The following is a 118,203-nucleotide window of genomic DNA, read 5'->3' on the forward strand; positions in this document are numbered from 1 at the left end:
TCGGCATACAGTAGCATAAATATCTTAAACATATTAACATCTATACCATCTGCATTGTTATGAATAAACATATCTTCTAAATCATTAATAAACATGGAAAATAAAAAGGGAGATAAGCACTCCCCCTGACGTACCCCAAGAGTGGATGTGTATTCATCACTTAACTTATTGCAATACTTAACTCTAGACTTAACAGAATCGTATATTGATTTAACAATGTTGAGTATATTACCTCTAAGTCCCAGCTGTATCAGCTTAAACCAAAGATTTTCACGAACCACATATTCAAACGCTTTAGTATAATCAACACATAATGTATAGAGTTGTTTTCCTTGATTCAGAACATGTGTTATTAAACCGTTAAGCACGAATATATTATCTACCGTACTCATATTTGCCCTAAATCCTGATTGGGCTTCTATATACACGTTATACTTTTCGGCCAATGATTTCAATTTATTATCTATAATCCTAGTAAACAGCTTACCTAAACTACTCAATAAAGTTATTCCACGATAATTATCCACATTATTTATACTGCCTTTTTTATGAAGTGGAATCACAAAGCCTTCCGACCATCTTTTAGGGAAATATGCGTTTTCAAAAATCTTATTAAACATTGTATAAAAAACGTTCATCAATGCATTTTTACCGACAGTAAACATTTCGTTAATTAAACAATCAGGACCACCTGACCTGTTGGTTTTCAACTGATTAATGGCTGTTGTTATTTCCGTAATTGTTATACATGTGTTTAATTCAATGAACATAATTTTAAATTCATCATTTTCGTACCTATCAATAAAATACATAATATCTTCATCAGGTGTAAAATACCTATCTTCTGGGTTATTAACAGCTTTAAAATAATTTTCAAACATTGACATTGATATATTTGACTTTTTGATACCAGCCGATTCCTTTAACATATTCCAATATAAACGAGCATTTTTGTGCCTGTTACCCAACAGTTTATTTGTGTTTTCTTTATCATAATTGTATCTACATTTTCTTATTGTCAACTTATAATCCGACCTAGATTTCACCATATTCACTCTTGTGTTATCATTTTAACTAATTCTATACTGATTAAGACATCTTAAGAAAATATTCCTTTTCTCAAAACACTCCTCGTTAAACCATGGCTGTGAACTTTCCGAGTTAACAACATAATTACTAATGTCTGTACATATATTTTTAACAAAAGGTGAGGCAACATTTTCTAAAATAGTTTCGAAATTATTTATGCACACATCTATATCATCACATGTCATGCTAGCCCTTATATTATTCGTCAAAACATCTAAGCTTTCTAAACATTCTTCACTCTCTAAATTTTCAATATAAGTATTTTTCAAGTCGGGCTTCCATACATATTTATAGTTTACACTTTCAAACTCTTTTGTATCACACCTATCACTTGTATTTTTACTGATTACTGAGTCTAATGTATATGTAACGCTCATTAAACAGTGGTCTGAGACAATATTTGGAACATCGATATCAAATATGGAAATATTCTTGAACATAGCATATTTGCATAACAAATAGTCCACCACGCTACATCCCCTATTGCTTACAAATGTATGTTTCCCTATCGTATTATCATTGCCTTTTCTACCATTTACAATTCTATAGCCCGTTTGCTTACAAAAATCTAACATAAAACTTCCATTATTGTTGACAGACGTTTTATCTAATGAAAACCTACGTAATTCAATATCAGACTGGTACCCCTCAGGCAGTAAATCAATATTGAAATTGTTCACAGTATCATTTTCTACATAATCAGGCAAAGTTGACGTACGTGAGTTAAAGTCTCCAAAAATTGCATAATAATTTTCATTTTCGGACAAACTTTCTACATATATAACGGAATCAATTAACCTATCAAAAACATTAGTCTCATCCATAGATTGGCGGCTACTATCATCTGGAATCACATAACATAAACCTATAAAAAAGTATCTCTCTGTACCCAACTTTTTGGCAGAAAGTTTAACCCAAATAATGTCATCTTTTGATGTAAAAACTAAACTATCATCTGACACTAGGTTATTTCTTATATAAACAATAATACCGCCTGAATTTCGTTTTGCTGTGCTTTTAATATCTTCTCTATTCAAAACGTAATGTTCGAAACCATCTACATGTAAATTTGAAAAAGCATCTGTCCATGTTTCTGTAAATAAAATACAATCATTGTTATCGAATAATTTCTTTACAAAATCCGATTTCAATTTGTCAGTCCTTTTACTACATAATCCGTTAATGTTCATATAAGCGCATCGAACTTTGATCTTCTCCTCTCCGTCCTACTTCTTGACCTCCGGCTCACTCTGTTGCCCATCAATGTTCGTCTCGTTTCTATTTTTAGAAACTGGGAAATTCCCATTTTTGACAGCTGTCAAATTTCGACTATATGGACTAGCGGAGTAAGTCCGCCGAGATGTACGGTTTTTTGTACGGGATACATGCGAGCCACTACCTGTCACCACCTTAGCATATGTCTTATCATTTGAAAGCGTATTGTTTTCAGAAATATTACACTGATTTTGCTCACTTACGACCGGCGACTGGGTGTTAATGCTACCGGACGCAGGGGTAGTATTGGGTACTAATACTGCAAATGTATCTTTTAGCAGGGAAGGCATCGCTCCGAAATGACTCCCCTGTAAACATTCGGAGTTCACAACTTTGTCTGTCTGGTCCGCTCTATTTAATGAACCATCGCTCACTTGGACACGTTGTAAATTTAACAATTGCGCAAAACCCGGGTTTTCTACATTTGACACAACTGATAATCCTGGACTGTAATTAGTGTTGGCTAACGGAGAGTCCATATCATGAATATATGTGTTATTTTGCTGAAATCCAGATTTACTGTTATAGTAATTTAGTCCGACATTATCAGTGAGCGGAATTTGTTGTCCGATCATGAGCGGGGCGTATCCAGGTGGGAAACCAGGATGGGGGTTTATAGTCAAAGTGTTCATTAACAAAATTGACATTATTTAAAAGGCGCTGACGGCTAATAATTGTTTTCAAAGGATATGAGATGATCAAACTTTGCATTAAAGCATAAACTGTGAATACATATAGCAGATCTTTTAACGAAACCATCTTTACAAAAATTATTTTCAACTCAAATACAGACACTCAGTACCTGTATACAGTACACATTACATACATATGCATAACCTTTGTTTATCGCGACTTATATCAAATTAAACGTAACGGCCCATTGCCTTCTTGAATTCATCTGACAGTTGTTCATTACCGTCAACCGGTTTAAAAACGCGGGTGTGATATGTCACGGGATTTTACGTTAATACAGGTACAATGATTTCGGATAAAATGCATCTCTTCTGAAATTTAAGGTCATGAAACATAGGAAAATATTTGGTAGTGTAACAAATCACAGAGACCTTTAAGAAAAAATACTCTTCATATAGAAGTCACAGTAAACAAGTTTAATTATGGCATGTAACTTCATATGTGCAAAAACATCGTAAAACATCATTATTTTGTTTACATAATCTACATGCTTTAACACGAATTTCTAGCAAACACTAAACTGTAATTGTGTTATATTTAACTAAGAAACTAGCCAAGGAATATGAACCAGCAAAGAGCTTCGTTTTTAAGGAATATGAAAATTACAAGTAGAGTTATCAGTTTCCATCGTTACACACCTTTGTCAAACTTCCAAGTAAGGGGTTTTGAGCTTTTTTAAATGAAACTTATTGTCGTAATTTAATTAAAAGCGTATAGAGCTAATTTCTTACCAAGTGTTTCATTTTCTGCAAGATAAATTTCTTGGCTGTTGTTATAGAGTTTATTCGGTGTATTTATTGCTTTGGGAAGCGAAGTTTTTGCTATTGTTCAGATCAAGCTAATGTGCATGAAATTTCACATTCGCATGCTTTGAATATATTTACAGTATATAAATATTACACGTCTGACAGGGTGACAGTAAATTTGTCAACTTGAGGAAATACTGTCGACCGAGGCGAAGCCAAGGTTGACAGTATTTTTTCGAAAGTTGACAAATTTCCTGTCACCCTGTCAGACATGTTATATTTAGTTTATTATACCGAACAAACTATTCAAACATGAACAATTTATATGAACCATGAACAATTAAAATATTCAATAATAGTATTTAATTTCAGCAATGAACAACCATTACTATGTTGAGTGGTTCAGATTTTCGGGCCGAGCAAAATGAACTTCGCTTTATTCGGAACCGACCTATCAATTTTCTTAGTCGTCAATTATTTCTTTAAAAATATATTACCGAACCAGCTTTCAGAATTTTATTTTCATTACTTGATTACGCAATTTATGACGTACTCGTGTGACGTCATTTCGGTGACAAAACATTTTGGGACAACAATATGGACGTGGTGGTTTTTTAACAGTAAAAAATAAAATACGAATCCAAAACGTATTTCGGATTGTGTATATGTCATGCATAACACCTTAAGAACAAACACTGGAAGTGTATATCGTTGCAACTTTATTGTTATTAGCATTGGATTTAAGTTGCCTCGAGGTAAGCGTGTCGTTTATACTAATTTGATTTTTGTGACTCATGTCAAGGCATTAATCTATTCTACAGGACAGTTTCAGCTTCAATTGATATTTTAATTATCCAAATACAACGAAAATGCAAAACTGCGTACTGCGCATGCGCGAATGGGACAGTATAATTTTTTTACCATTCCGCACGTGATTGCTATTTGCTAAGGTAGCGGGCGACAGTTTTTTGGACAGTAAATTCTTTCCAGCTGGTGGCACGTGATTGCTACGGTAGCTGGCGACAGTATTATTTGGACAGTATTTTTTCCGCTGGGTCTGACAGTATATCAATGTCACGACGGCCTATGGGAGTTCAGCATTGTGAATAATTTCAATAAAAGTGAGGTATATAATAGCATAATATGTAAATAACTTTCTTATAGTTCCCTGTGCAAAAAATAAGTCACAACAAATAATATATGTTAAATATTTATTTTGGATGAATAATTTAGTAATTTCGGTTTTCATTTAACTATTGACACTTTGTTCTGTTATTAGTTTTCAGAATGAAGATACATTCTGTATTGATTATTGTGGCTGTGACAACGCTAGTCTCGCATGTCAGCGCCAATGAAGATGATCGCGCACGAAAATATTTGGAAGGTAAAATAATGATATCAGAATTCAGGGCTTTTTTTCTTGATTTTGGAAAAGGGCCTTTCCTTCCATTTTGGTGGGAAAATTATTAAAAACTAAAAAAGGGAAGAAATTCCTCAAAGTAAGCTTGAATTTGGGGAAAATGGTAATCATTTTAAAGAAATTCTCTTAGGGGGAAGGGGCCTTTCTCTTGTGGGAAGGGGCCTATATAAAGCTCTTGCAAAAGAAGGAAAATAAGCCTTGAAATTTCTGTGTTTTTAAAGCACTGTTTAGTCCCTTTGTATTGTATCAGATAGTAAAACGAGAAGCTGTGTGATAAATAAAAGATACCAATCATTAAAGTTTATCTGTCCGCAATCCGGATTTAAGAAATTGCGTTATAAAAGGAACAATGATCATAAAAGCCGGCTACCATTGCTTACGTTTTACAACTATCTCTGTTAACATCGATTCCAGGGTTGAACGGCTACAACAAAAGAGCGGAACACATTAATTATCTTTTCTTCCTGAAGACCTGGGACTTCAACACTAACATGACTGAATACAACAAGAAACAAATGGTAGGTGGACGTGAATTACGTCGTAAAAGGTACATGTGAGTGTCGTCATCGTGGGTGCATGTGAGCGAAGTCATCAAAGATACATGTGAGCGACGTCAGGGTAGGTACATATGAGTGTCGTCACTGTGGGTGTATATTTATGACGTAATAGTATTATCATCAGAGTGACGTCATGGTAGGTACATGTGAGTGTCGTCAATGTTTGTGCATGTTTTGACGTAATGGTAATAGCATGAGAGTGGAATCATGGTAGGTACATGTTAGTGACGTAATGGTAGTCAAACCTACATGATTTCATGTTATGTACATGTAAGTGTCATCAAGGCGGATACATGTGAGAGGCGGCTTGATAGATAGATTTGGGTACCGTAATCGTAGCTTCATGTGAGTTACCATAGTTATCGATTACCAAGTTGGTCCACTGTTAAGAGGATAACCCTTACTTCGAACAGTAAGCATCTGGTTTTAAAACTAGCGAAATGAAAAATATTCGCATATGTTAATTGTTATGTTGTTAAATTTTTACTCCGAAAAACGACGTAGATCATTGTTTTACTGCTGAAGAGACGGCTAAACAATAATTTGTTGCAAATGATATTGTTATAATTTTGTTTTTGATGTTGTTATATAAACCATTCTATGTTTATAGACGGAGGCGAACGTGCAGCGTTCCCATTTCAACAAAAAAGAAGCATCAAAAGCAGCGAAGCTCGACATCAGCGCAATGACCAACGCCAGTTTGATACGTCAGATAAACAAGATTCTTGATGTTGGAATTTCTGGTTATAAAGACAGTGACGTCCTTCGCAAGGTGAATATACATACAGCTGATTGTTATGTCCCGATAGGGTGGCAATAGCTGTCGCTCTGTCTGTCCGTCCGTCAGTTAGTCATGTGTTCCATTTTCCGGACATTTGTACGAAACGCTTTCCCTTTATTCAACACGCCCCACTCGCATTTTTGTTATCAGAAGGCTCATCAACCTATTGTCACAGATTATGTTGGGTCGGTGAAAGCTTATATATGACATCACAGCATCAGCTCCTCACTACGAAAGAAAAATACACTAATTAAAATCCAACATGGCAATGTTGATTGTAACAGTTTTTGATAGTTTTGTTGTGCTTGAAATTTGGTAAAGTTTCAATTCAAAATAACAAAGCAAAGAGCAAAACAAAGAAGAACAGCATTGACTTAGGCTGAACTTTGAGCTGCCTTTAATCAAGGAGGCAATTCATCTGGATCTATTTCGGTACATTTGAACACGGCCTGTTCCCAGTCATGACGAATTAGGAAATAATAGACAGAAAGTTGCAATATCCAAAACTACATATCCTATTGGAGGTTTGATGTATAACCTCAGCAACAAATACACTTAACTCTTATCGAAACGTCGATAGTGTAGAAAGACGGTTTTCAAGAAAATGAACTAAATGCATTGCAAAATGTTTCGAACTTTTGCCTGACATAAAATTATTTTTAATTTTAATCTCTTAAGAAAATAGTAATGAAACATGCTTCGTTTGTTATAGTGGTATTATGAGATGGTACTGAATGGAATTTAGCGCCGTTTAATTTCATGCTAATTTTGCCAGTATGATATTTTGCTGACGTTATTTCGGTAAAAAATGTCATTTTCTGTCAACACAAATTATTTCATAATTGCAAAAAGCCGATCTTACGCTGGATTTAAAGATCGTTCTTTCTTTTTTATTTTATGTTTTTGGACAATAACGTTGAATATCCAACCGGGATGATGTTTGCACAAGTGTGTTCAATTAAACGTTTTTTTAACGCTATTTCTTGCTGTTTTATGTCTTTGAACAAAACATTTAAAAAATAATAAAACGGATGAGTTTTGCCCAAGTTTGTTTATTTTGACGGCATACTAGTCTATGTACTCTTTTATGATTACGGTAAATTGTCATTCACTTCTTGCGCTTCACTTTGCTTAAGGTTGTCGCGTAATTATAATTATATTAACATAAAATGGTTCCTGTGTTTTCTTGTGGTGTTGTTGTTGTTGTTTTTAGATAGCGGAAATCGAAGCGAACATGACCGACATCTACGGTAAAGCGAAATGGTGCAAGACTCCCACTGAATGTCTCCAGCTGGAGCCGGGTATTCTCTCTTGTATAATCTTTGATGAACATAATTCAGTTCTGATCACACAGTTCAATGACATCACAAATTAAAGTTATGGCTCCCTTCTCACGCATGAACTGTAACAATTGGCAAATAAAAAAAAAAAAAAAAAAAAAAAGAATTTTGATGTAAGAAAACAATTATATTTTTATTAATTACCCACCGCAGTCGAATGATACTCCGAATTATGTGCGTTTACGTATTTCAATGGTAATATCAACATATTTTTTTTAAATATTCGAATTTTATAAATGGTTTTTATATGTCATTTTTCATTTAAAATGTGCAAACTTATTCACCGTTGATTTCACCTATTTTCAAAGACTTTTCATGTAGTTATAATAACAGTTTTGTTTTATTTGTCATTTTTCATTTAAAATGTGCAAACTTATTGCACATACATCCGTTGATTTCACCTATTTTCAAAGACTGTTCATGTAGTCATAATAATAATTTTTATTTTTTCATAATAATCTTACTAAAACTTTCAAATGTTTACGTTCTTATTGAACTGGCGGTATTAAAGGTTTGACGGAAATCATCACGAACAGCCGGAACTACGACGAACTGCGTGACGCCTGGAAGGGTTGGCGTGACGTCAGCGGAAAGATGATGCGCAGCATGTACCAGGAGATGGTCATGCTTATGAACAGGGCTATCAAGGCGGGAGGTTTGATCATACTACCTCATTTTCGTCATATTGCGGAGCGCTCGATTTTTTGTTGAAATACTGGCAGGTGCATTGGATTTCAAACTATGACTTCATATATAAATAACAAAATCTGATGAACAAAATATACAGTTGTTATATCTATAATATTATAGAATATATACGATACTATAAATATTGGAAGTATAAAATAGTGCATGTTCAGTGTTTTTATTTAAAAAAATAACGTGCCTGTTAAACAGACAGAAAATATATTGAATTTTAAATATACTTGATTTCAAATGACATATTTTTTAAGGAAAGTACGCTGATATGGGCACGTACTATCGTTCTTGGTACGAGGACCCCGAGTTCGAGAATGACGTCCGTAAACTGTTCGATCAGTTAGCACCCCTGTATGACGAGTTGCACGCATATGTCCGTCGCAAGCTGAGAACGCATTATGGCGCGAAGCACTTCCCTTCATCCGGCCACATTCCAGCTCATCTGTTTGGTAAAATTGAATATGTATTTACAGCAGTTTTGAAGCGATTTTATCCAAATTTAATAACATGGGATTCGTTTGTTTTTGACAATGCTGCTTCAGCAGCTCGTCTAAGTAATCATACCATGAAAAAATTCTTTTCAATGGCGACCAATGTAAATGACCGAGCCAGTCCGATTGAGTAAGATAAATTTTCTCAATCGGCATACCTCGTTGATTATAATTGATAAAGGTAAAGGCAGCTTGGTTCCCGTCCTCTTTCAAATTTATCGAGAGGTTCGGGACAGGAACCTGACATGAAACTGTCAGTAGGCACATCAAAAGCTGTGACGCTGGGAAAACCCCAAATGTACTAATTTTTATATTTGATCGAGAATGTAACCCTCCTCCCAAACATGGTTCGCTGAATGGGTCAAGTTCCCCACGGGTACTTCTTCCCCGTACCCCCAATTTTTTTCGTACCAAATTTTTTTGGTACCCAAATGTGTTTAGTACCAAATTGTGTTCGTACCCAATTTTTTTTCGTACCCAAATTTTTTGTCGAACCTCAATTTTTTCGTACCCAAATTTTCGTACATACATACACAATTGTGGTGATGTAGATAAACTTAAAGTGATGCTTTTATATCCATCGTCTTAAAGAGTATCGTCACACCAGTACTGTCAGTACTTTGATAAGTAAAGTTTGGGGGATTGTTTAGTTTTGAAGATAATCATTGGATTTCGGTAATATTTTCAGGGTTTGCTTTCTCAAAAGTTGATGTCGCGAAGGAAGACAAGCAAGTGCAATATTATTGCAACATTTTATTGATAATTTTTACAGTTTTAAAACTTTGTCTATAGCTCTTTACAATACAACCTTTTACCTGAAAGAGATAAACTTGTATCCTGGCTAAAGGGGACATGTGGGCACAGAGCTGGGTCAACATTTACAATCTGTTGGAGCCATACCCAGGAAAGGGAAGTCAAGACCTCACCAAGGCAATGATTCATCAGGTATAGGCTTCGATGCGTTTCTTATGATGTTCGTTACATCAAAAAAAGTAAAACCCAGCTATTTTCGTTATAAAAACACGAGAGTTCAGATTGCATCAAAATAAACATTTACTGCCAGATTTGTGGTGACACCAGATTATACATAAAAGAAACATTACTATTTTCTTCATTAAAGAGCACGTAACATGTTGTTGTTTTCTATAATGCAGAAACCTATAAAAATCTTGTCCTTGTTGTTGCAGAAATACAACGTTACCCATGTGTTCAGGGTGGCGGAGGAGTTCTTCGTTTCAATCGGTATGCAGCCAATGCCTGACTCGTTCTGGACTAAATCCATGCTGGTCAAACCTGAAGGCCGCGAAGTGGTCTGCGGCGGAGAGGCCGTGGATATGTTCAACGGAACTGACTTCAGGTCAGTTGTTTTCTAAACTTAATTGTATCAAATGTGACATACATGTCTGGTTAAATTAGTTTCAAAGTTTTGTATGAAAATGAATGTTACACAATTCAATTCAATCAGTTAACTATTCGATATACCTATCGATGAGGCGCGCTATGCAAGAAGACCATTGGTATCAGTATAACAGTTCACATTGTCGGTTATTTGTTTTATTTACATTATTTATTTATATCTCAAGTTTAAATGTTTTTTTGTCAGTCATGCTCTTCATATAAAGCCGATAAAGACAAACTTGTACATAAGACGATGGAAACCGGATAACAGAAACGTAGTGTGGGCGAAACGCCCGTCTTTTTGCGATGTATTGTTTCGCATGCCTATATCTGTTATTCACTTGCGTTTTAAACGTTGTGACCGTCCGATTACGGTTTGCCTATTCTTGCAGAGTCAGAATGTGCACGGTCGTGACCGGGGACTCTCTGAGCACCATTCACCACGAGATGGGTCACGTGCAGTACTACATCGAGTACAACCATCAGCCGTTCCTCTTCCGCAACATTCCAAACCCGGGTAAACTTAACTACTCCGACTGTTGTTTCTGATAAATATTTATTTGTGTGTTTTGCGTAAAAAAGTCAACTTAATTTACACGAACTAGCGCATGTTTAAGTTCGTGAATCATATTGCGCGGCGAATGGGCATTTAAGACGTAAAAATATCGACGCATGTTAAAGAGACCGTCAACAAGATTGACGAAAAAAGAAAAGTTTTAAAATATAGTATTTTTGTTACAATTATTAGTTTATATTGATTAAAATATCACGACTGGTATATAACATTACTGAAAAAAAGTTAAGTTTTTATATTTTCAGTATATTCGGTAATACAATTTTACTGAGTATGTCTACCATGTAACTACCAGTTAACTATAAATAACGCAAGTAGATTGATCATCATCGTCACGTGGTAAACCAAGGAATGCAAATTGTGGATGCGTAGTGAATTGTATATATAGTATATATTTATATATGTATATAATGATCAATCTACTTGCGTTATTTATAGTGCGTATATCGTTATGTCACCTATTTTCGCGATGTACTTTCGATTTCACATCGCGCAAATTTATTACAAAATATACTGAAAATATGAAAAATTGACAACTTTTATCAAATAATAAAATATTTCAGTCGTGATATTTTAATTAATATAAACTAATAATTGTAAAAAAATACGGTATTTTAGAACTTTTCTTTTTTCGACAATCTAGTTGACGGTCCCTTTAAACGTTCAGTCCTGTGTATACGGTAGCACGATAACGACTTTGTGAGGCCACCGACGTGCGGTATATTCTATGTGTCAAGGTGGTCAACTTGTTGCTATGATACTATATATATATATATATATATTTGAACAGCCATTTCACGGCCGTTAATCACGCGCGCCACCTCTTTTTTGCGATGGATTAATAAATGAGCCAATGCTACTTCCGAGGTGGCGCTAATGACCGGATGTTTTGAAATTTTACGGATAATTGTACAAGGTGAGTAGGTTTTATATGTTTGTTCAACATAATTCACATTATTAAAAAAAATCGGGAAATGTGGTGCGATTCAGCGAAGATTTATTCATCCACAAATGTACAGAAACAAACAAACACAACCCATTTGGAAACGTGAGCACTTTTATAAGTTTTAACATGATTGGGGTTTTGAAATCAAATCGATGTCTTTTGCCTATGCTACGAACAAAACTTCATCCGATTAACTAGCAAACGACATCAAACGACTGCGTCTAACATTTACTAGTTGCTGCATGCACAAACACATTGGCGTTTTGTAGATATAATATATATATTTGCAATTTTCCAAAAGAGGTGGGGCCAATGCAAAGGAGATGGTCTAATGCATGATATGATTTAACAGTCGTATGATGTTGTCATGAAAGTTGTTCATATAATCACTTACACGTTAAATCATTTTGAACAATTGCTTTTTTATAACACCGACCTTGTTTAGAGCTCGATTGATTCTCATAAAATAATGACGCTTTTTTTTAATTTTCAGCACGGACTTGAATAAAGGAACTAAAAAAAGATATGAATGCACATCGTGTAACAAGTAATACACCACAAACAGCAAGCTGAATTTCCACGTCAAAAACGGCAATGTGATTGGTATGCAGCCGTCGGTTTAGTTCCGTGTACAACTTAACAGTACACCCAGTGCACCAGAAATATGTACACGCGGGTAAATTTATGTGTGAAACGATTTTCAACGAAGAGGGATTCGGGTAATCATTGTCGTCAGTATCACGGCAGGGAGAAACTGAAATGTGAACTTTGCCATGCAGAATTCGGCTATATCCGAAACCTAAAACGCCACACACAGCATTGCGCTGAGGGTCAACAGAAAACGCATACATATGATGTTTGTAAAAAATGTATAGATCCAAACGAGCTCTATATCAATCTCCACGCAGAGTTGTCGTTCCTTGCTCTCACATACAACTCTGCATAAGGCTCAGCACGCCATTTTGTCTACCAAATAGATAAAACCGAACAAACGCATTCAATGTATATTTGAGTGGATATTTAAGATCGCATGAATTAAATTAAGAAATATGACTTTGAAATTTACGATAAATCGTGTCAAAACTTGTGAGTTTTAATGCAACTCTTTCGAACTATTTTATTGCCCATTTACACAGATGGAATCATTCCACGCACTTGACAAATGTAAACAATTGAACATATTTTTTATTGAGTGACGTTAGGCATTTCTTCGACGTATTTATGTATGGTGGTTTCTAAACATCAAAAAAACACATCAATTTTATAATAATGCATTAAGACTGATATAAGATATCATGTTATGAGATGGTATTCTTTTTAGCAGTGAATGTAATGTAACCGTCGTGCAAGAGATTGTTTAGTATACTGTAACCTCAATGATGAACGCTTGGAATGATCATGACATGAATGAGACGCTTTCATAAAGTTTTTTAAAGTTCTTACAAAAAATGCTGAAGTGAACAACAGTTTTTTATTTGTTGAATTATGCGCGACAAACAATGCTCATAACACGTATCTCAGTAATTACTTTTCATTTGCTCAGCACTTAGGCATTGATGTCAAAGTCCCGATCAACAACATGATATACATGTATGCCAATACGTTTAGAAGGCAACATGTTTGCCACGCTAACTTTGTATCCGTATTGTGCTCGGATGGGTTGCTCACCCCTCACAGTGCTTAGGGTTTAGTCTTATAAACGTATGTCCATGCGTTTACTGAAATACCCAAATATCTTGTCTCAGCATACAGATTTCTTGAGATGTGTACCTAATTGAGTTTTGTATAAGCCGGTGCTCAAGTCGCAATTTAATTTAAAGCCAAGTGGATTAAACTGTGATAACACACTTTTACATGTACTTGGACATGCAAAGTTTATTTTTGACGAACTCGGATGCAGTCCCCCAAACAAGCGCTTTCCAACCAGAAAAACTTCATTGTTGCGTCATTAAAGCGCATGGTTCTTACGTCTTCACAGTCAAACCATTTGACAACATCTAAAACAGTTGAAATGCAACATTGTCTAACGGAAATCGTCCACTTGATACTAAATTTAAAAACGTCTCATTCACCCATCGACACTTTCCTCAAGGAGGATCTTCATAGCGTCGTTAAAAAATGTGTACGTAGTGTCATCTGCCGTGAACTCCTCACACGTATTATCTCTTTCAATGATCGATATGCTACCCGTTACAGAGGTTACATCACCGTCCGCGAAAGACGTTATTAAACGCGAGTTTCCAAAGCTGGGTTTTTTTTGTAAAGGTACGTCTCATCTATTGAAGAATTAGTATTTTCTCTTCAAAAACTGTCATATCTTTCTGACAAAGTCTAATTCTCTTGATTGCTTTACCTTTGGAACAAAATTGGGAACCGCGTTGTCGTACGATTGGTGACATCAATCTTGCTCTTTAATTTAGCTGAGAGTTGAAAATGGTAATACTTCTGTTATGTGTTGTCTTACATTGAGTACCCGTGAAAACGCGTTTCATACCCGGGTTTCTTTCAGATGCTCTTTGTTGAAATTCAGGAAGCTTTCTCTTTTTTACCAAGCCTTTCCGTTTCCTTTTCTTAAAAACTCCCATCTGTAAAAAGAGGAAAATATTAATCACCAGTCACACAATAAATGATATATCTAACATTATAGCTAAGCGTTATATACTAATGCAGCTCGAACATAAGCAACTAGCATTGGTAAGTAGTTTTTAATATTGACCATATACACGTGTTTCCTTATTTAAACCGTTCATGAAATTAGAAATAATAAAATAACAACAGTGAATGAACAACATCAAATATGAACACGAACATATTTACTCATTAAAATTCGCCTGTTAGTTGCTTTTATTTTACGAACATTTACTTTCAGTCCAAGAACAATAATACACAGAAACTGTTACATAAAATAGGTCACTTTAAAATGTCTGAAAATGTGCATTGGCGCCACCTCCTGTCCTGAGCGCCACCTCCTTTGCATTGGCTCCATCTCTTTTTGAAAATTGCAAAAGTATGTAATAGATACGCAAGAAACCAGTGTGTTTGTGCATGCAACAAATTGTACATGTTCACAGCAATTGTTTGATGCCATTAGAGATTTCTTTGGATATACATTTGCTTGTGATACAGGCCAAATACATCGATTTTTTTTTTAAACGTCACCATGCAACAACTTATAAAGGTCCTCACGTTTCCAAATGGGTTGTGATTGTATGTTTCTGAACATTTGTGGATGAATAAATCTTCGCTAAATCGCACTACATTATCCGATTTTTAAAATAATGCGAAATATGTTGAAAAATACATATAAAACCTACTCACCTTGTACAATTATTCGTAAAATTTCAAAACATCCGGTCATTAGCGCCACCTCGGAAGTAGCATTGGCTAATTTATTAATGCATCGCGAAAAAGAGGTGGCGCGCGTGATTAACGGCCGTGCATTACTTTATCAATTTTGCAGCGATTTCCATGAAGTCGGTCATGTAAACAGCAGAAATGAATTTCCTTTCTTGAAATGTACATATATTGCATTATTTTTACAAATGCTGGGTCAAAATTTAAGAAAAAGCAAGATAAACAACTCGCGTCACCTACTCGACGATCTGATCCGATCCAAGACTGAATCTTCACGGAGTAGAGAGCATTTTCCCTGCAAGAATGAAGCTGCAGTTAAAATACTCGCCGATTTGCCGTTTTGCAAATCGTTATTTCATTGGTCACTTTGATTTATTTCTTATCAAGCTCTTTGGGTCAGACAAAATACCACCGTAGATACAAATATATCATCGCGGTGATAAATTTATTACTGCGGTGACAAAATTGTCACCGCGGTGACTAGTTTGTCACCGCGGTGATACCTATGTTTAGCTGTTGGCGTATATGTAATTTTGACCCAAAGGGTTCTTCTTACTGAAGAAGCAATTTACTTGCGGAATGATTGTCAAGACATCACTTTCTATTGTTTTTTTTTAACGGCAGACGTATTTTTTTATGACACAATTGTCCAAGCACACATATGACGAAAAGACTGCGCGCAGGTTGAACATACAACCATTCCATATGATTGATACTCAGTATCGCTGAGTCTGATATATGAAATAATTGTAAGTTTAACCCAATTATGCCTAGTGGACTCTCCCATCCTTCTAAATTGGATCAATTTATTTCCAAAATAAGGGATGTCTAGTATATTTATTTCTATGTTTAGAATGTTTCTTACAGAAATTCCTTTAAGCAAACAGCGCAGACCCAGATGAGAAGCCGCATCATGCGGCGTCTCATCTGGGTCTACGCTGTTTGCCAAGGCCTTTTTTTTAGACGCTAGGCATAAATGGGTTAATTCGACATATTCGGAAGTTAGAAAATGCTAAGCTGGCGTGCATACATTTTTGTCGCCCCTAGGATTCGACGAAGGTGTGGCCGATATCGTCAGTCTGTCTTTCTTGACTCCAGAGCATCTCAAGTTGATAGGTCTAATACAGGAACTACCCCGCGGCACAGGTACGAATTTGCACTATAAATAAAAACAATAACCCCTTATATGAGACGCGTTCTGACAAAACTGGGCATAATGCATGTGCGTAAAGTGTCGTCCCAGATTAGCCTGTGCAGTCCGCACTGGCTAATCAGGGACGACACTTTCCGCTTTTATGATATTTTCTTTTTTTAGAAAGTCTCTTCTTAGCAAAAATCTAGTTTAGGCGGAAAGTGTCGTCCCTGATTAGCCTGTGCGGACTGCACACGCTAATCTGGGACGACACTTCACGCACATGCATTATGCCCAGTTTTCTCAGAACGCGACTCATATGATTACCTCCCGTATACCATTTACCATCTTGTAAATTGATGGCAGCTGTTATCCAAAAAAAAAAATTGATAATGGAATGTCGTCAGCACTGAACCAAAAATGCGACTATGCACTTTTACATTGTTGAAAATTTCTTTTTATTTAACTCAAATGTTCGAATTATTTCGATTTGAATATGTTGCCTGTTTTCGGATAATCGAATATTTGTTCCCATCACTAATTTATAATCACATCAAGCCAAATCATCGTTAAAAGCGCAAAACGGCCACCGATTCGTACACAAATATATGAGTCGCGTTCTGAGAAAACTGGGTGTAATGCATGTGCGTAAAGTGTCGTCCCAGATTAGCCTGTGCAGTCCGCACAGGCTAATTAGGGACGACACTTTCCGCTTTTATGGTATTTTTAGTTTCAAGGAAGTCCCTCCTTACCGAAAATCAAGTTTGCGGACTGCACAGTCAGGCTAATCTGGGACGACACTTTACGCACATGCTTTAAGCCCAGTTTTATCAGAACAAGGCTCATATAGACTCTAGTAACTTTATGAATAACAGCGTTAATACGTACTATGTAAAAAGATGAATATGGTCACATCTGATTGACTCACAAACAGAGACATGAGGTTGTGATTAAGGAACGCTGGAAAAAAGTTCATGACAATGTGATACTGAAAAGAGTAACGGGATACCGAACGCGCAAACCTATGGTTATGTGACGTTTAAGAGACGATATTGAACGCCCAAGCAAAATTGAAGGAATGTTAACCATTTGAAACAGAAAATGCACCGTCACTAGACGCGCTGTAAATCGCGCATGTCACCAGTTTCTTGTTGAAAAGTAGAGACATTGACAGAAAAAGATTTTACAAAACAAAACATTAAGTGACCGCATGACATTACACTCTACAGAAATACTAAACATTTTTTCATGATAAATACTAACATGAGCGCGTTTTTCCAGAGGGTGACATCAACTTCTTGATGAAGATGGCGCTTGAAAAGGTGGCGTTCTTGCCGTTTAGCTACCTCGTTGACCAATGGCGCTGGAGCGTGTTCCGCGGCGAGACGTCGCCTAGCAACTACAATAAGGCCTGGTGGGATCTCAGGTAACTATGGAAGCCATATTCACTGGGTATTTATTCCATAATAATTATAATCGAAAGCGTTGTTAGATGTTGTGAAATAGTATTGACTTCGTTTTTTGTTGTTTTTTTCGTTAATGTAATTCTCAGACATACGTGTGTAGTCATAGTGCACTTTCAACAGTTTTTAAAGCAGTTTAAAACATGTTCCGGAGCTCCGGTTTAAATACAAAAATGTTACAACTAAATGGTTAAACGGAAACTTGTTTTAGGTTTGCAAAACTTTAGTATGCTTACAGTGAAACTAAAAATAATTTAAACATCACCGTTTAAAGTAACAATCACGCTAAAAAATATCGAATATTTCGTTAAATAAAGCTAACCCATAAAAAAATCAATGTTCCTTTTAGCAAAATGCAAAATTTCAACGTTAGATGTTGTCTGGTAGAATTGATTTAACGAGATACAAAATGCTCGTTTTTATTTTTTTTGTGGCCACAAATAATTCCATTTATATCTCCCGTGAAATATCCGAACATTTACGGGCGAACACGAGATTGGATACGGTAAGCGTCGGAAGCATGACGTAGCTCTCATGAATTATTATCTGTGAAATCGAAATGAATTCTGGGTAACTGGAACTTAGCGAATGCGAAAATAGCTTGTATAAATGATGCAAATGAACGCAACCCGAATGAATCCGATCCTGACTCGAAAGCGAAAGTAGATTACATCGTGGAACGATATTTATATATTAAGATGCTTAAAACTTGTCGATTGCTTGTAATATAACGCTTTTACATCAATGTTACTTGTTTGTAGGGTCTTCCTATAGTAATTAACCATCGTATGGTACTACTTGTTGTCGAATGTTTTTATATAGCATAATACAATAGCCGTATGTATTGGTGAGCGTGATAATGACTTTAAGTATAAGCGTTATTAGCACAATTGTAGGGATAATGTCAAAATTATTTCAGATGTAAATACCAGGGCATTTCGCCACCAGTTGCTCGGTCTGAACAGGATTTCGACCCGGGGGCAAAGCTTCACATCACCGATAACACGCAATATATAGGGTAATAATTTCTTCTCAAGTACATGTACATGTACTTATGTTTCTTGGTTGCGTATATAAAAGCCAAACATTCCATAAGTTTGTTTATTTCAAGATGTTCTATTATATTTGTTTATCATAAATGCAACAGTAATCGTATATTTAAGAATACCGTTAACTGAATCGTGTGAATATCAATATTTACCCAAGATTTCTAATTTGTCTTAAAAACGGGGGAGTTTCCTTAATACTAGTCGGACGGTACATTTATCTCGCCACAGTTACTTCGTGAGTTACGTGCTACAATTCCAGTTTCAACACGCGCTCTGTCAGGTGATGAACAACACGCGTCCCCTCCACCGGTGCGACATCTACAATAGCAAGATTGCGGGGGACAGACTTAAGTGAGTATTACATCTCGGACTTTTATGCATGTAAGGTATATCAATTGCTTTCGGGACAGTGCCTCATGGGGGCCAGGTAACCTTTTTAACCCATTTATGCCTAGCGTCTAGAAAAAAGGCATTTACAAACAGCGTAGACCCAGATGAGACGCCGCATGAAGCGGCGTCTCATCAGGGTCTGCGCTGTTTGCTTAAAGGAATTTTTGTTATAAATATTCTAAATATAGATATACTAGACATATTTAGTTTTGGAAATAAGTTGATCCAGTTCAGAAGGATGGGAGAGTCCACTAGGCATAAATGGATTAATATATCATCTCAGGTTAGTAACGATTTTGGAAATAAGTTGATCCAGTTCAGAAGGATGGGAGAGTCCACTAGGCATAAATGGATAAATATATCATCTCAGGTTAGTAACGATTTTGGAAATAAGTTGATCCAGTTCAGAAGGATGGGAGAGTCCACTAGGCATAAATGGATAAATATATCATCTCAGGTTAGTAACGATTTTGGAAATAAGTTGATCCAGTTCAGAAGGATGGGAGAGTCCACTAGGCATAAATGGATAAATATATCATCTCAGGTTAGTAACGATTTTGGAAATAAGTTGATCCAGTTCAGAAGGATGGGAGAGTCCACTAGGCATAAATGGATAAATATATCATCTCAGGTTAGTAACGATTTTGGAAATAAGTTGATCCAGTTCAGAAGGATGGGAGAGTCCACTAGGCATAAATGGATAAATATATCATCTCAGGTTAGTAACGATTTTGGAAATAAGTTGATCCAGTTCAGAAGGATGGGAGAGTCCACTAGGCATAAATGGATTAATATATCATCTCAGGTTAGTAACGATTTTGGAAATAAGTTGATCCAGTTCAGAAGGATGGGAGAGTCCACTAGGCATAAATGGATTAATATATCATCTCAGGTTAGTAACGATTTGTAGATCAATCGCAATTTATTTATTTTTTACACGCAAAATGTTGGGTTGTGAGCATCGGCATTGGTTTACGAGTCGTTAATCCAGAACTGTAAACAGCTTTTCCGTAGTCGCCCTTTCCACGTTGTGGCTGTAATAAAATACACATTGACAGGAAGAAAGATCAATTAAAAAAGAAATAAAATACATCCTGTTTTCCTGAGAATGTAACATGGATGAGTTTAATATATAGTGATGACTTTATGTCAAAACGAACTTTTAATAATTGCAACAAGTATTGCATTATTCTGTGTTTAGTATCTTTGTAAAAATTATATAATATATACAACCTATACAACACTTTTTCTCGCATGTTAAAGCATATTAAACAATACCCATTTCCAGGGCCGTACTACAGATGGGGTCCTCTGAACACTGGGGTGAGGCGATGTTCAAGATGACGAAGGGGACGATTGGAGAGACAAGGAAGCTCAGTGCGGCCCCTATTCTTGCGTACTTTGAGCCGCTCCTGGTATGCATAACGTACCTGAGAACAACGTGACTATAAACGCAATGCACTAGAACCTTGACTATAAACGCAATGCACTAGAACCGTGACTATAAACACAATGCACTAGAACCGTGACTATAAACGCAATGCACTAGAACCGTGACTATAAACGCAATGCACTAGAACCGTGACTATAAACGCAATGCACTAGAACCGTGACTATAAACGCAATGCACTAGAACCGTGACTATAAACGCAATGCACTAGAACCGTGACCATAAACGCAATGCACTAAAACCGTGACTATAAACGCAATGCACTAGAACCGTGACTATAAACGCAATGCACTAGAACCGTGACTATAAACGCAATGCACTAGAAATCTTGATATTTACTTATTATGTTTGTGAAATTTTCGTCATTGCGCAGTGTATGTTTGGTATGTCAATTTTTTTAAATAAATATTTATTTATATTGTGTGAAAAATCAAGAAAAATAGCTTAAGAGCTGAACAGAATGTGTGTGGTCTTAAATGTTAATGATTATAATTATAACTCAATCCATAAATATCTAGATAATGTTTAACAAAGAAATATTCTCTGTAGTATTACAGTATTAATACAAAATGTTGGTGTTAGAGAAATATCATCATTTTGAATATGGTGATATTTCTCTAACACCAATATCTTACATTTGGATAACAAACAGACAATTCAATCAAAATACAGGCACACGAAGTATATGTGTGTGTTTTCGTTTCAACATGCAATTCACTCTTGCAGATTTGGTTAAAAGAAGAAAACCGAAAAGCGCACGAGACAGCGTCTTGGGACAAGAACAACTGCCCACCCGGTTCCTTTGTGACGGTTCTTAGCTGCGACAAAAAGCAACTAAAAAAATATCACAAGAAAACAGCGAAATCTTTCCGTAACAAAATAATAGCCTGAAAGTACAGCTGTGTTTCAAAATGTGTTCGTGTGTGTTATAAGTTGATAAGGTAGGATCGCCGTGGCACACTCTAAGACCGCACTTATAGCAGGCGGCGAAGAACCTAATAAAATTTGAAACACATACACCCAGACACACACAAACACACGCGCACCTGATTCAATATTTTTTTACTAGAAAGTCTCGAGTTAACAACGAAATAAAGGACTAAGAACAATTTTGCGATAGTTTGTGTTTGCTTCATAATGCGACAATTCATACTTATGTACGTTCTTGTTTATGCATTGCTCGGTAACACATTTATGTTTTCTGTACTGATGGCATTCGGTTCTTTTCTGTTTGCTGACCGCTTTTAGCAATTAAAACCTTTTAAATATCGAATGCTTTAAATTCAAAACACATGTTAACCCATTTATGCCTAGCATCTTGAAAAAAGGCATTGGCAAACAGCGCAGACCCAGATGAGACGCCGCATGATGCGGCGCCTCATCAGGGTCTGCGCTGTTTTCTTAAAGGAATTTCTGTAAGAAATATTCTAAATATATACATAAATATACTAGACATCCCTAATTTTGGAAATAAATTGATCCAATTTAGAGGGAATGGGAGAGTCCACTAGGCATAAATGGGTTAAGGTTTTACGTATAAAAAGCCAACAATTAAGAACTCTGTGTCATCGTATTAACGTCACGAACAATTAGGCGTTGCTAAAATGAAAGTCAACGAAATCATAGTTTAGACAATTTTATAAACTGCTATTTCATTCCAAAAGTACATCATATAAAATTGGAATGCACTCAGTCTCTCTTAGGTAATATCCAGTTATTATGGTAAGATGTTCGGTTCAGCAACACAAACGATAAACTTATCAGTATCGATGAAACACCAAAACTGTGTCGGAGTTTAAGCAAGCTTGTTTTAAAAAAATAAATAAGAAATGATAAAAATACACCAGGAAAACATCTTTATATTGGGCCGATGTCGGGTCTATATGTATTTGCATATCGGTATCCGTCGGTATTTACCTTTGTGCGACATCGGACCTGCAAGACGGTATACTACCTTCCTTCCGCCGTAATCATCACGAGATTTAAAATATCAGCTCGCCATCAAGCGTTGAAATCATTACCCGTCCCGCCGCATGTTAGCTTGGTTGGCGGACACAACATCGGTCTTGTACATGTTTATTAAAATCAAATGTATTGTGATCATTGAACTGCATTGGTTCGTAATGGTTTTAAACGACGTAGATTTCTGATTTTTGTGTCTACTTCTATAAAAAAAAGTGTTTTATAGTTTTAATATTCCTACATGTAATACTTATTTCACTTCATCTGCAAGAGGTACCACTATTTGAGCCTTGTTCTGCGAAAACTGGGATTAATGCATGTGCGTAAAGTGTCGTCCCAGATTAGCCTGTGCAGTCCGCACAGGCTAATCAGGGACTACACTTTCCGCCTAAACTTGATTTTCGGTAAGGAGGGACTTCCCTGAAACTAAAAATACCATAAAAGCGGACTGCACAGGCTAATCTGGGACGACACTTTACGCACATGCATTAAGCCCAGTTTTCTCAGAACGCGGCGCATTTCATTAACGATGCTGTAATAGTTGTACATAGCGTTATGAACTACACGCAAGTGCTTCTCTTCGAAAAAGACTTGATATAGTATTTTCCCACATGTACGTTTCTTTGGTATAAAAAAGCCGCATGATTTACATAACAATAAATAGTCTGTATTGGTCTTATATATTTGTTTGGTTTGCAAATATGTAGACAATACTTAGTATATGTACAAAACTAGCGGGTTTAGTCACAGATTTGCTAAAGTTCACGTTCAATATTACTTATTCTTTTGAGACGGTTATCAATAAAACAGGAACGACACTGAAATGGCTCAATAAAGAACAAACGAAATCAGTTAGCCTGGATATGGGCATTTTTAATTGTAATACCTTGATGAGCGTCATATATACATCTGATTGGCTGATTGGTTCTCAGATGAAATGTATGTATTATCCGGAACAACATTTTGCATCGAGAATTTCGGCAGATTATTGCGGATACTAGAAGCATTTCGTGCGAAGTGCCATCTGAATTTACTCCGTTATCATGCCAAACCATGCCACGGCTGTATAAGACGAATGGATTTGTTCCGGCATCTCATCTTTCAAGGTTTATTACTGCGTTGCGCTTACCGAATTGTGGTTTATGTGAATTGAGGAGACAACTGATACCGACGCGGATAGAGAAAAGCAATTAGCGATGACGCATTCGTCAAACAACAGCAGTAATGCAATACCTGATTGCGATCTGGATTAACAATAGTGGATGCTTTATTTATGTATTTTCATTAAATCATTCATTCATTCATTTTAAAAGATTTAAATAATTGTTTAATACCATGTATATTTGTCAATTATTTTTTCTAATTTACAATGTATAACTCGTTTGAATTCATTGTGTATTTTAAATATATACGCAAGCGAAATAAATGAAGCTAAGAATAAAATGCATATTAATGTCTCATTACAATTTTTACGATGTACCCTTTATACAAAAACCCATGGGGCCTCACCTTGTCAAGCGAAGAAAATCATAAAGTAAATAGAATCAGATGCCAGTTAGGTTTTAAAAAATGATTAAAGGGTATTGCGTGCTTAGTCTTAAACAGGACTTTCATAGACGATTTTTTTTCATCCAGTAAACATTACTCCAATAACTACTACTTATACTTATACTTCTACTACTACTGCTGCTGCTTTTGCTGCTGCTGCTGCTGCTACTACTACTGCTACAACTACTACTTCCACTACTACTACTACTACTACTACTACTACTACTACTACTACTACTACTACTACTACTACTACTACTACTTCTACTACTACTGCTTCTTCTACTACTACTACTACTACTACTACTACTACTACTACTACTACTACTACTTCTTCTACTACTACTACTACTACTGCTTCTTCTACTACTACTACTACTGCTCCTTCTACTACTACTACTACTGCTTCTTCTACTACTACTACTAAAACTATTAATACTACTACCACTAATACTACTAATACTACTTTTACTACTCCTACTAGCACTACTTCAATTCTTTCTGCTACTATGGATGGTCTCAACTAACTTTGGAAATATCATTAATTTTATGAACATCTTATTAAAGATATTATGCGAATAGTTTTAGAATGAATTAAACGGTTGAACATTTCAAAATTTTGGTTGTAAATAGCGTGTAACATTTTTTAAATAGTATCTGAAAGAGCATTGTTCTTACACCATAATAGTGTTTCATGTATTAATCAATCGCATAACTTCCTGTAACTGAATCGATTTTATGGAATAAAGTGGCCTTTCTGTTGCAATTATTTATTTGCGATGAATGTTGTATCATCTTTGCAAAATAAATGTTTTGCTTACGTTCTCTTTTAAATTTCAAATTCCGTGATATTTAAAGTTATAACACCACGGGGTTTAAATTGAATAAAATAAAAAAGCGTGTTGTGAATTACGAAAAATGTGATGAGTTGAATAAAATCAAATAGCATTTTTTTCACCTCTATGCCAAAGTGTACCTCTATGCTTACATTATGATCGGGCTTATAACCTTCGCACAGAATGTTATGCATTATTATAAAATCCATTTTCTGCATTTTATTCAATCCTCATAATATAGTTTATAGCTGTATTTCCATTGACATAAGTCCATATGTATGCGTAAAATTAAAATCGTTTATGATATTGTACAACCACTCGTATAATATAGATAGTCTCACTGTCATACTTTCAGTTCTATTTATTACTTTACTATTTAAATTCCAAAGATCATACTCCCTCTAGCATTCATAATATATTGAGTCGTGTTCTGATAAAACTGGGCATAATGCATGTGCGTAAAGTGTCGTCCCAGATTAGCCTGAGCACAGGCTAATCAGGGACGACACTTTCCGCGTTAATGGTAGTTTTCGTTTAGAGGAAGTCTCTTTTTACCGAAAATCTAGTTCAAGTGGAAAGTGTCGTCCCTGATTAGCCTGTGCGGACTACAGGCTAATCAGGGACGACACTTTACGCACATGCATTAAGCCCAATTTTCTCAGAACAAGACACATATAATTATCACTTCAGATTTTATAAGTCACAGTAACTGTCAGATTGGTCAATCAATATATTAATTTAAATTTACGATTATCAGTGCAAATATCACTTTAATGCTTTTAGTTTACAATATTGCATTGATCACAGAATAAATTTAAGGCGCTAAGCTCTAGTTTCCAAAAACATTTTTATGACCTTCGTTGACTACTTCAAGTAACCATCGCAAAACAGTTGAGGATTATATTTGGTGGAGGACTGACGTGTAAGTAAAATCACTAAAATTTGAGAAAAATATATAAACAAACGACGCAATTATATTATTTAGGAAATTTATATGTTTATGTCAAAATAATTTGCGATAAGTATTATTCATTTTTGGTGAAAATAATGTGTGTTCGATTTTTTTTTATTGCAAACCATCACTTGTTCATAACTTGCCACATGTTTTACTATACAGAGCGAGGAATTGGAATAACACGCAGTTGTCGATATGATGGCAAGTATTCGTGCTCTTTAACATTTATTTTTTGTATATAATATGGAAACATATATGTCATATATGTAATTTATCAGGGTCATTATCATCATCATCATTATCATCATCGTTATCATCATCATCATCATCATTATTATTATTATTTTAATCATCATCATCATTTTTATTTTTATTCATTTATTTATTTATTAATTTTTTTATCAAAGCAAGTTAAACAAAAAACCCTTCTTCGACTCTAATGTGTTTAACTATCAACGGTTATCAATATTAATTGCTCAGTGCGAATACGTTAACCTGATCGGGTAAGGAGGCCATCTGACATGAATTAGTAACTGAACTGAAAATAAACTATAACATAACTTGATAAAAATAATCTACACGTGTGTACACTTATTGAATTTTGTAACAAACGAAAAAAATAAAGGTGCGGAAGGGCGGATTTATCAACTTCTTTCTTATTCTTTATATCTTATCCCCGTCAGATACGCACTTCGTATGACATCCATTGTAAATGACGGCATGAGTAACCCGTACATTTTCTTTGGATTCCCTGCTCTGGAGCCCTGCGTCTGTTACAAAGTAATGATTCCTGAAACAAAGTGCTTATATTTAGATCATGCATTGTTAATCAATTTTAACGCAAGAAAAAAAAGGAAAGTCATATCAAACCGTCAAAACATTATTCCTGTAATTATAATGATCGTGTAACCATCAATGATAGTATCAAAATATATTAGCCTTTTCTGAGAAAACTGGGCTTAATGCATGTACGCAAAGGGTAATCCCAAATTAGCCTGTGCAGTCCGCACAGGCTAATCAGCGACGACACTTTCCCCCTAAACTTGATTTTCGGTAAGGAGGGAATTTGAAACTAAAAATTCCATAAAAGCGGAAAGTATCGTCCCTGATTAACCTGTGCGGACTGCATAGGCTAATCTGGGACGACACTTTACGCACAAGCATTACGCCCAGTTTTCTCAGAACGCGACTCTTATGAGTAGACCTAAGAGTAGTCATTTCCTGCTGCACAGAAATATAACTCGACCCCAAAGTAATTCACGCGAACCAGAGAGATTTGGACTAGGAATACAACGTATGTATCCCAATCCCATGTATGTATCCCTATTAGATATTGGTGAATGGTTGCCGTTCCAAAACGCTTTGCGACACAAGAGAAAATTGTGATTTCGCTGGCAATGTAAAATATCGAAATATGACAAAATAGGTTACACTATCCGACTGTTTCGAGCAAGAATTTCGATGAAAATGCGAAATTCTAACCACCTTGTCTATCAAGGTTAGCCCAAGAAAAGCGATTTCAGTACGGATTCAAAACAATAACCTATATTAAAGACAAATTTGCCATATATAATGTGTGTGCGGACGAATATCAGAGAGCTTTTAATGAGAAAATGTACCCAAAACGACTCACATTTTTAGGCTCCATTTTGACAGTTCTCCGGTCATTTAAGTATCTCCGGAAATACAACTTATGATTTTAAGCGTATCCCTATTTGGGATTCATAAGTTAGTTTACCGGGCGGGATTTTTCGCGCTCAACAAATATCCTACGGTCTTTGCTTTACAGTATGAACAATATCAAACCAAATAACGTATTTCCAAATAATTTCATTTGTGTCCGAGGTGATATCTTTATTTTTTTAATTTTCATTATATTTTCTTTATGACTTTTATTACTGTGTTTTCCAGGCAACCATGAATGCTGTCAATGTCTGCGCTTGGTGTCTCATGTACGCAATGTGTATTTCCCAAGGTATGTATTACTGACTTTGCAGGAACATCAGAATAATGTTTTTTTATCTTCGGTTTTTGAGACGCTATTAAATGTTAATTGTGCACACGAGCCAGACCATAGTTTTAATAGCGCTTTATTAAATATCAGTTTACAATCAACTTTTAATGTTTGGCCTCTACTTGTATTGTTGTGCGGACACGTTAGAATTGAATTAAACGCCAGACACAAACCGCCAGTGTAAAAATAACAACTCAAACGAAAATGATCACAATTAACTTGGGTATCAAATCGGTTCATAAGCATACGCAACATCAAACAAGATATATATTTTCACCGGGCAGAGATACTTGTTCCGCATGCGTGTATCCGTACAGAAATTTTCATTTTACAGTGAATGCAACCACAACTGATGTTTCAAGCCCTGCAACTGAGGTTCCAAGCCCAACGACTGAGGTTTCAAGCACAACAACTGAGGTTAACTATGTGACAACTGAGGTTCCAAGCCCGACGACTGAGGTTTCAAGCACAACAACTGAGGTTAACTATGTGACAACTGAGGTTCCAAGTCCGACGACTGAGGTTCAAAGCCCGACAACTGAGGCTGCTGATACCACAACTGACGTTACAAGCACCACAACTGGCGTTACAAGCACCACAGCTGGCGTTCCAAGCACCACAACTGGCGTTCCAAGCACCACAACTGGCGTGCCAAGCACCACAGCTGGCGTTACAAGCACCACAACGGTCTCTCCAGGCACCATAACTGGCGTTCCAGACACATTCACTTCGACTGCAAAAGAAAGTAATGTGATATTTTCCTTATTTCCGGCATTATTGTGTTCCTTATGTAAAGATGAAAACTATAACATTTGGTGTTTGAAAAATCACTTTTGTAAAAATGTTCAGACGATGACAATTTAGTTGAATGTTGGTTTACACGATTTAAATGTAAATATTGTACTCGTATATTGTTTAATCTTACTCCGAGACATGAATATGAACCAGTTAAATAAGAAAGATATATATCGATTAACAATACCCTAAAGAAAATGGTGTTCAACTTTAATTAAGTAATAAGTCGTGAAGCAGAGTCTGACAGGTTTATTCGTATTTGTTGAGGAACGAAAAATGGTTTCGTATGCACAAATCTGCACAGACCAAGAGGGATTTATGTATGAGTCAATGACCGAAAAACAAACCTCAAATTATTTGCCATTTAATAAACTTTACTTTATTGGTTGGAACGGTTTCTTCTGACTTTAAATTCTAGGTTGTTAGTCGTCAAAGTTGGATCTATTTAATTTAATTTAATTGTTTTTTTTCAGGCCCTTGCGAATAGGTATTAGAATGGTTTTTCGTGCTTTTGTCCGATTTTATCAGGTCTCTTATTTTGATTTTTTTCAATCTTAAAATAATACTCACTACGCACATTCACAATTATAGATTAACATGTCGGGTTAATTATCCGTGTCCCTTCATCAACGTTCAATGTCACATTTAGAGGTCCAATGTTAATATGTCCATACAACAGTTTCATGGTAAGTTCACATTAAATGTATAAGTTCAACCACGCGCATTGCGCAGCGTGTATAATCATTGCCAGCATTATTGACACTTGATTTGATAAGTTTCCAACAGGAATTGAGCTACTTTTTAAAGGATTGTATTCATGAAAAAGGATTGAATGTGTTTGATTAATTCCATGAGGTCATTTATTATCGCTTAATTAATACATGTGAGTGTTTGATAAGCCAAACATCCTGTGCTCCAAGGTAATGTATAGTTCACCTACACGTTTTTAGATCACGCACGAATATGTTTTATTTGAAATAAGAGGTATGCAATAAACTCGTACCACTATGCTTCGCAGCATGCGTGATATACGTGATTCAAATTCTAAAATAGTATCAATATCTATTAAAATACAACGCGAACAGAATGCGTCAGTTGTTTCATTTGCTATGTTCATTTCAGCTACAACGGCCAATGGTTCAACTCATGTTGCAGTGCATTCGGTTTGCCTCAGATTTCTCGTGGCGATGTGGACGGGAGCTAGTATTTACGGTGAAGCACATTGAACAGTCAACCATGTTTAAAAATATTTAAATACAGTATCTACAAAATGACTATTTAGAATATTATTAATCTTGCTACGTGTGTGTGAAATGTCTTTAAATTAGAAAGTGTTGTATCTTGTTCATGTTTGGTTTCTTTGCATTTTAAACTTGTGTTTTCTTGTGATTGTAAGAGAGTTTTTGGTGTGTGTTTTTTTTCTTTTTTGTGTTAAATAAACTTACAAAAGCGGTAAACGAAAGTTAAGTCCGTTTGAATTATATCTACACAGGGTAATCAGGGACGACACTTACGCCTAAACTTGATTTTTGCTAAGAAGAGACTTTCTTGAAACGAAAACTATCATAAAGCTGGAAAGTGTCGTTCCTGATTAGCCTGTGCGGTCGGACCGCACATGCTTATCCGGTTCAATTCTTTACGCGCATGCATTAAACCCCTTTTTCACAGAGCACGGCCAATTTGTTGTTAACGGTGTAACATGATATTTTCACTTTCCGTGTTTTATTTAAACCTATATTACCAGAGGGTATACACACAAAATTTTTACTTGAAAACAATAAAAAAAACAAAGCTAAAAGCTTACAAGATTTTTGTTGAATTACACAAACAAAGAATATAATGGCATAATTTTTTTAACTTCTTTTTTTTAACGCCAATAATGATCAGACTTATAAAATCACTTTCGCATATGTAATGGAATATAAAGTAGTCTACAGACAGTGGATTAATGAAATCGAATGCACTTTCTAGCTTTAAGTCAATATCCCATGATTCAGTTTATAGTTGTATGTTCATCAAAATATGTCCACAAGTGTTCAACTTATTGGTTTTGCCTATGAATTTCATAACCGTCACTCGCATAATATGAGTCGCGTTCTGAGAAAACTGGGCATAATGCATGTGTGTAAAAGTGTAGTCCCAAATTATCCTGTGCAGTGCGCACAGGCTCATCAGGGACGACACTTTCCGCCTAAACAATATTTTCGCTAAGAAGAGACTTCCTTTAAACGAAAATATCATAAAAGCGGAAAGTGTCGTCCCTGATTAGCCTGTGCGGACTGCACAATCGGGCTAATCTGGGAAGACACTTTACTCACATGCATTAAGCCCAATTTTCTCAGAACAAGACATATATAGATCGCCTGTCCATGCATCCATTTCACTATTATGTTTATTTTACTAATTAAATTCCATAGATTATGCTCCCTGGTTCAAACTTTGCATTTTATGATTCACACTTCGGATTTCACGATTCGCAATTTATTATTCATAACCCACAATTCTCACTTCGAATTTCAAGACTCACATTAAACAAAATATAGTTTATTTTATTTTATTTTATATTCTAGTATAGTGCGAACAGTAAAGTATCAACCTTTTTGCATGAATTGTGAAGTATAAAGCCAACATGTAAATAGTACATTGTCAGTTTTAACCATTTTGTATTATACTTTAAAATGGTCATGTAAAAATATATTGATCATACAGTTATAAGTTATACACATAATATATTAAGTAATACACGATAGTGGTTTGATACAATCACATTTTTACACGAAAAATAAAAATAAAAACAATACTATTGCCAAGCAATACAAGTACCCTACCGGCTCCACCATTGTTAGAAATTCCAGCATTGATAGAATATTTTTTTTATTTGTTGCCATAGCAACCAGAATGTTTGGCGTATGAACAAAATGAAATGACGTGCATAATGTCCATATTGCCATCTATTCCAAGTTTCATGAAAAAATATTAAGAACTTGAAAAGTAATCGCAGGATCCAGAAAACCACCATTTTCAGCAGTATTTCTAATCTATTTGTTGTCATAGCAACCATAATTTTAGACGTAGGAACTAAATGAAATGACTTGCATAATGTCAATATTGCCATCTATTTATGTTCCAAGTTTCATGAAAAAATATTAAGAACTTGATAGTTATTGAAGGATCCAGAAAACCACCATTTTCATCAGTATTTCTAGTTTATTTGTTGCCATAGCAACCATAATTTTTGACGTAGGAACAAAATGAAATGACGTGCATAATATCCAAATTACCATCTATCCATGTTTCAGGTTTCATGAAAAAATATATAGAACTTTTAAAGTTATCGCAGGATCCAGGAAAAACCCACTTCGCGTAGTATTTCTAGTCTATTTGTTGCCACAGCAACCAGAATTTTTTACGTGTGTAATAGACGTATTTCAATAGTCGTTGGTGTAAGTATATTTATTTCATATATATATATATATTATGAATGATATTGAAGCAAATTATTTTTAAAAGGAAACTTTGCTCTCATTGTTTAATGATTGGGCAGAGTAGATTTTAACTGTAAATAGAATTAGTAGCGTTCTTTTGTAGTGTTTGATTTGTTTTCAGTATTTAGAGACTGAGTAGAAAGTTGAACTCTTTTTACTAACACTTTTTGGCTTGTTACGCATGAGTTTATTCTCTCAACCGAATCAGTGTGCATGAATGGCTATTTTAATTGTCACTTGACGCCTAAACGCCCATTCCGGCAACACTGGCGCCCAACAACGAGTCTTCGGCATCATCAGCGTTTGGAGCAGAAAAACGGTAGTAGCGGACACGTTACTACGGCGAAAATCCCTGAACAGACAGAAGCCTCAGATCGGTAGCGAGGAGGGGGGAGTCCAGGAATTTAACTAAGCGATTCCTTGGAAACCGATTTTTCCCTGGGAGTAGGATTTCACATTTTTGCGCGGCATCGAGCTCGAGCACCGGTGTAAGTACAACTACGTAATTCTTGTGCACAAAACTTTAACGTCAAAACCATTAAAACGTACGTACAAGATTTCACGTTCTGCTACGCAAGGAAGTACTCACGTTCAATTAGGACGGAGTGTGATGGACACTTAAATCGCTGTGGATATTGTTTATCGTGTCATTCTTGTGTTTTTACTTGTATTTTGTAAGTGTTCCGGCGGAGTTTGGTGGGTGTAAATATTTATAATTATTGTGCAATCTACATTTATCTATTCATTGTAGTTTCATTGTCGTAAATGAGTTGGAATACCAATCAGTTGACTTACAAAAAACAATTTAAGTTTATGTGCTCATGCATTTTGCGAATTGGTCGAGATAGATAATACGACCTTTTGTCAGCTCATTGGTAAATTGGTGTCATATGAAGTTATTTTAAGTAAATTATATTCCCTTCACGAGCAAAAAGTTAATTGCATGGCGAAGTTAAATCTACTCACCACTTACATGAAGTTTAGTAGTAGATAGGTTTGAGTAACTAGATTTATTTACCTCTAGTAGCAGTAGATTTTGCCCAAGGGTTATAATAAGTATCGAGAGGTTTCAATGCTTAAATTTATAATCTGTCATACTTTACGTATGGTTGTATTGAAAACGCGTTCTGGGTATTTTTAAAGAGAAATCTCTCTTTATAAATACCGGGGGAAAAAGATTCTGCTTTTTTTTTCACTAAAATTAAATAACGTTAAAAAGTACATGTACGATTTAAACTGCATTATGTAGTTTCATGCGTGTATGTGCGACTGGCGTCTTACCGATAAATGCACGTGATCGCTTTATCGTAGCGCAAGAGGAACGCTATTTCGGCAGTGTGGTAAACACGCGATAGTAAACCTGTTGCGGGTTCGAATCGAAATGAAATAGAACTTAGTAAATACCTGGTACAAAATAAAAGAGCTTTTATAAGATAGATATTTGTGAAAGTTAGGCTGTTGACTTAAAATAAGCCTAAGGGAGATAATACAGGTATGGTGGGATAACTGTTTCGGTATACGTATATTGGAAAAAGGGAAAAGTGAGTCGTTATTATTATAGCTTGATTAAACGAAATTTGACTTATGTAAAAAGGGGAGATAATTGAACGTGAATGTAAATTAAGAATGAGAGGAATAAATGCGATTCGCGTGAAATATTTTTCATTTTTCTGTTCATTAAATGACTATGAGATAAAATTTATATTCGTAAAATAAGTAATATAGCCTTAGGATTTAACATACGTTTTTCAGAATAAATCCCTAGCAAGCAATTGTGCATACACATTGTTAATAATGTAACCAAATGTGAGGTTACAAGATACTCTCCGTGCAACCTTATGTTTGGCAGGACAGCACAGCTCGCCATTGACCTGTACTAGGCATTCTAGGTCAACGTGTTGGTGGAGCCTCGCCATCTGAATATATGCGACAACTTGAGCTTCATTTAGCCGATGCATACAAATACGCCAACCGATGCGCTCTAGAAAATGCTAATAAGGCAAAACAAAGCTACGACATCAGGATACAGGAGGCGAAATTACTTCCGGGAGATAGGTGTCTACTTCGGAATAACGGAATAAAGGGAAAACACAAACTGAGTGATATATGGTCTTCTGACGTTTACGTAATATTAGATCAGCCTAATTTAAGTTTTCCCGTTTTTCGCATTCAAAAGCAAAACGGCGATGTGGGCATTAAAGCCGTCCACCGGAATCATCTGCTGCCGTGTTCCTTCTTACCGATGCAGGAAATGCAGCGTGTATCGTCGCCTGAGGTTTCCGACGAGTCCTCCACGGATGTGGATGAACGCACAGGGAACACGAGTTCCGACAGCAGTCGGAAGTGGAAACAGATACACGACGCTCCAAACGGAAGGAGATACCACGGCGCCGCAGCCAACGTCAGACCCGTCGGCCGGCGTTGTTTACATCCGGGGAGTATAAATTGTGATCGTTGTTGTGATGATTTGCAATACTGATTAATTACAGTGACACCATACATTTAACATGTGTGGATTTGTATTGGAAAGATACACAGCTGTTAACATTCACTTTCTGAGTATTAAAATACAAATTATTGTATTAAGTTTTTCTCTGTCAAATTGTTATTATTTTCAAGTTGAAAATAAACAGTTGCAAACGAAAACGTTTATATTGTTGATTGTCATTATTTTTTAACAACAATGCTTTCATAGACATTTTTATCACGAGAATAATCAAAGCTCGCTTTACAAGCGGTGTTTGAATTTTAATCATGTCGAGGACGACATTTTCTTAGAGAGGGGAAATGTGTTGTAGACGTATTTCAATAGTCGTTGTTGTAAATATATTTATTTCATAAATATATTTATTCTGAATTATATTGAAGTAAATTATTTTTAAAAGGAAACTTTGCTCTCATTGTTTAATGATTGGGCAGAGTACATTTTTACTGTAAATAGGATTAGTAGCGTTCTTTTGTAGTGTTTGATTAGATTTCAGTATGTAGAGACTGAGTAGAAAGTTGAACTCTTTTTACTAACACTTTTTTGGCTCGTCACGCATGAGTTTATTCACTCAACCGAATCAGTGTGCATGAATGACTATTTCAATTGTCATTCTTTGCATACGATTCATGATATTAAGATGTATATTTATGATTAACATCGTAAATATAACATATTTAGGAACCCAAACGTGTTGTTTGAAGAAAGAATCCTAAACGCCCAATCGGCAACACGTATGAACAAATTGAAAAGACGTGCTAAGTGAATATATTGCCATCTATCCATGTTTCAAGTTTCATGAAAAAAATATGAAGAACTTTTAAAGGTATCGCAGGATCCAGAAAAAACACCATTTCAGCAGTATTTTTAGTCTATTTGTTTCCATAGCAACCAGAATGTTTGACGGAGGAACACATTGAAATGATGTGTATAATGTCCATATTGCCATCTATCCATGTTCCAAGTTTAATGAAAAAATATTAAGAACTTTTAAAGTTATCCCAGGATCCAGAAAAGTGTGACAGACTGACGGACTGACGGGTACACAGAGCGGAAACCATAAGTCCCCTCCGATGAAACCGGTTGGGGACAAATATTGCTTCCGTCTATATCTATATAAATCAAACTAAATCATTTAATGAATAGGTTCGCAGCAAATTGTTGCTTCGGGCGCAAAATATAAATAATTGCTTCCGTTTTAAGTTTTTTAGGTGCGGGAAGTGCATCGAACATTGAATCAATTTGTTGTGGCCAAAGGTTTTTTTCAATTTTCCGCGTGGAATATATGTACCGATATGATGGTCAGTCTTTTTATTCAACTTTAAAATATATTGCAGGATTTCTGATTTTTGGTAAGTTTATTTATGTTTTTTTAAATTCCAAAAACATTTTTATTTAATTCGTCTTATGAAGAAGGCACGCACAGTGTTATGATTAATTTTGCTTTAATAAATTTATTAATCGAACGCGGATCACATACAATGTAGTTCACGTTTTTATCGATATGTTTTCGAGATGTTTAACTTGATATCAAATAAACAATTTTGATATATGAACTTTAAATAATAAATTGCAAGCATTTTGTTATAAACAACTAACGACACATACATAAATGAATAATGCAAATACTGCAGCAACATAATTTACATTATAATGACGTAATTAGACAAGATTATCCCGGGCTGAATTTGTTAAACATTATTGCTATAACGGTAAATTAATAAGTCTGAAAGTAAATTACATACAGTAAATATATAGAGAATATATGGTTGGTGACTTTTGATATCATGTGATATAAGACGAGTCTGATATGGCGTAGGAAAAGGCGAGGCTTGCCGAGCCTTTTCACACGCCATATCGGACGAGTCTTATATCACATGATATCAAAAGTCACCAACCATATATTCTATTTATTATGCAACATTTTAAAGTAAATAAGAAAATATTTACAAAACAAACAAAAACAAACAACCGCTAAATTCATTGATGTAGATACGGTAGTAAACATGCAAATTAGTAGCAACCTGATTACATCCGCTAGCGTCTATTCATATATATTTACACATAAAAAAAATAGTTCGCAAGTAAGCAACAAACAATCAAATTGAAACGCACATAATACAAAAATTGAAGCGAGAAATCGAAACTTAAAAGAACAATTTCTGCACTAAAAACACAATACCAATAGTTTTTACAATAACACATTAGACATGTACTACCAAGAGTACACACCAACCGCTATTTTCAAAGCGAATGTGTAGAGTGAAAATTTCAAACAATAAATACAATAATCAAATAGAACGGGATTTTAACGTAGTGCGCAATTTGGAAGCGATTAGAGTGATCTATTTTTCAACTTGTCCATCTCCGTAGAGATGTTAACAGTTTTCCCCAAAAAAACAGGCCTTCACGTGCGAAGTCAAAGTGGGTGGGGAACGCGACTACTTGTGTATTTCGAGTCGCTGGAACTTCATAATGAAGCTGCTTTTGTGCAATATTCAGCGACGTTACCAGCTGTGTGTTAGACGAAACGAAAATGCTTTGGTTTTGCATCGTGTTTTGAGACTGTCTGGGTGACATGATGGATTAATTGCTGTTTTACCGACAATAAATAAACATATGTTTGTGTTTGGAGATTGCTGAGGTTGATATCTTCACAATTGGGAAATCCCAACATAAGTTGACTGCCAGTCTGACCACTGATCTGCATAATATCAGTGGGAGAGCATGCTGAATCCCGCAGCTTCTGCACCATATATTTCCCGGCCGAGTGGTTGGTAAGTTTCATTGTTATGTATACATGCTTAAACACACATGTTTCATTATTTGTGCCATTTTTTACACCCATTCTCATGCTGATGAGCCAATGATCAGTGCCAGTTGCTGTACTGTCGCGAACTGTTTATTCAAAATTGTGGAAAAATGAATTGCGAACTGTTCGTAATTGTGAAAAAATGAGACACGCACTGTACCAAAATTTGAAAAAATGAGTCGCGCACTGTTCAAAATTGTGGGAAACATTAGTTGCCCACTGTTCATTCTGATTTCAAAATTGTGGAAAAATGAGTCCCACACTTCATATATTAAATTTTGAATAAACGAGTCACGCGCTGTACAAAATTTGTAAAATGAGTTGCTTACTGTTCAAATTTTTGGAAAAAATTAGTCATGTACTGTTCATTCAAAATTGTGGAAAAATGAGTTGCGCACTGTTCAAAATTGTGAAAAAAATCATGTCACGCGCTGTACAAAATTTGGAACAATCATTTGCGCACTGTTCAAAAATGGGGGACAAATTAGTGGGGCACTGTTCATTCAAAATTACAAAAAAAATAAGTCACAAACTCTTCAAATTGTGAAAACACATGATTTGCGCACTGTTCAAAATTTGAAAAAATGAGTCGCGCATTGTTCAAAATTTGGAAAAAAATGAGTCGCGCGCTGTTCATTCAACATGGTGGAAAAATGAGTTGCGCACTGTACACAATTTTAAAAAATGAGTTGCACACTGTTCAAAATTGTGAACAAATTGAGTCACGCACTGCTCATAAAAAATTTCACTGTTGAAAACTGTGAACAAATGAGTTGCGCGCTGTGCAACTTTTTTGAAAACATGTGTCGAAAACTGTTCAAAATTGTGTCGCCCACAGATCAACATTGTGAAAAAATGAGTTGTAAACTTTTTTTAAAGTGTGAAAATTTGAGTCGCGAACTGCTTTAAATTGTGAAAATTTGAGTCGCAAATTTCTAAAATTAGGAAAACATCTTTTCCTTTAATAAGCAAAAAAAGCCCCGAGTCCATAATAACAATATTTTAAGTTAAAGAAATTCTTAACTATTTTTATATAAAGTGGAATTTATACATTTTCATTTTGTATTAATAATATTGTGTCTATTAAAGTAGTACATTGTTCAAGTTGTGCCATAAAAATGTTATTAAAACACTCTATTTTGAAATGTTATCTCCTGTTGGATTTGTTTTATTTTATTATAAAATGAAATGTTTTTCTTTAATGGCAGAAAGTTGCGACCACACATTCCATGGGTGATGATATCTACCAAAATTCTTGGCGGCTCAGGTGCACTGGTCTGAGTCTTTCTCTGCCTCTCAACCAACTCGAGATGTCCCCCCCCCCAACTGCATCCCGGCACAGCTTTACATCAACCCATCTAATTAATTTGTCGGAAAGGTAATACTTTTTTGTCGACAAATTTATTTTTGAGAGTATTTATGTTATTGTTTTATCTGAACATGTTATAAATCTATATGTCACTATATTTATAAAGTTTCAATTTTAATACAAATTATATATCTGGATTTTTATTATTAAAGCAGTTATGCAGTGAATGTTTGATGATGTTGTTTTTCTTTCTAAAGGATTCTTTATTTTATTTTCAGGTTGACTACACAAATTTCCTGTTTGGTTGTGGAGATAGAACCATGAATATACATTGAAAAAGTAAAATAATTAATACTTGATTGAGATGCTTTGCTAATGCCTGCCATGCCTAATAATACATGACAATTTCAATTTTTAAGTGTCTGAAATCAAACTTTCACAAAAAAATGGTTCTATCTCCACAACCAAACAGGAAATTTGTGTAGTCAACCTGAAAATAAAATAAAGAATCCTTTAGAAAGAAAAACAACATCATCAAACATTCATTGCATTACTGCTTTAATAATAAAAATCCAGATATATATTTGTATTAAAATTTCAACTTTATAAATATAGTGACATATAGATGTATAACATGTTCTGATAAAACAATAACATAAATACTCTCAAAAATAAATTTGTCGACAAAAAAAGTGTTACCTTTCCGACAAATTAATTAGATGCGTTGATGTGAAGCTGTGCCGGGATGCAGTGGGGGGGGGGGGAATATCTCGAGTTGGTTGAGAGGCAGAGAAAGACTCAGACCAGTGCAGCTGACGAGGGTAGAACTGTGCCGCCAAGAATTTTGGTAGATATCATCACCCATGGAATGTGTGGTCGCAACTTTCTGCCATTAAAAGATAAACATTTCATATTATAATAAAATAAAACAAATCCAACATTGTATAATAACCATACAGTCTGCCAAAACCATGTAGCTTCAGCATACACCTTATTTTCTTTCTTTTTTTCTTTTAAGAGACTTGTTTCAAAAAATGTCATTTAATAGGTTTACAAAAAATTCTATATCGATAATGTGTTGCAAAGTGCACACTTATTTTAATAGGAAGAAACGTAGCTGAATACAAATATTTCCTATTCCGGACTTAAAGGGGCCTTTTCACAGATTTTGGCATTTTTTAACTTATTCATTAAATGCTTTATATCGATAAATGTAAACATTGTAAAAACGCTTCAGCCTACTGAGCTATTCCGCCGGGTACATATACTTGAAGTATTTTATACCTTATATAAGCAATCTTCGTAGTTTCACAAAATTTAACGACAAAAACAGAACTCTCCAAATTATTCAATCGTTTCGCGTTGCAACGCTTTATAATTTTTAGGTTTTAAAATCGTCAAAAGATGCATATAACGGCTATATTAGACCATGGTAAATGTTCAGTATTACTGTTTCCTCACAAATATCATAACTAAAACGAAAATTTGCGAATCTGAAACAACTTTTTTCAATTTTGTCAATTTACCAAAGCGTGAAAAGATCCCTTTAAAACACTGGGTCAGTTAGATTAAGCTACACACTGAGGGAATCATGGCTGGTATAAAAGCCATCGACATATTTTCCAAAATAATGCACAGTCTGTAAACGAGGTATATTTTTATCCGATTTCGAATTATGTTTATTTGTTAATTACCTGCTATATTAAACATTTTTAGTCAGAAGTTGTTTCTCCTGATTTAACGTAATTCACACATTCATTTTTGTTCAATAAATCTATAACGATTATTTCCAAATCTTCATTTTATGAAACTTAAACATGATGCGATAAAGTTAGTGTTATAATTATTCGGACTTTGTTTTACAAGTGATCATTGTACATGTAGGTAAATACTATTTCATGCAGTTAAAGAGATTTAAACAGATTTCATACCAGTCGGAGAGATTATTATCGCAATTTCTTGAAGTGCAGACAATTTTTATTTGGTGCATACGAAATATTGAATATTTTTGTTTTCAAATAGTAGCGTTTAAGCTTAAAGCAACATCGATTAATTTCAGGTTGACATGGATTGTAAACGATCGTTCATCGCATACACTATGAAGAGAAGAGGCTCCAGTGTTTTTATACTTGCCACCCTGTTTTATTTGGCCGTTTACTTGTTTATTCATTACAATTTATTAGCCGATTTAAATACTAAATTTAAACGTGAACTATCAAATGAAAACAGTGGCATATGTGCGTTGCTGAAAGAAAAAAATCCGACAATCGCACAATGCTATGGATCCTTTCCTGAAATCCAACGAGATGTGCAGAGTATTCATAACTCATCTGTTTTCAAGGTGAAACTAAACCAAAGTGAGTATGAGGCACAAGTGGGTGTGATACGACAATTCCAAACGGTATGTGAGACAAACAGTATATCATATTTCTTCTACGGAGGGTCACTGATTGGCTCGTATCGGCATTTCGGGATGGTGCCATGGGACGATGACATAGATATACTATTGAATGTAAGCGACAAACAGAGGTTGCGAGATAGCGTCCTAGGTTCGAAAGAGTATACTCTGTTAGAATTCAAAGAAAATTTATGGAAATATTTTAAAACAAACAGAAGTGAATTTCTCGAGAATAATAGAAATTACATGTGGCCATTTATTGATATATTCTTTTATAATGACGCTGGGCACACGTTGTCAGTTCTCTGGAACAGTAACCCTCCACTGACACATAATAAAAACGACGTGTTTCCGTTGTCGTTCATGCCCTTCGACATATTTGTTGTTCCAGTCCCGAAGAAACCTGAAATATTTCTTAAAGTAGAATATGGTGATATTAATCTGTGCGTCTCGAATATTTGGAGTCACCAACACGAAAAACAACTGAAGAATGTAGAAAAGATTCCATGTTCGAATTTGTACTCCATATACCCGTTTGTACATAGGACAAATAATAATAAAACAATACGAGAGGAGCTGCGAATTAAAAACGAAACCTACATGGTTATTGAAAGAATAGTATGACATAATACGTGCATTTTTGAAACAGTATATATATATATATATATATATATATATATATATATATATATATATATATATATATATATATATATATATATATATACTGTTTCAAAAATGAATATATATACTGTTTCAAAAATGAATATATTTATCCATGCATGTAGGTAACACTTAATTTATTTACCAATGTTCGTTTTTGTTTATTTATGTTTTATTACGAATAACAGTTTTGAAAATTATACTCTTATACTCTGCAACATTTTCTTTTGCACGTGTATCTCTATACAAGTATTAACCCTCGATGTTGTGTTTTATCATCGTCAGTGTGTGAACAAGTAAAAAGGCAACAGTATAGAGATAACAGAGATGAACATGGTGTCAAATACTTTATTTTCATTAAGTTTTCGGTACTTTCCTGTGCATACGTGTTCGAAAACAATAAATGTACATAAACAATGAATGAAGAGTAAACAATCAACGCAGCAAACGTGCATACATCAAGAAACCGCACCCTAAATATAAACATAACTGTCATTGAAAATAAATGATTCTTTCGTGAAAAAGACACTTATTCAGTGGAACACAAAATTCACAGATTCGGCATCCCCACTTTAAATTTAAATTACAAAATAAGCATCCTTAAGTGCTAAATTATGTCCAGGGTGTTGCCGAAAATATAAATAACTTATTACATTATTTCTTAATCGGTGGTGAAATCTAGCGTGTTTATAATAATCTAACACTCAAATTTTAAATGTATTCTCAAATGATGATCAATTATGGTTTCAATTAAGTCAAACGTGGCATAAACATGGCTGCAATTGTTGATAAAACAGGTTTTATAAATGATCCGAGAGGAGCTGCAAGGTTATCAGTTGCGTTAAACTTATAAATTGTAATTCATTTGCTGTGCTTTAAAACGTATGTGTTCAAACGGCTGATAATACGGAGGATTATTCATTTACTGAAATTGAGTGCAGGATTTCTGAATATTTAAATGATAAACTATGCACATTATTAAATATATAAATTAAAGTTTTTATTTCGCCCTATGAGGAATGCATCCTCGAGTTTATTCTTAAATCAGACATAAATATATAAGATGTTTTGTGAGCAAAGCATTTGCAGCTGATATCTGACGTGTCAAGTCTTAAAGTGAACATTGATGCCCCGGGGTCAAAAACTGGCCACGCTACACACACATAATTTATTCAAATACAGCACAAGATAAGTATTGATGTAAAGCATCAAAGGGCGTCGGGAATTTCAGTGAAAAAGGCACTCAATGAAGTTATATGGAACGATTTTTTTCAACTGTAAATATTAATATTTTGGCCGATTATTTTGAACAAAATAGAAAAAGATACTGGTATAACCATTATCTATAATGCTGTATTATAACCCCCAGATAACCATTATCTATGATGTTGTGTTATAACCACCAAATAGCCATTATCTATGATTTTTGTGTTGTTACACCCATATATTCCATAGTTCATTTTATTAACATTGGTTTTCTTTTTTTACTGGCATCCGTGTGCAATTTTCAATAATGGAACAGAACTGTGTAGGTTTTAAAAAATCTGCTTCATCTCACAAAATGCGCATTGATAGTGTCACCTTAAAAAGTCCATACCAAAGGGTCCATACCACCTGGATAGTAATACGGGTCGCGCTTCGCGCTAATAAAGGAACAGAAAACGTGTCACAAAATGCGCATTGACAGTGTCACCTAAAAAAGTCCATACCAAAGGATCCATACCACCTGGAAAGTAATCCGTGTAATATATGTGATTCTTAAAAAAAGCTCCAAGGAGTGCTTGGCTGTAGGGAAACGGGTTGCTGGGACACAGCTCCTCTTTGATAAGAAGCTGCTTCCCTTTATCACAACTCATTGTTACAATCAATAATACGTGTCGCGCTTCGCGCTCTATATGTGGTAGGGATAGTACTTAGGGCCTATGATAGACAACCATAAACAACAACAAAAATACATGCATAATAGATGTGTTGTTTGCATTTATTTGTTAATATAAAACACGTGTATTTTTATAAGATATTTAAGTGATGTAAGAAATTTTAATTAACGTTGTCACCACGTGGCATGATTGGCATCCATTAATTTTAATTAAAATGTACTGTAAAAGTTTAAATGTGTAAATGAATCCCCCCATCTCTCACACATATATTTCATGGGCATGATAAAAACAAAAAATGGTTACAATAAAGCAGCATATTTATTTTAACTAAAATGTCTACATCAAAACAAAATGTTAACATAGAACAAAAATAAAATAATTTGATTCTACAGGGGCTCGAACCTTGGACCTCTCACATGTGAAGCCAGGGTGTAACCACTACACTACAGAACCGCTTGAAAAATCACCTTCTCACTAAGATATGTGGCTGGGAAGTAATTCTGGACTTAGTGCTTCGATATTGCTCTTTTTAAACAAGGGCTGTGAGTAAAACATGCAAGCCCCCCAATTGGGCTGTCAGTTGTAGTGGCAGCCATTGTGTGAATACGTTTTTGGTCAATGTTACCTTGACCTAGTGACCTGAAAATCAATAGGGGTCATCTGCCTGTCAGGATCAATGTACCTATAAAGTTTCCTGATCCTAGGCCTAACTGTTCTTGAGTTATTATAAGGAATTTTTTTTACTGTTTTGAGTCACTGTGACCTTGACCTCTGACCTGAAAATTAATAGGGGTCATTATGAAGTTGCATTATCCTAGGCGTAAGCATTCTTGAGTTATCATCCAGAAACCATCTTACTATTTCGAGTCACTGTAACCTTAAACTTTGACCTAGTGACCTGAAAATCAATAGGGGTCATCTGCCAGTCATTATCAATCTTCCTATGAAGTTTCATGATCCTAGGCGTAAGCATTCTTAAGTTATCATCCGGAAACCATTTTACTGTTTCGACTCACTGTGACCTTGACCTTTGACCTAGTGACCTGAAAATCAATAGCGGTCATCTGCCAGTCATGATCAATGTACCTACGAAGTTTCATGATCCTAGGCATAAGCATTCTTAAGTTATTATTCGGAAACTATTTTACTATTTCGAGTCACTGTGACCTTGACCTTTGACCTAGTGACCTGAAAATCAATAGGGTTCGAGTCTTCATTAATATAAAGACACTGAACAAGTTTGAAAAGAATCCGATAAAAACTGTGGACTTTAACGCGTGAACAAGAAAAATTCTAACGCACGGACGGACAAAAACCACGCCATCCCATAAACTCTTCTTTTGCCAGTAGAGCTAAAGATGACGAAGTTATGTCATTTTTATGTGTCATGTCATAACGCCAAATAGCGCCATTTTTAATGAAATGGCGTCTTAATTCAATTCAAAGTATCATTACATGTTATGTTGATCCGTTCGTGCTGATAATAACTCCATTATTCGCATATGTCGATGAACATAATTGATTACAAAATGCAGAATTAATTGTAGTATGATAATTCATAAATAGTTCAATACTCGTGGTTGCCATGGAAACAAAAATGTGCTTTATTCATATTTATTACCATTTTAAAGAATTTAAGGCAAAATCATAACAGCAAAATAAAAAAATGCCATAGAAAGACATGGAATATTATAAATATGTTTATAATAAAACAAAAAATGTTTGCACATTCTCTTGAAATAGGTGTGTATTCAGAAATCGAACAGTTTGTATAGTTACAAATTTGAAACTAAAATAAATGACGGCTCATGATACAATTTGTGTTGTGCATCTATACTGCCAGACATTTTTTTTAATTAGCAATTCTAGTTTATTCAACAATTGATAAAATTTAATTTAGTTACTTTACAGTTGCTATGAAAACACTACATTTTCAATTGCATATGCATGCTATGTGTTATCAACAATATATTTATAGTTAATATATAATTAAACTTAGTATAAGTGTAGATAGAAAACAAAATTCACTCATTTCATATGTAGAGGTTCAAAAACAAGATTTTTAACTTGAACAAAATAATTGCAATTAGCAAGACATATTAAATGGCACACATCATCATAGATTGAACGTTACACTTCTTAATTTTTGTTTACCGGTAAAAATAATATACATGAATACATAATATGACTACATATATTTACATCACATATCTTGATGTCAATATTAACTACAACAGTAATTGTGATTTTATTTTTAGAACACATACCAGGCAAACAATACAATTTTATTTATTATACTGGACAGAAAATTTTAAAGTGAGATCACTATGAGTGAGTTTTTCATCATTAATCATAAAACAGATTTTCATATATCTGACTTAGTTTGCAGCAACAACAAAAATGTATACATTATATTCCCTTAACATACTTAACATGCTTTATATGTTTACTTATGGATGACAGACTGTTACAAAAACATAGGATACACATTATTGATATTATGTACAACAAATTCATGCATATCAATAAAATTGTATTTTTGTTATTCCTTGATGAAAAATGACATGTTAAGTCTGGAATAAAAGACTTTATTTGTTCAAAAAATACAGTCAATCACAACTCAATATATTGTCCATAGTATCATCTACACAATGTCCAAACTGACAGTAAGATGTAAACTTGGTAAGCTCAGGTTGCACCAGGATTGGCAAAATGCATTTTCGAAGATCTGCAATGATAAAAAATATATAAATAACTGATTACTTATAAGCAACCTTCTACGAACACATCAATAATACATCACAGAATGGAGGTCACATACTTGTCCACAATTTATTGAAATTGTATTCAATATAACACGCAAAATTCGTCAATCTTGATCGTTATTTTTCTTTTTAAAATTTATCTTTGCAAAAATAGCATAACAAATTATTAATAAATTTATATCATCAAGATGAAAATATTTTTATTTTGTATATTATTCTCTCTGGTATCTGTCGTTAATACATCATTAAAATTTAATTATGTATGCTTATATGTGTAAATATTTTTCCCAAACTGAAAAAAAAACTTTTATTTCTGTTCACACTATTTTTGCCCTTTTATAAATCAACCACATGTTAACATCCCCTTTTTGAATTTACTATGCAATGTCCCTCCAGGATAAAACACTTAAAATTAAGACATGTGAAATTAACAACTGGCCTGTAAATTATTTCTCCTCATAGGCCAGTCTGGCCTGTAAATTGTGACGGTCTTTCGCCATGTCTGCCAGACATGCACAGAGAACAGAAAATAGTCAATGTTCTAAATTAAAAAAAAATACAAATAATAAAAAGATCATGCTTATTAATTACATTATCTTACATGTATTAATTGTTGTCACCATAGTGTTGAAGACAAGGATGAACTTTGCTGGTTACATGCTTATTTCTTTCTTGGCATGACTGCGTTATTCATAAACTGTTGTCCATCCTGTAACATAATACAATATTTCTTTAAATACATAATTCTCTGTTTTTAACAAAACATTCTTTGCATAAGATAATCTTTTTTTTATTACACAGAAAAACCTGTTTAAAATCTTAACACAAATAAGGTAAAAAATGCAGTTTGTAAGTCTTTTTTTACTTCCAATTCAGCACTCCTCCTGAATAGAAGATGTGTCGGCGCTTATAGGTTATGGGTTGAAAACTGTACAAAGGTGTTCAGTTTGGTGTTAATTTTAAATTATGTACATGGTCATATCATACCTGATAATAATTAGCACATGTTTGGGTGTTCGCACTTTGTTTTTTCGCTCAATCTGTATTTTTGGCTGAGAAAATGAATGAAGAGTTGCAGTTTAAGACAAGAATTTAAATATTTTTGAATTGATCATGAACAATTATTCTAATTATTATCATCAATTAGCATAAATAACATAATACATTGCTGTCACATTGATGGTGTAGTCACTTCGAATAAAATTGTTATTGCTTACATGCTATTGTGTGATTGCACAAATATTTGCAAAGGAATTTTGAATGTTTTTATACAGCCCTATCCAGTTCACTTTATCTTAAAGTACATAAAGTGATAGAATAATACTGAAAGGGTAATATATATGGACACAACTTTAAAACGGCATGTCATTTTAAAACGACATGTCATTACATTCATTATAGAAAAGTTCAACAACAAATGTTAAATTGGGAAGTGGTTTAGATTTTGACAACTTTCGGGTGAAACACACAAACTTGACATAGCAATATCGTCTAAAATCTTCATTGTGACACCTACAAGGCCACAACGGCTCATACACACACCGTGATTGATGGAAGAGATTTAGTTTACAAACAAATCTGCAATGTGTTGAAGAAAAACAACTCACAAAGTAAGAAAAACTCACCTTTAAAAAAGCAGGAAGTTTATCAGAAAATGAACAATGTCGAACTGTGCTCTACTATATTGAGTCAATGTATAAGCTGAGGTTAATTTAAACCATATAAAAACCATAAGAAAATGCGGACAAGTATTGTTCCCTAAACTTAATTACCATGGTTAAGGTTATTCTTCAAAGTTATTGTTTTATCTCAAGAAGTGTGTTGACAAAGTACGCGAAACGGTCATCACAAGTTAAAGTCATTATGGAAACGACGTCAGCGCCAAATGGGTCAAAATCGCATTCCCAGCCACATAGTGCCTGTAGTGTAACGGTTATTAATAAAGCAATAAACCGTGTAATCGCTGTCGTCTTGTAAAATTGAAGAAAATACGCGTTAACCAAAACTCGAACAGCAAAAGTTCGCGCTATTGTTAGAAAAACCACAAAGTAAATATATTTTGATTATGTTTTGTTTTTATACAAAACAAGAAAGTTTCGCGTATTTAACCAGTCTCCGTGATCTTTCCCCTGTGATCAGTTGTGGATCGGTAATTTATTAAAACAATTAGCTTTGCATGATGGGCAATAAATGTTGTAATACATGTAATAGGCACAAATGCAGGACTAATTAACACTAATTTACACAAAAAATCACCACTATGCAGGATATTCTTAAAATAAAAATATATACATTGATCCGTAAAATAACTTCTCCCATAAGTGAGAAAAAATGCATTACATATATAGTCGCCGCACTCCAGTGCGACGCCAATTATTTATTCTCTCATTGACTCGTTAAAAATTATCAATAGCAGAACGACAATCAGGAGTTATATTCTTAATTTTTTGAAATCGAGATTAAACAAAACAACGCAGTTTGACTCTTGAGATTATTGCTTATTGGTAAACAAGTTCCCAAGAATGTCAATCATGATTTAGCCAAAACAACAGCTCCCTTTGTTTTCTGTTTAGACTTATTAAAAACGGTAAGCGAGAATTCACACTGAAGCCCAAATTTCAAACATTGATGTTCGTACTAATATTAGGAATGTAATATACGCATAAAATATTTAGTGTCTTATTTCGTGTTATAATTAGTACACTTATAAAATCAATCAAGAAAAAATTGTTGTCTGTATTTGTTTATTAAGGTTATGTAATTACCATAATAAAAAGTAATGTGTTTTGTTTTCCATGTTTCGTTTTGTAGGATGAAAACATTATTGTTTAAAGGTATGTCCGTAATCTTATATATCTACTGTCTTAAACTCATTTATGCCTAGCGTCAAGAAAAAAGGCCTTGGCAAACATCGTAGACCCTGATGACACGCCGCGTGATGCGGCGCCTCATCAAGGTCTGCGTTGTTTGCTTAAAGGAATTTCTGTAAGAAATATTCTAAATATAGAAATAAATATACTAGACATCCCTATTTTTTTAAGTAAATTGATCCAATTTAGAAGGATGGAAGAGTCAACTATGCTTAAATGGGTTAATAGTATAATATATATTAATATAATGAGCATAATGATCCATACATATGATATTTGTAGGATTCTCCATTATCAACATTTATTTAACAGAACTAAAAATGTATCATTATATAAATGTGAAGCAGACCTGACTTATGGCTTACTTTGCTGCAATATTTTACCCATTTATGCCTAGTTGCCTTTCCCATCCTTCTAAATTGGATCAATTTATTTCAAAAATTAGGTATGTCTGTTATATTTATTTCTATCTTTAGAGTATTTCTTACAGATATTCCTTTAAGCAAACAGCGCAAACCCCGTCTCATCTGGGTCTACGCTGTTTGTCAAATCCTTGTTTATAGACGCTAGGCATAAATGGGTTAAAATCTAACCTGGCAATACTGATTGTAACAGTTTTTAATAGTTTTGTTGTGCTTGAAATTGGGTGAAGTTTAAATTCAAAATAACAAGCAAATAGAAAAAGAAAGAAAAACAGCATTTACGTAGGCTAAACTTTGAGCTGTCTTTAATCAAGGAGGCAATTTAGCTGGATCTATTTCGGCACATTACGGCCTGTTCCGAGTCATGACGAGTAAGGTAATGCAATAAGGACAGACAGTTGTTATATCCAAAACTACCTATCTTATTGGAGGTTTGATGTATAACATTAGCAACACATCTACACTTACTCTTATCAAAACGCCGATAGTGTAGAAACATGGCTTTCAAGAAAATGAACTAAATGCATTGCAAAATGTTTCGAACTTTTGCCTGACATAAAATTATTTTTTATTTTAATCATTTAAGAACATGATCATGAAATACATGCTTCTTTTGTTATAGTGGTATTATAAGATGGTACTCACTGGAATAAAGCGCCGTTTAATTTCATGCTAATTTTGCCAGTGCGTATGATATTTTGCTGACGTTATTTCGGTAAAAAAAAGGCCGATCTTACTGACTCTGGATTTAAAGATCGTTCTTTCTTTTCATTTTATGTTGTTGGACAATAACGTGGAAAAGTCCAACCGGGATGATGTTTGCACAAGTGTGTTTAACTAAACGGCATATTAATTTTTCAACACTATTTCCTGCTGCTTTATGTTTTTGAACAAAACATTAAAAGTAATTAAAACGGATGAGTTTTGCCCGAGTATGATTATTTTGACGGCATACTTTGTTCTCTTTTTATGATTACGGTAAATTGTCATTCACTTCTTGCGCTTCAAGGTTGTCGCGTAATTATAATTATTTTAACATAAAATGGTTCTTGTGTTGTTGTGGTGGTGGTGGTTTTTAGATAGCGGAAATCGAAGCGAACATGACCGACATCTACGGTAAAGCGAAATGGTGCAAGACTCCCACTGAATGTCTCCAGCTGGAGCCCGGTAAGCTCTACTGTATAATCTTTGCTGAAAATAATTCAGTTCTGAACACACAGTTAAATGACATCACAAATTACAGTTATGGCTCCCTTCTCACGCATGAACTGTAACAATTGGCAAATATAAAAAAAAAAAAAAGAATTTTGATGTAAGAAAACAATTATATTTTTATTAATTACCCACCGCAGTCGAATGCGACTGGTCAATTAGATCATAGGGAATCAAGTGTTAAAGACTTGTGCTATTACTCCTTATCACTTGTTTAACGGTCCACTGCCTTAACGGTATACCCAGTTTTATGATTCTTATCGGACTGTAAAAACACGCACAGACGTTGAGACAACGAAAAATAATCAGGTTTCTGAATTGTCACCTAGATTATTAGTTCTTTATGAAGTTATAATTAAAACATAAAGTGACAATTCATAAGTTAAAACGAATGAAGCTTCAGTTAAAATACTCGCCGATTTGGCGTATTGCAAATCGTTATTTCATTGGTCAGTTTGATTTAGCTCTTATCAAGCTCTTAGGGTCAGACAAAGTATCACCGCAGATACAAATATATCATCGCAGTGATAAATTTATTATCGCAGTGACAAAATTGTCGCCGCGGTGACTAGTTTGTCACCGCGGTGATACCTATTTTTAGCTGTTGGCGAATATGTACTTTAGACCCAAAGAGTTCTTCATACTGAAGAAGCAATTTACTTGCGGAATGATTGTCAAGACATCACTTTCTATTGTATTTTTTAACGGCAAACGTATTTTTCTGGGACACACAGACGAAAACACTGCGCGCAGGTTGAACAAACAACCATTCCCTATGATTGATACACAGTATCGCCAACAGTCTGATATATGAAATAATTGTAAGTTAAATTAACATATTCGAAATATAGAAAATGCTAACATAGCGTGCATATATAATTTTGTCGCCCCTAGGGCTCGACGAAGGCGTGGCCGATATTGTCAGTCTGTCTTTCTTGACTCCGGAGCATCTCCAGTTGATAGGCCTAATACAAGAGCTTCCCCGTGGCACAGGTACGGATTTGTACTATAAATAAAAACAATAACCCCTTATATAAGACGCGTTCTGACAAAACTGGGCATAATGCAGTCCGCACAGGCTAATCAGGGACGACACTTTTACTATATTTTCTGTTTAAAGAAAGTCTCTTCTTAGCAAAAATCTAATTTAGGCGGAAAGTGTCGTCCCTGATAAGCCTGTGCACAGGCTAATCTTGGACGACACTGTACGCACATGCATCATGCCCAGTTTTCTCAGAACGCGACTCATATGATAACCTCCCGTATACCATTTACCATCTTGTAAATAAATGGCAGCTATTATCCAAAAAACGATTGATAATGGAATGTCGTCAGAACTGCAACAAAAATTCGACTGTGCACTTTGCCATTTTTTTTTAATTTCTGTTCATTTAAATCAAATGTTCGAATAACAAATTTCGATTTGAATATTTTGCCTTTTTTCGGATAATCGAGAATTGGTTCCCTTCCCTAATTTATAGTCACATCAAGTCAAATCATCGTTAATTGCGCAAAGATTCCACCGACTCGTACACAAATATATTGACTCTAGAAACATTAAGAATAACAGCGTTGATACGTACTATGTAGAAAAATGAATATGGTCACATCTGATTGACACATAAAAAGAGACACGTGTTTGTGATTAACCCATTTATGCCTAGCGTCTAGAAAAAATGCATTGGCAAACAGCGTATACCCAGATGAGACGCCGCATGATGCGACGTCTCATCTGGGTCTGTGCTGTTTGCTTAAAGGTATTTCTGTGAGAAATACTCTAAATAAATATACTAGACGTCCCTAATTTTGGCAATAAATTGATCCAATTTAGAAGGATGGGAGAGTCCACTAGGCATAAATGGGTAAAGGAACGCTGAAAAAAGTTCATGACAATGTGATACTGAAGAGAGCAACGGGATACCCAACGCGCAAACCTATGGTTATGTGACGTTTACTTGGATATTGAACGCCCAAGCAAAATTGAAGGAATGATAACCATTCAAAACAGAAAATGTATCGCCTCTAGACTCGCTGTAAATCGCACATGTCACCAGTTTCTTGTTGAAAAAAAGAGACATGGACAAAAAAGATTTTACAAAAGAAAACATTAAGCGAGCGCATGACATTACACTCTACGGAAATACTCAACATTTTTTCATGAAATATTCAAACATAAGCGCGTTTTTCCAGAGGGTGACATCAACTTCTTGATGAAGATGGCGCTTGAAAAAGTGGCTTTCTTGCCGTTTAGCTACCTCGTCGACCAATGGCGCCGGAGCGTTTTCCGGGGCGAGACGTCGCCTAGCAACTACAATAAGGCCTGGAAGGATCTCAGGTAACTATGGCACCGGGTATTTATTTCATAATAATTATAATCGAAAGAATTGGTAGATGTTGAGAAATAGTTTTGATTTCGTTTTTTTTCTTAAATGTCATTTTCAGACATACATGTGTAGTCTTTGTGCACTTTAAACAATTTTTAAAGCAGTTTAAAACATTGTCCGGAGCGCCGGTTTGAATATTAAAATGTAAGAACTAAATGGTTTAACGAAAACTTGGTTTAGGTTTGCAAAACTTTTGTATGCTTATACTGGTAAAATATTTTGAAAATATCACCGTTTCAGTATAACCTTGATTAGCACAATTGTACGAATAATTTCAAAATTACTGCATGTAAATACCAGGCTATTTCGCCACCAGTTGCTCGGTCTGAGGAGGATTTCGACCCGGGCGCAAAGACCCACATCGCCGATAACACGCAACATAAAGGGTAATAATTGCTCCTCAAGTATTTGTGTTTCTTGGTTGCGAATAAAAGCCAAACGTTCCATAAGTTTGTTTATTTCAAGATGTTCTTTTAGCAATCCATCTAATGAGATTAATGTAAGATCCAGCGGTCTAAGCTTCTGTTGGGTCGTGGGTTAGTATTGAAAGACGTCTTTTATATTAACATTGTTTTGCAAACGCATTTCACAGACGTCGTTTCAATGCTGATAGAGAGAAGTCTTAAATTGACCTTTGCCGGACTAAAAAAACAGCAACATTAATCGGTACAAATAAAGCTGATCAGTTTTGTCTACAAAGTGTTGTTACATTCAATAAAAATGCCATTTGGAAAGGTTTGTAAACACTGTAAATGGGTCAGCTTTGTTTGTAACGGCATATTAATGTCTCTCTCTAGAAGTTAACTCCGATTCTTATAAGCTCTCACGATATTAAGAATTGAAACACCCGGTGTTACCGTGTAAGCAAATATATATTTTACTATAACGTGTAAAAAAGTCTAAACCGCGCTTCGACAAAACTTTGCCGCCTCTCACTACCTCACCAAACCACTTTGCATTACATTATCGTTTACAACTACTATTTGTTTATCATAAATGCAACAGTTATCGTATATTTACGAATAAAGTTACCTGAATCGTATGAATATCAATATTTACCCACGATTTCTTGGCTTTAAATAAAAGATAAGTTGTCTTAAAAACGGCTGAGTTTGCTTAATAATGCTCAGACGTTATATTTATCTCGCCACAGTTACTTCGTGTGTTACGTGCTACAGTTCCAGTTTTACCACGCGCTCTGCCAGGCGATGAACAACACGCGTCCCCTTCACCGGTCCGACATCTACAATAGCAAGATTGCGGGGGACAGACTCAAATGAGTATTACATCTCGGGCTAATTCAATCTCCACGCAGAGTTGTCTTTCTTGCAATCACTATGCTGGTCCCCGTCAAATCTCTGGGCGGAGGTTGGGGCTAATTATGCAGGTAAGGTATGTCAATTGCTTTCTGGACAGTGCCGCATGGGGACCAGGTAACCTTGGTAATATATCATCTCAGGTGAGTAACAGTATGTAGATCAATCGCATTTCATTTTTATACGCAAAATGGTGGGTTGTGAGCAACGGAAATGGCTTACGAGTTGTTAATCGAGAACTGTAAACAGATAGATAGATAGCTGTAATAAAAGACACATTGACGCGAAGATTGATCAATTTAAAAGGAATGAAATACAACGTGTTTTCGTTAGAATGTAACATGGATGAGTTTAATATATAGTGACCATATTATGTTAAAACCAATTTTTAATAATTGCAACAAGTGATACATTATTCTGAGTTTATTGTATTTGTAAAAATTATATAATTTATACTACCTATACAACACTTTTCTCGCGTTTTAAAGCATTATAAACAATACCCGTTTCCGGGCCGTACTACAAATTGGGGCCTCTGAACACTGGGACGAAGCGATGTTGAAGATGACGAAAGGGACGATCGGAGAGACCAGAAAGCTCAGTGACGCCCCTATTCTTGCGTACTTTGAGCCGCTCCTGGTATGCATAACATGTCTGTGAACAACGTGACTATGAATGCCATGTGCACTAGAAATAGAGAATAACAGGTTACTGCCTGATCTTTTTGTAAGATATCAGTCGAGGCTTAGATTAATATAACGGCGAGTGATTTTATTCGAGCCGAGCCTGATATATTACAAAAAGATCAGGCAGTAACCTGTTTTTCTATTTATCATACCTAACGTCCCCGATTTTAAAGAAATAATGGGGGAAAAACCGCTACGACGCTGCATTTTTAGCGGGAACGAAAATGACTTTTGTCGTTTGACGTGTTAATAATGACGTCTTGAGCACTTGCGCTTAATATGGGTAAAACATTTTTTGTGTGTGTTTGTTTTGCTTTTTGTGTTTAAAATATATAACATCTTGGAATCAAATTGTTTGTTTTGTTGAATTTGATTCGAATTTACTAAAAATGATAAATGTATAGTTAATTTCGAGGAATATTACCTAACTCCTATCATCGACTGATAAAAGAACTTCCTGTTGAACTGATATTAAAAATATATCAGGCAGTGTTATATCAGACAGATATCAATGCAGCGGTATGATAAACATTGACATATACTTATTATGTTTTTGAACTTTTCTTTATTGCGCAGTGTATGTTTGGTATGTTAACCAAAAAAACAAAATGTTTAAAATCGAAAACAATAACTTAGGGGCTGTCCATAAAGTAGTCTATGTCACGCTCCGGGTGGGAGGAGGGGGTGTAAGAAAGTGTGACAGTTTGTGATATGCGGAGGGGGGTATTCAATGAAAAACTGTGACAAATGTTGACAATTAACTATTCTAGTATTAAATTCATTATAATTATGTGAAAGTTCTTTTAAGTGAATTTTTAATACGGTTTAATAGTGAATTGTGTTTTAGATTCAATTTGAAATAGGTATTTATTAAAAAAGAATTTTGTTCGAAAAAGGATTTTGTTCGAAAGTGTGAGTTTGTGACGTACCTCGGGAGGGGATACAAGATTTTGTGACAGTTTGTGACAGGGAGAAGGGGGGAGGCAAAAAAGCGTAACATACTTTATGGACGGCGCTTAAGAGGTGACCTGACAGTGTGTGGTCTAAAATTTTAATGATTATAATTTAAAATTCTTTAAGTAAATGGGGATGTATCTCTAACACCAATATGTTATATTTGGGTGACAAACCGACAATTCAATCAAAATACAGGCATACGATGTGTGTGTATGTGTTTCAACGTGCAATTCGCTCTTGTAGATTTGGTTAAAAGAAGAAGCCCGACAACTGAGGTTCCAAGCCCGACGACAGATGTTCCAAGCCCGACAACTGAGGTTCCAACCCCGACAACTGGGGTTTCAACCCCGACAATTGAGGTTCCAAGCCCGACAACTGAGGTTCAAAGCCCGACAACTGAGGTTCCAATCCCGACAACTGAGGATCCAAACCCAACAACTGAGGTTTCAACCCCGACAACTGAGGATCCAAGCCCGACACCTGAGGATCCAAGCCAGACAACTGAGCTTCCAAGCCCGACAACTGAGGTGCCAGGCCCCTCAACTGTGGTTGCTGATACGACAGCTGTCGTTCCAAGTACCACAACTGGCGTTCCAAGCACCACAACTGGCGTTCCAAGTACCACAACTGGCGTTCCAAGCACCACAACTGGCGTTCCAAGTACCACAACTGGCGTTCCAAGTACCACAACTGGCGTTCCAAGCACCACAACTGGCATTTCAAGCACCACAACTGGCATTCCAAGCACCACAACTGGCATTCCAAGCACCACAACTGGCGTTCAAAGCACCACAAAGGTCTCTCCAGGCATCACAACTGGCGTTCCAGACACATTCACTTCGACTGCAAAAGAAAGTAAAGTGATATTTTCCTTATTTCCGTAATTACTGTGTTCCTTATGTAATGATGAAAACTATAACATTTGGTGTTTGAAAAATAACTTTTGTAAAAATGTTCAGACGATGACAATTTAGTTGAATGTTGGTATACACGATTTAAATGTAAATATTTTACTCGTATATTGTTCAATCTTACACTGAGACATGAATATGAACCAGTTAAATAAGAAAGATATATATCGATTATCAATACCCTAAAGAAAATGGTGTTCAACTTTATTTAAGTAATAAGGCGTAAAGCAGAATCTGACAAGTTTATTCGTATTTGTTGAAGAACGAACAATGGTTTCGTATGCACAAATCTGCACAGACCAAGAGGGATTTATTTATGAGTCTTTGACTGAAAAACAAACCTGAAATTATTTGCCATTTACTAAACTTAACTTTATTGGTTGGAACAGTTTCTTCTGATTTTAAATTCTAGGTTGTTAGTCGTCAACGTTGGATATATGTAATTTTATTTATTTATTTTTGTCAGCCGCGTTGCGAAAATCGTGATAAAGCTATAAGAATGTTTTTTCGTGCTTTTGTCCTATTTTATTAGGACTCTTATTTTGACTTTTTTCAATCTTAAAATAATACTCACTAGGCATATTCACAATCATAGATTTACATGTCGGGTTAATTATCCGTGTCCCTTCATCAAGGTTCAATGTCACATTTAGAGGTCCAATGTTAATATGTCCATACAACAGTTTGATGGTAAGTTCTTATTAAATGTATAAGTTCAACCACGCGCATTGCGCAGCGTGTATAATCATTGCCAGCATTATTGACAATTGATTTGATAAGTTTCCAACAGGAATTCAGCTACTTTTTAAAGGATTGTATTCATAAAAAGGGATTGAATGTGTTTGATTAATTCCATGAGGTCATTCATAATCGCTTAATAAATACATGTGAGTGTTTGATAAATCAATTATCCTGTGCTCCAATGTAATGTATAGTTCACCTACACGTTTTTAGATCCCGCACGAATATGTTTTATATGAAATGAGAGGTATGCAATAAACTCGTACCACTATGCTTCGCAGCATGCGTGATATACGTGATGCAAATTCTAAAATAGTATCAATATCTATTAAAATACAACGCGAACAGAATACGTCAGTTGTTTCATTTGCTATGTTCATTTCAGCTACAACGGCCAATGGTTCAACTCATGTTGCAGTAAATTGGGTTTGCCTCGGTTTTCTTGTGGCGATGTGGACGGGAGCTAGTATTTACGGTGAAGCACATTGAACAGTCGATCATGTTTCTAAATATTTAAATACAGTATCTAAAAAATGACTATTCAGAAAATTATTAATCTTGCTTCGTGTGTGTGAAATGTCTTAAACTTAGAAAGATGTTTATTTTGTTCATGTTTGGTTTCTTTGTTTTATAAACTTGTGTATTCTTTTGATTTTATGTGTGTTTTGTAACTGTGCTTTTTGTGTTGGTGTTTTCTTCTGATTTTGTTGTGTTAAATAAACTAACAAAAGCGGTTAACGAAATTGTAGTTCGTTTCAAAAAAAAAACTCAACAGGCTAATCAGGGACGACACTTTCCGCCTTAACAATATTTTCGGTAAGAAGGGACTTCCTTTAAACGAAAAATATCATAAAATCGGAAAGTGTCGTCCCTGATTAGCCTGTACGGACTGCACCGGCTAATCAGGGACGACACTTCACGCTGATGTATTAAGCCCAATTTTCTCCGAACAAGACACATATAGATCGCATGTTCATGCATCCATTTCACTATGTTTATTTTACTAATTAAATTCCATAGATCATACTCCCTGGTTCATACTTTGCATTATATGATTCACTCTTCGGATTTCACGATTCACAATGTACATGTATTATTCACAACGCACAATTCACACTTCAAATATCATGACTCACATTTAACAAAATATATTATGATTTTGAGCATAGTGTGAACAGTTACGAAACAAATTTAGGGCATTAATTGTAAAGTATAAAGTCCATTTGTACATAGTACAATGTCAGTCTTTCCAATTAAATATACTTAAAAATGGTCATGTTATAAGGTATTGATCATACAGTTATAAGTAATATACATTATATAACACTCACATACATTGGTATTCATTTTATAGTTTAATATCATTGACGATATGAGCCGAGTTCTAAGAAAACTGGGCATAATGCATGTGCGTAGAGTGTCGTCCCAAATTAGACTGTGCAATTCGCACAGGCTAACCAGGGACAATAGTTTTCGCTTGTATGGTCTTTTAAGTTTCAAGGAAGTCCCTCCTTACCGAAAATCAAGTAAAGGCGGAAAGTGTCGTCCCTGATTAGCCTGTGTGGACTGCACAGGCTAATCTGGGATGACACTTGAAGCACATGCATTAAGCCCAGTTTTCTCAGAACGCGGCTCATATTATACTTGTTTTATTTGCATCTCGCCATGAGAAGACCAGGATATCTAACTTTTTTTCTCATTTTCGGCTCGATAAATGTCTTAAATGTTACTCTTGCAAAACTATAGCCTACAATTATTTTCATTTTCCATGACCCATGTGTCGCTGAAGTGAAAGAACGCACGTTGTCACATTAAGAAGTCGCGCCATGTTGTAGATAATCCAGGAGCGAGCAGTTCTTCTGGGCGGTCGGTGTTCGTGTTGCGGAAACAAAAATTCTTAAGACAAAATTAGATTCTTCGCCGTCACTGCATGTCTTTACCATAAACTTGCCGGGTGGAAAACGACATTCGGAAGTACATGTAGTGATAGTTCCTGCAGCGGAAGTACACATTGTTAGATGTTTTTGCTTCCGAATTACTATAATTGTTATTCAACTATGTGTGTACAATTAACGTTTTTTTATGATGTTATTAATACTTCATACCATATACCAGGTAGAAAATATAAGTTTTCGTCTTTAACCCATCTAGGCCCAGCGCATAAGAGGGCCTTTGCAAACAGCGTAGACCCAGATAAGACACCGCATTATCTGTAAGAAATGTTCAAAATATAGAAATAAATATACTAGACATCCCCAATTTTGAAAATAAATTGATCCAATTTTGAAGGATGGGAGAGTACACTAGGCATAAATGGGTCAAACAACTTCTAAAGCAGGGTGACACAGTTCAGCGTTCGTGCTTCTCGATCCGTTCAGTAACACAGCAAGCTCGTACATCGTCTCCTCACAGGCAAATTCGATGTGACAATGCGCGTGACCTAAAACACTATAATTAAGTCATCATTGTTGTTGTGTTTTAGAAAATGAAATCTCGTAACGATTTATCGTATGATTGCTTTCTCTTGATAATTAAACTAAACTTATATAGTTCTTGCCGGGAATCTGTATATGCATCATGCTTTCGATGATGACCTACTTACCTGTCATGATACGCCACAAGAAATATCCAATAACGTTTTGTTTATGATCCTGTCTTGCGCGCGTCAGTGATGGTGGTCTCCAAATACGTTAATTGCATGTTACTGCACTTCTGCTGTTACATAGCCGATGATGTCCTTGCAAAAGCGCTCACAAGTTCCTCAAACGTCCTCGTTCGGTTTGGCAAGTCAAATGTACGCAGTGTTACCAGATGCTTTTGAAATTGTTTCACTCAACAATCACATGGAAACGTAATAATATACTTAACTGTTTCTATTAAATACACTTGCAACGAAAAAGTATAGTAACTAACGAGAGATAACGGGCTTCTTTGCTCGAAAAGGATATTTATTGTACAAGTGACTGGTAACCAAGAATCATTAGGGCTTCTTTGCTCAATGATTGAGTTACATCAACCAGCTGTCTTTAAGTCACGCTTTGGCCCTCTAGTTGTGTCTTATAGTCACACTGTAATTTTAACCTTCAAGTTGTGTCTTGTAGTCACACTTGGTCAGTCTATTTGTGACTTGTAGTCACGATAGTTCAAATAAGGTTAAAACCCAAAAGAAGTGTCCTTAAGGGTAACAAGTGACTAAAAACTGTGGGATTCGACAGCCAGAGTGCAGAAATATCCTTTTACGTATCCTTTTAGTTAATGAAAAACAGTGTCTTTATGTTGCCAAATATTTGTCAAAATATCATTATAATTATTGTCTTAACCCTAGTTATATCAATTTATTACATAATATTTTACTTTTACTGTGTTTTAATAGTGTAGCCGGTATTGTTTTATTGCTTAAGTTTCTTACAGCATTATTATTTATATCACACATATTTAGATCATTAATCCTTTAATTAATGCTGCATAATATTATCAATACCTCTTATTTTTTATCAATTTTATGTACATATATATGTTTTGTACAATGCCATTGAATATAATAATATAAATAGGCGTTTCATCAAATTAGCAAGTTTCAAGTTAACGAGATTCGATCCTATTGTTAGAATAAAAAAGAGGAGCGCCTTGTGCCCAAATGTAGAAAAAATTACTTGTATTATGCTATTTTTAATTCTTACGGTATTTTGAAAGAAACTTTTTAAAATATCCACGCACAAAGCAAAATAATAAAACATACATATACATTTTATTATTATTGGATATCCATTTCTGGAAGTTTGAACATTGCAATTGTGATAATTTGACTCGATGAGGCGAGCTAGTTTGATGCACATTTAAGCGGCGTTAACTATGGCCTTAAAATCGAAAAATTTTACACATTGAGACTAATTAGATATTTCATCATGGTTTAAAAAATCGATGTAGTCTAGTAATTGTCTGGAAATAGTCTATAATCAACAAGAGTATCTTTCAACCTATCCAGCGCTCCATTAGCCGATCCTGTGCAAGAAAAATACGTGTCTTTCATTCAGTGATCCAGTGCAAAAACAATACATGTACGTGAAGTGTTTCAAATGCAGGCCACAGGTGGTTAGCGTGTGGCTATGATATTAATTAGTGAAAACAGCATTTTGAATGATAAATAATTATAACACGGTATCATTCTAGTGCGGTAGGTGGAATTTTATTCGTAACGGTGTCGACTTGCAAAATTAGGGACAGAGCAATAACTGACCGTTTAAAATTATTCTGCATATATAGCTACTTAATGTAACTGTTATTATTACTTAAGTTTAAATATATTTAGCTCCATGTGGTTGTTAAATTTTATATCCGTTAGATATTTGTTTATAAAACAATCAAGAAAATTACCTATAAAGAATTCGGACAACACACCGTTACCAAAATACATGGGGGTAGTTACTTCAACAAAGCAAAAAAACGGCTTTAAGCGTGTGATATGCTTATAATTCTTATCTAATAGTTTTCACATATAATTTGACATTGTAATAATGAAAATATTTACCGTTAATTTCTACCATTTAGATTATTGTTGAATATGGATAGTAAATGGAACCTAATCAAATATTCAAATATTCACCCATGTAAGTTGTTAAATCAGAAGAATGCGTACATAAACATCTCACGCAAAAATGCAAAGCGCGTTTTGGCGGAAAATTATGACTTATGACGTATTGAAAATGATTCACCGATGACGTCATAGATACTATCGATGCAAGTTTTCTAACGGCGCGATTCATTTTTTTAAAATAACATCTCGAAGATTGTGTGTTGTTCACCATCACCGTGTTCATAGGTTGTTTCATGTTTGTTGTTTGTTCTGCGAGGAATTGGATAAGCATACCGTTGTCGATATAATGGTAAGCATTTGTTATTACAAATAATTAATATTCATTTGATAATTTGTTGTAGTTCATAGGTAAATACTGAAAATACTGTATCAGATTCAGAAATGTAAAATTAAGAAACTTGTGCGTTGTTCACCATTTAAAGCGGGGGTTTGGGGGTGGTAGCCCCCGATACTAAAGAAATACATAGGATAAAAAGGATTATACATACATACATATCCGGTTAGGGCCACAAGCTGGATCAGCATCTATTAGCCACATCATGTTCGGGCTAGATTGAACTTTACCGGTACGCATTTGTGTACCACTATCGACAAAGCGGGGGTTTGGGGGCGGTAGCCCCCGATACTAAGGAAATATATAGGATAAAAAGGATTATAATGTGTTGCGTTAGTTGTTAGGTGTTAAGGGTTAGGGTAAGGGTACGCTGTTTTACCGGTAAAAATCAATCGACCCCATGTTCGTTACACCAGGTAGTCTCCGGTATAGCTGAGTACAATTTTATTCCCCCGGATCGAAAGATCGGGAGCATATTGTTTTTGTCCTTTCGGTCTGTCATTCATTCATTGTGTGTGTCCCAAAACTTTAACCCTGGTTAAAGTTTTGCAATAACTTTTGCATTATTGAAGATAACAACTTGATATTTGGCAAATTGGCATGCATGTGTATCTCATGGAGCTGCACATTTTGAGTGGTGAAAGGTCAAGGTCATCCTTCAAGATAAATGGTCATATATGGCTTCAAAGAGGCGCAATAGGGTGCATTGTGTTTCTTACAAACACATCTCTTATTTCGCCCATGTATTGTCCAATCTTTTCTTAAAAGTATTGATGGATGGATTATAAGCCCAGATTGTTTTTATCATCTAAACATGTCAATTATCACTAAGGGACGATTGCACTTTGTTCCATTGGGAATGGGTCCCCCTACCGGAATCAAATTAGGATTGAAAAAACACTGGATACGTTCTTGTTAATCCCTATGAAATTTGAAAAAGGTGATGTAGAGTTGATTGTTACCATCGAAAATACCCTAGGCTATATCATATGATCAATATAGCATGCGCAGTGAGTGATTGTCATTTTGTAAAAAAGACTTTAGTAAACGAAATGTAACTGTTAGCTGTTGGTATTTTCGTTACAATCTTTTTGGCAATATAATAATTCAGGGGCTCTGAAATATTTTAAGAGTCTTCTTGTCCACGGACAAGTTGGAATCACAAATTCACTTGTCCGTACCAAAGAAGTACTTGTCCGTACTTTTAAGATAGATAAAGGAAAAGATCATTACTAATTAAGCAAATAAAACAAACGTATACTTTTGTTAACTTCTATTTTAAATAATAAACATAGTTAACTAGAAAATTCACATGAACAAAAAATACAAGTAAGATGTGCATATAATAAGAACACGTTTAAGTCTTAGTCACACATGATACCATCTTGCATATTAATAATCTCAACATGACTAGAAAATTCACTTGAAATAAAATAATCTCCGCTAATTATAAGTATATAATTATCCGCTAACTCCTTACAAAGTGTACATTTACACACACGGTGACACACCGGCAACGTTTTCAAGCCAAGTAAAATCAAATAGCCAAGACTAATCAAATTCGTGTTACCGCTTGGCGTCGTATGCTTTATCATATTCACACTTGACTTTTCCCTTCTTTTCCGACGCCGAACTGATTTTATCTTTGGTCTGATTAGCGTCATGACTTGACGTTGAAGTGGTTTTTTTTTAATCGAATGCTGGTCGGTTGCAATGTACAAAAAATGTTATCTAATGCGTGATTGGCTGTTGCTATACACATGTGCGCTGGTTTTTCTACTAAAAATGTTATCTTAATATGCGTGATTGGCTGTTGCTATATACTCGTGGACTGGTTTCCTACATTAAATAATTATTATCGGAAAAAAACCTACCTCCAGTTGAAAAAGTGTGAATCATTCATAAGCTTAGTTGCTATTTAAATCAACTTTGATTTTCGGAAAAAAGAGTAGTTTCGTTCTGGAAAAAAATTAACCACGGAAATTGTTCTTGTCCCTTGACAAGCCAGCAATTAAAAATTGCTTGTTCGGAAGGGGATATTGACGACTCGGACAGTATATTTCAGAACCCCTGTTAAATTGTGTCTTATCATTATTTATGTTAATGGATATAAGGTTTTAACGAACTATTACATTGTTACAAAAATTATTTATACAATTCATATGATAATTTTAAAAAATCACACGTAACTTGGAAATTTTCCAGATATTTATTTATTAAGCGCATATGCGCTAAATGAATATTATACTGAAAAGGCCCTGGGGAAATATCAAGTTAAACAATTTGCAGCACATTCAGATAATATTTTACAATAAATATCAATACATGCTCAGTACCATTCTATTGTTAATCTTCCTAGGCGACTCAGGGCTTTTTCCCCCATTTAACAAGGGCTTTATTAAGGCCAGCAACTTTCCCCAAATAAAGAAGAAAGGCCCGGCTACTGCTTATTTCAATTTATGTCCGAGTAAGTCTTTTTTTTATTAGCGTATGATTATTTTGCATTATCTTTTCAATCTGACTATTCTAATCACTTTTTTACTATGTTTTGCAGGCAACCATGCGAGCTGTCTACTTATTCGCTTGGTGTCTCGTGTACGCAGTGTGCATAAGCCAATGTATGTATCGCTGAAGGTGCAATACCAGCACAACAACCTCCTTTATCCTCAATTTATTCAATACGCAATAATATTATGATTACAGTGTGTGTGTATGTGTGTGTGTGTGTGTGTGTGTGTGTGTGTGTGTGTGTGTGTGTGTGTGTGTGTGTGTGTGTGTGTGTGTGTGTGTGTGTGTGTGTGTGTGTGTGTGTGTGTGTGTGTTTTTGTTAAGAATCGGGTCCGGACGGTATTCGGTCCCATTCTAAATGAAAAATGTATATATTTTCCCCAACGGGACCTAAATTTCCCAAATTGAAAGGTTTCAATTTTTTATTATATTTTTATGTCCCCCACCACTATAATTGGGGCACATTGTTTTTGCCCTGTCTGTTGGTTTGTTTGCGTCAAACTTTAACATATCGCGGGCTTAGCGCAAAACGGTCGTAACTGACTTTTTGTAAACTTTTCAGTACGATAAAAAATAATAATATTTTATTCATTTTTATCAGTAATACAAAATTATTTTGCATAAATGTAGGTATTGTACATTCATTTAAAGTTCACACAATATACCTCTATTGGCATTATTGTAGTCAGAGATATTTGTTAAATATCAAGATACGACGGTTTTGCGCTTAAAATCTTGTAATGTTTGATTATATTTTTTATGCAAAAAGGTCGTATCTGAAAATCAGATCAGTTTTTTTTCTGTCCATTATAGATATGTCTTAATATGAAGACTTTTATTCGGAATACTTGAAATATTTTTTTAATGATGGAAGAAAATACAAAAATTTACATTTATTTTAATTCAAGTTGGATTACCTGGAGTACATGAAATGCATTGCATTGTGCTTGTTTTTAACCAATAACTATAACTATAAAGTATTATCACTTTATTTGACTTTTTTTAAATTATTTAAATGTATGCAGACATACTAGTAACAGAAAAATGATCATTACACAGTGACTGGGGGTCTGTACAGAATTATTAAGAAGAAGACCAATACATAAGAAGAAACAAGTTATTGTCATATCTTTAAATCTTTCATAAAGCATTTAATATTGGTATTGTAATTATTATATTAAAATTCAATAGAGTTCAAGTCAAAACAAGTCTTATCAGCTTATTTTAATTAAAAAAAAGAACTTTGTTATTAAAAGCAGGCATAAAACCCTCTTTCTGAATTCAAATACAAACTACAATGTTTTCAAATATATTTATTGTGATATACGAAACATGTTAAGACAAAAACTAGTACACAGTCCTATTGATCTTTTTCCTACCTTTTGAGCATCATTATTATAATTGTCTCAGTCTGACATGTTACACATTGGTACCATTGTCTCAGTCTGACATACTATGTGCTTGTATCATTGTCACACTTTGGCATGATACATACCGGTACCATTGTCTCAGTCTAACATGCTAGTACTATTACCACAGTCTCACATGCTACTTACTGGTATAATTGTAACAGTCTGACATGCCACGCACTGGTACCATGTGACAGTCTCAGATACTTCGCATTGGTACCATTGTCACCATCGGACATGCTACGTACTGGTATAATTGTCACAGTTTGACATGCTATATACTGTTATAATTGTCACAGTCTGACAGGCTACATACTGGTATAATTGTAACAGTCTGACATGACATGTACTGGTACAATTGTCACAGTCTGACATGCCACGTACTGGTACCATGTCACAGTCTCAGATGCTACCTACTTGTATCATTGTCACAATCTGACATACCACGTACTGGAATAATTGTCACAGTCTGAAATGCTACGTACTGATACAATAACTTTTAATGGGAAGTAATCTCGGCGGTGTCACGACATGTAAACATTTACCTCGTAAATACGTAAATTGATTTTTATGCCACCCGAAATAAAATTTCGGCGGAGCATATAGTTGCCACATTATTTGTCCTTCCGTAATTCCGTACGTCACTTTTTTGTTACAGTTTCTCATAGCGACTTCACTATTTTACCGATCTCTTACATATTTGGCATGTAGGTACCTTGCATGAACCTCTACCTTTTGATGTGGTTTGATGCCACTGCAGTCTCCGCCAAACTAGTCAAATTTTTACAGGACAGTAGGTCCTGTAAACTGGGAAAAAATACAGGACCTCCTCTTTTTTTACAGGACCTACCAACTACATAAATATATTAATAAAATAACACGAAAAGGGGCCATACATGGTACTTGTTTAGTTTGATGAAACATGTTCTGAAAACTATTGAACACATTTATCATTATAATTGCACTATGTACAAAAAGATTTTAGGAGCATTTCATTTTCAGGTGGTGCCGGTCTTTTCCACCGGGAGTCGCTCCCTCGTAATATCGTAGAAACATTTTTCAAACAGTTTTCAAAGTCAAACTCGGCGGTAGCGTTTGTTGATTCTTGTTGCTAAGTCTCAGTGCGCATGTCAGAGAGGAATCTGGTTAATACGGCCTAAACCGACGACGGCCTAGATCATTGATCTCCAGCCTTTTTCACGCAGGGACATTGACTGTCAAGATCATGACATTGCGAATGAAGATGATCACAATTATTAAATTATTAATAACTATCTCGATAACGTCCATACAAATTGATATTTGTATCATTTAATTATCAGATTTATAATTAACTTAATCAGCGACTAGGCCGTCATGGATTTAGACCCACCTGACGAGCATTCGTCATATGGAAACGACACAACAAAATGGACCAATCAGGTGCATCGCAAAATTCCGTAGAGTTGAGCGTTGGAACGGAAAGACGCAATCGCTATTTTTATACCGCGGAAAACTTTCAGAGCCGTAAAACCATAAATAATCAACAATTTCGTTCTTTTTTTTACCGGACAATCAGTCCTGTAAATTAGACCGACAGGCCGGACCTTAAAATTTTTTACAGGACATGTCCGTCGGTCCGCCCATGTTTGGCGGAGACTGCCACTGGGGTCAAGGTCACTGAGGCTATTAATAGATATTCCCTCATACTTTTGTTATAGTTTCTCATAGCGCCTTCACTATTTTACCGATCTCTTACATTTTTGGCATGTAGGTACCTTGCATCGTCCTCTACCTTTTGATGAGGTTTGAGGCCACTGGGTTCAAGGTAAAGGTCACCAAGGCTAATAATAATAGATTTTCCGTCACACTCGTTACAGATTCTCATAGCGCCTAATCAATACTTAACCGATCTCTTTCATATTTGGCATGTAGGTACCTTGCATGGGCCTCTATCTTTTGATTTGGTTTGAGGTCACTGGGTTCAAGGTCAAGGTCACCGAGGCTAATAATAGATTTCCGTCACACTTTTTTACAGTTTCTCATAGCGCCTTCAATACTTTACCGATCTCTTTCATATTTGGCATTTAGGTACCTTGCATAGACCTCTACCTTTTGATGAGGTCACTGGGGTCAAGGTAAAGGTCACCGAGGCTAATAATAGATTTTTTAGGTGGTTATTAACACATAGATTGACAAAGCGCATCATCGGGGAGCATCCATCAGTTTCACTGGTATTCTAATCTTGTTGTTGGTTTATTTTCGAACTGTCTTTCGGCTTTTTATCATCGTCAATCGATAGCAGTGTTTTTTTTCACCTAATGCGGAATGGTGGCGGGCCCGTCCAAAGGGGAAAACGCGTCGTTTTATAGGAAATGGGGAAAATTAAAAATTCACTCTTTTATATGTAATTATTTTTATAATATGAATACACAAGTATGTACGAATGCAGAAAGGCTGAACTGTTTGAAACTAATGTTGAAAAAATCACTGATATATAATATTTATAAAAAAAAGGACAGAGACATTAAGCTGTGAATATTACATTGTAATGTTCACAGCTTAATGTCTCTGTCCTTTTTCGTAAATATTATAATAAATAAATATATATATATATATATATATATATATATATATATATATATATATATATATATATATATATATATATATATCAATGATTTTGTAATATTCACAGTTTAATGTCTCTGTCCTTTTTCTTAAATAAAATATATATATCAATGATTTTTTTCAACATAAGTTGCAGACAGTTCAGCCTTTCTGCACATTCAATCTCAGTTTTCCTAGCCATTTTGAGTCTAATTGGGATTTTTTAAATCCATAAAATGGCAAATTTGTGAATTTTGTATCAATAAAATGGACCAAATTGGAATGTTTAGCTTTTCTGCACATTCAATCTCAGTTCTCCTAGCCATTTTGAGTCTAATTGGGATTTTTTAAATCCATAAAATGGAAAATTTGTGAATTTTGTATCAATAAAATGGACCAAATAAGAATGTTTTTATCAACAAAAATTGAAACAATTTAGATACATCAGGCCTTTTCCTGGCCATTTATGGAAGAAAATGCAATTGATGTGAAAAGTCCACTGATTTGGGAAAAACTCATTTGATATTATATAACTCTTTATAATAATTCAAAATCATATAAATTTATTAGTATAGTTATAATATAAACTTTGTTAGTTGTTTATGAAATATATTTAAGATATATTTTTCATTAGACAGTTCTTTAAAAAAAAAAAATTTTTTAACTTCTGGAGGGGAGTTTTTCTACAAAATTGGGGGAAAATATATACTATTTTTTTTAGAGGAATGGGGCCAAAGATCGGCCCCGAAATTGCCATAAAAAACACTGGAAATACATTTTTTTCTGTCACCAGAGCATGGATCGCATCGCATTGGCGATCAGGCGATGTGTTTATTTTGCAGACGGAGTAATTCAGAGAAAACACGATCCCAACTTGTCCGCCTTGGAACTGCAAATGAAATTCACTTGGGTATTAAAACGGTTCATAAATTATTATACTGAGCATCAAACTAGCATCAATTGAATTTGTTACATAGTTTCGTAGGAAGTAAACCTTGTTACCAATGCGTATAGCGATACCGATTTTATTTTTATTATGCAGTGAATGCAGCAACTACTGTCGCTCCAGTCAACACAACAGTCGCATCAGGCAACACCACTGTTGCTCCAAGCAATGCAACTGTCGCTCCAGGCAACACAACTGTCGCTCAAGCCAACAGAACAGTCGTTTCAGGAAACACCACTGTCGCTCCGGGAAACACAACTGTCGTTCTTGGCAACACCACTGTCGCTCCAGGCAACACAACTGTCGTTCGTGGCAACACCACTGTCGCTCCAGGCAACACAACTGTCGTTCTTGGCAACACCACTGTCGCTGAAGGCAACACAACTGTCGCTGAAACCAATACAACAGTCGTTTCAGGAAACACCACTGTCGCTCCAGGCAACACAACTGTCGGCACCACAACTGTCGGCACCACGACACCAGCTAAAAGTACCGTGTTGTTTTCCTTATTTAATTAACTATATTGATCTTTATGTGCAAACTATAAATGTGTTTTCTTTGTAGGTGAATTATTTTATTTAAGGTAGTGCACCTCTAATGGGCACATATCCAAATATAATCTAATTAATTATTTTCTTAATCAGCATCATTTCACTGAACTACATGCAAATTTGTAGGTAGGCTTTCCGTGCTTTTTAAAAAAATATACCGTTTTTTTCAAAACCACCCCCACGCTCAGCTTTTGTACAGTTTATTTTCACCCCTGGGGTATATAAAAGTTCCATAATTCATTCAAATTTCTAAATATGGGCATGCTGTTGGTGTGTATAGATGCAGTAAAGGTGTTTAAAATTTAAACAAGATTAAATAAGTATTTATTTTTTACAAATTTTTATCTATGGAAGAGCGCCATGAAATGTAAGTGATTTCAGCCAAGTAAAAATTGGGTCGGTTAAAAACAAAGTGTCATAAAATTCAAAATAGTACCATTTAAGTTATATTTTAAACATAGTTTTTATAGAAACACTAAATACAGCAAAAATACCAAGAAATAGACAAATTTACCGTTTACTTTTTGAAATAAAAATTCAACATGCATCATCCGTATTTTCAGCAGTAAATCACCCAATTTAGCCATAACGTTGTTTTAATTTAAAAAATTGAAGGATGTGCATAAAAATTTCAACATATTAACAACAAAACATAGCATATATGCATCATTAAATCAAATTACGTTAGAAAAGAAATAAAACGTGTCGCAAAAACTATGCGATGTCGGTAGGATTCGAACCTGCGCGGGAAGATCCCGAAAGATTTATAGTCCATCGCCTTAACCACTAGGCCACGACAACTTCACATTTGCGCAAGCTTAAATTAGATATGCATACGTTAACAGGTAAAAAGGCTCGCCAATCTTTGAAGAAATCGCGAAATCGTATTTTTTTCAGATGATATTTGGATCAAAGTCAATATTTATTGTGAAAATAATGTATTCTAAAGGAATTACGTAAACATATAACAAAATTCGAACTTTGAAAAAAATAAAATGCATCTCTCGGAAATAACCGATCATTGAAGATCGACAATGATCGTAAAATAAATCGCGGGAAATCATTAGAGGTGCACTACCTTAAAGCGTGAATATACGATTTACCGGTACATTTATACATATTCAAACCATGAGAAGACAAGACAATCTTATAAAACACTAGTGCTCCCAGAGGGGGTTGTCATGTGACGATTAAGATGGCGAATCCGTGTCAAAACAGGTAGTTTTCGCCGTGCTTTACCTTGTATTTACGTTTGTTAAATTGGTTTTAATATTCTCTTAAGGTAGCGCATCTCTAATGATTTTCCGCGATTTATTTTACGATCATTGCCGATCTTCAATGATCGGTTATTTCCGAGAGATGCATTTTATTTTTTTCAAACTTTGAATTTTGATATGTGTTTACCTAATTAATTTAGAACACATTATTTTCACTATAAATATTGACTTCGATCCAATCATCATCTGAAAAAAACGATTTCACGATTTCTTCAAAGTCGACGAGCCTTTTTACCTGTTTACTTATGGATATCTAATTTAAGAATGCATTGACGTGAAGTTGTCGTGGCCGAGTGGTTAAGGCGATGGATAAGACGTCTTTTGGGATCTCCCGCGCAGGTTCGAATCCTGCCGACATCGCATACTTTTTGCGACGCGTTTTATTTCTTTTCTAAGGCCAGAGTTTTATTATTTTCTGTTTAACGGGATTTATTTTAAAGTTTGAGTAGAAGGAAGAAAAAAAAGTTTCGAAGGACAAAAATATAAAAATAAAATATTAAAAAAAATCAACATATTTTATTTTTGAAAGTTACTAAAAACTGTTTAAAAAAACTACCTGTAAACTTGCTTGCAGACAGTCCCCAGTCAGTATAAAGTGTGAGGGGACTCTAAAAAGTTCAAAAACATGAAAAGACGTTAAATGATTTAAGTAGCAACCCATATATAAATTTTAACTTACAAAAATCTTAAATGTTTTGATACTAACTAACTTAAAAATCTCACTAAATCCTGCTCAGAATCAGATCAGTTTGAATTATTAATTTATCTCAACTTCTTTCAAAGTTACATTTATGGTAATTTGAAACTTAGGAAAATAGCCATTTTGGTGATTTTTTTTCCTTATATTAAGCTTTCAAGTTGTTATTCGATTCGCAGATCCGCGTTTTATAACTTTAAGTTTCTTTTTTCTGTGTTTTTTTCTATACCGGTACATGGTACAAAGTTGAAATTTGGCATACTGATCGCATTTTTCCTGTAGATTACCATAACGCATTATTTTCTTGATCACAAATGGGTATAGTACCCTAATTTTCATTGAGTGACAATTTGGGTTGTTTTTTTTTCATAAATATATTGTTAAAAAGCATAACATCACGTGTTTATAAATGGTGAAAATCTTTAATAAGTCAATCTACATTAAACAAGTAAACTGCAATAATTTCAATTGCTTACATATGGTACGATTCAATAAAACAAAATAAAATAAAATCTCAATATTTCAATACTAAAACTACCAAGGACAATTTAGAGAATGATTTTTTGAGTTCCTTTAATTAGAAATAACCCTTCCTCGTTTGAACGGCATATATTTGCACAGAGCCATTAGCAGTTTGCACTGAGTCGACTGACTCACCAATTGTTTAAGCAGTTTTCTTTTTTACACACACATTAAAGTCTTTTCCCAGTAATTGTTCAACAGTTTGAAAACTAGGAGCTTTCTTCTTACTACTAACTTCTTTTAACACTCAAGAACAATGTTTACTTTTGATGTCAGAGTTGATGGGAGCTAGCTCATGCTTACATTCATTATTTAACATACAGAGCATTTCTACAAAATTTCTTATAGTATAACCATTCTTCTTCGTGCAGTTGAATATTTCAATAAAGATTCCATTTGTCAATGCAGCGATTTTTTCTCAAATACGAAAAAACTACAAATTTCCCAATTGCTGTCCAAAAAATCCCCATTATTTAAGGTAATTTTTCTCTTTTTTTATGGAAAATGCAACATTTTGTTAGTTTCCCTATGAAGCTCTATGGTTTGAACCTAGGTAAATATATATTATTGACAGCTTGAAAACACTTAGTTATCAATTTTAAAGTATTTGGGAGCATATAATCAAATACACCAATTCCCCAATTTGAGGGTTTCACGACTCGATTTTTCCCAATATTCAGGCTTTCACGACTCAATTTTTCCCAATTGGACCGGTACGGGTACTTTTCCCAATTGGACAAAAAAAATCGCTGCAATGAACTGGGTTTTTCAACTTGCTTGGTTCTGGATCTGGATGGGTACTTTGCAGGGACCTTCGGCATCGGCACAACGGTAGAGGCGGGTCAGGTTTGTCAAACTGTAGGACAGTTGACCTGAAACTGCAAACTGTGTCTGCGCGCAATTAACTTTCTTCTAGATTAAACAGTGTTTTTTTTTAGTTTTGGGGGAAGGGGGTCGGGTCCCCTGATGGGGAAAATTCGCGCGTAAATGGGGAAAAGGGGGAAATTTCTATGCTTAGCTAGTAACAGTACAAAATCAAGTTTTAACACTATAATATGTTCATGTTCAAAGTTCAACATTTCTGGGCTTTTCAGCGAATTTATCAATTATTCTGTTGATCTCCTCTTCACCAAGTCTCTCCGTGTGCAGACAAAGTCTGATCAGGGATTTCAGTGTAGCTTCCCCAAGCCTTTTTCTCTGTGGCGTGCAAAGCAGGTTGAGCAAACTAAACAGTCAACACTCTCTTGACCTGACGTTTCTGGCGTTTCACTGCCGGCATTTGAAGAAGACTGACTTTTTAGTTGAACTTGTTTGAAAAGAATATCAATTTATTTTTAAGTTAAAACAGATTTGTCAAAATTTTTACGATAGCTTTTGTTGTTGTGCGACATGTTGGAATACGTATGGTTTGCGATAGATGTCGTAAAGCGAAAGTCGTGATAGTGAACTACGTACGGTTTGCGGTAAAGGCTAAAATAAAGTAAACATGCGGATGCAGTTCAGAAAAATTGTAGTAAATTCGTAACGAAAGACGTATTTAAATGAGGTATTGATTAAAATTGAATAACACTTCCGAGAGGGGAATTTTAAAAATATTTGGGGGGAAAATATATACTCTAAAGATGGGGGAATGGGGCCGAATAACGCCGAATATTTCATCCAAAAAACACTGGATTATTCCACTCAATTTATGTCTTCTGGAAAAAAAGTTTTTATATAGTAGGGTTTAACACTTGATTTGTATGAAACACATCGAGTTATTTGCTAGAGTAATTTTCAACAAAGTCATCTGCTTTTAAGTCTGATAAAGTCTTAGGGGGAACTCTGCATTTAGAATGCTGGACTGGGGTAAGGAAGTCTTGGCTTGGCATGGCTGGTACCTGCCTTAAACCACCTTATAGAAGAAGATAAGTCCGTTGGTCTTTCTTTTCTCCTGGAGGGGTTATGATGGAGTTGCAGCATAATCCCACTTCTTGCTGAAGGGATCTGGATACTCCATCGTTACTCTTTGCAGTCTTTCACCTTTAACACAGCCAGACACACTGGAAAAATAACAAAACATATCACATATTTAAAACATAATAAAATGCATATAAAAATCGTTTTGATGTCGTTTTCCTCCATCATCTGGCAGCTTTGCAAAATCGCGAAAAAATGGTACGAACACGCGAATAAAATTTTAAGTTCGTACCCGATTCAACAATCCATTTAATTACGTAAACACTGATAGAAAAACGTATTTATTTATTTGTTTTGATATAAACAGCCATTTTAATGCGATTATTTGCATGCATAACACGATACTGAAATATTCATTCAGATAATGGTTATATGATTTGCGTCAATGCGTGTCGAATTGACAAATCGTGAACGTTGCCATCGATCCGAAAAGCTGGTTTAAATATTTATAGTATGATTTAAAAAAATATATTTCCACCATAATTAATTAGAAAATGACCATAACAAACCTGTTCTGGTGTTTTCTGTATAGTTAAGGCGAGTATGGTTTAATGAATCCCGACTATTATGAACGATACCGATTAGCGAAGCAAAACAAAAATGGCGCCTCCCTCTTGCAGGTAATTTAAGGTCAAATGGTATAAATGCGCGTCTTTGTTTAAAGATGCGAATACCTAATTCTCATTTGCGTTAAGTTAGACTTTCTAGTTTTTAAAACAACGTTCGAAATTGTGATCGGTCCATCCTAAGTCATTTTATTCAACGTCAAAGTCGGGTACTATTTTCTCGGCGAAGGGTGGTCCTACGTAAATTTTGTAAACATTGTAGTAAAGTTCAATCATTCGTGAACAAGATGACGTCAATCTCATGAATATTCATGATGTTTGACATATCTGCATTTGTATTGTAAACACACACACGTCGGTGCAAGTAGTCCGAAAATCGGTATGACTCGGTTGCGATTTTTCTTCTCATAATTTCTCAATTAACAGCATATTTAGTTAACATTATGAAATGATAGTGATATAAAATTTATATGCATGATAAGATAAAACATTTCTCTTTTAATAACTTTTTTTTGACCACTTTTTTGGATACGGAGGAAAAAATTAAAAATAAAATTATTTTTTCTGTTTTATTTTTATTTCACTTTCCCGAAAATTGGATACGGCGCTCCCGTTAAACAGACGATCAAAAAACTCTAACGTAATTTGATTTAATATAGAATTTAAGCTATGTTTATTGTTAAATATGTTGAAAATTGTATGCACATCCTTCAATTTTTAAAAATAAAACCACGTTATGGCTAAATTGGGTAATTTACTGCTGAAAATACGAATGATGCATGTTGAATTTTTATTTCAAAAAGTAATCGGTAAATCTGTCTGTTTCTTGGTATTTTTGCTGTATATATAGTGTTTCTATAAAAACTAAGTTTAAAATATAGCTTAAATGATACTATTTTGAATTTTATGACACTTTGTTTTTAACCGACCCAATTTTTACTTGGCTGAAATCACTAACATTTCATGGCGCTATTCCATAGATAAAAATTTGTAAAAATAAATGTGTGTAAAAGAATACTTATTACATCTTGTTTAAACTTTAAACACCTTTACTGCATCTGTACACACCAACTGCATGCCCATATTTGGAAATTTGAATGAATAATGGAACTTTATATACCCCAGGGGTCAAAATGAACTGGACAAAAGCCAAGCGTGAGGGTGGTTTTGAAAAAATCGGTATATTTTTTCAAAAAAGCATGGAAAGCCTACCTACAAATTTGCATGTAGTTCAGTGAAATGATGCTGATCAGGAAAATAGTTAATTAAATTATATTTGGATATGTGCCCATAAGGGGTGCGCTACCTTAATATCGATTAATATCTCGACTTTCCTCGAAACGAATTTTTAATAACGAGAGCTGTAATTATTGGATCCGTCTCGGAAACTTCGTAGCGAGTATATTTAAATCAACCAATCAAAAACGTGTTGTGTTGCCTACGTCATGAAAGTGAAATATTTGACTGGTTTTTAGAATCGAGCTTGAAGTTTGTTACGTCACATTCAAGAACAATCTTCTCGCAAAATTGTCCTTCCATGCTTTCACACACAATCTTTTCCATCACACGAAAATCCTACCAGATTTGGTAGGATTTTATTTATTTTGATTAAGTATTATTTTATCAAAAGTAGTATAATTTTTTCTTTCATAATTTGAAAATAGTGTATACGTTAAAGTTCATAAAAAAGCAATTTAAAAGCACAATAAGTTACCTTATTTTCAAACAAGTAAAATTAACAAAGTTGTTCCAAGAGCTCGGCTATCATCATGTGGTTGGTTATGAAGGCAGGGATTTGATCCAGCTATACCGGTTCACGTAAATCTCTGCGCAGAGGTCACGTGACATCAAAAATAGCCAGTTCAACTAGTTGGTAAACTCCGTTGTATTTTGAAGTTAAATTATACATCGAAGATAAATCAACATAATCAAGCCCGTATTTTCATTGTTTCGTGTTTATTTTCAACTAAAACAAAGTTTAACATATTAAGGTTTTTCGGGAATAGTTAATACCGGGCATCAGCAAAATTTATCGGAAATGTCCGAGGTCCGACGTCATTCGCATATTTCAAAAATGTAATCACGCCGATAAATTGTGTTGATGTCCGGTATTATTTCACAGAAAGTCAAATAGCGATACATTTTTAAATAATTGACCACACATTTTCACCACGCGCAGACGGCTTCTGATATATTTCAAACGTTTCCATCGCTCAAAGGTCAAGTTCACTATTAGAGGTCGAAATAAAACCTACATGTATTTTTTTTAGTAAATCATTCAACTACTTCATGTAGAATGTAACTTTGTTATTCAATTTAAAAAAATAATTTGTTCAGGAATGTTCCCCATGTTGAGGAGCCGTCGACCCTTTTACAAATGATAAGGTTTCGCCAAATGTCAAAGGTCAAACTCGCGCATAGTGCATCTTGTAAAATAATAAAAACTGGGATTAACATGTCGCTGAGAGGCATAAGCAATGGGGGTAAAAACGTGATACTCAACTCAGTCAAGACGGCGACGTTCATAACGCGACAGGTTTATTTCGCCGTTTTATAACCGGTATAACTTTTTAAATGATGTTCACTTTCCAGCCAATCTATAAGAAAGTGATAAGCGTTTAGTTCGTTTTAAAATTCGCTTAATATCTCGACTTAACTCGCTGCAAATTTTCTTAGTGGAGCTGTAATTGGGTCATCCCGCTAAAAAATTTCGCAGCGAGTAAAGTCGAGATATAGCGCGAAAATAAACGCGTGTAGCCTTTTTGCTGATATTTCTTGAAAGTGAGTGGCTTTTAAAAAAAAAGATACATATAGGCAGCGATTTTCCTTGTCCAATTGGGAAAAGTACCCGTACCGGTCCGATTGGGAAAAATTGTGTCGTGAAAACCTCAAAATTGGGAAAAATCGAGTCGTGAAATCCTGAAATTGGGAAAATCGCGTCGTGAAGTTTGGGTCTTATTGAATACATCATACAGTTCATACTTAATTGAACATACCCATTTAAATAATCATTTGCAGGCATGCCTTAATGACCATTAAGTTATAAAGTTTATATAAATAACAAAATATTATAAAGAACACACCAAATCAATTACTAGTTGTTTTAATCTCTTTTAAAGCAATGTCTCTCTCTTTCATTTTTGTGAAATTTCAACAATCTTTGATGTTTAATCATCACTCAGTTGCTTGCATCCCTCCCTGCACAGCATCATTATTGCTGTCAATGTGTCCTGTGATTGATGGTTCCGATTGGTTTTTTGGCATAATATTTGCTATTATGACTCATTTCAAACTACGATAAGGTTACAAACCGACGTAAAACAGTACGCTGGCTGCCTGGCAAAAGAACCGGAAACAGTAACAACTCTATTGATTGAATGCGCTGAATAATAAAACCCGAAATTAATCGAGCGCGTGGTTACACACAACTATACGATTTTCTTTGTTCGCTCGCCGAAAGTTGGTTTTTTTACGAAACTTTCTATCGTTTTGAGAAAAAATTCGGACGCTGATTGGGATTTTTCCAGATGCCGATTGGGAATTTGGGAATTTTCGCTCGATTGGGAAAGTACCGTTTTGGGAATTTGGGAATTTTCGTTCGATTGGGAAAGTACCGTTTACCGGTACTTTATAAAGAAGGAGGAAAATCGCTGATAGGATCTGGCACGAGTTGTCATATCATACCATATTTTATCACATGCCATACCCTGTTTCCCATGTAATATAACCTTACCATTACATTTTTTTTTATTACACGTGTGTAATAAACATTTTTAAGCGTTTTCATTGGCTTAGTTTTCGTTTATTGACCAATCGCGTTTTGTTATATTGCTGAAATGACGTTTCAACGTCAAATGAACGTACGAAATGTAAGCGACAGTCGGGATTTATCATTATGTTTGCGTAAATATTTTTATTTTTTTTCATTTTAAAGCATGTGATAAAAAAGATCTGACACTCGTTGTCATATCATACCATATTTTATTAAACTCGTCTGGGAAATTCGTTATCAAGCTAGCCAAAGGCTCTCTTACTTACAAAATTCCTAAACTCGTTTAATAAAATATGGTATGATATGACAACGAGTGCCAGATCCTATATGTATATTTTTTTATATATTAAATGATCAATCTACTTCCGGTTTTTATATAGTGTGTATATCGTTATCAGACGTAATGTCACTATTTTTTGCGATGCGATGTACTTTTGATTTCACTTCGCGATTTTTTTTTACGGAATATTCTGAAAATATAAACTTTTTTTTAAGTATCAATGTAATATACGAGTCGTGATATTTTAATATATATATAACTTATTAGCTCTATTGTAAAAAAAAAGTATTTTAGAACTTATCTTTTTTTCGTCAATCTGGTTGACGGTCGTTAGGTACCGTTGCCATAACCGCTGTGGCACAACACAATGTTGCGCAGCATTGCGTGATAGAGTAGATGTTCATTTAACATATTTTAGAATTCATATCTTAACCCATTTATGCCTAGCGTCTAGAAAAAAGGCATTGGCAAACAGCGAAGACCCAAATGAGACCCCGTATGATGCGGCGTCTCATCAGGGTCTTCGTTGTTTGCTAAAAGGAATTTCTGTAAGAAATATTCTAAATATAGAAATAAATACACTAGAAATCCCTAATTTTGGAAACAAATGTATCCAATTGAGAAGGATGGGAGAGTCCACTGGGCATAAGTGGGTTAAATACAACGCGAAAAGAATGAGTACATTTCTTGATATCTTTATGTTTGATGTTGATTTCAGCTACAACAATTGGCGGTTCAAGCGGTTCAACTCAGATTTCCGTGAATTCGGCTTGCCTCGGATTTCTCGTTGCGATGTCGACGGCAATCAGGATATTCGGAGCATTGCATTTTTAAAAATCAAATAAGTTTTTTAATTTTAATTAATAAAGTTATTTTAATACATGAGAGACACTAATACACGGTCTATTCAGAAAATGGATGATATTGCTTTGTTTCTATGAAATGTATTAAAATAGGAAAAATTTCCATCGGTTTCATGTTAAGAATTTCGTGTAATTTTTTTTAATAAAGTTATTTTAATACATGAGAGACACTAATACACGGTCTATTCAGAAAATGGATGATCTTGCTTTGTTTCTATGAAATGTATTAAAATGGGAAAAATGTCCATCGGTTTCATGTTAAGAATTTTATGTATTTTTTTTATGAAGTTATTTTAATACATGAGAGACACTAATACACTGTCTATTCAGAAAATGGATTATCTTGCTTTGTTTCTATGAAATGTATTAAAATGGGAAAAATGTCCATCGGTTTCATGTTAAGTATTATAATGTATCTTTATATTTTAAAATCTTTAATCTTTTAAAATCTTTTTTGTTAAACTTTGCTTTTTTGTTTTCGTACGGGATGGCTGTGTAAAAAAAACGAACAAGTGCGACAAACTATATTTTAGTGCGTTAAACAATATCAACATGGTAAATTTTTGTTGGTTTTGATTAATAAAGTCAGCATTGGATATACAAATGATTTCAATATTGCTTATTTGTCAGATTTCGAATTTTGTAAACAATAATGGGCCTTGATTTTTTGGCGTTTTTATTCACGATCTATTAATAATTTTAATATATTTTGTTTCATTAAAAGTGTGGAGTTCCATGTATTTACTTCAGATTTTAAACCAGTTGAAATAAAAAGCAAAAAGCATCCCAAAACAATACTTTCAAAAAAGTTCGGAACCATTCCTCAAAATCATAGAGATAACATACACAAGTCGGTTATTTCTATATTAACACATGAACATGTAAAACTTTGTTACTTAACAATTGCTACCTTAGTGTTGTCTACAACGTTCCGAAGCAATTTAAATATCTAAAAAGATCACAAAACACTATTGTGTCTGATATGTTTGTATACATTCCTTTTTGTACACTATTGAATATTAACTATATAGTTCTTCTAAACGTCATAACCGATTTAGTAAATATTTAACATTCCATATGTATTAGTGTATTGCACCCTACAATATTAAAATATTAAATCAAACTTTGTCAAAGAACATGAACAATGCCTTGTAATATAATTGTTTTGCCCTTCTAACAAAACAACTGTTAAAAAAACGACGCAAAGCACTAAACATCGTACTATTCTTCAAAGAATTAAGATTATATATGTGATTTTGAAATCAGTAATACCCATGGAAAGAATATTATACAATGTAACATCATATCAGTTAAAGCATGTTTTAACACAAAATGTTTTTATTCCAAGATCTGGCCGTGAAATATGTTTGCCGCATTTGTGGTACAGCTAACGGAAGCGAAATTATACCGATGCAAACAAATATTAAGAGTGTGTATATTAAGGGTGCAGAATCAACTAGGTTTTCAGGGGTTAACACAGTTTATTAGTTTATTAAAGTCTCATCAGCATTCATGTATATATAATAACAAAATACAATAAAAACATAAGCATAATAATAAAATGCTCCCACTCAGAAGTATCGAGTTATAGGAGACTAGAGTATTATATCAACACAAGAATCATCTAATAATAATAGTGAAATGAAAGGGAGATAACTCCCAAATTTAAATTACAGAAAACTACAACATGAACTACAGAGTTACCTCTCTTCGAAATACCATAAACTTATATAGTCTCTACTTAACTCTGGACATCAGTTAAAACATCGGTTAAAACAGATTTGCGCAATCTTACAGTTATGAGACTAAGTCACATATGTCAAAGTACAGTTTAAGACTGATTGCCCCCACTGACCTCGCCTTAAAATTTTACATAAGAAAATAACCATAAAATATTGAAAGAGAAAATAACGCACTATGTCTTACAAAGTTATATATCGCCGATGGTCAGACGATCTATGAACTGGTCAGTGGTGACACTCAAACACAGGGATAAAAAATTAATTATCAAATTAAGAAGGTAATGTTAGGTCATTTATACAATAAAAGTCTTACGTTACTTGTGTAATCACGTTGCTTTTACTGTCTTTTAACGAATCCAGTTACATTTTGTCGGCAACTGCATTGGAACATGTATGTTTTCGATGAAAAAGGTCACGTCTAGTGTTCCACAATTTTTCAGCAATAGGCATATAGTGCGTGTCATACCGTGTGTATACTAGTATATAATACCTATACAGTGTTATTTTATCAAATTATGTATTTTTGTCAATGTTCGTTGTTGAAAAGTCAAACAATACACAATAGGTGTACATTTAACAATATGGAACCCCTGGGGTAAGCTCGGCGGTGGGGGGTTGGGTCCCGGGGGGGGGGGGGCAATTTATGATACTTCTGCCTATTCTCCCACCTAGATCATTTATTTACATTAAAGCACACTAAAAGAAATACTAACCTAGTAAGGTATGCATTTGCTATTTATACAGAATATAATAGCGAAGTTGAAGAATATTGTAACACGTTTTAGCTGTAAGTTTAACAATATCATTGTTGGAGACAATATATATATATATATATATATATATATATATATATATATATATATATATATATATCAGGCATTTCCCCAGGATTTCGGTCAGGCACCGCGACAAGGCAGCGCGTAACGGGGCTTTAAGTGGGTGATAGCGATCAATTGAGAAGTTTGATATCAATAAATTGTTATTATAACCATTATATAAATTATGCACAACATAAACAAACACCAGTTACTGTTTAGTTTTTGAAACACTTCTGGATTAGTCGCAAAAAATGAAAATAAAACAAACACATACATTGAACAGTTGATACCTTTAATTGCTCTTTTGTGTACCGGTAATAGTCGAGTATTAAAGGGGCCTTTTCACGTTTTGGTAAATTAACAAAATTTAAAAAATTGTTTGAGATTCGCAACTTTACGTTTTAGTTATAATATTTGTGCGGCAACAATAATACTGAACATTCACCATGCTCTAAAATATTCATTATATTCATCTTAGACGATTTAAAAACCTGACAGTTTTAAAGTGTTGCAATGCGAAACGATTGAATAATTTGGATAGTTCTGATGTTGTTGTTCTATTTTGTGAAACTACAAGGATTGCTTATATAACGTCGAAAATACATTGCATCATAGCATGAGAACGGATGGCCGAATGGTCTAAGCGGAAGGCTGTTAAATCCAGAACTCTAGCGCTCAGTGGTTTGAGCCCAGTTGAGGGTCACTTTTTTTCTTTAATTATACATGTATTAACAGTATTATTGTTTTTTACTGGAGATTTTTAGGTCAAATATTTCAACTTATCAATATAAAGCTTTTAATGACAAACTACAATACATGCCGAAATCTGTAAAAAGGCCCCTTTAATAGGGGATTGATTAACATGATTGATCCCCGTAAAAAGCCCCTAATGCACGCACAGCTGATTGGCGCGTGCGTGCTTTGATTGGTCGTCTGCCGAATGCAGACACCAATCACATCACAGCTTGCCTTGTATAATAGTCAAGCGTCGCGGCGACATGATCAGAAAAACAAGCGCCGCGGCGCCATATATTTTAAAGTCCAGGCACCGCGGGACCGCCGAGTTAAAACCGCCTGGGGAAATGCCTAATATATATATATATATATATATATATATATATATATATATATATATATATATATATATATATATATATATATATATATATATATATATTATATATAAGCTTATCCTCATCTAGATTCACAAATTCTGGCATCAGACTACTTGCTTTCTCCACCAATGGAGATCTAGTATGTTCATATGCATTGCATGATAGTAATACATGTTTTTCACATTCAACTGCAGTTTTACATATTGGACAAATTCTTCTGTCAATAGAAATATTTTCATATCAACCAGTTTCAAGCTTTATTGGTGCTACTCCAATTATGAATTTAGCTAGTGCAGACTTATGCTTATGGGGCAAATTTATTTTACAATAATGCTGTTTTTTAGTCGTTTTTCAACAATTTATACGTTCTTAATTTATTACCACTTCTACCAGTTCGACCAACATTTCTATCAAGATTAGCTCTCCATTCATCCACATACATTGACATAGATGTAAGAACAACTTTTTCACAAAATGACTTTGACGATACTGTTACACAGTTACGTGCATATTCTACTAAGTCTAACTTTTCCAAATTCCAATTCTTGCATCGAGTGTTACTTTTCATTAAACATGCAGAAAATACATTATAATTAGCTCTGTTAACATGCATTCTAATAAATCTATGCCACTGTATGCATACAGATCTCCGCTGTTGTACATGTGGTTGTCTGTATACGCGACATGTTCACACTTTTGCAAACTGAGTGTAATGTTTTGAAAAGAACACGTGCATAATATTCAAACAACTAAAATAACACTCATCAAAAAGTAAAATGTCGATGTTATTTTTGTTTATTGATCATAATCAATCGAAACCATAAAAGTAAAAAATCGTTGTAAACCCTTTTCGTCGAAAACATGCAAGACCGATTTAGCGTTACAGCTGCCGGCATTCTTATTCAAAAGCCTGTGTTCTGTAGCGGTAGAGGGCTTGCTTTTGCTTCTTGATATCCCGAGATCGAACCCCAGAACATACACATTCTTTTCATTTTATATTTTCCTTTATATATTTTTTTCGGCGTAGCTGTGAGTGTCTAAGCCAGCTTTTCCACTTACCTGACCTTCGTAAGTGTCCAATAAAATTCAGATAAAATTTCCCGCGGCTAGACACGAATAAATACATGATGCGGCGTCTCATCAGGGTCTGTGCTGTTTGCTTAATGCTTCATTTAGTCCATTGGCTGATTTGAGCATAATCCACCATAACATTGGAAACATGACCGCGTCTTTGTAATATAACATGTAACACTGTTTTGTTGCGTGTTCAGCGTGAAACAATGTTATCTCTAATGAAAAAGCTTGATTGGTAGAACAGTTTTACACTCAACTCTTGACATAAATACAGTTTGTGTGCGTCCCTTTATCTTTAAAGTTTTGTCAGCGCCAGAGCGTTAATTTGTACTTAAAGTAAATGTTCTCGTATTTAGTAATAACTTAAATATTGCTGTCTGTGTACTAGCATATTTAAGTGCATACAATGATCGCATTTCCCTATCCTGATATTCGTTTTGGACAAACCATTTTTAATTGTTTTCGAAAATGAACATGTCAAAGTATAAAGTTTTAAAATAGCCGTCGTTCCAGCAGTGGAAGCGTGACCTTACTTTAATGCATTGCATTCCAACCCGCAAGGTATCAGGGTCAGTTCGCGGCCAGTTAAATAATTGTTGTATAATATACTAGACGCTATCGCGTGACTAAGGTGAACTGAAATTTTCTTTAGACCAGAAATATTTTTAATGAAGATATTCGGCGATATAATTACGGTATGTCAATAAGAGATTCTTAATGCGTTTTCAACAATACAATGATAATAATTATTTAACAATAATTATTCCACCATATTGACCATTAAGCATGAGCGCGATGATTTTCGATACTGTTAATAATCGAATCAAATACCAATGCCCGACAAACCACTGAAACAGGTTTGTTCGAAGAACGCGCGTATAAATATTAAAATATGTACGGATACTTCGCGTGTGGCCGGTTGACTTATATGTTTTAAATTCACCTCCATTCTTCTTTTGGTTTCCTGTTTTGTATCTAAAGATTTATGATCAGCAATATGTAATCATGTAAAATAAGCCGCGAAAACTCCGCCTAACAGCCCGTACTACGTGTGATGTAGCGAAAAACTGCACATAAAAAGACATTCGCTATATTTGATCTCAATTATTGAACTCTTTACCTTTCACCAACTCCAACCACAATCAACGCCGTATATCTTTTTTAAAGATATTTATTGGTTTAATTATTTCAAAGAGTACGGAATAATTTGTCCTTTAATAATATTTTATAAAAATGCAAAAATGATGAACAAGTTCTTTAAATGCACATTATAACGCTCGAGCCCATATTTATTTGTTTTAATATTAACACTACAAAGTCATCTAATACCTCACAGTGGCTTATCAGTATGATGATACTTTTAAGGTCGTTATAACTTAAATAACTAAAACACGCAATGGATATACTTTTTATGAAGACATTCATTATTGTAAAACATCTGGTATTTTTTAACATATGACCGTTCACACAATCACGTACAATATAACTAAATAAAACATAAATGTTATGCTGGTTACGGTCGATTAGATATGGCTTATCTCAAAATGGCTGAGTCTGTCAAATAATCGCATCGTTTTGAAAGTTAACGCATTGTAATTGTAAGATACGCACTAAACATGACGTTTTATAAATTATTTAATTAGCTCTTAAAATATTGGTGTTTTATTGAGTATTAAATTGGCCTGTCAGTTTGATTACATTTCGCTTGTGACCTCATTGATATCGATAAATGATAAAGTACATGTATTCCAGAAATTTCAGAAACACTGTGACGTTTTTTTACATGTTTCCCCCATGGGTAAAACTGAAACCCTAGGTCGCTTTTATACTTTATATTGTGCCTTTGCACATTGTCTTTCGGCATGTTATGCTGTATGTGGACGACATTCGTCTTTCTGTAAATGATTTTCATCGATTCATCAGTTAACCTCGATAATGTAAGCTGTGTTGTGATTGAACATCGACATCACCTTGACCAGTGATTGACCTCTTGCCTCCAGTATCGCTTTCTTCGTGTCTTGTTAAACAATTACCACCTCTCATAAACAATTAATTGCGTGGCATGTACACGATACTGATTGTGTTTCATTTAGAAAAAAAATGTTTTGACCCGGTTCGTCAATTATTGCAAAACCGCATCCGTCGTTTGCCAAATAGTGGACATTAGATGTTTGAACAGAATTTGCCGATTCATTGACCCTTGTGCTTGCTCTTAATAGGGTAATTAAGTTTACTTGTTTACAGGCAATTTTATGACTTTCGACCTACAACTTCCTCGTTTCATTAAAACTATATAAAGCCAACCTGATCGAAGTTTTCAAATAAATCATTGCGATACTCGGAAGAATACACCATCATGGCAAAGTCGCTGGTCATTTTGTGCACCACGCTCGTCCTTGTGTTCGGTATTGCGCAAGGTAAGAGTACTTTTGTTTATTTGAACATAATTTTTATGAACGTACTATACTCTTGTGTAAATTTAAACTATCGTATATTGTCTATTACAAATATCATGTTGTCGGTACAATAACTGTGCCATTTTGTGTTTTTGTCCAAAACGGCAATTTAAGAATTTAAACTGACGTATGCATTATCATGTAAACAAGCACCCTTACTATGTGTTATACATCTTTGAACACGTTTCTTTAAGGATACAGTTTATGGGTTTAAATGACAATACATGAATTTCATAAACTTTTTTGTCCATTTGTATTAATCAAAGCTCACCTAAATATTCAATGCGTTTATGGTGAGCATGTTTAATCACCAGTTGTGTGTCGTCATAGAAATCACACACCCACCCCCTGCCAAAGTTGGTCACGCCCGAGTCTCCCGGTATATAGTAGGGTTATGATCAAATAACCCCATCAACACTTCATGACTAAGAGATTTCATATTTTGAGTGAAACATCTTTTCGTTTTGAATCCAATTAGTCTGAATAATCGTTTATGGACAAAAGTGACCAAGATTTAAATTCCACTGGATTGGTCATTGTCGGCTCGGGTAGTACCCCGGGTACTCTTAAGTATACTTAAAAGTACTCCGGATACGGAAAATATACTAAAACGTTAAATTAGTCGCTGTCGGCTTTAAAAAAATATGTTCATATTACTGTCAATATTTTGAAAATTGGCCTCTGTAATAGCAAAACGCATACTCAACAAGGAATGTTTAGGCAGGTTTTCTTCAAAGAGAATTTTGTTTTGTATTCCGAAACGCGTTTTACGACATCGGATTTTTGGCGATATAAAACTCGTGTACAGTCAAATTTGGACCGGTACGTTTTTGTCAATTTTTTCGTACCCGGGGTACATTTAAGTATACTTAAGAATACCCTGTGTACATTTCAGTAGTACCCTGGCCGACAATGATCAATCGAGCCTTAGTTCCACGTGTTTTTCATAGGTGAACAGTGCATATATGAATCGTGTTCTGATATAATTGGGCATAATGCATGTGCGTAAAGTGTCGTCCCAGATTAGCCTGTGCAGTGTCGTCCCAGATTAGCCTGTGCAGTGCGCACAGGCTAATCAGGGACGACACTTTCCGCGTTTATGACAATTTTCGTTTAAATGCAGTCTCTTCTTTGCAAAAATCCATTTTAGGCGGAAAGTGTCGTCCCTGATTAGCCTGTGCGGACTGTACATGCTAATCTGTTACGACCCTTTGCGCACATGAATTATGCCCAGTTTTCTCAGAACGCGCCTTATATAATCTACCGCTCTGAATAAGTAACGTGAAGAGATTTCTCCTGAGTATAACCTATCTGTGATACAAATACCAACGCTTCTTAGATAAAATCCTTAATTTAAGAGAACATTGAAATCAATGGGCACAATTACAAATATTTTCGTAGTCAGAAGGTGGTGTACGTAAAGTGTTAACATTAACAAGTAAGCGTACATATAAACATGTTATTAAGTGTCTCTCTGGAAGACCGGGTTTAATGCAAGTTTAATTGCACAGGCTAATCAGTGACGACACTTTGCACCTAAAATGGATTTTCGCTATGAAGAGACTTCCTTTAAACGAAAAATCCCATAACAGCTTAAAGTCTCGTCCATGATATGCCTGTATGGCACATTACTTCATGCACATGCATGTATTCCGTTTTTTCCGGAACACGGCTCAATTCAATTGCAGCGCAATTTGATGACTTTGGGGGCTATCCCATCGGCGGGGGCGGCGGTGGTGGGGGTATAATCGGCGCAGGAGGCATCTTCGGTGGTCACCATCACGGTGGCGGTGGTCACCATCACGGTGGCGGTGGTTACCCGAGATGCCAGTGTACCCGCCGCCGCTGTTTCCCTCAAGAGCAGTACCAAGGGCCATGTAGATTCAGGCGGAACCTGTGTTGTCGCTTCAGTTGGTGGTGATGAAGTTTCAAAAGTGAGTATGTTGAGTAATTATCTATCATTAGTATTGATTAGCAACAAACAATATATTTCGATTAATTAAAACTGTTATTCGTGTGTTGGTTTGTATTCCGTTGACAATTCAGCGGTGTTCTTAATTTCTACATGCACGTCCTCTTTACTCGTACCTATAAAAGTAGATGTAGTGCTCAATTCTTAAAAGCTTTCAATTGTTTTGCAAATCTGTTTACTGATCTGTTTATTTATTTACTTGTTTTGTTTGTTTGTTGTTGTTGTTTGTTGTTTTGTGTGTTTGTTTGTTTTTGTTTCTTTATTTGGTTGCCCATTCTTTCGTTTGCTCGTGTGTGCGTTCGTCCGTGTGTTCATAAATTTATTAATGTATTCATTTATGTTGTTGTTGTTGTTTATGACTTTGTTTGAACTTCGATATCTTTATGTCATATATTAGCAGTTATATTTCGCAAAACATATAATGCAATCAGTTCGGAACACCATTTGTAATTTCTTTATTAAAACTGTCGATGTATGCAAGATTACATGTCAGGAATGCTACTAATATTATAGAATAAGTTTTGATGTCTCGAAATTGCGGTTAATGGCAATAATGATGTTAACCGCTATAAACATTTGTATCGTTTCAGAACAAAGAGATGGAATTAACGGCGGAACCTGTTTTTTAATGTTAATTGTACCACGACATAAAATACAATTGATCATCATAATAAATGTTGTTATAAGTTAGTCGTGGTCAATCGCAACCGAGTTGTGCCATCGCATAAACGTGGCTACGCACATATGCGGCACGTTTTTACTATTCAGTGATTTTTAACGCGCAACGCGTAGACAAGTTGTCCTGTATAAATTATGTGGGACAAATTCACATGTGTATTGAGTATACAGGTTTTCCTTAACCCATTTATGCCTAGCGTCTAAAAAAGGCCTTGGCAACTAGCCTAGACCCAGATGAGACGCCACATGATGCGGCGTCCCATCTGGGTCTGCGCTGTTTGCTTAAAGGAATTTCTGTAAGAAATATTCTAAATATAGAAATAATATACTAGACATCTCTAACTTTGGAAATACATTGATCCAATTTAGAAGGATGGGAGAGTCTCCACTAGGCATAAATGGTTTAAAGAATGCATTATTCATTCAGAAACGGATATATACAAACTCCAATCATGATGATGATAATGATGATGTACATTTTCGCGGCAAAGACAGTATCAATAGACGAACTCCGTGAACAGATGGTCATGTTGTTTCGTTCTGGTGAGTTTTCTAGGATTTTATGTCCATTTAATAGTTAGTTGTTTCCAGAAAAGATCTAGAAACCGTTAAGTCCGAATTTGATGAATTTGATGAAACTTTAATTTAATCGTTCCAATCGGGTAGCACGCGTTCATTTTCAAGTCGTCCTTACCCAATGAGTTGTCAAGGAATTATTTCCCTCTTATTACATTTAAAACATTATCTACAAAAGATGTATATTTCCTCCCATGATTTTATTGAAATGTGTCGTGTTCTGAGAAAACTGGGCATAATGCATGTGCGTAAAAGGTCGTCCCAGATTAGCCTGTGCAGTCCGCACAGGCTAATCAGGGACGACACTTTCCGCCTAAAATGTCATAAAAGCGGAAAGTGTCGTCCTTGATTAGTTTCGAACTGCACAGGCTAATCTGGGATGCCACTTTACGCACATGCATTAAGTCCCGTTTTCTTAGAACGCGTCTCAATTTATAAAAGGTAATCTTAGGTGACGGACGAGCGCATATCGTTAGCTCATTCGATATCGGCATTTTTGGAGGGAGTAATTGACAATAATAATGTATTTCCTTATCAGATCACGGACATTTTGATCCGATTTCAAAACGTGTATACAGCATAAACTGGACATGCACTTTTTTATTTTTCTTCTAAAATGTCAAGTAAATGTCAGATCGTAAATAACTTCACATCTTAAATAAGAGATATTGACAAATCGACGTAGGAATAATTTTACTTCCACTCACCGCAGAAAATATGTGCCTGGGTGGGGAATCGAACCCGCGATATTCACAAATGATAAATACAGCTGTTGGTCTTTGCAAACACGATGGGGCACACGGGATTATATGCCTAACGATACGGCGGCGACTTTAACCCAGGGACCTTTAACATAAACAATTACCTTAGATACAATGTCGGTTTCAACAACGGGATCGGTACGAGACCGATATTTTATTTCTCGGATGCACATCTCTTGCACGAAAGACCTTTATTTGCCATCTCGAATGGTAAAATGGCAATAATATCATCAAAGTGACATAATCTGCATTGAAATACACATGTACGATGTTTTCCTGTTTTAAAATGACATGTGTTATCTTATTACTTAAAACATAACAACTCGCAAAACCTCTTGAAAATTTGAGTCGTTACGTGCATTTCTGATTGAAACTTGATTCAACTGCAGTCATTTATTTGTGATGATATGTGTCGTGTTCTGAGAAAATTGGGCAAAATTCATGTGCGTAAAGTGCCGTTCCAGATTAGCCTGAGCAATCCGAACAGGCTAATCAGGGACGACACGTTTCGCTTTTATTACATGTTTCGTTTACATCAAGTCTCTTGTAAGCAAAAATCCAAAATTCGATATTTACCGCCGACATGGGTTAATCTCTTTTTCAATCTTGTTGCGCAATTACGAGTTTTGTAAAGACGGCCAATCAGCAAGTGGAGCGTGTATAGCTGGAGTATTTCGTATGCTTTTTGCAAGAATAATATGGTGATTTTGGGCGGGAAAAAAGTAGTCCAACGTGTTACTGACCGTGGTTTACAACTAGTCCGCATTCATCACGGTCGCAGTACATTTTTGTACCATTGTATTAATTTAATTTAGCGACGACATTATATGCTACTGTCTAGCGATATTTTGTTAGACATTTGTAAGCAGTTTAGGAAAAGTCGAAGCCAGTATTTCTACCTATTATAGATTACATGTATATGATTCGTGTTCTGAGAAAACTGGTCATAATGCATGTGCGTAAAGTGTCGTCCCAGATTAGCCTGTGAAGTGTAGACAGGCTTATCAGGGACGACACTTTCCGCTTTTATAATTTTCGTTAAAATGAAGTCTCTTCTTATCAAAAATACATTTTTGGCGGAGAGTGTCGTCCCTGAATAGCCTGTGCGCACTACACAGGCTAATCTGGGATAATCTGGGACGACACTTTACGCACATGCATTATGCCCAGTTTTGTCAGAACGCGATTCATATAATTTTGATCCTCGCATGCGGCCTCAGAAGTCCATTCTCATTTCAAAAGAATGCCATTTTTAAACAAAAACGTATGGGTTAATACTTCTCTGTAAGTTCGTATATTGACATGTATATTATTTTTTTCAGTTATTTTGGCAAATTGCCTTTAAAATTGATGCATTTTAACCATTTAAAGCTAAGAAGTGTAACCCCACTGGCGCAGTTTTCACAAAACTATCTGGCATGTATTCGATTTAAGCTGAAACTAATTTCAAATCTTTGCTTTTAAATGGCGTTCAAAAACAATATTTTAAATGTTCAATATAGAGTTGTGGTCCTGTTTCGAGAAGGAATTTATTATTGGAACATTTGAACTGCAAAATGGTATTTATATAAAAAAATATTATTCCGTTTTAAGCAAAGATTAACATATCCGATCTATTCAACATCTAAGCGAGTCGATCACAGTTCTGGGCCTTTTCTGCATGTAACAAAAATAAATATATCCTTTTAGTTCGTACATTTCCAATCAGTGATTAAGCAATTCATAATCACGAAACCTCATAGTTGAGTGCCAGTGTTGGAATTGGTGTTACTGTTGAAACCGTTCTCAAACTACTCATTTTGTCAAAAGTGCTATAGTAAGTCATTATTGCATTTATATATTGTTAATATTGAGCTATGAACTAAATTTAGGGGTTGAAAGTAAACCCATTTGTTTGTATACATATGTGACATTTACACGATTTCTATTATAGAACCAATTTTAATATTATTGCAAATTGGCCACCGTTACGGTAAACTATTATTGCAGTTTTCTTTTCATTAACAGTCATGCAACGTATTTTACATACTTCAAACATACTAGTTCTCTGACGCTAACAAATATACGTTCGATAGCGTATTCAAAGCTACTAGCAACGTCATCCATAAATACAATACGCTATACATATGAACCTCGTTCTCAGAAAACCGAGCATAATGCATGTGCGTAAAGTGTCGTCCCAGATTAGCCTGTGCAGTCCGCACAGGCTAATCAGGGACGACATGTTCCGCCTAAACTTGATTTTCGGTAAGGTGAAACTTCCTTGAAACTAAAAATACCATTAAGCGGAAAGTGTCGCCCCTGACGAGCCTATGCGGACTGCACAGACTAATTTGGGACGACACTTTACGCATATGCCCAGTGTTCTCAGAACACGACTCATATATATTTAAGGAATGTCGTCAACAATAAATATTCTGTTATAATCCGTATCACGAAGGGAGAGGGAAAACTTGTGTATGAATACTTTTAAAAGGATCGCTCTGGTTATGTCCCCTAACCTGGTACCGCTGTTACCTCAAACATTTACTGGATGCTTTGTGAATCGTTATTTACACTCCCCACGAGAATACACGCGATTAACCAAACTATAAATATGTCAACTATTAATGTGCCAGATTTCTTCGAATATGTACTATTTAGATTACATATAATTTTTCGCCTTAAATATATATTTTACTCGTTTTCATACTTATTCAATTACATGAATAGCATCATGCAATATATATTTATTTAGTTATTTAGTATGTTTTATACATATTCTATATTCAATATTGAAGTTTTAATACTTATATCCAGCGAAGAATCTTATAAGGTGCCCGTGCATTTCAGCAGTATGTACTTAAATTGTATGCTTATGGTATTGTGTTATTTTATATGTATTTACACTTAATTAAACTGCAAAATTTCATTTGTAAAATATGTTTCTTATGACGACTATGCTAAGTTTACTGTTCGCGTGGTTCGATTAGAATATTTAGCACGTGTTCGTATTCAATGAATGATTGCGTTGGACAGGAATGTATGCGAATTTAAAAATTAAATGTATGGTGCTGCTGTTGTTGTTTTAGTTGTTACCAGAAGAATGCTATGCTAGCGGCTTCAGAGTCAAGCTTCGTTCTTCCAAAGACCTATAGATAACATGTTATCTATAGGTCTTTGGTTCTTCGAGTCGTTCTTCGTTCTCCACCATGATCAAGCTACTTTACAATATATATTAGTAAATTATAAGATATATAATTACATGACCTTTTGAAAAATCAGCACATACAATATAGTTGTTCGACTGACCAATCGCATGGCGCTTCTCTTTTAGACTTACCAATCGCACGACGCCTATCTGTTAGACTGGCCAATCGCACGACGCTTTTTGACGATGCTGGAACAGCATCGTCTAAGGTATGATAATCATCAAAATATTCTTCACAATGGCGACCTATGTAAAAGACCGAGCCAGTCCGATTGAGATAACTCGATTTTTCTAATCGAAATACCTCGACCTCGTTGTTTTTCATTGATAACATTCTCCTAGCAGAGTTGTCGTTCGTGTTTTAACATTCAACAATGGCCGCCCCAAGAGTCTCGAGTCAAAACTTTCTTACTGCATAAATTGGCTTGTTTCGCTATTTAGCAGCTGTCATTTATGATTTATGAATTATTTATTCACTAAATCTCCGCTAATGACAACAATGGCTGGAATTCGAAGGATTTATTCGATGTGAATGGATCACTTTCTACAACAATGGCTTCGCCCATGAGAGACTTGATAACACTCGTGTCAAAACTTTCTTACAGCTTAAATCGGCTTGTTTCGCTATTTAGTAATGCAACAATAAATGGAACTCGAAGGATATATTCAATGTGAATGAAGCACTTTCTGGATCTCGACAGCTTGACAAGGCAAAACTGGCATAATGATGATACTGGTAATTTTAGTTATCAATTTAAGTCACATTTTGCTTAATACATTTTGTTCGAGCATTTTGCGACTTATTGAATGGCTATGATACCCGATATCAACATGTCATATGGGATTTGCATATCACCAAGCTGTCCTGAAATACAACATTGTTTACAAACTCATTACTCAAATTAGTGGTTTGTATGAACTCTTTCTTCTTCTATTTAAGTAGTTGATATCATTATAGTCCAAATAATTAGACGTAATTTACCGTTTAGTCCATGTATATCGACCTCATATTTATAGGAGTAGATATTATGATAAAGGGGCCTTTTCACAGATTTTGACATGTTTTAGTCATTAAATGCTTTCTATTGATAAATGTAAACATTGGATCTTAAAAGCTCCAGTTAAAATCCAGAATAAAATTCTTTAAAAAAAAGTAGTCCGCAGCAGGGCTCGAACCAGAGACCCCCTTAGTCCTGGAGTAAATCGCATTAGCCTGCTCGACTATTCTGCCAAGTATAAATGATTGACGTATTTTATACCTAATATAAGCAATCTTCGTATTTTCACACAATTTAACAACAACAACATAACTCTCCAAAATTATTCGATCGTTTCGCGTTGCAACGCTTTATAATTTTTAAATCGTTAAAAAATGCATATAATGGCTATATTAGACCATGGTAAATATTCAGTAATACTGTTTCCTAAAAATAACATAACTAAAACGAAAATTTGCGAATCCGATGCAACGTTTTTTCAATTTTTGTCAATTTACCAAAACGTGAAAAGATCCCATTTTGCAATGTTGGATTGAGCTGAAAAGAATAAACAGATCAAAAGAGTTAATTAAATTGTGGTTACTTATCAATTTTCTGCAACTCATCTTGCTACTAGTTGTTTATAAAAATATATTTTATATTCGATATTCTTACGTGACCCACCCAGTCCTGTAAGCCGAAATGATCCGTAAAACAAAATTGTGTCTTTGTGTCGTATGAACGAATCTGCACTAAAACTAAATTTAGGTTCAAAACGTACATGCATGATCAGTTGTCAAATGAAAGTACGGTCGATATTCAAATGCATTATTTTTCTCTTTCCGGGATATTGTTTTAGTATGTTAATGCTACATTAACATATAAGTGAATATGAAGTGAAAACACCAAAACTAAACAAAGGTTGCGATAGACACCTATAAACTGTTAGATGCCCATAACATCACTTTAAATGAACTGTATCCCAGTAAAAGAGACATTAAGGCTATTGTGGCCAGTTAAGATCCAGTTCAGCCTGCAGTTGCTTGAAAGCTGTTTGCTTAAGAGCGGTTTTCTGACAATGACAAATAGTTTAATTGAATACTGATTAGACTGCCCTTTTTCTGTGACCTGGCTCATTAAATTCAGAAGCCTGGTAACAGTTTAACGTTAACTTCTTCTTCGTACTTCCTACAGTCAATTGCTGACTATTACAGGAAGGCCTATTATAGGCAGATGTGGACATTGTCGAGTCCGTTTCCTGGGAAGAACCAGTACTTGGTGTCTGTGGTGGAGATAATGAGATTGCTCCCAGAGTAGGGAGCAAACCCACGAACTCCCGATCGCTAGGCGGACACCTCATCCACTACACCACCGCGACCTTAATGTTACCAATGTGTCAGACCAGGGCCTGGATTTTGAAATCTAGGACATGCATGGTCAGAAGATGTCATTTAAGATAATACATTTTTCAAACAAATACAAATGCATACAAATATAAATAGTAAAATGCACTAAGTCAGAAGGCATTTGACTTCGGCTGGTGCCTTGGCACACCAGGTGTTTCGGTTGCAATAGTTTGATGGCGTCACTACTTGGATGTCTAGTTACATTATTTACAGTATATCAAACAGTATTTAGCATGAACCAATGATTTTTTTCAAACATAAATAATTGATGTAAAATGCTTTACGGAATAATATTTAAGGTTTAAGAAGGCATTTTCTTTTAGTTTTAAAGGATATCTTTGAAAATTATTTTTGTTTATGAATTTTTTGGCAACAAGGGGTAACGCATTTAAAAAAATGTAATTAATTTTCTGACAAAAAACTGGTACCATGAGTAGCATGAAACAATAATTTTTTTAAACATTTGTAATTGATGAAAAATGACTGCAAAAATAATATTTAGGGTCTAATTAAGCCTTTTTTTATTTTATTTTAATAGGTTACTCTGAAAATTATATTTTTCATGATATTTTTTTTGCAACAGGGGGTTATGAAATTTAAAAAATGTTACTGGGTTTTTAGACAAAAACTGGTACTATGATAATACTATGATGCACTTCGCCAAAACATTTACAATTATATTGTTTATTCTTGAAAATGTATTTCCCCTATTCACTAAAAATAACACTTTTGATCAGAAAATTCATATATAATGATGTTTACTTTTATTTTCAAGACGCATAATGCCTCTTTTTAGTTGTATTCAGCCACAAGTTCTTGTCAGCCACTTAAGGGTTATATGTTGCCTTTCTTTTACTAAATGCAAAATAATTCTACACTTTCAGACATTCATAAAATATTTTATGTCTTTACAACACCGACAGGCTTATAAATTTGTATATCAAGTACTTCCATACTAACAGGACCTTTCTAGGCGGGCAACCTAGCAACCTTGATTTGTTCATATCTTCCTTTCAATCTGTTATATATGTTATGAATCATTTGTTCGGAGAACATTTAATGTTTGTTATAACTTTTAAATAATTCAATGTTCAAATTGATATTGTTATTGACCGATAAACCAACATACTGATTAAAAGGGAATATTTTATTAATTATTTGCATTTTATCTTACATGAGAAATATTTGCCTAAATGTTTTTCAAACTATAGAGAAATGTATATACAATTAATAATTGACGACGTTTATCAAAAAAAATATTATGAAATGGAAGTTTAAAGAGAAAAATAAATAATGCAAATTTTATCAGATATCCGTAATAATTTCCAATATAATTGAGTGTCTGAGCAATGTGGATGAATGAATATATCGGATACAACGAACACTTGTCTACACTTGAATTATGATTTATTTTTCAATATTTTATGCATTTAAGTTTAGCCTTAATGCGTTTTTATAAGCATTTATAGACAGTGTCCCTCCCCAAAATCAAGGAAATATTACTTGTCATTTATTTGTGTAATGGTATACAATAAGTTTGTGGAAAAATATTTGAGAAAAACATTCGAAACGAAACTTGTCAGTGATTAAATTTTCCATATGGTTATGGAAATTACCGATCGTCGGTTTCCGAAAAACAATACGTCACGGTTTCCTAAAATATGAAGGTTGTGCCCAAAGATTTTGGTGTTTATGAACATTACTGGTTTATATTTTAATAATTTCAATTCTCATTTGATTAATAGGTAATTTAAAGGCTGATAAACTTGTAATATGCAAGCTATTCTTTTGTTTTGCATATGTCTGTCGATACATCTGCACAATCGGTAATTTCCGTAACCACTCGTTAAATTGTAGCAGACACAAGTTTAAATAAAAAAATTATGTTTTACACTAATATTCTACCTCTTTCATGCTTAAAACCACACATGTAATGCATGAATGATTTAAAAGTAATATTGCATCGTTTTCAGCCAGGAACACTGTCTATGACCGCGAAAAAAAAACATAACAAACTTTTTGATTTACGATATTTACTTTATAAATAGCTTGCATGCGGCATGGCATTGCATGTTCCGCAATATTAATATCTCGACTTTATTTATTGGATGATTTCGGACTGTTTCATCCAATCAGAAAATAGCTTTAAAACGTAATTTAGACCCATGTTTGGCGAGATAATTAAGTACCACTTTTTATACACTGCCAAATTGTGACATAACAAGTTGCCTCCCTAGTTGGTTCATGCTACTGTATTATTATGCCCCCCTTCGAAGAAAAGAGGGTATATTGTTTTGCACATGTCGGTCCGTATGTCCGTCCACCAGATGGTTTCCGGATGATAACTCAAGAATGCTTATGCCTAGGATCATAAAACTTCATAGGTACATTGATCATGACTCGCAGATGACCCATATTGATTTTGAGGTCACTAGGTCAAAGAGCAAGGTCACGGTGACCCGAAATAGTAAAATGGTTTCCTGATGATAGCTCAAGAACGCTTATGCCTAGGATCATGAAACTTCATGTGTACATTGATCATGACTCGCAGATGACCACTATTGATTTTGAGGTCACTAGGTCAAAGGTCAAGGTCTTGATGACCCGAAATAGTAAAACGGTTTCCGGATGATAAATCAAGAACGCTTATGCCTAGGATCATTAAACTTCAAAGGTTCATTGATCATGACTCGCAGATGAACAGTATTGATTTTTGATCACAAGGTCAGAGGTCAAGGTCACAGTGCCCCGAAATAGAAAAATGGTTTCCGGATGATAACGCAAGAACGCTTATGCATAGGATCATGAAACTTCATAGATACATTGATCATGACTCGCAGATGATCCCTATTGAATTTCAGGTCAGTAGGTCAAAGGTTATGGTCAAGGTGCCACGAAATAGTAAAATGGTTTTCGGATGATAACTCAACAACGTTTAAGTCCTAGGATCATGAAACTTTATAGGTACATTGATCATGACTCGCAGATGACCCATTATGCTTTTCAGGTCACTAGGTCAAAGGTCACAGTGACTCAACTTTGAAAAATGGTTTCCGGATGAGAACTCAAGAATGCTTACGCCTATGATCATGAAACTTCTTAGGTACATTGATCATGACTCGCAGATGACCCCTATGACTTTCAGGTCACAAGGTCAAAGGTCAAGGTCACGGTGACTTGACACAGTAAAATGGTTTCCAGATGATAACACAAGAAAGCTTACGCCTAGGATCATGAAACTTCATAGGTACTTTGATCATGCTCGCAGATGACGCCTATTGATTTTCAGGTCACTGGGTCAAAGGTCAAGGTCTCAGTGCCAAAAAACGTATTCACACAATGGCTGCCACTACAACTGACAGCCCATATGGGGGGGCATGCATGTTTTACAAACAACCATTTTCATAAAAATGTTTTCATGTAGTATACTTATATTGATATTTACAAAATTGATGCATAGAGTCCGTGGTCATGTGGTAATTAAACATTTTTTAAATTTAACCACTTTGATATGGAGTCCTGACCAGATCTCAAATGCATATCCCTTTTCTCTGTCACCATGGTCATCTCCTATCAAAATGGCAAATTATATGCAGAACGGTTCTTTATACACAATGGTTGAATGATAAAATTGACACCCTTTTCACATGGAAATTTCACTTTGACAGTCATGGAAAAAGAGCCTGCACAACACAGATCAAAAATATCTTGAAACTCTACATGTATGTGCATAAATATCTCAAGTCTTCATGAAATCAGGAAAACAAAAATGTTTTTAAAGTCCTTAATTGACCTGGCTATAGTAATTAGATTATTATAAGCTCAATTAGTCTATTTATGTCAAATGCTTTGTGTATTGTAAACATACACACACTATTGCAGGTACATGATAGCAATAACTAATAACAAAGCCACCCATACTATAAAGTCCAATCGCAAAGCCTGTGAGAAAAATTTGAACTCATTGAGTGTAATCACACAACGTGCTCATAGTGAGCTTTTGTGATCGCTTTATGGCCGTCGTGAGCCGTCAACATTTGCCTTGTTAACTCTGTGGATGCCACGTTTATATTCCAATCTTCATAAAATTGGGCCAGAATATAAGTCTCATTGATATCTTGGATCAGTTCGAAAATGGTTACAATTGGTTGAAAAACATGGCTGCCAGGGGGTGGGGCATTTTTCCTTATATTGCTATAGTAAAACATTGTTAACACTCGAGAGGTCACATTTATTTTCCGATCTTCATAAATTTTGGTCACAATATTTGTCCCAATAATATATTGTTATCTCAGGTGAACGACTTTGGGCCTTTCAGGCTCTCTTGTTTGTTCATCTTACCATTTGAAGAAAAGATATCATTGCTCAGATGTCTTTTACTTTCAGAATGTGTTATGCTGCATTTCTTATGTGGCTTGTTCGGGGTATATTGTTTAGCACATGTCAGTCAGTCCGTCAGTCGGTCCGTCCACCAGATGGTTTCCGGATAATGACTCAAGAACGCTTAGGCCTAGGATCATGAAACTTCATAGGTACATTGATGATGACTGGCAGATGACCCCTATTGATGTTCAGGTCATTAGGTCAAAGGTCAAGGTCACAGTGAGTCAAAACAGTTTAATGATTTCCGGATGATAACTCAAGAATGCTTACGTCTAGGATCATGAAACTTCATAGGTACATTGATCATGACTTGCAGATTACCTCTATTGATGTTTAGGTCACTAGATCAAATGTCAAGGTCCAAGTGACTCAAAACAGTAAAATAGTATCCGGGTGATAACTGAAAAATGCTTACACCTAGGACCATTAAACTTCATAGGTACATTGATCATGACTGGTATATAACCCTTATTGATTTTCAGGTCACTTGGTCAAAGGTCAAGGTCACAGTGACTCATAACAGTAAAAAGGTTTCCTGATGATAACTCAAGAATAGTAAGGCCAACTGACTAATGGGGTTGTTTACTCTCGGGACTTCGGTTAAAAACCATTGCCCGAGCACACTGCTTAACATAAAACTCTGCATAAAAAGGTCGAAAACTGGCCATAAAATAGACAGCCCGATTTTACTGGGCTGTACCATTGATATAAATAGAAAACTTTGCAGTGTTGGTGCGATGCCTTAATAAAAATCTATTGGTTTAAAAATACCTATCCTTATTTAGGAAGCGTTAAAAACGCAGTACTTTACACTGGCTGGGCCTAACGCTGTTAAAAAGCGGCTTTTTATTGGTTGATACACTTTTAAAACGATGGCGCTTATTGGAGATCGTTGCCTTCAACGAGTAGCCTCACCATTTCCGATTCCTGTCTGAGATGATGAACTAGTCGGTAGAAACCGACGCCGCTGCCGGCTTTCCCATTCAGGCGGTTGTGGTAACCTGTAAATATAATATATATATATAGTATGTACCGGTATATTAAAGAAATACACGAATCATATAGTTAAATAGTACATATATATACTCGTCTTCGCGACTGCATATCAGCTCGACATCCTACATATATATATGTATAACTTACCTTGAATGGCCCGTCAACGAACCATCGCTTCGCCTGACGCAGGATGTCAGCATCGAACTGGATGTCCTTCACTAGGAACTCATCAGAATTGATGAAGTCGGCGTCAACCTGATTAGGGAAATTCTTAATATTGTTCATTATTGATATAAACATTTTGCTGCTATATATATGAAGTTTGAATATCTAAAAATAACACGTACGTTTGTTTTGGTACTTTTAATTACATTTTCACTTACTTCGAAGTCAAGAGTATCTGGCTCTTTACTGCTCGGGCCTGAGGATTCAACATAGGTTATACAATACTAGTATATAACATCAAAACGCCCTGGTCCTCTAGGATTGTTTTTGACAGCGCCGCGTTAAAGCTGTCTTCTTGTATCGGTTCGACTACGTCGATGACGTCTGTAATATCGAACTCCAGTGTCGGTGAAGGTCATGTCGCCATCGGAGCGATCGTCGGCAGACAGAGTTGTTGAGTCGATCACAGGGACGGCAGATGGTTCGAAGTCGTCAATCGGAAACACAGTATAACACATTGTTGCAAGAACAGCGAGGACAACATCTTTTAGAGACGTCAACATTAATTCATATTTCGAAACGATTGGCACAGCGAATAATTTTAAAACAATTTTAAAAACCTCGTCATGAGTCGTGTGCATGTCGACTAGAGTGTCATCTGCGTATGGATCAACCAGGTCGGCATAAGGGTCGCGATCACCTGACTGAAACACATAAATAATCATATCATCTCAGTTTAATATTTTACTTTCAAACAGACAAAAATCAATCATTAACTTGGATAATATAAGAATATGAGCCTCGCTATGTTAATAGGGGGTTTAATGCATGTGCGTAAAGTGTTGTCCCAGATTAGCCAGTGAAGTTTGCACAGGCTAATCAGGGACGACACTTTCCTACATAACTAGATTTATGCAAAAGCCTTTCTTACTTCCAAACATAGAATACACTCGGAAAGTGTCTGTAAGTGAAAAAGTATTGATTAACATAACATACCTCATCACAAGGGACACTCACTTCTAGCAGTGGCATTGGGCGATCGTCACCGGCATCGTCGTCGTCGTCAAACTGGGGAACTGTGGCCTATGTAAAATTGTGCCATATGAACACGACATGTATTACCAAATTTTATTGTTGAAGTTACGATGATATTACTACATTACTAGTATTTAATCACTAGTCACCGTTTAGTCACCGTTTCACTAATCACAGGAAAAGGACTCGAGAGTGAATCGGCTAAGGTTTTCGGTGCAATTGAGCTTACACAAATAAGTTTTAAATAAATATCAAGCCTCGTCAGATTACAAAAATAATATCACTTACGCTTATCTCTAGGACGGGCATTTCGTTGTCCAGGGCCTCTGCGTCAATGCATGGACGACACACATACGTTACTTCCCCGAGACGCATCGCCTCCCGATATGCTGTCTGGGTTATGTCTGTATTAATATAAGCATTAAAAACCCGATATAAACACCACAAGAGACTTATTGTATTCAGTTTTTTTTTATAATATCACATAGAATACAGCATATTATTTCTTTCGGTTCAAGTCTTCCGAATTTAATGTAGCTAGTTGTAAATCGTTTAAGAAACTATTTTAAAATGCGCAATTATCAATAGGTGTCAATAAGTGTCATAATCTACTAATCAAAACAGATGCAACAAACTGTGAATGACCCTTAATTGACACTTTGATACCCGGTCTGACTAGCGAGGTTTTTTTGTACATGCAAATTCTTTCAAGTTTTTATATTTTAAACATTGAAAGAAATGTTGATTACAAGAGGACTACCCTAATCAAAATAATGTACAAAACAAGCTACAAACAGATCCTCATATAATATGTAAATTATATATGTTAAATATATTAAATATATATATGTAATATTCATATAATATAATACTATAACTTATATTATTGCGTATATATATATATATTTGTACATTGTATTGTCATATTTTAAAATCACAGTGTATTTGCAATATTCTGAATATAAGAGGAAAGTATCAAAATCGGAATCCCGGTTCGGAATGTATCTCCTGTTCGTCAATACAACCAACGTCGAATGGTAGGTATTATCTCACGGAAAATACGTATAAACGTATAAATTTATTTGAATGTTATTTATTTTAAATGTTTAAATACATTATGTTTTCATGCAAGTATGGCACTTTACATCTACGATAATTCCGTACATTTAATGTATACTGAATACTGCGCTCGATCCCTAGGTAAAATCAATGTACCTATGCGATTTTTGTGCACATATATAAAATACTAACACAACGACGGAAGCTAAGTAAAAATTAAATGAACTTTCTCTTACAAATAGACGTTTTGTCTTATTATTCGGTATCTTATAATTATGGTAAACATGAATTTCATATAGTACATTTTGAAAACGTTACCTGTGCCACATTTGCGGTGTTGCCATCGGTTGCACCAGTCGCAATCAACTGCATGCTGGCGGGGCCGCACCTCCTTACCGCATCCTACACAAGGATAGGAGGCCATACCACAACACTCAACGATATACAAACACTATAATTCAAACTCTAAATAAAGTCCGGTATACTTTCCAATTTAACGAATAAAAAAGCAACTACTATCACCCGATCCTGTTTTATTAGCTACTACTAGTAGAAACTTATTAGACTTTTTAGACTACTACTACTAATAATAAAAGATGCCTTTCCTACCGCGGTAAAATTTATTAGCTACTGCCAACACTAATAAAAGATCGCGGTTGGCCTGAATTATTTCGACCAATCAATCAAAAGCACTCTTTACGGCAACAAAGATGGAGGCATCCAGTTCTGTTGCAGTACCGACGGTAGGCTACTTTCTAAATTTCTATATCATCACGATTAAGTTTTGGCGTATCTGCATGTTTATTTAGCGACTGAAGACAATAACGATTGCTTTCACTGAAATATTGTTTCAAGGAATCTGATTGTGCTATAGACGTCTATTTTGGATTTAAGGCGTTATTATTTTCGACTGACCTACTTTCGCTAGGTAGCGACTTCAATGATTTTTATTTTTTTTAGATAACCAATTGATGTTATACATAATTTTGCAGGGAATTACATCACAAGTACAAAAATGAAAAAAAAATGAAAATCGGTTGAACGTAAGTGGAGTAATCCCCCTTTGAAAATTTCAAAAAATGTGATTATTCTGCTAAAAACACATTTCAAGCTATTTAATTAGTTCTTTGGTGAGAACTTAGTGATTATATGTATAGTTTTGAAAGGAATGACATATCAAGTACAACACTGTAAAAAAAAAAGAAAATCGGTTGACTATTAGCGGAGTTATCTCCCTTTGAAAATTGAAAAAAAAGGCGATTTTTCATGTAAAAAACACATTTTGAGTGTTGAAATTATTAATGTGATATTATGATGCAGAATACAAGTTGTCTGCTATGTTCAGCAAGCCATTCTGATGTTTTGTTAAGTGAAAATGTAATGTGTGATTCCATAGTTATTGTATTAATGTTGGGTTTGCAAGACAGCAGATGATCTACATAAGAAAAAACACGTTCTGGGAATTTATTGTGTCGACCCACCCACTATTTTAATGTTTCGTTTTTACCTACTCTACTGTAAACACAATAAAATCAAAATAAAGCATAAACACAAACAAATTTAATCAAAGAAACTAGGCTATTAACAAATCACAAAAAATCCTACCATATAAGTTATGCTTGGGCGAGTAGTTATATATGTGGGGCGAATCCTTATATAATAAGGGGCGAGTTTATATGGGGCGAGTCGTTCCCTATCTGGCTACATTACTAGTTCTTTTTGAATGCTCTGAGCTTGTATGGGTGCATACGGAGTGTCAATAGCTGTGAGTAACTATTTCACAACTGTGTTTATATTGTTTCTAAAATTTCACATTTTCGATTAAATGACCCACAGCCTTTTCACAAAATGACCAGGCTAGGGCATCTTCACAAATTTTGGTGAAAAACCCATGCAGTCCCATAATACACTGCTTTTTATATCCCCCACCAACAAGGATATGTGAATCGCAGCCATCCGTCCGTTCCAATTGTGTCCGGAGCATAACTTCATCATTTATAAAGCCAGTTTTATTAAACTTGCTACAAATGTTCCCCATCATTAGATTATGTGTCACCCTTAATTACCAGGTCCCTGGCCACATCCAAGGTCAAGGTTACACTTATAGGTCAAATGTCTATGCGGTCAAATGTTTCCATCCAGTTCATGTCCATAGCATAACTTCATTTATTAATATTAAGCCAATTTCATTAAACTTGCTGCGAATGTTCCCCATTGTTAGATGGTGTATCGCGCTAAACAACCAGACACTACCTCCAAGGTGAAGGTCACACTTAGGTAAAGCGTCTTTATATGGTACAATGTTTCCATCCAGTTCGTGTCCAGAACATGATGTCATTTATTAGGTGAATTTCATTTAACTTGGCACAAACATTCGGCACCATTATTCAATGTGTCTTGCTTAAAGGGTTTCCTGCCTCCAAGGTAAAGGTCACACTTATATGTCAAATGTCCATAATGTTCTACACTTATTTATGTCAAGAGCATAATTTTGTTATTTTTAGCTTTTGTCCGTCGTGCGTCGTCCATCATCAACATTTTGCCTTGTGAACACTCTAGAGGCCACATTTATTGTCTGATCTTCATGAAATTTGGTCAGAACATTTGTCCCATTGATACCTCGACTGAGTTTTAAACTGGGTCTTGCTGGGTCAAAAACTAGGTCACTAGGTCAAAAAAAAAGAAAAACCTTGTGAACACTGTAGAAGTCACATTTGATGCCCAATCTTCATGTAACTTTGTCAAAATGTTTGTCTAAATGATATGTTGGTTGAGTTCAAAAATGATTCCGGCCCATTAAAAAAAAAACATGGCTGCCAGGGGGCAGGGCAGTATTTCTAATATGGCTATAGAGAAACCTTATAAACACTCTAGAAGTCACAATTTTTGCCCAATCATCATGAAACTTGATCAAAACATTGGTTGCATTGATATCTCGGACGAGTTCGAAAATGGTCCAGATCGGTGAAAAAACATGGCCGCCAGGGGGCGGGGCAGTTTTCCTTATATGGCTATGGTAAAACCTTGTTAACACTCTAGAGGCCACATTTATTGTCCAATCTTCATGAAATTTGGTCAGAAGATTGGTCTGTATGATATCTTCAGGCTTTTTCCGCTCCATTTTGGGAAAACGCCACACTGGAATTTTGGGAATTTCGCGTCGTGAAAACCCCCATTTTGGGAAAAAAAATAATCGCAAAATTGGCTCAATTGGGAAAAATTATCGCATGTAAATTATTTAAAACAGTGTTTCTTATATTTCAAAGAAGCCGTTTACTGGTAAATAACGACTATTTTGATAACTTACTATTAAAATTTTACAAAATATGAACATGTGTGATTAGTGCAGGTTTTTTAATCTGAATTTGGAGAAAAGGCTTGGCCTTTTTGAGGTGAAAAAAATCGCGGGAAGCGCCGGATTTTAAGGAAGAAAAGGAAAGTCTTAAATAATCATTAACATATTTTACAGTTCTTAAAACAAATTCAAGGCAACAGATAATTTAATTATGCAATACTTTCTATTTTCTACACCAGATCAGGTCAACTTGTATATTTAAAGGGTAAAAAAAAAAAAAAAAAAAAAAAAAAAAAAAAAAAATTTTTTTTTTTTTTGTGAATTGGGAAATTTTTTTTTCAATTGGGAAAAAAACAACCAGATTTGCATTGGGAATGGGGCCGAATTTCGGACCCGTGGCATAGGGCGGAAAAAGCCTGATCTTGGATGAGTTTGAAAATGGTTGACTTACGTTTGCCTGAAAAACATGGCAGGCTGCCAAGGGGCGGGGCATTTTTCCTTATATGGCCATATATGGCTATAGTAAAACCTTGTAAACACTATAGAAGCCACATTTATTGTCCATTCTTAATGAAATTTGGTCAGAAGATTGGTCGCAATGATATCTTGAATGTGTTCAAAAATCGTTAAGTTGGCTTGAAAAACATGGTTGCCAAGGGGCGGGGCATTTTTCCTAATATGGCTATTGTAAAATCTTGTTAACACTCTAGAGGCCACATTTATTGTCCGATCTTCATGAAACTTGGTCAGAAGATTCATCCCAATAATAGCTTGGACGAGTTCAAAAATGATGCAGATTGGTTGAAAAACATGGCCGCAAGGGGGGCGGGGCATTTGTCCTTATATGGCTATAGTAAAACCTTGTTAACATTCTAGAGGCCACATTTATTTTCCGATCTTCATGAAACTTGTTCAGAAGATTTGTCCTAATGATATCTTGGATGAGTTCGAAAATGGTTTCGGTTGCTTAAAAAATATGGCCACCAGGGGGCGGGGCATTTTTCCTAATATGGCTATATATCATGCTGTAGAAAAACCTTGTTAACACTCTAGAGGCCACATTTATTGTCCGATAATCATGAAACTTGGTCAAATGATTTGTCCCAATGATATCTTGGATGAGTTTGAAAATGGTTCCGGTTGGTGGAAAAACATGGCCGCCAAGGGGCGTGGCATTTTTCCTTATATAGCTATAGTTAAACATTGTTAACACTCTAGAAGCCATATTTATTGTACGATCATCATAAAAATTTGTCAGAAGTTTTGTCCCAATGATATTCTGGACAAGTTCAAAAATGGTTCCAGTTGCTTGAAAAACATGGTCACCAGTGGGTGGGGCATTTTTCCTTATATGGACTTATGAATCTTCATGAAATTTTGTCCGTATATTTGTTTAAATGATATCTTGGATGTGTATGAAAATGGTTCTGCCCCGGCGAAATGTTGTTCATGATTTCATGAACACTTCAAGCCAATCAAGAACTGTTCATGAACGGTTCTGAAAAAGTTCCTGAGCTTGGTTCATGAACTTTTGGACATGAACTGTTCTTAAGACATGTTCATGAACTGTTTATGAATTATTGTTGAACATTTCAAAGTTCATGAACAGTTCTTCATCTAACCATAAATACTTAGTGATGAACATTTCATGCACAAGTATTTCTAATGACTTTTCTGAGACAGCCTTTAAGGATCCATCATGAATAATTCATGAATTCCTTTGTGCTAGATGTTTCATACATATTTTTGAAAGTAATATTGAAATGTCTAGCATACAAATCTTGTAGATTTGTGAAACCTGTGAAAATAGTATGAATATGCATAGTACTTCCACTGTAAGTTAGAGTTCTTGACCTGTTCTAGAGAATTTTAAGAACATTTGTACAAGAACTGTTCAAGAACTGCCTTCAGAACACTTCAATAACTTTTTAAGGACCTTTCCTGTTCTTGAATTATTCTTAAACTATTCTTGAACACTTTAAGGACTTTTTTGAACAACAGGTTTCCTTCTGGCTGCCAGGGGGCGGGGCATTTTTCCTTATATGGCTATAGTAAAACCTTGATAACACTCTAGAGGCCACATTTATTTTCTGATCTTCATGAAACTTGGTCAGAAGATTTGTCCCAATTATATCTTGTTATTTCAGGTGAGCAACTTTGGGCCTTTCAGGCACTCTTGTTTAAAAACATTGCATGTTCTGTACATTTCCAAAAAGGAAAACCATTTTGTCATTTAATAAGACCCAGTTCATTCACTGCACAATTTATGAAGTTATGACTTCTTAAAGGGGGCAACATAAAAACAGCACCCTCCTATTTTGCTCTTGATCTTTCTTTACCTCAGATGTGGAAGGACCTCATAAACTTATTTTGAAAGTTTGCGTTTCCTTAAACTTACTCTATTTTTCACCATTTAAAAATTCAAGAACACATAATAAACTTAAAACAATGTTTGCCCACATGTTGGTCTGGCCCCGCAACAGTCCATATTCTTTCTCTCATACTGCTACCAATGTTCTGCCAAGAGTGCATTTTATGTATAATCATTTGATAATTAACTATCTTAACACAAAATTTAAAACTCGTAATTATCTTTATGCAGGTAGGACTGCCTAAGGATGGATCAAACAATATTGGAGGTGCAATTTGCGGCATACCGAGGGACACTCAATTACCCCCATGGCAGGGCAGGACCCCCCCCCCTGGCCCCCAGTGAATGCCGACTTGTTCTTTTCTGCAATGAAGACTTGTAAGTATTCCACATTGTGAAAACTGGTTCATGGGTTTGTTTCTGGAGTTGAAATTATTGTTTGTGAAATTGTGAAGTAGCCTGCAATCAGCCGCTGTTTTATTAGGTGAAAATGCCCTGTATCTATGAACACTTTCAACACTCCTAAATCAACTGACCATATTTGGATCTTTAAAATTACCTACTTTTGCACTTTAATTAAGAATTATCAAATTCTTGGTATACCAAAATGGTGCATTTCATATGACACCAATACTGCTTGCTAAAAAGCTTTCACAGTTGCATGAATTTTATCTTTAAACCTTTTCAAAGACCCACATCACTCAAATTCAGTTGATCTTGACATTGACCTATTTTTTGCACTAAGACTTCAAATGGGCAAATGAATTGATACTGATCCGCCTTCCACCAGGGGTGTCACCATTTATATTTATATTTTAATTTAGGGTCACTGTCACATAACCCGAAATTTAATGTTAAAACCCTTTCATGCCTTAGAAATGTTTGTCATGCTTTAATAACCTTTTTGCGCTTTGGTCATTTTAAAAAACTTTCAAAAAAAATTTGTTTTAAATTAGTGCATGTTCAATGTCACAAGACATTCAATTTTGCTATAGGTCAGCCCCTGTTTCAACATGGAATGTTGAGTTTCTCTGTGGATACTGATTTATCAGGAGCATGCTACTTAGATACTAAAGGCTTCAACTAGACTATTTAACTGTGAGAAAAGTGGAGCTTGCCATCTGCAGATGGCAATTGTATTATCCTACTAATGTAACCTTTGGGAGAATTTTATTGAACCATAGTTTTTCATCTTTGCGTATGTTTTCTGCAATGTCTTAGAAGCTTTTCTTATTTCTTCTCAACGAAAATGCATACAGTCGGAAAGAAGAAAACTTTAAAACTTTTATACATATGAGTAGTGTTCTGAGAAAACTGGGCATAATGCATGTGCGTAAAGTGTCGACCCAGATTAGCCTGTGCAGTCCGTACAGGCTTATCAGGGACGACACTTTCCACTTATATTGGATTTTTGCTAAAAAAAGACTTCATTTAAACGAAAAATGTCATAAAAGCAGAAAGTTTTGTCCCTGATTAGCCTGTGCGGATTGCACGGGCTAATCTGGGACAACACATTACGCACATGCATTAAGCCCAGTTTTCTCAGAACAAGACACATATATACCCATACTTCAAGAACAATCCCTGGAAGCTATACTGAGACTATATATCATGTCTTGATAAGTATAAATATGATTAACAATGAAGACAGAGAAATATAATAAAGTTTGATGTTTTACATTTCAAATACCGGTAAAAAAACAACTGTATGATTATGTTTTGAAGATTATTTAATTGTACTATCTATACAAGGAAATTGTTGCTACATGTAGTTAGACACGTAGATTGTTATAACTACTACTTTACCTTAAGTATTGCTGCTCATGCGAGTCAACGTTCCTGCATTACAGGTTTAGGGACGTCTTGGCATCTAAGTGCAGAATTTGAAGCAAATGTGACATCAACCCTCTAGACCGATGAGAGAAACAACACTGAACTTAAATTTCGGATATAACCCTGAACAATTGTCATCAATCACATGACATGCTGCTCACCACTAGAGGAAGACCCCTATTGAATTTGGCTTTGATTCCTCTAAGGTAAAGGTCACATACATACTTCCTTTATGTGACAGCCTTGTTGAAGGGATATCTTAAGTTCTGTCTGTGACTCTTCCTCGTATTTGGATTAGTTGTTGCTTACCACTAGAGGAAGACAGCTATTGATTTTGGCGTTAATATCTTGAAGGTCCATGTCACTAGGCCATATTATTAATTTTCTTTATTAGCAACCTTGTTCAAGTGATTTTTTTCAGTTCTTTATGCCAAGACGAAGACTTCTATCCATTTTGGTGTTGATACTCCAAAGGTCAAGGTCACATCTTTACCCGGTATATGGTTTTGTTGTATGAAAATAGTGTCTGAGAGATATACTTAAGTACCTCTTGACACTCTCAACCTAAGTTGCCTGTAACTAACAGAACACAAGGTCAAGCTCACATTCTAACCTTTCTATTTCATGAAGTAATTTCTCATCTGTCCTGGGAACACATAATATGATAATTGTATTTTCATGTTTTTTGCCAAGAAATTTCTATTCAGGATCTTTTATTGTATGGTAGCATATGAACGTACTATTGTACTGTAAATATGCATTTAGGATGGCATGCATGTTTCACAAACATTTTTTATCTGTGATATGAGGCTACTTTGTGATTAAATTGCAATTGCTGCACAAACAGGACAAATAATGATGTCCCCCCTCCTTTTATATGTAGGAATACATTTTAAAAATACCATAAATTTCCTAATTTTACGTGTAATGGCTATACATTTTATAAAAAGCAATCCTTTATTGATGGACTCTTTTAAAAAATAAAAAAAATAATTCACAACATGGTCCTGGTAGAATTTCTTTTCTGAAAATAGTGCCATTTAAAGACATTAACTAAAGTGCACTTGCTCATACAGGTTTTCTCGTGCACATTTTATTCAAGAAGGTTTTACTAGAACTTTAATGTTCCACTGCACGCAAGAATTGTCATTATGAAATGACCCCTTTCCTATATATACATATCAGGGTTCATTTTACGAATGAATACTAAGTATTGTTAAATTATAATATTTATACATTAATTAATTTACAGTAACTGACCAGACACTAGAAGGTCCAGGTGCTGATAAACTACACAAGATCAAGTCCTGGTGTACTACACCCTACAGGTATTGGCTTGTGATAAAAGGAGTGGCATGGTTGTACTTTTATATAGGAGAAATATTGTGTATGACATGCATTAAGAAAAGAGATGAATTTTTATGCCTAAAGGCTGGCACATAATTTTTAGCTCGGCTGTTTTTGGAGAAAACCCGAGGTATTGTCATAGCAAGCTCTTCGTCCGCCGTCCGCGTCGTGCTGAAACCTTGACATTTTGCTCTAACATCAAAGTGCTTCCACCTACAACTTTGAAACTTCATATGTAGATGCATCTTGATGAGTTCTACACGCCACACCCATTTTTGGGTCACTAGGTCAAAGGTCAAGGTCACTGTGACGACAAAAAAAAATATTCTGACAAACTTTCATTTATTCAAAATTGCACCCACAGCCGAGCGTTGGCACCCGTTATGTGGTGCTCTTGTTTTAATCGTATGTTGGTCAGTACGTCTGTCCACAATTGTGTGTCTCGTTTATATCTTTACAACTTATGGATGGATTTTTAAATAACCTGGCACAAATGTGTAGCATAGTAAGAGGAAGTGTCACGTGCAAGACCCTGGTCCCTGTCTCAAAGTTCAAGGTCACACTTAGCTTTTTAAGGTCATATTTTAAGATTCTACATTGATTGGCCTGTTTGGTCGATATCTTTGTCATTAATGGATTTTAAAATGACATGGCACATATGTACAGCACAGTATGAGGAAGTGACGCTTGAAAGACCTAGGTCCCTAGCTAAAATGTCAAGGTCACACTTAGACTTTCAAGCTTACCGGTATATTTCATGATTGTGCATTTATAGATGTGTCCAGTCCATATGTTTGTCATTAGTTGATGGTTTTTAAAATACCTTGGCACAAATATGTAGCACAGTAAGAGGGAATGTCGGGCTTAAGACCATCCTTATCTCAAAAATCAAGGTCACAATTAACCTTTTAAGGTATTATTTTAAGTGCATTGATAGGCGTGTCCTGTCCATATTTTTGTCATTAGTGGATGGATTTTAAAATAACATGGCACAAACGTATAGCACAATATGACGAAGTGTCATGCGCAAGACCCAGTTCCCCAGGTCAAAGGTCAAGGTCACACTTATACTTTCAAGATCATATTTCATCATCTGCATTTAAAGGCGTGTTGGGTCAACATCTTTGTTATCAATGAATTGCTTTTAAAATAACTTGGTACAAATGTGTAGCACAGAAGACGAAGTGACACGCGCGGCTCAGGTCTCTTTATGGATTTTGCATTAAGAGGTGCAGCTGGTCTGTCGTGTGTTTGACCAAGGTCCCTATCCCAAATGTCAAAAACCCAGCGGGGGCATGTGTCATCCTCTGGAGTCAGTTCTTGTTTTGTCACAGAATACTAGTATTTTAAAAGAAAGTTCTTACGGACATAGAGATTACCATGTATTTAAGCTGGTATATGACTATCTATAATCTTATGGATATTGATGCAAATTGTCATTGATGACATGGCTAGGTCATGGTCACGAAGATGTGGGTGAACCTTGTTGCCTCTAAAGACATGTTTAAAGTAAAGTTGTGTTTGGACCACAACTTTGTCAAGCATTATGTGATTGTAAAATAAATTGGCGCAATTGACCACTATGATGATATCGAGATGAGGATGTCGCATGAAGCAACCATTTTGTTTATTATTTTTTTAACAATTGTGTGTTTTAGTTTTATTTGGTTAATTGTACAAATATGAATAAGCATGACACGTTTTTATTGTATAATATATGTTATTAATTACCGGAGTCCCTTTAAAATTAATGTTTAATATGATTCTGTACACTTTCAAGTTTTGTTGGGATCAACTTTAGATTTATGGCCTCTTAATTGATGGTAATTGAGGAATTTTGTATGTACGGAGCCATCGCATAGAATTTTATTAATTCAATTAAATTTAATATCATCACACTGGTTGAGATTAAATGAATTTTTTCAGTTCATTGATTGTTTGTTTAAATAAGTTCCATGTGCTATAATTTACTTGACTTTAAATGTCTCTTTCAGTGTTTCTGGCGGCTGGTGGAGCGATTAAAGAAAAGCCATGCTAATGTTGCAATGATATGTATGCTAAACAAAATAAATAAATTAAAAAAAAAATGTTTTAATTATTGTTGTTAAATATAATTTATCAAACTTCCTTAGATGCAAAAGCCAGTGTATCGGTTTGATTTCATGGCCACGGTATAATTTAAGTATATTAGCTTTAGAAATTTGGGCATTAAAATGGAAGTAAATATGACATTTACATCATTTGACAGTTAACTAACAATAAAAAACGCGTTATTTATTAAATTGAATTACAGAAATATTGCTAATTCTAATTGCATTGAATAATGAAACAATAGTGATGTTCCAACAACGCCAAACAGAGGGCTATGAACGACTTTATCAACATGATATCTCGTCTGAAGGATTTCGCTCCATGTTAATTATTAAAATGGTAATGGTGACTCATTTAAGGTTTTAACTTATATCACATTTATGAGCCCATTTTTGACAGGATGAGGGTATCACGTGATAGTCAAGATGGTGACGTCCATGCCGAGACAGTTATTTTTTGCCTTTTTATACCCTTATTACTTCTGTTTATTGTTTAAATGACGCTCACTTTCCAGACATATCAGTCAAATAGTGATTAGCGTTTATTTCGTATTTAAATTCGCTTTATATCTCGACTTTACTCCCCGCAAATTTTACTAGCGCAGCCCTAATTATGTCATCCCGCTAAGAAATTTCGCACCGAGTCAAGTCGAGATGTAGAGCGAATATTACTATGAAATATAAGCGATTAACTGTCTTCCTAATATGGCTGGAAAAGTGAGCGGAATAAAAAAATAAAACAAGTAATAAAGGGTGTTAAAAGACGAAAAATACCTGCCTCGTCATGGACGTCGCCATCTTGTTTGTCACGTGATTACCCCCTCTGGGGTACTACACCAGGCTTTTTCTCTGAACTATAATAATGGGTAACACGACTATATGTGTGCCTTACTATAACGCTGTACTTCTGAACAGAGGGAGAATATTGGCATTTCTTTGTGTCTTGACAATGTGATCCTTAAATCGTTAAAAAAATCAGTGATTGATAACAAATGTAAGCATTTAGTAGTATAAATTGTATACTTGTATAAAGAGTTATTGATGAAGTACTTTGACATGCTTGAATCTTGACATTGTGAAATGTGTTTTGTCAATATCCGCCCGGTTTCTGTCCAATTAGTGACCTTTTAATTAAAGCCAAACATGACCATTTAAGGCGACATATTTTAAGCCTTTCGGTGCTTTGATTACAAATCATGAAGCTGCTTCATTATTTCCACATTACAGTTAACATACACAACTACTTCACCCATTTGATAGACAATAGACCCTTTTCACAATAAGCCAAAATCGATAAGAGCGCGAAGTCACGTGACTCGCAGAAATCCAGAACGAGGCGAAACGTGATGCCGTTTATAATGTCACGCAATGCCGCATCTAATTTCAACCCATCACGCTTTTGACGTTACGATATTGTCAACACAAGATGACATCGTCATTAAATATATACTTCCCATTTTAAGTGTCAATACACTTTCTTGATTAAAGTACTTGTTTTTATTCACATGTTTGCACAAATTTTGACATTGTTAGTTTTAGCCTTTTTATCGCGGTGTTTAATCAAAGATCTATCAATAATCTTGTTTATTGGTATATCTGTTGTTTAATTGTCCCTGTGTTCAGAACAAACCCATTATCTCGTTATGAGCAGATACTGTGCAGACATATATTAAATAACAGCAGGGTGTCATAAACCACATGTTGCGGATGTCTGGTCATTTCCACATAATTTATGATAATTTGT

General features: G+C 35.0%; 3 protein-coding genes and 2 long non-coding RNA genes across 9 annotated transcripts; 4 read left to right on the top strand and 1 right to left on the bottom strand.

Annotated features, from left to right (window-relative positions):
- The first annotated feature begins 4,385 nt into the window (after positions 1-4,385).
- Positions 4,386-30,387, top strand: LOC127831950 (angiotensin-converting enzyme-like). 5 transcript variants are annotated; one of them, XM_052357038.1, is made up of 18 exons: positions 4,386-4,558; positions 5,083-5,187; positions 5,638-5,741; positions 6,391-6,552; positions 7,775-7,862; positions 8,413-8,556; positions 8,855-9,049; positions 9,939-10,036; positions 10,279-10,448; positions 10,882-11,006; positions 16,411-16,509; positions 17,777-17,921; positions 18,878-18,976; positions 19,236-19,358; positions 20,686-20,812; positions 28,060-28,123; positions 28,497-28,907; positions 30,080-30,387. In XM_052357038.1, the coding sequence occupies exons 1-18, from the start codon at positions 4,474-4,476 to the stop codon at positions 30,181-30,183; spliced, it is 2,448 nt and encodes an 815-aa protein (XP_052212998.1). In that variant the 5' UTR covers positions 4,386-4,473; the 3' UTR covers positions 30,184-30,387. The 5 variants fall into 5 exon arrangements, with proteins under 5 accessions (XP_052212998.1, XP_052213003.1, XP_052212999.1 ...); XM_052357043.1 differs by lacking the exons at positions 28,060-28,123; positions 28,497-28,907; positions 30,080-30,387 and adding an exon at positions 21,574-21,959; XM_052357039.1 differs by lacking the exons at positions 4,386-4,558; positions 5,083-5,187; positions 5,638-5,741 and adding an exon at positions 5,931-5,990 and having other exon boundaries at positions 30,080-30,386.
- Positions 30,388-55,036: 24,649 nt separating this feature from the next.
- LOC127831105 (uncharacterized) lies at positions 55,037-58,749 on the top strand. Its single transcript, XM_052356095.1, has 3 exons — positions 55,037-55,075; positions 56,845-57,456; positions 58,639-58,749. Exons 1-3 carry the CDS (start codon positions 55,037-55,039, stop codon positions 58,672-58,674), a joined length of 687 nt encoding a protein of 228 aa, XP_052212055.1. The 3' UTR covers positions 58,675-58,749.
- A 4,219-nt stretch (positions 58,750-62,968) lies between these two features.
- On the top strand, positions 62,969-82,256 carry LOC127881392 (membrane-spanning 4-domains subfamily A member 18-like). The gene is made up of 4 exons (XM_052429195.1): positions 62,969-63,136; positions 65,736-65,799; positions 70,730-71,122; positions 80,976-82,256. Exons 1-4 carry the CDS (start codon positions 63,134-63,136, stop codon positions 81,089-81,091), a joined length of 576 nt encoding a protein of 191 aa, XP_052285155.1. The 5' UTR covers positions 62,969-63,133; the 3' UTR covers positions 81,092-82,256.
- A 19,436-nt stretch (positions 82,257-101,692) lies between these two features.
- Positions 101,693-104,098, bottom strand: LOC127832252 (uncharacterized). Its single transcript, XR_008026759.1, has 3 exons — positions 103,648-104,098; positions 103,412-103,519; positions 101,693-103,269 (listed from the first exon to the last, which is right to left on the bottom strand). It is a non-coding gene; the product is annotated as an uncharacterized LOC127832252 (long non-coding RNA).
- A 2,025-nt stretch (positions 104,099-106,123) lies between these two features.
- On the top strand, positions 106,124-116,456 carry LOC127832002 (uncharacterized). Its single transcript, XR_008026611.1, has 5 exons — positions 106,124-106,266; positions 111,421-111,567; positions 113,040-113,228; positions 114,275-114,350; positions 116,364-116,456. It is a non-coding gene; the product is annotated as an uncharacterized LOC127832002 (long non-coding RNA).
- The last annotated feature ends 1,747 nt before the right edge of the window (positions 116,457-118,203 follow it).

The sequence above is a fragment of the Dreissena polymorpha genome, chromosome 5 (assembly GCF_020536995.1).
Source record: "Dreissena polymorpha isolate Duluth1 chromosome 5, UMN_Dpol_1.0, whole genome shotgun sequence".
Lineage (NCBI taxonomy): Eukaryota > Metazoa > Mollusca > Bivalvia > Myida > Dreissenidae > Dreissena > Dreissena polymorpha.

Bases quoted from the DNA above. Each gene is read 5' to 3' on its own strand.
- LOC127831950 (XM_052357038.1), top strand. From the start codon at position 4,474: ATGCATAACACCTTAAGAACAAACACTGGAAGTGTATATCGTTGCAAC. The intron at 8,557-8,854 runs GTTTGATCATAC...ATATTTTTTAAG, and splicing joins CAGGGCTATCAAGGCGGGAG to GAAAGTACGCTGATATGGGC. The intron at 20,813-28,059 runs GTATGCATAACG...TGTGTTTTCCAG, and splicing joins CGTACTTTGAGCCGCTCCTG to GCAACCATGAATGCTGTCAA.
- LOC127831105 (XM_052356095.1), top strand. From the start codon at position 55,037: ATGTCAATTGCTTTCTGGACAGTGCCGCATGGGGACCAG. The intron at 55,076-56,844 runs GTAACCTTGGTA...TCGCTCTTGTAG, and splicing joins CAGTGCCGCATGGGGACCAG to ATTTGGTTAAAAGAAGAAGC. The intron at 57,457-58,638 runs GTAAAGTGATAT...TGTTCATTTCAG, and splicing joins CACTTCGACTGCAAAAGAAA to CTACAACGGCCAATGGTTCA.
- LOC127881392 (XM_052429195.1), top strand. The intron at 65,800-70,729 runs GTATGTATCGCT...TTTATTATGCAG, and splicing joins CGCAGTGTGCATAAGCCAAT to TGAATGCAGCAACTACTGTC. The intron at 71,123-80,975 runs GTACCGTGTTGT...TGTTGATTTCAG, and splicing joins CACCACGACACCAGCTAAAA to CTACAACAATTGGCGGTTCA.